This window comes from Tachypleus tridentatus, chromosome 8 (genome assembly GCF_004210375.1).
Source record: "Tachypleus tridentatus isolate NWPU-2018 chromosome 8, ASM421037v1, whole genome shotgun sequence".
Classification (NCBI taxonomy): domain Eukaryota; kingdom Metazoa; phylum Arthropoda; class Merostomata; order Xiphosura; family Limulidae; genus Tachypleus; species Tachypleus tridentatus.
Window position 1 is genome coordinate 107,942,396 of NC_134832.1, and position 121,896 is coordinate 108,064,291.

Consider the following 121,896-nt stretch of genomic DNA (forward strand, 5'->3'; position numbering starts at 1 on the left):
GATTGAATGTATTATTGCTTTAAAATTTAAGTTCATGTGTAGTAACAAATGCGTGTGACTTATTTTATTATGTTGGATGAACCTGCATAAGAGGTAAACTTTGTCCTTAAATAAAGGTAAAGATTTCTGATTAGTAAAAATAAACCAGGAAGTATGTATATGTTTTAATGAAAGGCTTGCTGGTGTGGCCGATTAAGTACTGAGTAAAATATAATTGTATTGTATGGTGGTTTCAAATAAAACTGTGTAATTATAAAGGATAAAATGTTTTATAAAACACGAAATTTATTAAGACTTTAAGAAATCCAACTGCTCAGTCATAGCGTATTCCCCTTAATGAATTAAGAGTTAAAAAACTGATGATATTTAAATTATTATAAAACTTTGTTGCATAAAATTAACGTCTCATTTTAAAGAAATAGTTCTATTTCAATAAAACAATTGACAAACATAATTTTAGTCAAACCTTAATATATGTTCATTTAAACTTGTTTTTCTTGATTAAAATCTATTCTTTAATCTTTCTTTTAAGAAAACTATGGCACAGAGATAAGGTCATGACATACTTTGATATGTTATCTGAGTTTGTTATAGAATTTTCGACTCCATAGCACGTTTTATCAATTTTGTTCGTATTTTAAGAATATCACGTACGTGTTGGGATATTCTAGCAAAGTATCTCCAACAAATTATTTCACAAACAACGTTCTCTCACTAATACCTATGACATAATCCGTATTTAGCAGCTATACAGATATTTTAAAAACACCGTGTTCGAAAGTGAATATATTTTTTTTTTTTAATGCTTATTTTATAACGGAGATAGAAGTTTCTACAACATAAAGTATTATACTCTATGAATGAACAGTTGATTTCTTAAACTTTTCATGGACTTATTTTCTGGAGTAAATATTTCGCAAAGGAAAGAAATTTCTTTTATAGTAAATAATTTTACGGTTTATATATACAAACAGGCATACAATAAACTTCAAATTATATTTTAAAATGAATATTATTCGGTAGGTAAAAATGGCCACAGTTACAAGCTTCTCTTTAATTTATCAATGCCTACAGGTTTGTTTTTACAAAAAAAATCCTTTACCTTAGGACAAAGCTTGCGTCTGACGCAGTTCATCCAAGAACGAAAATTAGTAAAGCATATTCGTTGCTATACATGTTAAAGCTATGATTATACGTTACGGGTACTATAATAATTTGGAAGAAATGATAGAAGTAGACAAATAATAATGGACAATCATTGCAAGACTAAAAACAGTGAAGGAGTGGAGGTAACCGTTTTCCCACATTGCCCAGTAAAACGCATGTGCCAGGGTGAATATCAGTCGCGGTAATGGTAATCATGATGTAATAAATTTACTGCAGATGTTACGATACAGACTCAAGCTGCTACATGTGCTTTTTCGTACTTATGGCGTTTTCGTATTTACTAGAAGATTAGCGGGTTTTTTTATTTTCTTCCAGTTTGAGACTTTCCGACTTTGAGATACTTTAAAATATTATGCTGTTTTTGTGGTATTTTCAGGTAAAGTTTATTTCAACAGACATTTCCGTTTTATAATGGTAGAATTTATTAAAAAAGCAAAATGAGTTTCAATTCAACTTTGATTTTAAATTAAGAAAGATGGCAGAATGTAAACATACATTAAAGGGAAACACAGTTGTTGTTTTGTATCTATTAACGCAAGAAAATACAATGTGTGTACTTACGAAGACACTCAGCAATGCCGTCTACAAAATCAGTTAGCAGATATTCTACTGTAGAGATGATTTTATGTAAATCAAGAAACGTGAAAAATCAGGAGAGCTAATCTCACAATATCACAGACGAACGTTGGATTATTCTGTACAAATGGGTGTTAGCATGTGAATGACCGTTTTTAGACGACATAGCAAGAGCTGTAACATTATCAAATCGTTTACTTGGCCGGTGAAGGATGATACTGTAATTGGTCTCTTCTGCACAATGCGCCGAGTTGTAAAAATGTAATCCCTCGAGTAGAGAATGTACTGGCTATTAGAGTTTAACAAGGGAAGAAAACTGAATAAAAACAATTCAGTGTATTTCTAGGTCACGTGGCGAAACTGTATAGAATCAAACTGAAGAAAAATGTTTAAAAAATACAACAAGAAATATGTAGTAAATGAATATTACGTCTTCGCGTCACAGTTATACACTGTGTGATCTTTAAGTACTCGTAGACAGAAACTGTTTGAACAAAGCATATATCTCTTTCGAAAAATATTATACCTAAGCATAAAGGGTTTTTATACAAACAGGTGTACCTGTGTATTATGACAAACAAATGTTCGAAACAGTTTATAATGTGAGTTCGTTCAAATAATCAGTGTTAAATATATATATTGTTTTTATTTAAAATGGATTAAAACAACTAAACGTTTACCTTTGATATTAATACCATGGGTTTGCGTCGTACGTCTGACAGCTTTTCCAAGTCTATGTATTTACAACGCTAAAATCAGGGGTTCGATTTCTTTTGGTGGATTCAGAAGATAGCCACACACACACTATGAGGTTTAGCATTACACTACTTTTTGCTCACAATTTATAAATGATTGATGCGAAATGTATGGTCAACCATGTTTTCCATATTTAAAATAAATTATTCGTATTGTAAATTTTAGAAAATATAATAAATTATAGTGATTTGAATATAACAAAATACGATGTTTGATAGGGTTCAGTACATGGACATATTTTTTATATAGTTGAAATGATCTAGATTTGAACTGAATCTTACTATATTCTCTGATGAGGCAGAATTGAAACCCAACCTGCTAATATACTAGAAATATAATTCTATATTAAGAATAGCTTGCTAAATGTAGGAAACGGCTTCAACAAATTGTGTATTTATATAACTAAAAATATAAACGTTCTTGAATTAGAAGTGAAAATTATAGTAAAAAAAAATTGTTTGTTTGAAGATTCATGATAATAGATGAATAAAGAAAAACAATTGGTAATTATAAAACTTGAATGTTATAAAATGTTTAGGGCTTCAAATTGATAACAATTTTAGAAGTTAACAGTGTTTAATTTCTCGTTGACAGAGTCAATAATTAATTGTGAAATTGTGATATGGAGAATGACTTATGTAACTATTTTTCCTTAAACAAATTTTTAAAAACGTCACTTTCTGAACACGTAATTCATTAGTGCATGAAACTTATGTCGTTAACGTATTGAATCTCTACTACATAGTTACTCACCATCATATCTGAATGGTTAATTTTTACTTTGCTCTTGGAATGAAATAATTTGAAACATTCGTTTTCCTTTATCAAAACATTCAATTTTGTTGCATATCTTGAAATATCGTAAAGTAAACTCAAATTTACAAAGTTATCCACTTCAATTTCGTTCATCTCTTACTCCTAAAATGATAAATATCTTACAATAATATACTATTTTTGTAAGATAGACGAATTAAAAAAAATTTCCCTAAAAATGTATTGAGGCTTAGGTCACATAAAATATCAGAGATGACAGCTAGCTCTAAATGCTCAGTTTGTCGTCAATTACACAGATGGTGTCTAAATGTTTTCACATAACAAAGAGTTCTGTTAAAGAGATAACTTTTAACGTTATATTTTCATATAGTTTTATATGCATTCATTATTATACGTTCATATTAATATAAGGTCAAACTGTTTAATATGTTTCATTTTAATATTCAATATAAATTGAATATAAATGTACAAGTACAAAACGTGTGCAAATGTTATATGATAGAAAAATATCTGTTATTGTGCAGGAATAATGCAAATGCTATTTCTACATTTTTCTACTTTTGTAAAAAAAAATTTCTTTACCATATAGTATATCCTTGTGCGCCAGCAATATGTAGCACACATGTTGGAAACAATAGCAAAAGAAAGAGAAGTTTCAAAGTACGTCTTTGATTTCATTGGAACTTAAAAGTATAACATCTCTGTTAAAAACCCATGGCTATATCAATTATTTAATTTTTTATAAAGTTAATTAGTACAAACAATTTAGATTGGTGATCATTTTCATTACGTAGTATAAATAATATAAATATAAGAGGAAATCCTATTAATTTTATTATTTATTTGGATCTTTGTCAGCCTTCTCTGGAATTGAAATTGTTTCAGGCAAGATTAGAGTAAATTAATCTATCAAACTTTGCACATGGTCAAACACATCAAACGAAAAGGACTGACCTACTGAGTATAAAACTTCAATTAGATCTTAAATCGGTCAAGAAATAACGAAGCGTGAACGAAGAGTTGAGATTTGAAAAAAAACAAAAAAAGGAACGAAAACTGAGATCCTTCTGTGAGTCATTATGCCGTGGCTGAAAAGATACATTACGAAAATAGTTTATAAGTGCTTTCAATATTACGCATTTATTTTGCTGTATTATAATGAATAAAAGTTATAATAAAACATAATATTCACATAATATTACAACTTCTAGAGCTTTCGGTATGTTTTGAACGTGATTAATTTTTTTAGGTCAGATTGTATACCCCTTAAAACTGCTACTTATTTAGTACATAGAACTTTTGAATAAGAGCTATTTGTAATTGTTTTTTCCTAAAATTGTGCATCCAGTTTTCTGAAGTGTTTTTTTTGGGGGGGCTCTTACAAAAAAAACCCAAGACCTCTGTTCTTATGGTAGTCCTGTGTCACGTTTTACACATAAATCAAATATAAGAGAAAACGCTTTTGATATAGGATTATCTATTTTTTAGTTCACAGTCAAGATTTACAAAGAACTTCATAAATTGACTGTTACGTACAATGAACGATACATATGAAATTGGATTATTTTAACACGTGATCATAGAAACCATTCACTTGTTTATATACTTTGAACTCCTCACAGACATTCATGGTTTGTTTCTCAGTTGATGGAATCCTTACTATATTATGGAAATGTTACCATTACAAAAATTAGTAATAAATCCGGCAAGTAGTTTTATAAAGGAGCTAGCTCATTACCTGGTTATAAATATTCCTGCATTTTTAAATCATAGTTATAAATAAGTATTTGAACACTTTAGTCATATTTTATGTACTTTTAATTATTTATCATTTCCCAAGTTTTATTAGTCCTCAAAAATTGTATATTTCTTGGAAGTTGGTCTTTTTATTATTTGTTTATCTATACTTGTGTTGTCTTACAGTAGTACGGTAGTAATCAGACAATTTAACCATAGCGTGTTTCAGGTTACTTGACCTGACAGTGTGAATAATGGAATATTTCCAATGAAATTGATGTCAGAAATCGCGGTGAGCTCACTGAACAGACAAAGTTTGTATTTTTGCATGCGTAGTTACACGTACATATAGATGTGTATAACATAAAAAATGGCCAATTTTAATGCACGAGACCTCATAACTTTATGAGTGGCACCCATGAACATTACTAAGAAGGAACTGTAAAGGTAATCTTTGTTTGTATTATGGTAACGAAACAAACTGTTGGATAGTTGAGTTACCAGGCGATAATTTTCATGTGCAATGTACTTAACTTAAATTGCTTCACTTGCAACGTGTTTTGAATATATATATTTGGAAGTCCAAATTAAAATATTCAATTATTCGATGATTTAAATTTAAAAATAGAAAATAAATCGTGTTTTTTCTTCACAACATTTGTTTCTCGTATACGTGGGTAAAAGAATTTTCAATAAGAATTTATTTCCAACACCATGAACCTTGCTTAATTATGTGATATTTAATTTGCATGTGAGTTATATCATATGGAACAATTCAAACAACAAAGATTAATTGATGAAAACAACTCAAACTTATTTGAATTTACAGAATTTATACTTTAGTTAATAAAGATCATATTTTTTATTAAAATACAACGATACCAGATGTTTCTCTGAAAAACATTAATAAATTCGATGATTAGCAGTCTATCCGTCTGTGCTGTTTATTAGTAGCAATCAGTTTTTACTGTTACTAATTTTATGTGTTTGTGGATGCTATGATTGATTTGATGCGTTCCAAAGTATTAGCAAAACAAGTGGATAATATGACTGGTTTGTATTATTTCCTAAATATCTGCTTCACCAATTCTTGAGAAAAGAAATTGTAACAACTTAGGACTTCTAATTAGAAGAATTAACTACATGTATGCTACGAGACTGTTTATCAATATGAAAAGGATAATACTCTGCATAGGATCCGCCTTTGCACTGAATCATCGACTAAATAATATATAAAATGTTCCTGCATTCGTGACACCTATTGGTGTAAATCAGTAATAGATAGCTCTGCTTCAATGCATTTGTTTTATTTTAACGTTCTTAAAGTATCATTGATAGGATGCACAACTGTTACTTAACACACAACGAATATTTACGAAAAATAAAGATATACAAACTGAGCATTAGGAAGCTTTATTCCATGATAGCTAACTGAGGTTTTGTTTGTTAAACTTGTCTGAATGAATCGATAAATCGTATAAATTGGAAATTACTTCTGCATAAAAATATTGATGTTGTCAAACTCTTTAGAATAACTCGAGAATCTGATCAACATGTTACAATAATATCCAATTTTACAACTGTATATCCAATTAAATTCACAATTTAAATTGTGAATGGTAGGATTAGAGGGATAGAGGGATATCAGTATTGGTAGGGTAGGAGTCATCTTCATCTGACAAAGTTTCTTATGTATTATGTGACCGTTAAAATGGAGTAACTTCACATGTGCTGGTAGTAGTAAATTTAAAGGAGAGTTTAATAATTATTGAGAAAATAAAAGATGTTTTTCAGCTTTTCTAAGTTTATTTTAGTGAATATGATTGTTATAAATGGTCAATTGTTGTCTTTAAATGTTATGTTAAATTTCAACATATCATTCCAAAGTTTGGTTCATTTATTTCTCACCAGAGTTGTTCTTAATCACCTGTGCAATATAATTTCAATTTCTTCATTTGTTTTTTTTTTTTTCGCTGCGGTCTTTCTTTTGTTTTTGTGGTGTATGAAAAATAAAATATGTTTCGTTATTTTTGTCTCATAGATACAATACAAAGAAGTAGGCCAACTATTTGCTGGTAAAAATGTTTGTTTGGATTTTGTTTTATTTCTTAATATGTTTAACAGGTGTTAAATTATCTAGAAAGTATGTCCATTCTGCTTTATTTACTCTCCTGGATCAAGATTCTGTTTCTTAACTGTTACAGTTCTTGATTAAAAGCTTAACTATAATAAATGTACGGTAAACACCATCTTGATCATACATTTGCGTTTACACGCACATTAGTTCACATTGTAATGGTGACACCAAATTTAATATATGAAACAAAAAAATACGCTTACAGAGCCTTTTCTCGATTTTACGAGTTAAATACAAACTGTGTTTAAAGAAAACTTGACAAAGACCTATTTCTATTAACATTTGCTATGTTCGTGACAAAAGGTAATTGGAAAAACAAAGTCGATCAGGAACTTACTTTACACATGATGAAGTTTATGGTTTTAATGTTTATTTAGAGAAAACTTGTTAAAATTAGATATAGAACTTTAGAAATTGATATATCTATATGCTGTTCTTGATTCTATTATAAAGATGACAACTGTTTTTCACCTACTCTGTCAGATTTATTCAAGAGTTCAATAGTATGAAGCTCATATCACGTAAATGAGAAAATTCGTACAAGTAAGCAAACATCTAATTCACATTACAAAATTTAAGTCACTTTCTAATAAAAAAACAAGCAAATATATATGTTAAATATCGAAAAATTAATATTGCAAAATTAATGAAATCCAAAAAAAAATCACAAAAGGAAAAATTAGAAATGTTGACATGGTTTGAATTTTGTGCAAAGCTACTTGAGAACTTTCTGCGTAAGCAGTCCCTAATTTAGCAATGCAAGACTGGAGGGAATGGTGCTAGTCATCACTACCCACTGCCAACTCTTGGACTACTCTTTGAATAATGATTTTTGAAAATTCATCTGATTGTCAAAATAGTGTGTCACAATAAAAATAAATCATAGCATTTCTTTGTACTCACCTACGATTAAAGAAATGTCTAAATATAAAAACTAAACCTCACAACCCATCAAGATTTATTGATCAAACTTGCTTACAGAAACAATTTTCGAAAGTTTAAACCACGAAAAAATCAAATATAGTGCAGGGTGACTCAAAAGTAATAGGATTCTAAAACGTATAGAACAAGTATATATATTCTGACAACAAGTTATTTCCAATTAACATGGACAAGTCTTGGCATGATAGTTGGTGTATCCTTGAGTATATCAGGAAGCTCATTGTTCAAGTCCTATTGTCATAAAATGATCCGTATTTTAAGACAATAGGTGCGCTATGAATGTAACATGAATGAAACACCTTTTATTGCTCAAATATTGGCAGACAAGCGTTATTTACAAGGTACTCACTTCCTAGTCTATTAACTCATAATCAGTGAGAACTAGACTTATATATCCCTTGTTAATAAAACATAACTCTAAACAGGTAAATCAGTTTATACAATGTAAGCACAATTGTATGTAATAAATGAGGATGAAATAGCTACGTCCAGTCTTTCTGTGTTCCTGTAAAAACTTGGAGGTGTGCCTCACGTTTTCCTTTCCAATATCGTAGCTGAATAGGTATAATGAATAATTAATGTTTCTAGTATGAAACATTGGACAAACGTTTCACAATTCTCATCTCTTTCTTCCGTTTTTCTGCACCAAATGTTTATTATTAAACAGAGAAACATGCTGTGAATAATTTTAATGTTGAAATGCGAACCAGTTATTAGTAAATATATTGCGTTCTTTCAAAGCATGATAAAATAATTCTATGTCTATTAAATAAATTATCAAATATATTTCAAAAGCGTGTCAGTGATTTTAATAATATATGTCGGAGCGTAGCTCAGGTGGTAGAACGCTTACTAAGCAGCTTAGACGTGTATATTGTAGCTCAGTGTTTACTTTAGATGTTTCATTTTTATTTTGAGTTCGCCTTGAATGTTATTTATTTTAACATCTGGCAGTTCAGTAATGGTGCTTCTTTTACTACGCCATCTGTTTCGGATATAAATATGGATGTCAACAGTATGGAATTATTGCTTAGCATGGTGTTAGTTTGTAGTGGGACAATTACATTTGGTCAAACTGTTGATACTGTGGAAAGAGCGCCTAATTTGATTGCATAAATCAGCGGCATCAAGTCCTGATGGCTATAAAGTAAAATTAAAAAAAAAACTCTGATACTGAAATGTGTTGATTTAAGAGTTACAATTGGTGAAGAGATATTGTCTATTAAAACTAATGAAATAGTTTACATAGTAGTGAGTGTGCGTTTTTATCGTCTCTTTATATATTAATGATGATCAGTTTGTGGTAAATTACGGACGTGAACTTAAACATGACAATAAAAAACTAAGAAAATATACTGGAAAAGGATTAATGAAGTTTATAGAGGAACGAGAGTTTTCAAAGTAGTTTTTCCTCTTTGGGTTCAGGGATCCTTCGGTGGACTCAACAGATAGCCCAATCTGGCTTTGGTATAAGAAAACACACACTTCTTAGGTTTACATTTTTCTCCTATGCAGTAAAATTGAGTGATCAACACAAACTCTGTAATTTGTGTTTGTAAAAAAATCACTTGTTTAGAAATTGTATAGAGTTTCAGTGCAAGGAAAGGATTTTTAATTCAACATAACTTCACTGAGAAGAATTAAACTTCTGCCTTCCAAAGTTTTTGAAATCATGCATCAAGTATTCATAGCTACAAAAGCATGCTTGTAGAGGAATGCGTTGATATATGAAGAAAAGCACGTAAATTTGGTTGTGTATAAACAAAATTTGAAATAGAGAGTAATGTGTATTTTTATATAGTTACAGGTTCATTTCTATTACTTCACTTGTTTCTCGTTGACATCGACCATGTGTTTCCTTGAAAATCATGTGTATTAGGATAATACTTGGGGAAAAAATTATCTCGTACAAGAGAATGTGTTGTTAAGGGTACGTGGCTAGGAGAAAGGTGACATTGTCAACAAACAATAGCTCGTTGCTATGGATACGCAAAATGTGACATCTTACGATTACATCATCGTTATATTTTTCACTTCTGTAGGTTGATATTTGAGCAAGACAGTTATCTTGCAGATTCTTCCAAAGTATTTTTAATATAAAGATACAACATTTATTAACAAAATATTACACCATTAGTTGTTTTATATTTCACCTGTGAAACACAGTTGTGTGATAATTTTATTGCTCTAAAAGTTTTATGCATTCTATGGTAATTCCTGTATGCTGAATCCAAAAATGATATCCGTTTTTTCCATCACGTAGAGATTTTTCACAAAACATCATATGTATGTTAACACAAGTGTGTCATTTTCGCTGAAATCAGGTCACATTTTGTTAGGCTTATCAGTAAAAATGGTTTGGAGCAATTTATAAACAGTGATTGTCAACGTTTTTATCGATTACTCTTGAATCCAAACATGAAAAACGTATTATTAATAATAAAATGTTTACTGTGTTAAAGGAAATAATAATTTGATCTAAGTGAATTTTGTCTTCCCAATTTGTAACAATTTTTTATGTGATAGAAAAAATTTAATATTATTTACGAAATCTGCATAGGCCTGAGTAATTAATTAGTTTTATTTTCAAGTTCGTGAAGTCAAAAAGTGTTCTTTATATCAGAATTATAGTTTTCACTCTTATATGTTAATATTTGATTGAATTACTTATTTTGTACTTGAATTTTACGTATTTGGTAATATAATACTAAAACTTGTTAACGAAACATTTGAGTTTTGTACGTTATTTCATTATATTTATTGTTTTTGATTCCATAATCAATATAGTGTATAACATATTTTCTTCTTTACGAATTTAATGTGTTTTTATAGAATTCTCTTTCTCAGTAGTTGTAGAGTATATAAGTTTAAAATAGCAGTATATTATACCTCCATAGGACCACATACAGAATTCAACTTGTCTCAAGTTCATAGATTTCATTTATTCATTTAATTGAATAACACGTGTTCTACAAAGTCGTGTGGTGTTTTCTTAGACAGATAGTGTTAGTAACACATCTAAGACACAGTAAGTAGTATATGATTATATATTTTCACTTCTATATTTAATTTAAATGGCACACTTTTTACATTTTCTGACGTTTTATATGTAAAGTACTTAATACTGGTTCTTTAGTTTAAATATATTTAATATAATATAATATATAATATAAATTCACTCTTAAAAACATGCTTATTTAAATATCTAAACAATATAAAAATCAAATTTTCATATTTAGCTTTACAGGTTGATTTATTTCACTAAAGTTTAGTTTTAAAACATTTATTTAATGAATGTGTTGAACTATTACTATTATAAGAAATTACATTTTATCTTTCTGCAGAAATGTTCAGAATTTGCATAATGCTGTCTCAAACCGATAGCATATAAGTGTTCTTTTCATTTCTATCTTGGGTTATAAATCTTGAACATAAATGACACAAGTAATCTCCAAACAGTGTGGATACTTCAACTTCATCTCAAATCTTTTCTTTACTTTTGATTTTCACTGAATTTAAAAGTTGGTGAACCTATGTTCTTGTTTCATTTACTTTTCATAGTGATGCAAAACACTGAATGTCTATTCAAGGTCTTCCTTTTTTGTAAGATCTGAGAGGAAATGTTTGATATGTATATTTCAGTTAGTATACAATTCTTATATGCTTTCTATTTAATTAGACTTCATGCATTGATTTTTTTTATAAATGTGCTTATTCATTTAACATAAGTTTTAAATATAAATCTTATCACCTATGTATATAAGCAAAATCGCATAGTCTAAATCAGACTGTGTTTACACCTTTTGAGACATTGATTTACAAAACTTCAAGTAAGGTATTTTTATCTTAGATTAACTTTTCCAATAACTGTTTATATAAAACTTGCAGAAATTATCAGGCATCAGAGTAATGGTGATGCCTGTTGAAGATATTAGAAGAGAGAAAACATTTCGTCAGTAGATTTTGTATGCGCAATCAAAGCTTTCTCTTTCTCAGATTGTGACTGTTCTGAAAAGGACTTTCAAATTTTGGTTATTTAAACAAAGTCATTTCTTGGAAGAATATTTTGTCTTCTTCATTATCTGAACGAATCATCATTTCAAAAACATTATATTGATATAACAGTATATACACCTACAGCCAAGTGTAATAAGATCTGTAGTATTTCCAAGTGTTCTAGCATGTAACTAATCACTTGAAATAAATCACTGTAAACATCACATGAGAGAAATTACCTGAAAAGATTTGATCTAAATTGATAATACAGTATTTGTCCGTTTAAAAACTTTATGAAACATATCATGCACTGGAAGTCTATAAATTTAACTACCTGCATCAAGCTAGAGATTTTGAACAACAGATCTTTTGACCCTCTCCTTGTAGAGTGTCATTATATCATCTTATTATAAAAAAATTTCGACTTTGGAAAATTCTAAGGAACGCATACGTTTAGTAGCTTTTTAATCTTGATAGCAACGTCCTATTAAAGTATGAAATAAAACATCATGTTTGCCTGTTATTTCGCTGATTGTTTTAATGTGTTTAAATCTAACAATATAAAAGATTCTTGACAAAGTATTACATCACTGTATATTACTTCATTTGATTTATCTTGTGAGATTTCAGTTTACAGGCTCGAAAAATTAGTTTAAAGAGTTTTTTAATTTCGAAACAGAAATTTTCCCACACAATTATTGAGGTGTTTTGAAACAATATTATGGTAATATGGAATGCAGTATGTTCTACTTCACTTATACTTTGTATGAAGGTCAATGAAATATATTAGTCTTTCTTTTATGAGTTACAAATCACTGTTCTGTTGATATCTAATAGTTTCTTGTTTTCATGCATGGTAAAAAGATATAACTTTTACATGAAACATAATTTGTCATGTAGCTTTGTACCTTTCTACTTATTGTCCATATCGCTGCTTATTTCATTCCAGTGTAGTGTGTAAAATTTGTGATGTACTTTATAAAAAAGACGTTAGTACAGAGTTCTTGTTTTTTATGAGTTCATCGACAGTTATAACATAAACATTTTACACTCACTACTTCTAAAGATTAAACTGTCTGATTTACAGTAATCAGATATGAATTCATACAAGAGAAATTTATAGATATTCGGAAAACATAGCTAATGCTAATCTTAAGTTGGCAACTCACAAACAAAATGTAAATTAATTCCACGCTGTGTAGATAAAATATTAATAAATATCAGATAGTTATGTTTCTTACTTTATTTTTTTATGATGCAATACACCCATTAATATCAGTTTCAAACAAGTTTGTTTGAACATCTAATACAAGCTTCATTTGTATTTTTTATATAAAATCATGTTTCATTATCGCCCCATATGCATTAAACAGACATCTTTGATATATGCAAGTAACATCACAGACTAAACAACTGTCACACGTATTGAAACACTTAACAACAAAACTTCAAGAAATTGATACACAAAAATACTGTTTGTAGAAACTAAGTATCGTCTAGCTTATAAAAATACTGATCTACAGCCCAGTGTAATAATATATGTAATAAATACTTGTCTTAGCGTGTGATTAGTCAATTATAATAATAGAAAATCTCTTGATTTTGACAATTTTGCAAAAAGTATCATGTACTTGATATTCATAACTGATTTGAGTATCCTTGTCGTGCTAAACGTGTTGAAACACTTAGCAATAAAACGTCAAGAATTGGATATGCGAATATGCTATTTGGAAAATTTGCACACCTTTTAGCTTGTAAAATACTGTCCTACAACCTAGTTTAATGAAACATGTGGTATATACATTTCCCAGAGTATGATTAGTGAAATAGAATAAATCCCTGTAAACGAAACAAAAGACATTCCATTAGAGATTCGAGCTAATATGGTAATAAAAAGTCTCTTAATTTTGGAAATTCTACGAAAAGTATCATTCACTTGAAATTCATAACTGATCTAACCCCCCTTGTTGTTCTGAAATTTGAATCATTGGAACTTTTCACCCTTGCATATCGTTTAAAACTATACGTTTCACCATAGCCTGATAAGCTATAATCAGCATACCTAAGTAAAGTCACAAACGTGACAAGTATCGCACATTCTGAACATTTAGTAACCAAACTTCAAGGTAGAAAAAGACGAATACTACGCGATACTCCTTTATTAACTTTATTGTTATTGAATACAGGTCAAAAGCTGTGTCGTTTTTGTTGACTTGCATTCAAAAGTTTATTCAACTACCATATTACAAATATATGTCATTATGTTTCATGTAAAATTGTATATTATAAGGCAAATTTTCATGATATACATACATTATTTCATTTTTTTAATTTGAAAGTAAATATTTAAAAACACACCCAAACATCGATTTTTATGTCACATGGTATGATGAATGCAGCACTGGTTTCAATTAGATGTTTGTGAGGTCAAAATACAAAGTCTATAGTTCTCTATGAATTAGAAACTCAAATCACCGATACTTAAAAGGTAGAATATAGAATAAAACCCTCCTATATTTTTCATATTATGAGATATCACTAAACTAATGAATCAGATACTATGCTCCCATCCCCGCTTACCTCATTCAATGTTTTGAAAACGGTTCATTATATATACTTAATTCTATATATGACATGTGAATAACCAATCAAAAGCTTACAACGCCCCGCGAGTGTTTTACACAACCATTTTTAAATACAATGGTGTGGTGTCTTTATTTCGAAACAAGCCTTCGGGTTGGTAAGTTGAGTCTCCAGTGTGTTAGAAATTTCAGGATTTTTTTACCCAAATACAGTTCTATTGCTAAACTTGATAAACGATAATGAATTTCTATGATATCAATAAGGTAATTTATTATTTTTGGTTATTGGAATGTTTACATAAAAAAAACCTAAAAAACTATTTGTTTCACATACTCCACGTGAGAAATTTTTTAAGACTTACTAACCTAATACAAAACTAGTAACTAGAAGAAATAATTGTTTGTATTACTTCTTTATTTACTGTTCTATGTTTTAAGAAAAATAAGTTTAAAATCTTATTTATAAATAGTAATAATATATATATAATATTTTATAACTAAAATATGATAGTGTTTTAAAAAATAGTAGTCCTATAAACACAGCCAAGACGAGTCACTTTATAGAGATTCTAGGTCAGTTTTATATGCTTGGATACCGTAGCAAGAGTGCACGTGAAACGCGTCATTGTAATTTATATCTCAGTCAGCGATGGCTTAAAGGTCAACATTATAAAAATAATGAATATATATGTATAAATGTATTATGTTATGACACTTAAGTTAATTAGGTTAAATATTTGTCTTTTAGAATTATGATTTGTGGTAAACCTTGATTTAAAAAAAGCATAATTTATACTTCCTAATTTTTATGGTGGTTTTGAAATGGGTCAAATCTATACGAGGGATAGCCGTCCCTAATTTAGCAGTGTAAGACTAGAGGGAAGGAAGCTAGTCATCATCCTCCACCGCTAACTCTTGGATTACTCTTTTAACAACAAATAGTGGGATTGACAGTCAATTATTACGCCCTTACGCCAGAAAATGTGAGCATGTCTGGTGTGGCACGGATTCGATCTTGGATTACGAGTCGAGTGCCTTAACCACCTGGCCATGCTGAGCCGTCAAATCTATAGAACACGTACAGAGATTCCGATTTGATAATGAAAATAACAACTAAAATAGAAAGTTTATAAAACATTTGATAATTATCTGAATGTTATAAAGCTTTCACATGTGAATTTAAAAAAAAAAATTCACGCATAAAAGGATTTTAATCTAAAAATGAAAATTACTCTGTATATTGCATAGTGTGTTCTGAAAGAAAAATTAATTTGCGAGAAAATATTTAACTAAAATATCTTAATACTTAATTTGAAATCTGTTATATTGTATACGAAAACTTTGTAATGTTTACAAATTACCTACAAACTTTTGTAAACAAATGCTTATGTTATCATAAAACTATAGTATAATTACTCTTATGGTTATGAGCTGGATGGATTTTACCTAACCCGTAATGAAAAGGTTAACTTACAGAGTTGTATAAAACAAACTTGTGTTCAATCTAGGCAAACGATATTCAAGACAAGTTTATTGAATCATCGGAATATTCGAACGTATAACATGCCGAAAACGTTTCTTCACAGATATTTCTTTAGTGACTCTTTACTAATAATTTCCAATGACAAATAAAATACCAGAATGTGAAAATCACGCATAAATTTTGTTTTGCAGAAGTAAAATGGTTTTTTTAGCAATACTTTCATCATTATTCCTAAAAATATGTTACTAGCAATGTGCCCTCTGATGCCAGCTGACATCAAGCGTTTAATCTAACAAACCAAATAAATAAGTTGATGATGCAGCCCATGCAACACGCCCTCTGGTATTGATGCCATCACCTTTCTCCTAGCAACTTAATCTCTTATAGTAGACAACTCACGGTTGAAAGAGAATCTCTGCAGTTGATCAAAGCTAACTGAAAATTCGAAAATCCATAACAGCACTAAATGTGCGAGAAATAACAAGGAACATATAACGTAATAAGATAGCTTCTAATGCTTATTTACTTTTATCAATCAAGATAGCAATTTGCAAATCGCGCAAGAAAATACTTGTGGAGAACGAGGAGAACTAGGACACTTGCTCTAATTCTCAAGTTTATTGACCAATTAAAAAACGATAATATGATTGTACGGACCTCTAGGTCATCTATTTTATAAGAAATGAAGCAATAACATGTTTGGAAAAAGTATAGAAATCAAAACATTATTGTTCACTCGTTAAAAGTAAAATTTAAGGAGGTATACTATGTCTTCTTGTTTATTAACAAAGATGGGTAAATATAAAACACCTGAATCTTTTGTGAATTACATGCAAGTAAAAAATACTGCTAAACATTTTGTGAGAGATTGTAATTGGGAGGAGACGTGAGACAACTTATCATTGTTTCAGAAAACCTTGAAAATGCCAAAATATCATAAAATAAAAACTGATTTGTTTGTTTTGAATTTCGCGCAAAGCTATAGGAGGGCTATCTGCGTTAGCTGTCCCTAATTTATTAGTTTAAGACAAGATAGAAGGCAGCTAATCGTAACCACTCAAAGCCAACTCTTAGACTACTTTTTAATCAATGAATAGTGGTATTGACTGTCACATTCTAACGTTCTCACGGCTGAAAGGGCAAAAATATTTGGTGTTAGGTGGATTCGAACCATCGACCCTCAGATTATAAGTCGATCGCTCTTAGAATCTGGCCATGCCAGGCCAGAAAAACTGGTATAGGACTTGTGTCACATGAAACCATTCTAGAAGCAATAAAAAAACTGTTAAAAAAAAAGACAAATCAATACGACAAGTAGCAATAGGTAAAGGAGATACAAAAAAGTGTACTTGTAAGATATGTAAAGAAATACAACAGTAATCAAAATTACAGACTGGCACCTAATTACATGCTTAGATAAGTGTTCAATTGAAATGAAGAAAACTATGCAGAATACCTCACAACTGCATCAAATATGTTTCATTGTCGTACTCTTATTAAAGTTAAAGAACTGGCTTTGATGTGACTCTGAAAAACAATCTTTTTTTTGGAAAACCCCAAACGGAATGGGACAAATATGACCAGAAAAGATTGGTTTCCTGGCTTTATGCACGGGCATTCAAGTCTGTCAATCCGTTCTCCTGAGGCAACATCATTGATGCGTGTGTCTGCTTTTAGCAGTTGTATTAATATTTGTTTTCAAAAATAAAATAACACTCATAAATCTAACTGTAGCGCATCGACTGTCAAATGGTCAGGATTTCGACCTGAAACATATACATTGTGCTGCACCACTTGGCTTGCACACTTGTGGTAGTGCATCACTGTAATAAAATTATATAAGTTTAAATAACGAGGTTTAGCCCTTTGTATTTTTACCATATGTTGCTGAAAATGCTCATTTCATAAATGGAAGTAAGATTAATTTGTATTTATAAGATGTAACACAAATTTTCATTAATTTCTTTTTACCGAAAAACTTAACAATATAAAATGTACTATATGCCGGTTACTTCAGTTAAAAATGAGCCCTCTTATTGCTAGTTACGTATTAGTTATATTGTACTAATTTACTTATATCTAACGTTTACTGGTTAACTAAAATAATTACTTACGAATATTGGCCATTTACTGGCTAAAGTAAACCTGCTAACATGTTGTCGACAATGTGTGGGCTAATCCTCTCAATGTAAAATTTTTTTTAAACTGAACTACTAAATCTTTATTGACTAGTGACGAAAAGAGCTGATATAGCAAAGAGAAAACAGTCATCGTCATGTTTTGAAACAGAAGTGCTAACAATATTCGCTAATTAGTAATTTTGATACTGCTGCGCGCTAGTTGCCGTGGTGAATCATCATTACGAAGCAATGCACTGATGTTGCTTTCGTCAAGTAGTAATATGCTGTCATTCAATAAAAAAAAAGACCGCTCCAGTAACTGGTGCTGATCTCAAAGCTGTAAAATATGTTCTATTCACACCGCAAATCTTCAACAAATTTTAGAGTTACGTGTTCTCAAGCTTATAGCTGAGTCACTGGCTTCTGAGTAACTAAGTACACAAAGCAAATGTAACCCAGTAGCTTTATATATGATGTATTACCTGAACTTTCAATATCCAAAACCATTCATGCCTGAGACTGTCCTTGCTGTGCATGCAAATTCGTACATATATACTTGTCCGTACCCAGAACAATGAGAGGTCTTGTATACACACAATTTAAATTAAAACAATTTAAGTTAAAGTACCTTATATCACAGAGTGTTAGTCACTCATCTAGATATGTGTTTGAAAACTTGATTAGAACAACCTTGTCTGTAAAAATAATTATATTATGCTGATTGTATACAACAGTAATAACGTTATATTTTTATGATAAAAGCGTGATTCAGTGAAGCTGTTTCCTATTTCTTTATTTTACAAAATAACAGTTGCATCTCAAAGATAAGTTATCAAATACACTTTATTGACTAGCTATCATACTCTCCTAGTATTAACAACACTGTGTAACAAATTTTTTACTTTTTCTTGTTTCTGGGCAGAAAATGTTGTTTCCCAATTGCTTATGCCTAAAGTAAATGGAAAAGACCTATTTTTCTCTTCAAACTTCGCTTTTGTGACCTGGGTAATGAATTTTTCAAATTTACCCATTTTCCAGAACATTCCAGGTAGATTCAGTGTTGAGTAGCTGATAGAGAATTTTCTCGAACGTACACGAATTTTCAAGAATCTTATAGAATGTTGTAGAAGCCTCAAAGCTGTACTGCTCCATAACGGGAATAAATATCCGTCTCTTCTCCTGGTTCATTCGGTGTACCTCAAAAAAGAATACAACAGCGTCAAGACCTTGCTAGAAGCTTTGAAGTATCATGACTATGGCTGGAAGGTTATCGAAGACTTCAAAATGGTGACATTCCTGATAGGTCTCCAAGGAGGCTTTATCAACTTTCCCTGTTATCTTTGCCTTTGGGACAGCAGGGACACCGCAGTGCACTACAACAGGAAGCACTAGCCGCAACGGACCGAGTTCTCTGTGGGGAGGCACAATGTCAAGTGTGAGCCACTAGTGGACCTCCATAACGTGTTGTTCCCACCATTATACATAAAACTGGGTCTTATGAAACAATTTGTCACAGCTCTTGATAAGGAGTCTGCAGCCTTAAAGTATCTTTGAGACTTCTTCCCTAAGTTGTCTGAGGTAAAGGTCAAAGCTGGTTACTTCGTTGGACCACAAATAAAGAAGATTCTAGAGTACACAAAATTCCCCAAGAAGCTTGGGGCAGCTTTGTCGCAGTGGTTCGGGGCTTATTGGACAATTACAAGACCGAAATGCCCCCCAATGGCTCAGCAGTATGTTTGCGGACTTACAACGCTAAAATTCGGGATTCAAAACCCTTGGTGGACTGAGTACAGATAGCCCATCGTGTAGCTTTGTGCTTAATTCAAAACAAAAACAACAACAAGGACGAAAATTATGTGGAACTGGTTGAGGCTCTGGCGAAGAACTACGGCAAAATGGGCTGCAGGATGTCCCTGAAAGTCCATGTCCTTGACGCTCATCTTGATAAATTGAAGAACATGGGATCATACTCAGAGGAGCAAGGCGAGCACTTCCACCAAGATATACTGGACTTTGAACGCCGCTATCAAGAAGCGTATAACGAAAATATAATGGGAAACTATATTTGGGGCTGATACGTGAAAGTTATTTGTACGTGAAAGTGATTTACATTAGAGTCGCAAATCTCGAAAAACTACTCACTTCCAAACATTTCTGTGGAACTTTAGTATAAATACATGTAAATCTTGATTCATATGTTGTTTTATTCAGACTTTATGTAAAGGAAAATGTGCTCGTTTTTACATAGAAAATAGGTTAATTTCTAAATTTATTCAGGTCACAAAAGCAAAGTTTGAAGGGAATAATGGTCATTTTCTGTATTTTTACAAGATATTACCCAGCGGGAAAGGAACTGATTAAACATAACTCAGCGTCAGTTTTTCGGCTACTCTTGTCTGACCAAACAGTAGGACTTTACTTTTGTAACACATTCAAAGGCCTCAAATTGCAGTAAGCATTTTTGTGGCAACAGGTCACAATCACTTTATCTTCGGATTCACAGTAAATACATGCTAGTCGCAAGTCCACACCCTACCTGTAATGTTGTTAAACAGTGGCAAGAGTGTTAACTAACAATAAATTTCTGGCATGATATATGAATTTAATGTTTTACACTAGATGCCTATTGAGTAGTCTTTAAAGAAAGCTAAAAAACTGGTTTGTAAACTGTCAATATTACTGACCAGTTCTGTGTAGTAATCTGTTAATAATACTAACCAGTTCTGTGTGGCAACCTGTTATGCATAAGCATTTACTTTACTTTATGTGGTAATTTATTATTTTAATATGAAGCTGAAAATACTTCCAGACAACATGGTATTATACATAAACCAATAAGGATTTGAGTGGAGTAAACTAGAAAACATTAGCAAATACATAAGTTTTAACACATTAATAACAATTAAGATAATAGTTTATTTGTTTGTTTTTGAAATTCGCACAAAGCTACTCGAGGGCTATCTGTGGTAGTCGTCCCTAATTTAGCAGTGTAAGACTAGAGGGAAGGCAGCTAGTCATCACCACCCACCGCCAACTCTTGAGCTACTCTTTTACCAACGAATAGTGGGATTTACCGTCACTTTATAACGTCCCCACGGCTGAAAGGGCGAGCCTGTTTGGCGCGACGGGGATACGAACCCGCGACCTCGCAGATTACGAGTCGCACGCCTTAACATGCTTGGCCATGCCGGGCCTAAGATGATAATTTCCGCAATTGGATACATAGTGTTCAACAGGGTATAACGCTCTGAGATCAAAGCCTACTATAATAGTATACTTCCTATCTGTCAACCCTCAGCAATAAATCATTAAAGGATGGAATAACCAACTTTAATTTACTTATATATATTCTGTTCTTATCAATATCAATGAAATGGAATAGATTTATTTTCATAAATACTACAAAAAGTACCCGTATTATATTATTGAAAACCTCTTTTTTGAGGAATAATTCGTATTAATCAGAGACAGCTCATATAAAAGGCTAGAGAAGGCTTAAGCTCCAGGAATATACAGTCCTTTACCAAGCATTATTTTCACCAATTCAAAAAACTTATATCGACGTATGTGGATAGAGAGGTAGGGAGAGCGAAAGGAGGTGCATGTGTGTCACTGAGGATAATTTATTTATATAGGGGCTTGAAAATTTTCATCCCACCAGCCAATCAACACAAATGTGACAGAATAGCCTTCTCAAATAAAAATTACGCACCGCCTATGCTGTTAGTATCTTTTAATACTGGACTTAACTAAGCAAATACAGTGTATTTAGTCCAAACAGATCCCTATGATTACAGAAAATTATGTTAACACATTCAATGTGGACAAAAACGTAGCTTTTACAGAATGGTAATGTAATATAAGTTTATCATGTAGATTTATAATGAAGTTTTCTGTCTAATGGATTATACGATGTATAAAATGTAGAAATTGGTTACAGCATGATGGATTAATTCAATATCTACTGGACAATTACAACTGAAAATAAAAAATATATACTTACTGGTTGAGAATGTCAGCAACTCTCATTTTCTGGCTAGTTTCAAAATGTGTACAAAAAACATTGAATTATGTATAACTTCGGCCTATAGAATCAAACAAATTGATTCACTTCTCTTTACTATATCCAGTATTTCAAATTCAATTTCAGAGAATATTAACAACACCTTTCGCTTAATAAAATGTAGACCAATAACTCCATATATCTTGGATTTCTCGTACACATACGTTCTAGATAAAAAAAAAAAAATTACTGAAATGTAAAGTTAGGTTGTGTGTTTTGTTCAATGCTTTTTTTCACCACTTTATGAAATAAAACACAGATATCTTATGTTTTACTAAAATTATCTTTGTTTTAGCAGATAGAAAGTAACTCGAAACAATTTTTACTGCTATAATTTTGAACGGTTTCAGTTCTTTTTCGTTTTCTTTAACTTTATGCAACCTGTGTCGACTATGATTCATGAATCATTATAATGATTATATAACTTGTTATAACCCATACAATTATCTAAGTCTAATACTGCATTAATTTTAAGTAAAGTATTCCATGAAAAGATCATTCGAAAAATTTGAATAAGTTAACTATAACTAACTAATAATAATTAGACTGATGCAGCATGGCCGTGTGGTTAAGGCGTACGACTCATACTCCAAGGGTGGCGGCTTCGGATCCTCATTATACCAAACATGTTTCCTTTTTCAGCCGTGGGACATTGTAATGTGACGGTCAATCCCACTATTTGTTGGTAAAAGAATAGCCCAAGAGTTGGCGGTGGGGGATGATGACTAGCTGACTTCCCTCTAATCTTACACTACTAAAATAGGGACGGCTAGCGCAGATAGCCCTCGTGTAGCTTTGCGTAAAATTCAAAACAAACCAAATTGACGCAGCGGTCTTACTACAAGTTTACTCTATGATTTGTAACTCGTATTGTTTCAAAAAATTATGCCTTAGAAGTACTCTAGAACATTTCTCTGCACAAGAACTAAATTCTTTATTCATACAAAAGTAACACAGCTTTGAATAAATGAATCAGTTTTGATCTGGAGAAATAACTTGGATTATTTTTAATTGTGTTAAATGTATTTCATAATATTGATTCGAACTAAACCTTTAACACTGTTTACTTCAAACGTGGCCTGGCATGGCCAAACGCGTAAGGCGTGCGACTCGTTATCTGAGGGTCGCGGGTTCGCGCTAAACATGCTCGCCCTCCCAGCTGTGGGGCGTATAATGTGACGGTCAATCCCATTATTCGTTGGTAAAGAGTAGCACAAGAGTTGGCTGTGGGTGATGATTACTAGCTGCCTTCCCTCTAGTCTTACACTGCTAAATTAGGAACGGCTAGCGCAGATAGCTCTCGAGTAGCTTTGTGCGAACTCCCAAACAAACAAAACTTCAAAAGTATGTCTGTCGAATAACACTAGAGTGGTTTTTAATAAAATAATAGTAAGCATAAATTAGATTAAAGTTTAAAAATATATCACTGCTAATTATCATCCTTGATCCGCAGTATTTGCTTACATTCTGTTTATTTTCTGAACGAGTGACTGTATAAATAAAGCCAGTAGAAATTCGTACTAGTCATTTGTTGTAATGTTAGTGATCTGTGAGATGTCGTACTGATTAATTCATTTTACAGTGACAACAAATACATTTTATTTCATACTCAGTCAACACGTTTGAAATACAATAGTTATCAGCTTCTTATCTGAAAAGTAATTCCTGCAATAAGAATAATTTTGATGTGAATTTCCTTAGTTTGTTCTGCCGATTAAATTGTATTTTTTTTCTGTTAATTTGTAAAATGTACGAACGAATCAACCACGTGTATCAACCACGCTTATGGATAAAAAACTGTTTATGTTAACATTTTTCAACCTTATACATTTAGTGATCCAGCTTCTTTTGTTTGTTTATTGAAATTCACATAAAACTACTATTTTATCATCGAATACTGCGATTGACTATAACGTTATAACGCCCAAACAGATGAAAGGGTCAGTATGTAAAACGGCAGAGCTCGATCGCACAATCTTCAGGTTATGAGTCGAGCACCGTAGTCATCAAGCATAACAGGCTGGACCTGCTTCATAAATCTAAAAGCTATTACGTACTTGAACAGGAGGCCGGGAGGCTACGCACCGGTGGAATCATTTATCTTGCACACAAGCTACTTGTTACGTCATACTATGACCCAAATTGACTCTTCGTAAGTACTTTGGTCTGACCCAATATGGTAGGCTAGGAAGCATTAAGCCTTCAAAAACAACCGTTTACTTAAGTTTTCCTGTGTAGCAGTGTAGCATAGCCTGACTATGTTAAACTACCATCACGGTTGTTTCCGGTAAAGTTTGAATTCGTCGAAACAATACTTTAAAAAATGTTAGTGCTTAAAGTTTTGAAATTTTCTTCTCTACAATATCATTAGAAATTTTGGAATTTTCTTTCTTTATAACTTAGGTTTTAACAAGTACACAGTCTTAATATTTTTATTATTATTTTACGTCTTTTCTAATGTTGTAACACAAATATTTGTTTTCCTGTTACTTGTTTTTAACATTTCTTTCCTTGTTATACATTTAGGTAACATCGGATATTACTATTTTATAACTCCACGCTAGTAAGCGGTATGTCTCCGGATTTACAATGCTAAAATCAGGGGTTCGATTCCCCTTGGTAGGCTGAGCAGATAGCCCGATGTAACTTTGCTATAAGAAAACCACATACGCTATTTTATAAGTTTACAAGTCCATTCGAAAATTTCATAGTTTTCAACATAATATTTCATTAAAAGCTATACAGTTTTGGGTTGATTTAAGATTCTATTATATGGATTTTTTCCCAATTCTACAGTTTTTAGTAGCATGATAAATTATTATTCCTAATTACCGTTTTCAAAGAAAAGAGCTTTGTTTTCATATTATTTTAGCAGTTTAATTTAAAAGGAGAAAATTGCAAAAGTTAAAAAATATAATATTTGCCTTTGTATAGTTTCAGATTTAATTAAGACTTGATCAGGAGCCTTTGCTGTAAATGTCACCAAAAAAAGTTACTTTGGTATTATTATTATCTCTCTTTCTTGTTACAAGGTTTAACTAATTGCGACTGACCTCAACAGAAAAACTGATTGATTATTTGAAATTAAGCAGAAAGCTACACAATAAGATATTTCTGCTCTGTCCACAAAATGTATCGATACCATGTTTCTGGGAGTCCGCTGTGCCACTGAAGACTTAACTAAAGAACTAAATACTTTTAAGATACGTGAAGACCAATTTGTGTAAGGAAAAAAGTTAACATTTGAATTAAAAAATGGCCATCCAACCTTACAACTTTATAACTATGTGCGAATTCTATGAAGTTCGAATAACCTTACTGCAGTTGGAGATAAAATATAATTTATTTAGAGATGCATTGTTTCCGTCAGAGAAAAATATGTATAAACTATTTAATAATTTTATGTTGTTGTTTTTTTTTATTTTGGTGTTAAAGTAAACGTACATAATTAATATTCTCTTTGCGCTCTGTTCACCGCAGGAGATAGAATCCTAGATTTTAGTGTTGCAAATGAATAAACGTTCTATTGATCCATCAGAACAAAATGTTTAATTTACTGTGTTTTTTTTTGTAACTGGTTAGCATTAAAAATTCTTGAGAACTAATTTTAAAGTAACTAATTATGATACTCCTTTTCTTTGTAAACTGGGACAACTCTCTAAAATAAAAGAATTAATAACTTGAAAAAGGTATATTTGACATAAAATTAGGAAATTTAAATATTGTGAATCCTATAAGATTTTATTTTTGTCACAAATATTATTTCAAGTTTAATGTCTATGATGTGGATATCATGAACAAGATGAGCGCTTTAACAGAGAAAATGGTTCGTATTTTCTTATTATTCAAATTTAAATAGATAATTTTTAAATAGTCAGAAACTCTAAGATCATTGTCAGTTCGAAATTAGTTCTTAATGAATGTAAACGTATCAGCATAGCTATCTACACGATGAAAATGTCTTCATAAATCTGAATTCATGGAATGAAAAATATAAGTTTGTCATGTTTTGATCCTAACTACTAGTCACCCAGTGGCTCAGCTGTATGTCTACGGACTTACAATGCTAAAATCCGGGTTTTGAATTTTTCTTCAAAAGTAGCAGAATTACTCTAGACATTAAATATTTATACATACGGATTGATTTATTTGGGCCTGGCATGGCCTAGCGCGTAAGGCGTGCGATTCGTAATCCGAGGGTCGCGGGTTCGTGCCCGCGTCGCGTCCAACATGCTCGCCCTCCCAGCCGTGGGGGCGTTTTAATGACGATCAATCCCACTATCCGTTGGTCCAAGAGTTGGCGGTGGGTAGTGATGATTAGCTGCCTTCCCTCTAGTATTACACTCCAAAATTAGGGACAGCTCAGGTTTTTCCTCCTGGTTGGGGGTTGTGCAGTTGGCTCACTTAATAAACCAGCCTATTAATGAATCCGCAAGCGATTCCCTATGTTCCTTCATGGAATCGAGAGGCATAATAATAAATAAAATATATGTCATACATTGGTTACCATATGTAGTTCTGTTACCCATAGCTAGTATTAATTGTGTTATTAGCAATGCGTAATATAAATGCCATTTTAGCCATGTCTATTATGAATTTCATTATATAAACAGAATAAGTAAAATGCGTTATCAAATGAATTGTAAAGATGGCTTTCTCGCTTCGGTGCTGATGCCTAAAACAGCTTAAAATATAAGTAGCTCTGTTCTTCTGCTTAAATCTTTAGTTTTAACAACCGCAAATCATTTATTGTACCGAAATCAGAAACATTTAACTTATAGTTAAAAATATAGACAATTATACTGCTTAAAACTCATTCCTATTTCATTATTTGTTTAGGTTCTTTTATTTGGAAATAAGAATAATTACTAATTCTATTTATTGGTTTAAAAACAACGCCAGGAAGCATTTATCAAAATAATAATTTGCCTCTATATTATACCAATTGACAAAATTATATCTGCAGACTGTATGTCTGCAAAACTGAGGTTCGGGTACACGTGGTGGGGAGAGCACAGCTAGCTCATTGTACAGCTTTATGCTTAGCTGCAAGACAGAACATCACAAAGATTAGTTGGATTCTTGTTTTGTTCACTGATATGTTTGTGGATTCTAAAATCTGTAAATAGAAAGTAGAATATTAATTCCTTAACGCACTCTCAGTTTACCGAATCCACCATGTTTCCAAATCAGTCAAATATAATAGAAGCGGCAATATTCCCCCAATTATTTGGTCTCAATCAAAATTTATTTGCTATAAAAACGTATAAGTAACGTTTCTAAATCATTACAAAATAACATTCCGAAGGAATAACACAAGATGATTATAAAGTATTCAGATATAAAAATGAAAAATTAAAATCTATGTGGTGTGATATCATTATTCATCGCAATTTTGTTTGCTATATTTCAGTGGTCGTATATTATTTATTTACTTTGCAAATTCCATAAAATTACATAATTACATAAAGTTGTATAAACTAACGTCTTCAGTTTTATATTACGGAGTTTATGCCACTTATAGTATTAGTTTATTAGATTAAAATTGACAATATTTACAATATTTTACAACTAAACTGTAATGAAAGTATCATTATAAACGTCGAAAAGAGATGGCGCAATTTTTATATTTTTACTTAATTCACATTTCAAATGTGAATTTCACATTTCAAAACTTAAAACTAATGTTTTAAGTTAGTTAATTTTATTGTTCATTTAATTTTCAAGGATAAATTACAAAGAAGTTATAATATTATATTTTAACCTGCTACACATTCACTTTGATCTGCAGTATCTGTCCTGGAGATATTCATTCAGTTTTATTGATTAAATTAATATGTTACTGAATGATCCATGATACAACAACTCATGCTATGAGTTGCTGAAACTCTGCAACTTCGATCATAAAGACCTCATAAATTCTTTCATATACATATATATGCATGTAAATATGTATATATATTTGAATGCAGTCCCAAACCCCAAATATGTGGTTCATATGCCTTCAGTCATACAGTTAAGCCAGGTGGGAGAGGGGTAGGGAGAACAATGTAATCTAATTATACCTACTACACCGGGAAAGTTCATTCACAATAATGAAGATAAATCTTGATTTATATATATTTAAGAACAGGAGAAAGACTAAAACCCTAGTTATCAGAATTAATTCATTATAACTCTTTGTACAAATAATAAATTTGTTAAAGATAATCTTCATGCGTCAGAAGTTATCACCAGCAATAATCAGAAACTGGAAAATAATTAGGCTTATAAAGATAGCTTAAAGTTGGTATAATTCAAAAAGTTGTGAACTATAAGAAACCAGCATCTTTGTATAGTTTCAAAGTAATTTTTCTTATCAATTTTCTTAGTGTGCTTTACAATAAGAAGATATACGAATTTTCCCCTTAAGTAGAAAATTATTTCTATTAAGTCAGCATAATCAATAAAATTTGTTTTCTTTAACCAAGACTGGAAAGCTACAAAACATTTTCCCACAGAAAGAGGCTCTGAGAGTTAGTTTTAAATTATTGTGACCGCTAAACCCAAATAATAAGCATTCTTCGGAATCTATTAGGGTCAGGAGGAACCTATTTGGGTATATCCGCAAAGAAGTGAGGAGCGCCCCGGGATCATGACCCCCAGACGCTCCCCTCCTCACCTCACCGAGTGCATTGCCACATGTTTGTGTTGTCATCATTACGTACACACACCTGGAAGTTTGTGTCTGAATGTCATGGTGACATGAAAAGTTTTTCCTGCTTGTTTTCCTACTACATCTTTTCTTGCTGTTTTTCTACGTTAATCCTATAATTATCAATATAATATAATAGCATGTTTTTTAACCTACGTGATATATCTTCTATTTACTAAAACTCCAAAATAGTTTAACCGTATAAAACAGTGAATTTCATACAAGCCTGAAAGTTGTTTGTTAATAATGAAACTCCATCCTTCAGAACAAAAATATTCTAGTTTGATGTTGAAATTATTTTAAAATATAATTGTAATTCATTTAAACACATCGTGCTCGTGCAATAACTATAAAATATGCACATATAATAATTTAACTTAGACAATAGCTTAATGTAGCCACAGTAACAATATATCAAATAATAACTTCTGAAAAACGGATAGGTGATAGTAGAAACGTAAACTATACAACATTAAACGAGTACAAGACGTCATGCTTTTCTGATCACAACTGGGGCACAACTTTTTGCTGACCTCTTTCTGAATGGTATTTTTTTCCTAGAACGATCCGTATTCCTTTGTTTTCCATTAAGCATAAGAGATATTCCCCTCCTGTAAATTATAAATCATCGATCTAAATACGTCTTTATTATCTGACTGTATGAATATTTGTTTGATGTTTTAAAACGTAAAAGGCCCTACAGGGCCAGGTGGTTAAGGCATTCGACTCGTAATCCAAGGGTCGCGGGTGTGAATCCTCAGTACACAAACATGCTTCCTGTTTCAGCCGTAAAGAGCTTTATAATGTGAAGGTAAATTCCACTCTTCGTTGGTAAAAGTGTAACTCAGGAGTTAGCGGTGGATCGTGATGACTAGTTGCCTTCTCTATACCCTTGCACTGCTAAATTACGAACGGCTAGCGCAGATAGCCCTCGAGTAGCTTTGTGCGAAATTCAAAACAAAGGCCTAAGCTTTTTCAAACTGTTTCATATCAATCATAGGTACTGAAACTTCAAACGAGATATTAAACATAAATCAACAACTACAAATTTATCTTCAGAAGAAATATACAGACCAATAATTCTTAACAATGAAGAGCTACTAATTGCTATTTTCTAGAAAAATACTCTCTGAATTTTACATGGACATCTTGAGTTACCAACTTCTTTCTGATCAAGATTTAATCATATGTTAACCTTTAATTGTTAAGATAAGCATTTATACTTCGGAACACGTTATGTAAAAATTAACTGTTAACACTTAAGAGAAGAAAAAGCTCAATTCATGATGCTTCAAGCATTTACCGTTAATAAAACATCTAACAGAGGCTGTTTTGAAAAAGAGAAAAGGAATCCATGAGAAGTAAAATTATTGTCATGAATGTAATCACTAAAACTACTAGAAATAATGCATTGTTTTCTTACAAGATAGATTGTAACACGTAAAATTATAATTTTTATAAACACAAAAATATTAATAAAAAGAGGTTTGGAATTGGTAAGACTTTTCAACACCTTTCTTTTACTTGGTTGAAAAGTTTCTTCAATTATCAATGTAGTTGAGGCACAGAATTGGAAGTTTGATTTTGATCAAGCCAAAATCTCTGGTGATATCCTTAAAATCGCCAATGGTTTTATGTTCTCTGTCACAAAAATTGATTTAAAGTTATTTTGATTAGTTTGCTTTGACACAGCATTCCTTATTCCATGCTGGCATACAGACATACACTTGACAGATTCAAGAACAGGTGATTGCTTGTGTTCTTGTTTTTTCAATATCATTTTTTCTTTTATTTGTTGAGCAAACTAAAAACATTCTAATTGCTCTGAGAAAACACACGACTTACGTTTTACTATCAAACTGTCGTACAAACTTCATGCCATTTGGATTGTGCAGGAACTTTTAATTGTTATTTTAATTATTGTAATTTCTTATGAAATATTTCAACAAATTATTGTTTGTGTTGAGATACAGTGAAATATCTGAATAGTTTTTATAAATACAACAATGCTTTGTAATTAGAATGTTGAAAAAGTAAACAATGTTTCTAGCACACACTAAGCGGTGATTCGATTTATCTATTAGTTTATTTGACTCAAAATGTCGATACTTTTGTTACGGTCATGGCTGCAAACAACAAATCCTTTTTTATTTAAAACCTTAAATTGGCAATGTATAAGCACTACACACCTTTTGGAATTGAATAACTTAAAACCCAATAAGAAAAGTTTAACAATAGTCAAATTATAAACTAGCCAAATGTGATTCTAGAAATACATATGAATTAATAAAAAATTAATTAATCAAAGACTTATTTACAGGAAGTTCTAACTTCGTTTAATGCAACATTTTTATTTTACATGGATTATGATGGTAAACTATATGTTCTGTTTCTTGAAGAAAAAAAGCAATTTATAACATCAATCACAAGATGATGAGCATCTGATTTTCTGCTTCAAATTTTGTCCGAAAATAAGTAATTATTTTCCTTGATCCACTATTGCTTATTCAGCGTGAAAGCTGAACAATTCTGAATCCAATTTTCCTCTTTTCATGAACATTTCAAGCAGATTTGTTTTTCGAAACAATTAACCACTTAAATCAGTAATGTTTTCCAGTTACTGTACCCGTAAATTAGAAAATAACCGTTAACTTTCTTTTCTGAAGTTTGACCAAGTTTGTTTATTCGTTTATTGTTAAACACAAAGCTTGTTTATTTTAAAGTTCGGCCAAAGCGATAGCCGTCGCCCTGATTTTAACGGTATAAGACTACAGGGAAGGCAGTTAGTTGTCACCACCTACAGCTATAACTTCGGCTACTCTTTTACCAACAAAAGTCACACTATAAAGCCCCCACGGCTTGTTTGGTGTGACGGGAATTCGAACCCGTAACCCTCAGATTGCGCCCTGACCACCTGGCCATAAACACAAAGCTACAAACGGCTATGAGAACCCGATTTTTAGCGTTATAAGCCTTCAAACGTATCGCACACATTGTTGATATGTGTGCGAACTATCAGACTAGGATTATAATCATTGCAAACCTTTTTGCTTTGCTTTTCTACTTTTCTTTTTTCAGGGGTGAAATATGAATATGAAAATCTAGTTTGTTCTTTCTTTTCACGAAATAGAGAATGTCGACTTAATAAATAGTTGTTTTCATTTTAATTCATACCACCTTTCATCATACGAACAATGCACTTCCATTAGAAAATCTAGAAGAATACTCAGTTTATTTTCAGGAGATTTTCAAATCAACCGTAACTAGTTCAAGGGCAATTTGAAACCTGTTAGAAAAGAAAGAACAAAAACTAAAAATGGAAAACAATAAATGATCTCAGTCAGCTGCATTGAAAAAAGAAGAAAACTTTTACTGAATTTTATTTCGGGGTTTTCTTTTTCAAAACAAAAGAGATAAAATAGCCTTAAAGAAAAACTTATAATTTTAGCTGTTTCTGAAAACAGAAGATTTTCTGCATTAAGTCATGCGCAACTCGTGGTAGTAGTGTTTCACAAGAATCTCAAATAATGGATGATAAAATTTAGTCGCTGTTTTAATTGCAGAGAATCTCTTCAAGTTATACATATTTTTATTGTAATTCAATACTAACAACGTTTAAATTTACCATTCCTTTATGGTCTAATTCTATAGTTTATTTCGTATCAAAACATACGGTCACAAATGGTCAACAGGGCTTTAAACCCAGAAAAAACAATATTATACTTCAAGGTGGACAAGATATATTAATGTTTTGTAATAGATCAGTATTAAGTAAAAATAAAAAAAAACACCCGATATTATGCCAATAGAAATGAAAACCTTAAAACCCGATGTCACTATCAAGTGATATTTTATTTCTGTCATTTAAGTTTAACCCTTCCTTTGCCGTAGTCGGTACACAATTTCAGTAAAATTAGCTAGTAGTTTATAATTTTCATTTGGTTTGGTTTGAATTTCGCGCAAAGCTACTCGAGGGCTACCTGCACTAGTCGTCCCTAATTTAGCAGTGTAAGACTAGAGAGAAGGCAGATAGTCATCACCACCACCGCCAACTCTTGGGCTTATTTTTTTTATTGGGATGAACAGTCATTATATCGCCACCATGGCTGAAAGGATGAGCATTCGAAACTGCATTCGAGTTGAGATATAAATACCAAAGTTATTATAATGCCGTATTTAGTGTGTATTTTTTCTTATAGCAAAGCCACATCGGCTATCTGCTGTGTCCACCGAGGAAAACTGAATCCTTGATTTTATTGTTGTAGATCCGATAACTTACCCAATGTTCCACCGGGATATTGCTTATTTAGACATTACTATACATCTTGCTATAAATACAAACGTTATCATCAACTTACCTTAAATAACGGTTTTGTATAAATAAATTTGTTATTTTGAATTTCGCGCAAAGCTACTCAAAGGCTATTGGCGCTAGCCGTCCCTAATTTAGCAGTGTAAGAGGGAAGGCAGCTAGTCATCACCACCCACCGCCAACTCTTGGGATACTCTTTTACCAACGAATAGTGGGATTGATCATAACTTCATAACGCCCCCACGGCTGAAAGGGCGAGCATGTTTGGTGCGACCGGAATTCGAACCTTTGACCCTCAGATTACGAGTCGAACGCCGTTATAATTTGTATGACTCTCTTTTTGTTTTCAAGAAATGACTTTTTTTTCTGAAAGAGTTTTATTGCTGTTAGTCTATCATATTAATAATATGCTTGTTGTTTTTTAAGCATAAAACTGCAAAGTGAAATATCTGTTCTAAGTCTGTTGCAGGAATTGAACGTTGAACGATGACGTTATAAGCCATTCAACTTATCGCTGAGCCACTTTTATATAATATTGTAATATCGAACATTCATAGTATTATGACATGTAATAAATTCTCCTATTCTTTGTTTTCCATGACTGACCAACAGACATCTAAATATGGAAAATATGACAACAATCTACTTAGACTCACGAAATTGTTGTATATTTTCAAGATCGCATCTCTGACGCAGTATAATAGTTGTGACCACTGTAAGTCTAGTAACATCATAACATGGACGGTTGATTTGAACGTTTCACATCTGTACTCATTCGCATCTTATCCGGGCTTTATTATCGATATACTTGTACTTTATCTGATTTACAGGATTTATTTCTCCCTCTATTTCTCCATTTCTAATATCGTGATTAGGTTAACACATTCCACTGTCAGACAAATCTATGAGTCTAATAGTTGCAAATTGGGATTTACAGACTTGTCTTTCCATGTTAAGTATAATATTATTAAGCAGATGGTTCAAGCATAATAAAATAATATGACAGTTGCCAACAAAACTTAGAATCAGAAGACCATAGTATGTAAAAGTTTGAAGATATTGTTATGCGACAAATCAAAGTGTTTTTAGAAGCAATATGAAAAAGAAGTTACTTGAACCAATTTTGAGTTCTGGGTCTTCGAAACGGAGAAAGATGTTTCTTTACAAAATCATATTTCTGCTAAACAATAATAAACTTTTTTTCAGAACAAACTTGCTACACCTGGAAATAAACCGGTTGACAATTAGTTTGCTTGCACATCTTTTTCTGTCACTGTTTTAATTTTCCTCTTCATGATATTTGAGAAGAAGTTTGTGTGAAACAGATTAATCCAAGAGACATAGATCCTATAAAAATGAACAAATGTAGTGACAGTTCTGCATAGAAATCTAGAGTTTGTGAATGAAATTGTACTTCTGTATATATAGCACGTGGTTAGTTCAATGTAATCTAGGCCAGTGGGGGCACTACATAACTACTTATAACTGTCTCTGCCCTGCAGCATACTGAGTTCACCAACCCCAGACCTAGACCTTGCAAACTGATCGCCACAAGAAACTAGGCTGCCCTGCTTAGAGCTACCTCTGGTGGCCCACATGGAGCCCTGAAGGTTGGCACTTACGTTTTCGAGGCCACACTATTTAACCAGCGTGTCGTGAGTGCCGCTAACACAAAATTTCCTGAAATTCGTCTACGACAGTTGAAAAAAAAATCTCCGTAAGAAAGAAACTCACATAAGGTATGGTGCACTGGACATCTAGTCTATTCGTTGATCGTATGCTTTAGTTCATTCAGGTATCAAAATTACTGTTAATGACATGAGATCATCAATACATTTTTTTTTCTCGTTAATGATGTGGTGTAAGCAAAATTGATTTTCGCTGTTACAACAATGTGCGACAATAATTATAGGTCTTACTTTGCTTTTAAAGCCAATACATCTTGTTCTCTTAAGTAAAATAGAACGTTGTTTTTATAATTAATATCACCAACTTTTACTTGTAGGTTTATTAACAATTAATCTTCTAATTAAAATAGAATGCGTTTTTGTAATTATGATCACCAGGCTTTACATTTCGAAACTGTTACCTACCCTTTCTCCTAGACCACCTAAATGGGTTTTTGTTATTGTTGTTTTGTGAATAACTTGATTTAAATGTAAACGACAAATAGGAATGACCAACTGAGTTAACGAATATTTCTGTTGTACTTGTAACAATAATGTAAAGCTGCACAGTGAGATATGCTCACAGAATGGATCGATCCCTATGTTTAACGTTTTAAGTACTTTATCTTAGGACTTGAGCTTTACATGAATAAATAAAAATTGTTGTTTTTTCTCTAGATAAATCTCATATTTTGTTCAAACAATATTTAATATATCATTTTAATTTACAATAATTAATGTAATTAGCTACCTTATATTTATTTCTGAACAAATGACTATTAAAAAGAACGTTTTATTAATTTGGAATATTTTCTTTCGAAAGTGTCACCTACTGAGACTTGATATATTTTATTTATTGAACTGTTGTTGTTGATTTTTTTTTCCTTTTACACAGTTAAAGAACAATTAGAGTTTGTATATTATGTGACTTGATTTTCCTTCTTTTATTCAACTTTAATGTATTAAATCTATGAACGATATTTTAACGCGAATATCAATATATAACTTGTTCAAGTAGTAATTTGTAATTTTGTAGATTTTTCCAACTCTACAACCAACGTGCTAGTTTTATCTCAATATGAAAATGTATTTAATTTGATGTTCAAAGTTAAGTGCTGGATATCTACAATTATCATTTTAGTACTCATTCGGTATTCAAAATATTCTGTGTTAAGGTTTACTCCTTTTTTTCCAGATTTCACTGACATAAAACAGATTCGGAGAAAAGTTTTGGGAATTTCTTAAAGAGCGTTTACTAAAAACCATTGGAACGTTGTTATGTAAACAATCTTTGAAAACAAAAGTTCTCCACTACGTTTACAAATGTAGTATTTTCATAATACTTTACTTTATGTGAGACCTAAAATTTTTAGTCTTGCCATTCTAATAAAGTGCTTTATATTCAATAACATTCAGCCATGGTGTAGTGACTAACGTGTTGGACTGCGAGTCCTGTTTGGTGTTACGTTTGTGTCATAAGAATAACGGTCAAACCTCACTATTTGATTAGAGTGACGCAAGAGTTGGTGTGAATAATTTCTTTTAAATTAGCAACCCTTCATCTAGACTATCAGCTTAAACTTTAAACGGCTAGCGCAGATAGCCCTTGTGTTCCTTTGCTCGTAAACCTGAAAGAAACAAACTTCTCAAAATATTTGTTTTTATAGTCTTAGGAATCACGATATATATGAATATATATAAATAAATCATTAAACTTAAGATCTATAATTCCTGTCCCTTCTCTCCAATTCTGTTGCCTTTTACTGATCGACTTACACATTATTATAATGTAACCTCTCCAGTTCTAGTGTTTTAACAGCACTGAGATATACAGTTCTTATTTTGGATCTCTAGTTTGATCCATTTCAGGTTCAAAATCTAATAAATTCCAAGTACATACAATAAAAACAAAAATATTTCCACAACATTTATTGTAACCTCATCTCAACTGTCAAATTTTATCAAAATCCAATAAATGCCAAGTGTGGCTCTTCTATGCTTATTTTATGTAAAATCTTTCATAATTTAGATTAATATATGTTTACAACTTATCTTATTGTGAATGAAAACCAGTGTAAGAAGTTTTTTCGTATTATGTCTAATATTTAATCATGTGTCAAGCGCAAACGTCTTAAAAACACCTTTACAAACACCATACTTATTTCTGTAAAAATAACACCTCCTCAATATTTAACAAGATTTTTTACTTTTTTTATAGAAAAAAATGAAGGCTTTGGTGATGTTTCTTATTATTGCTACAGCTTTAGTGAGTCAGTCTTTCGCAGATGGTTGGAACGCCGGAGAGGGTGGTGGTGGTTATAAAGGTGGAGGTGGTTTTAGTGGTGGGGTGAGTTTTGGAGGCGGCCATGAAGGTAGTTTCGGTGGCAGTTTTAGCGGCGGAAGTTTCCATGGAAACAGCTTTGGCGGAGGGAGCAGTCATGGAGGAGGATGGGAAGACGATACTTTTCTTGTAAAGAAAATTAAAAAGCCCTTTCCTGTCCCACATCCTGTTCCTGTTCCACAGATCGTTCCTGTTCCAAAGTTCGTCAAAGTCTTCAAACACATAAGTCTTGCTCAGCCCGTTCACCAGCCTTTCATTATAAATAGAGTGAAGCAAATCCCCATCGGCGTCCCAGCCCTGAAGTTTATCCCAATACCTAAGCTCTTCCCATATCCTCAGCTGGTTGCTAAACCAATCCCAATTAGTGTTCCTAAACCTGTTATTGTCACCCAGCCCAAGTTGGTTCCTGTAAAGAAACTTATTCCTGTACCAGTACCGGTTAGTATTCCCAAACCTGTAGTGGTCCCAATTTTCAAGCGCATTCCTGTACCAGTGCCCAGTCCTGTGAAAAAAGTAGTGAAGGTGGTCAAGCAAATCCCAGTTTACATCAAAAAACCAGTCCCTGTCTAGTAAGTATTTCCAGTTTTATGCACTTACTGTACCAAATTTCCAGAGGAACTAGTTGTATGAAATGGGTTTTTATGAGCAACTTGAAGTTGAAGGTTCTGTATGACATGTCTTTCTTCTTCTCTGCAATTCATTTTCAACATACTCAGTTAATTTAGTCTAATAATTCAGCAAACTGAAGATTACAAAAAAGTGTACGTTATCTTCATACTTCTGTGACTGAAATGTTTCACAAGGTGATGCAAATTTATAAGTCTTCTTTCAAAATAGAATCTTAAACTTAACAGTTGAGATAAAGTTACAATAAATGTTATGGAAATATATTTGTTTTTGTTGGTGTTAAAACTGTGGTATCCTGAAGACATTAATATACATTTCAGTATTATAGAAATATATTAAAAAGGCGTTTTCTCTTATTTTTATAAGTTTGGTCTATTCATAACAGTTCACAAAACATAAAGTGTCTATTGGGCAACATATGGCGTTTTTAGGCATAAACATAGCGTAGAAAGTTTTTTGGAACTAAGCATTATGCTGTAGAGTGTTCAGCTTTGTAGCTTTATGGTTAAAGCCTTTTACTATAGATAAGCATTTTTTGTGATTTACTGACATAAAATATATGATTTATTGAAATTAAATTCCACTTGGCATCATTTAAGTCTTCATATCACTTAGGCCTGGCATGGCCAAGCGCGTAAGGAGTGCGACTCGTAATCCGAGGGTCGTGGGTTCGCGCTAAACATGCTCGCCCTCCCAGCCGTGGGGGTGTATAATGTGACGGTCAATCCCACTATTCGTTGGTAAAAAGAGTAGCCCAAGAGTTGGCGGTGGGTGGTGATGACTAGCTGCCTTCCCTCTAGTCTTACACTGCTAAATTAGGGACGGCTAGCACAGATAGCCCTCGAGTAGCTTTGTGCGAAATTCCAAAACAAACAATCATATCACTTTAAAGTATGCGACAGAGTTGTGGATAGAAGTTCAAATGAATTGTTACATTCATTTCCAACAATAACGACGATCTTCCAGTATATCGCTAGCAATAATCAGTGGTATTAAAGTAAATGTAGTTCACAGTAACATAATATAATTTTATGAGACCTGTGTTTTTAATCAGCAGTTATGCTTAGCTTCTTACAGAGTTGCGAAGTTCATAATTTATCAACAGTTTAGCAGTCTCTTGGCAATTTATCATTAGCTAATACTACTTTGACAGAACAATTAAAATGCATTAAGAGTGTACGTGGTCTGTAAATTACACTCATGTTAATTATATGATAGAGTAATTTGATTTTTTCAAGTATAGTTACTTATTTAATTGTATACTTTAGCCTTTCTGGGTAGTATTAATTTAATCATTTGATTCAGTTTTAGTTTAACACTGTTTTGTCTTACCTATTCTTTGCTGATTTTTTTAGCTGTTTGAGCTTGCAAAATGGATTATTTTATCTTTTATTACTTTAACGGTTTCTCCCTTTAACACGTTATAGCAAAACCTACTTTTCATACAAATTTAGGATTACTTTTTTCAGCCAAGAGGAAGAACCGTGGTCAGGTGGGACTGGAACTGGTGGTGGATACGGAGGTGAAGACTGGTTCAGTGGCGGAGCAGGATATGGAGGTGCAGACTGGAACACGGGTCAAATGTATCAAGACCGTAGCGGAAGCTTGCCAGAGCCGCAGAATGAATAATTTGGCTAGACTTTAAGATGTTTCATGCCTTTGTGTTTGAGTTAACCATATTTCATAACATTGTATAAAAATAGCTTATAACTTCCAACGGGCACTTTTAAGGTAATCATTAATTTATACAGATCATGTTTTGTTCATTTTGACCAATTTACCCAGCTAATTAAGAATTACCGAAATCTACAGAAATGTAAATGTTTCTGAACGTATCGTTCTGCGTAATATAAATCAATTTGAAGAGAAGTAAGCATCACATCTCCATTCTGTGTGGTTCGTACATGAAGACTAAACTACTGTTTTTTACCTTTTTAAGTTCATTTTCATTAACCACTGGAGCGATACTTCTCAGAGCTGTGCTCAGTCTCTTATTCAGTGTGTAAAGTGCTGGCACACTATTGATCGAGTTGTGTTTTTTGTGTGTAACTTAATTTATAATAAATTCATTTACCAGTTTGAAAAAAAAAAGTTTCATTTTGTGTTCAACTTCAACTTAATGAGGGCCAAAGGCAAGCGTAAACATATGATAATGATAAGAAGAATAAAAAATATATCACGTAGCAACTTTATGTCAATGAACAATAAACACAATTTACCTGCTGCTCATAAGAATCTGTCAATTTCATTTCTTGCCAGCACAAAATAACACAGTTAGTGAATGTTAGATTATTTTAAGGAAAAAGACAAAAACTCTGATTAGCCAACTTGCAAGCCCACAAGTCAGGATCCACTACAAAAGTAGCACTGTTTTAAATATATTGTTGTTTTCTTAGAGGCCCGGCATGGCCAAGCGTGTTAAGGCGTGCGACTCGTAATCTGAGGGTCGCGGGTTCGCACCCGAGTCGCGCCAAACATGCTCGCCCTTTCAGCCGTGGGGGCGTTATAATGTTACGGTCAATCCCACTATTCGTTGGTAAAAGAGTAGCCCAAGAGTTGGCGGTGGGTGGTGATGACTAGCTGCCTTCCCTCTAGTCTTACACTGCTAAATTAGGGACGGCTAGCACAGATAGCCCTCGAGTAGCTTTGTGCGAAATTCAAAAACAAACAAATGTTTTCTTAGAACAGTGATGCACAAAGTCCGGTCCGCAAATCTCATTAATGCATAGGCGTTTAATCATTGGCACAATAACGTAATATTTCCGTAATTCCGAAATCTTACGTGTTCCAAATGTTCTTCGAGATTTACCTACGAGCCCTATTTTGATATTATTTCGTTACAAAAAATGGCAGCTAATCGTAAAAGAAAAGTTGATGACGAAAACTTTCAGTTTCATGATGATTGAACTGCACAATACTGTTTTGTTCAACAACAGGAAAACGTGATTTGTTTGCTGTGTCATCCGACAGTAGCGCGTCATTATGAGTCGAAGCATAAAAATTTCCACAACGTTGTCGATGATGAACAAACAGCTCGAATTGAATCTCTGCGGCGGTCGCTAAATCATCAGCAGAAAGTTTCCTCAAAGTAGTCAGCAGATTTAGGTGCAGCATGTGAGGTCAGTTACGATATTTCGTTGATGATAGCGAAGTTTGGCCGACCGTTCACTGATGGTGATTTTGTCAAGCTACGTATGATTACTGCATCGGAAAATTGTGTCCGGAAGCAGTTCGCAAGCTACAGACGGTGGCTTTGAATCGTATGACAGTTCAACGAAGAATTTCACACCTCTCAGCAGACGTGACAAGGTAGCTTACAAATAAAGCAGCCAACTTTGTCTTCTTCTCTTTGGCAGCAGATGAGTTGACTAACATCGGTTCACAGCTACTAGTTTTTGTTCGTGGTGTGTCGTAATCGTTTGATATCACAGAGGAGCTAATCAGTATGAGTTCCATGAAGGGTCAGACAAATGGGTCTGCTCTATTCGAGGAGACAGTACGACTGTGTAGTAGTGTTTTATTGAATTTCACGAAACTGGTAAGTGTGACAACTGATGGAGCACCAGCCATGACCGGACAAAGTAGTGGGCTGGTAGCACTGTTGATGAAGCATTAATGAAAGCAGAACAGACAGTTGGTGAAGTTGCACTGTATTATTCACTAACAGAACCTGTGCAGTAAAGAACTTGGTTTCCAGGCTCTGATGGCATTAGTGGCGAAAACCATTAATTTCATCAAATCACGAGGGCTCAATCATCGTCAGTTTCGAAGTCTTTTTGAAGAAATTGATTCAGACTATTGTGACCTTGTGTATCACTGTACGCTAGCTGAGTCGAGAGAAGATGCTTAAAAGATTCTAGGAGTTAATTGATGAGGTGATAGAATTCCTCAGAAGCAAGAACAAAGACACAGAAGTGATTTCCATGACTGATCCAGCATGGCAAGCTGATTTGACCTTTCTGGTCGACATGACACAACACTTGAATGATCTGAATTTGAAGTTGCAAGGCAAAAATCAGCTTGTCTGTCAGCTTGCAAATCACGTCTCAGCTTTCAGGACAAAGTTACAGTTGTTCTGGCAACAAGCAGCATCAGACAACTTCGTACACTTTTCCACTTTTCAGTCACAGCTGCAAAAAAATCAGGACATTGACACACAAGTTAGATACTTTGATTCAATCCTTCAACTCACGGTTTCACGTCTTTGACCAATGCAGATTGTTGATGAAACTTTTTGCTGATCCGTTCAGTGTGACAGTGGATGATTTGTCAGCAGAATATCAGCTCGAATATTAGGCATCTGATGAACTGCGTGCTATTTACCGAGAAAACAGTTTGCTTGACTTCTACAAAACGTTGTCTGACACATTTTCTAATCTGAAAGAGAACGCACTTGTCCACACCAGCATGTTTGGCAGCATGTACTGCTGCGAACGGGCTTTCTCGCATATGAAACTGAACAAAAACAACATTCGCTATCAGCTGACTGATGATCATCTGGAAGCAGTCTTGCGTCTTTCAACGTCAAACATCAAGCCGCACATTTCTAAGCTCGTAGATGACATGCAACATCCATCGCACTGACTTTGTGACAGTTGACGTATCATAACATTTCTTAGAATAATGTGCAAACTCTTTGATATAATCTTTATTTGTGTGTTCTTAAATGTGATGTCCATCTTGTGTGAAACAACTGTGGGACGATTTTAATCTTCATTTTTTTGTGGCCCCTGACTCAAAAAGTTTGTGCACCACTGTCTTAAAACAAAGCTACGCGATTGTTATCTGTGCTCTATCAATAGCGAATAATTGAACTCTGAATTTTCCATTATAAAAATGTAGACTTCCCACTGACTCACCATTGGGCACTTTTAAAGTGAAGAATGAAATGTCAATTAATCCAGTTATTGTTTGATTAGTTTTAAGATGTGATATTTGCGCAAAGCTACACAAGGGATACTTGCACTAGAAATTACTAATTTTGAATCGACAATCTAGAGGGAACGCAGCTACTCAATAACAGCCACCCTTATAACGTACCAATGGTCAAAAGTATAGAACACGATTTTTCTCTTGTAACAATGAGTCGCGAACCATGGATCAGCAAGCCATCCATTTCGCTAAAGATTATTGGAAACATCAATATTTACACATACGAATAACTTTGAAGTATAATACCATATATATGGATGCATTAATAATTTTAAAGAAAATAAAAATAACCATATATCATCTTAAAAACATGATTCAGCGCACTTGATGATAAAGCTAAACAACAAATGTGAGAGAGATCAATAATTTTTGTAAGTCTAAGAAGCTTCATATAAGAAGAGATCAAAAACTGACGTCGTGAGAGTCATTATTATTATCATTATACAAAACAAATGTTACATTGGAATAAACTTTTATTACTATCAAAATAATTATACATGACAAGAATTTGTTTCCAATTTTTAAGAAAAGATTGGAGTATGAAATGACTGTAACTGCTTGATAAGTAAATCAAGACATAATTAGTTATTAAAATACATTTATATAATGAGAAAAATAATTAGTTTTAGAAAAATAAATTACATAAAACAAAATTTTAGAAATAAAGAAAAACAATTTCATTTATATTGTTACTTAAATTTAGTTTACTATTTAAAGAAAACAGAAATACACTCGAAGCAAAGTTTTGGCGGGTGAATAATCTCTTATTCAGAATCATATATCAAGGAGAAGTTTTATTGATTCAAATGGAGTATATCAGACGAGAATAAATTCACGTTATTTTGGACAAGTACTGAAAGACATAAGTCTAATTATTGTCATAAAACAAAATATTGTAGTTACTAAAAATGCTTAATCAGTTTAGAATGTAACATTATAAATAAAAAGAATACTTGCACATACGTTACAAAAATAAAGTTAAGTAGTTTTAGAAATATGTTACCCATGAAAACAAGTTAATTACTTTAAAGATATGTGCAGAGGAAAAAAGATTAATTGCTTTTAAATACTTTAAAAATATATTACACGAGAAAAATTAACTATATTTTAAAAAATTATGGGAAAAGAAGAAAGTTTGATAAAAATAACGTTAAATATGTAACTTTGTACTTGTACTTTTATTTACGTTCAGGGAAATAAATGTTAAATGAAAAAGGTTTCATTACTTTCTCAAAAAGTGCGCTATAGGAAAAAATAATTGCATTTTTATATAAAACATTTACGTAAATATATGAATTATTTTTAGAAATAAGTTAAGAGAAAAGAGAAATTACGTACGACGCTAAAGTCAAATGTAATTATTTTCTGAAAATAAATATACACATATATATACATATATAAGAGGAAAGCTTAGTTTCTGAAAGGAACTGTCATAATAGCTCTCAAAGCAAAATTTAGAGAAAGTTGCATACTAGAACAAAGTTTAGTTACTTTTCAGAAAAGTATAAATTGAATAAAGAATGCTTTAATTTTATAAATGTTTGTGTTATGAAAACGAAGAAAAGGAGATAAAGGAATGACACAAAATAAAAGATTTATTTTCAGAAAAAAAGTACAATACCTTCTAAATAATAAGGAATGATCCCTTCATAAACAAGCACACCTGGAGAAAATTTAGCTGCAGCAGTCAAGACATCTTTGTTGTTTGTTGGTTTTTAACCTTCTCTCAAGAGTAGCAAATGTGTTTATTAGTATTACCATAAAATAGAAGGTATGCAAATCATGTTGCAGAAAAAACTTTATTCCTCTTATTACCATTAACTGCCAAAATGCGCAAGTAACGTAGAAAATACATTAAAACAGGCTGAACATACTATTGATGCACAATTAAAATAAATTTCACAATTTTTCAGAAAAAGAGATAACCTAAAATCGACTTTTATATTAATTATTTAATAATGAATCTAAGGAATCAAAGGGTATTCTTTGTAATATATTTCTCTAGCTCTGCCAAAAAGGTATATTAAACAAGATAAAAATATAGATTTCCCAGGTAAAATCCTTTGTCTTACGGTAATTCGGGAGTTGATTGTGATTTCAAAAATGCGACATATATTTCCGTTTTCCAAATTTTTAAAAATATGTTCATAAACGAAACCGATTTTTTTTTTAAATTAGAAGCCAATATGCACAAGTATCGTATTTGAAATATTGCCTACACCGTACTTTTAAAAGTTACTCATCAATTAACAGGACGTTTAATTGAAGCTCATCCTTCGTTTTATTTTCGTAACTATAAGACCAAGAGTTTACTTTATGAGGAATATCTTATTAAAAAGATTAAAGCTTTATTACACAAGTTAAAATTACATGTTTTAAGATGGCACTTTATTTTCTGTATATTGTACCAATGTCAGATATTTTTTATATCTGTAAGTGAAGATTGGTCATGAAAATACAATTTGTGTTTTACATTATCCCATATTGTTAAACGGTCTTTAAATAAATCTGTTTCCTCAGTTCTACTTTATGTCGTCCCCTTGTGGGACAGCGGTAAGTCTTCGGATTTACAACGCTAAAAATCAGGGGTTCGATTCACCTTGGTGGACACAACAGATAGCACGATGTGGTTTTGCTATAAGAAAACACATTCACGCTACTTTATGTCATTTTTAATATACATATTCTAATATTTTAATTTCCAGTTATACGCTATGAAACTGATATATAATAACAACTGTTCCTTGTTTCATCACTTCAGTGTGTTTTAGAAATTTAATTTTATCTTTATTGTTGTAGGTAGCTATATATTATAAAATGCTGTAACTGCAAAATCGGTATCACTTTTCAGACTTGAATGAATGTGGGAAAATAAGGTAAGTAAAATTAAAATGTTATAAGACAAAACAATTTTCTCTTATCCTCTATTTCTAATTTAGTATGTTTATACACTTGTACGTAAACCAATACTGTGTTGATGAACTCTTTAAAAGTTCGTCTAAAAAGAATGACTTATTATACGTATGTTTTACGTCGGCCATTTTTTCCGAGTAATAAAGTTATATAAATAGAAAGAATTATACATACTGAAAACGCTTGTTTACAACTTTCGTGTGTAACTAACAGTAACTAACCTGAAACGTGCTTCTTTTGTCTAGAATATAGTTAAACATTTCTATATCTATGTAAAGTCTATAAGAACCAATATGATTATGAAGTTAAAATATTCTTTGAAGATTTATGTATCAGGAAAGCACCTGTGTATCCAACAATAAAACTAAAAGTTACTGAATATTGTTAAATATTGTAACTAAAGTGTCAGTTAAATTTATTATATGATTAAGCTACAATACTTAATTTGACATATACTAAAAGTTATTGTGTATTGTTAACTATTATAACTTAAAATTTAAATTAAATACAAAACTGTGAATATCTTTACAAAAAACATAACAGAGCTCAAAATGGATAAAACTAAATCACTAAATCAAGATGATTTGAAGTACCACTATGAAACCAATATTAACTGTTCAACTATGAAAAGTTGTAACATTCTGATATTAGACCAATATTAGCATTCGTTGACGTATGGTAGTATTAGAATAATATAAATGTACTTTTTCAGCATATTTTGGGAAAGGAAAACACAATTAATTCGTAAAATGAAAACCAGGTGTTGTACATTTTTATTTCTTTTAGTATGATTTATTTTTACATTTTTTATTTATTTTAAAAACAGTTATTGAAAATTTGGCTTGTTAAGACTATCTAAATTTTAATAACATTTGTTATAGTAAATTTATGTGCAAATGATTTTAAGGTTCTTCCTCTGTGCTGCTTAAGAAATATCAAAATAGTGATGTCTGGAGACTTTTAGGCAGTAAAAAATAAGTGGTTTCAATCAATCCATGAGCTATTTTTGAGATGGAAACGCTTTTCGTTTATAATATTCTTGAGGGTTTTGAACTGTTGTCCTGTTTAATGTCATAAAAAATTCGATGTATTGTTCATCGATTGGTTGAGTGGTACTTCATATTAGGCGTTGGTGTTTCAGGAAGTTCTGGACTTTTCTTACCCTCCTGCAATGTGTCTGAGAGTTCAATGATGGGTGTGGTTGTTTTGAAAGATACCAACACAATGATCAATACATATCAAATGATTAAGAAAGAAAACCCTAAAATAAATGGATAGTAAAAACAAATTAGGACTTTATCTGGAAGTTATCCTTTCAAAAGGGCACAGCTTAGATAAAATATTTTTCAATCTAGGAAAAAAAATAAAAATAACGACAGTTTTATTAACAAGCAGTGCCTCAAATAAAATAAGCGGGATGTTTAACAAATTAGCAAGTATAAAATAATCTTATTTTAAACAGGACCACAAATTTTACTCGAATGGAAGATGTTAAAATATTCGTCGTAAAACTCTAGTGTACATGACTTAAAGTTCACTCTCTTATTATACGAGTAGTTGATACGGTACTGGGTTCTTTGACCTTTACACAAAATTAGGTCATTCTGCACTGCCACAACAAGCAACCGGAAATCCGCGCGTAACAAGCATGTGAAAGGCTCCAGTCTTAAAAATTTCTAGCTCTTATGCAAGACCCTCTTACGGTATTATATGGTTTATATTATGGCAAGCATTATGTAACATTTTCTCTTACCTATTACCCATTTAACTGTGTCTAAAACCAAAAACGTTTGTTCTTTCAAAATGGTTATTTTCAACAGGAAGCGTAATTAAAGCAGTAGAGGGTTCGTTTTATTTTCCTAAAGAGTAAATAGGTTTAACCATGGGATAAATAAACAAACCAGTTTCATTCAGTTTCCAGAAGGTAGTGGCCCTTTTTAATAAATTAGACTGTTTCTCAACATTGAACTTCTTGATGGCATGTTTATGAGTATTTTCAATTTTAGTTTATTTTGTATTAGGTGAGAGAGCATAAGATAAAATAAATAAAACGTTCTTGTTACCTATTATGATGTTTAAATCTAAGTTTCATAATTAACTTTACACTTTATTCTGAGTTTCTATTTCTGGATCGAACATGATATAGCTGAAGCAAGCTAATGACGTAGCATATAATCTTACTTTGAGAAATACTTACAGCATAGAGACAACATAAATCAGTTTTTTCTGGAAGTATTTTGTAATAACCAATATAACTGAAGAATATAACAATATCTTAACAAAAGACAAATCTTTGTTTTCTTCGGTGCATTTAGTTACAATCAACTATCGACAAGTGACAAAAAGTAAATAAGCAAACTTTTTTCTTTTTCTGTCTGAATCTAATAACATGTACTTACCTCTAGATGACGCTTGAGGGTTGCTTGTTTGTTTTTTGGAATTTCGCACAAAGCTACTCGAGGGCTATCTGTGCTAGCCGTCCCTAATTTAGCAGTGTAAGACTAGAGGGAAGGCAGCTAGTCATCACCACCCACCGCCAACTCTTGTGCTACTCTTTTACCAACGAAAAGTGGGATTGACCAAACATTATAACGCCCCCACGGCTGGGAGGGCGAGCATGTTTGGCGCGACTCGGGCGCGAACCCGCGACCCTCAGATTACAAAGCGCACGCCTTAACGCGCTAGGGCATGCCATGCCCGCTTGAGGGTTGCAAGTAATAGTTTTGTTATCTTGCCCTACTTTCAGCATTTGAAGTTTCATAGAATTGTTTAAGAGGAACTCTTAAATACAAAAAAAAAAAAATCGTAGTTATGGACTTTTTATATTATGTTTCATAAAACTTATCTGTAGAAGACAGTACTATAAGCAATCAATAAGACAATGACTTTTTATATTTACAAACTGGTGTAATATTTTTCTGTAAAACACATTCGTATTCAAAAGCATTAATACGATTACATTTTTGTTTATTTAGTACTTTCTGTAGAAGATATTAGCATTCATGAGTATTAAAGTAAACTGATTTTTTAAAAATTTAAAGTCTAATGTAATTTTATACAGAACACACTAATATTCATAAACATTAAGATAAACAAGATTTTATTAATTTACTCTGATGTTGTACATTCTTTAAAAACACTAATATTCCTTTATTTTTTATTTATTCAATTTATTTAAGCTTTGATGTAAATTTTTGTTGAAAAATTTTAAAGTTCTTGAAAACGGTATTTTTATTTAAAGCCTGATGTAATTCTTCTGTAGAAAATACTAATATTCATGGACATTAAGTTAAGCAAGTTTTTACGTTTAGTTTCATATAACTGTTTAGAATACGCTATTATAGATGGAATAATGCTAATCAGATTTTGTAGTATATTAAGTTTAGTATTATTGTCTGCAGATGAGACAAGTACAGATAAATATAATTTACTTTTTCAGAGTTCCCACTCAACTTACAAGAAATGTGAAGTTTTGAGGCAGTTATTTCAGGAATAGTAAATTTATTTCTGAAGAAAGTTTCGTTTCCAAAATTGAGATATGATCACGTACAACATTTAAGGAACAAGTACATTCAAATTGAAGAAATTAATAATAATAATTATTATGTCTAACACCAGAGGGAGATAGTATCATAAACCGAATTTGATTGAATGTGGTTGCAACTTTAATGTGACTAATAGATGTAAATGTTGTATGTGAGCATGTTAGAGACTGAACGTTGTACAGAAATAAATATATTATCTCACAATTAGCTGTCTGAAAATTTTGAATAGATATCAATATCATGGTAAATAAAATTTTATGTGTATTTGATTTCATATTATTGTCTGCAGATGACGCAAGTATAGAATAGCATCATCGCACAATTGATTTTTTAGGTGTTAAATTTTTAAGTGTTAAATAGAAGACACTAATTGAAATGAATATCATGGTAAGACGGGTTTTATGTGCTTTTAGTTCTATATTATTGTCTTTATAACATAATATAATAGATAAACATCATGACGAGAAGGACTTGTTTTACTTGAATTTCTATGGAGGTTTTTATAGAAAGAGCTAGTTCAGATAAACATTATGGCAAGCAAGATTTATTTATTTATTTATTTATTACTGTAAAACGTATCTACGGTAAAATGGTTGCTGATGGCGTTAGGATATGAAAAATTAAATAATTTTGCTGCTAGGCTAGTCCTTTTTATCTTTAACTCTAAGATATAAAAGACCATCATAGTATATACCTGAAGTACGTTTCATCATTTATTTGTAAAAATATATGAAAAACGTAATCTTGGGAATTGAATAATAAGAAGAAAACGTTCAGTGAGGATGATAAAAGTTATATCTTTGTGAGTTTAATGCTTCAAGTGAAACCAGTACCTAGAAGTGATGATCTGAGTGATAATAGCTTAGAAAGAGATGATCCTCAGAATAAAAATGTAATGCAAAAGGAATAACGGAAAAAAAATTGCCTCTTAAAAACATTTGGTATATACAGTTACAAACCCCAATTGACGATATCAAAGTGGAATTAAGAAAAGGAATTAATAATCTAGTTTTCGAGGACACTAAAAAATAAATGCTCTAAGCTGCTGTAAAGAAGCTTTGATAATTCATTATGTCATTAGTTAGAAATAGAAGAAATAAATTATAAATATAAATGCTTGCGTGTAAATTCTGAGTAATGCACGAGCGACTCGTAAGGCTCATGAAAATAATTTAAAAAGCATGAATGAATACAAAATATTCATATTAGTAGTAGTTTCTAAAGCTCTGAAAAGTAGAAAGAAAAAAAATGATGTTAGATGTGTTTGTGTTTGAATAAATACGAATGTCAATGATGAAAGCTTTGTATACAGTCATGTGAAAAAGTTAGGACACCCAATGAAAGCCTGTGTATTTTTGTAACATTTTTTGGATATATAGATATTTAATTTCAATTTTAACAATACTGAGAGATTATGGGAATATAACTAAACAATTAAAACGGAAGAAAAAACCTTTCAAAATCTTCTGTAAATGTAATTTTACAAAAATGCACATTCTGAGAAAAAAGTTAGGACACCCCACCCCCTAATAGCTAGTGTTACTCTCTTTGGCTGAAATAACTGCAGTGAGACGCTTCTTGTAGCCATCTACCAGTCTCCGACATCGGTCTGAAGAACGTTTGCCCCACTCCTCAATGCAAATTCTTTCAGCTGTGAAATGCTTGAGGGGTTTCTTGCATGTACAGCCCGTTTCAAGCCACCCCACAACATCTCAATGGGATTAAGATCTGGGCTTTGACTCGGCCATTCTAGGACTCTCCATTTCTTTGTTTTCAGCCAGTTCTAGGTGGATTTACTGGTATGTTTTGGGTCATTGTCGTGTTGCAGGGCCCAGTTCCGCTTCAGCTTTAATTTTCATACAGATGGTCTCACATGATGCTCAAGCACCCTCTGATACACAGTAGAATGCATGGTGGATTCTAAGATCGTGAGGTGTCCAGGTCCTGCTGCAGCAAAGCAGCCCAAAACCGTGACACTTCCACCTCCATGCTTTACAGTTGGTACGAAGTTCTTTTCCTGGAATGCTGTATTTGGTTTACGCCAAACATGTCTTCTGTTCTGGTGTTCCAATAATTCAAATTTGGACTCATCTGTCCAAAGAACATTATTCCAGAAGTCCTGGTCTTTGTCTACATTCACTCTGGCAAACTTCAGTCTGGCCTTGATGTTTCTCTTAGAGAGCAAAGATTTCCTCCTTGCACACTTCCCATGCAAGTTAAACTTGTGCAGTCTCTTTCTGATTGTAGAGGCATGCACTTTCACATCAACAGTAGCCAGAGCCTGCTGTAGGTCCCGTGATGACATATTAGGGTGTTTGGAGACCTCTTTTAGCAGCTTGCAGTCTGCTCTCAGGATGAACTTGCTTGGACAATCAGACCGGGGCATGTTGACAGTTGTTTTGAAAGCCCTCCATTTGTTGACTATTTTTCGGACAGTGGAATGGCTGATTTCAAAGTCTTTTGGGATCTTTTTAAATCCCTTACTAGACTCATAAGCTGCTACAATTTTCTTTCTGAAGGCCTCAGACAGCTTTTTTGCTCTCACCATGGTGCTCACTCTCACTTCAACAGTCAGGAGCACACCAAACTAAATGTCTGAGGTTTAAATAGGGCAAGCCTCATTCAAAATGCTGAGTAACGATCTTCTAATCATGTGCACCAGGTGTGATACACCTGTGTGTGAGTTGAGCCATTTTAAGTGGGAATAAATGTAGAGGTGTCCTATCTTTTTCCTCAGTTAGAATATGTATTTTTGTAGAATTACATTTACAGAAGATCTTGAAATTTCTTTTCTTCAGTTTTAATTGTTTAGTTATATTCCTATAATCTCTCAGTATTGTTAAAACTGAGATTAAATATCTATATATCCAAAAATGTTACAAAAATACACAAGCTTTCATAGGGTGTCCTAACTTTTATACATGACTGTATTATCTAACATTGTCTTCATGTAGTACTTGAAGCTTACTGTATACTCATAAAGCAAAACATAAGCTTAACGCCATAATTAAGGCTGATAAGCTGGCTTAATGGCATAGTTATAATCTAAAATCATTTAATAGCCATGTGCAAAAGAAGGTCTTTAAACTAGAATCTCAATAACAACGAAGAACACGAATCTCGTGGATTGAATCAATATTGTCCAAAAAGCGTTCGGATGACGTCTTATCATGGCTATGCTCATCAAAGGTTGCCATATTGGGTCAAAAGAAGTAGTTGTATAAGCATCTATAGGAATAGGCTAGTTTGAATCAAAGGAACTTGTATAAGCATCTATATAGGGTCGTTATTCTAAATCAAAACCACATGTTGTATAGTGTCGTATTCTATAGGAGGTCGTTATTCTAGACATCCAATAAGTTTCGTCAATAATATAATGAACTAGCTGCTTATGTTATCATCATAGTTTGTTTGTTTTTTAATTAGATGTTAAATTCCTCATGAATATCTAAATATGATGTTGGTATACATATATGATGTGGATACTAGCTGGCTCAGTGATAAGCTTGATGGTTCGTAATAATAAATCCTTGTCGTTTCACTGCTACGAATATAATGCGCTGTGTAGACAGTTTTGCGCATAAAAGAGAAGTTTAATTTCTTATAGCTATCTGTTAATTATGCTAATATTCATAGAAGTGGTTTCAAACGAGGAATATTTGTTTTTCCTTTTTTAATTTCTTTGTGAATAGATTAAATGAATCTAAAATACAAACACTTAACGTTAAAAAAGAAAGATAATTGAATTTTTTGAAAGTTAGGTTTCACATAAATAAGGAAAAATGACTGTCAATACAAGCACGAAATAGTTATACCTTTTTTATTCAATTTAATTACGTGTTACGACTTTTATATTAGCCAACGATAAACATTACGATAAAGAAATTTAGATAAAATCTTTATTTTTTTATTAGATATAGCTGTTTTTTTCTTACACAAAGCTGTACTTGTAGTGAACAGAAAGCAGTGATGTTTTTCATTTTTTATGTTTAGTTATATTAATCACTCACAAATTACATGAAAGAATGTGACGGTCATGGCAATCCAGAATATGCTTGGCTTAATTTATATATTTAAGGTTCAGCAGCCACCCTGAGTAATAATAAGTGAACTGCTGTATGGCAAACTTGTTGTTGTTACACCTAAGTGGTAGTCAATTAATTGCGATTCTTTCCCCCTGAAATTAACATTACTGAAAAACGATGTTTAGAGATACGTTAATTTTTTATATAGTTTGCAATATTTTAATAACACTTCCATACAACTCAGTATTTTAATACTATTGTAATAAAGGCATCATTATTTTTACAAGAAAAAAAAGTCGTTTTCATTTACAGTTCTACTACCTCCCTTCTTCAAATTTTAAGGCTTCTTTCAACGGATATGTAGCTCGTTGATTCTACTTTACTGAACTTATATTTATGGATAATTAATATTTCTGTCTGGAAAAGGAGTCGCTTATAAGCCTTGTTTTTTAAAAATTGTCGATGGAAACTATTTTTCAATATCAGCAGGTCTTCATTAACTACCTATTTAATTAAATTGTTGATGTTTCATAAATATTTCACTGTGTGCATCACAAGTAAAAGTTATGTTTTCACAATAGAAAAACCGTGTAGAAGTCTATAAACTTAACATTCCAAAACAAAAGTAAGTTGCTATTGGAAGTTGTATAGATTTTGGAAGATGATTAATATTTCGGGCTGTTCGTATCACTCTTATGTAAATATTTATTAAAAACAAAGGAATGATAACAAATGAATTCTAATTTCCACACAAAGAAACAGTAATTCTTTAGAGTCAGCCGAAAACAACTGTTTCAAACAAGCTAAAATAACCACGTCAACCTCACGTTGTCCTTCTGTTATTCTCCACAAATGCTCTTATCTCCTCCATTACTGTGTCATATCGAGGATCGTCACTGAATTCACTTCCATACATAGTGAGCCTGGAGTAGGGAGACTGGCAAGGTCGGGGAGGAGACCTTCTGGTCAGTGACGACGCTACTATGTCAGGTCGATTGGACGGGCCTGGAGTGTAGATGAAATCTCGCGTCTCAATTCCTTCTATGAAAAATAAAGCAGAAAACAAGTCAGTATTCACTAAATAATCAAATTAGCTCTGTTAAACACAAAATTTGTTTCTGTTGAATTTTCGCGCAAGCTACACGACGGCTAGCTGCGTTCGCTGTCCGTAATTAGGCAGTGAATGACTAGATAGAAGGCAGTTAATCATCACCACCTGACATCAACTCTTGGGCTACTCTTTAACCAACGAATAGGGAATTGAACATACATTATAACGCCTCTACGGCTGAAAGGGCGAGCATGTTCGGTGGGAGGGGGATTCGAATCCGCGACCCGCACTATGCGAGTCGAGAATCCTAACCACCAGGATGTGCCAAACCTATAAACAGGAAAAAAAACAGAAACAAATGAATGAGATATAATGTCTTACGTTCTTTAGACTACAATAAACTAAAATAAAAACACAGAAAAAGCGATACATCTAATGGTACCAAAAATTAACTACTATAATTTTCTCTTTGAAGGGCCTCAATTGGAGGGCAGAGCACAGAATGCATATTGTGTAACTTTGTCCTTAACATCAAACTAGCAAAATTCTTTGGAGAAGGAAGTTTGTCATCTGAGAATATATTCATCATAGAATGCAAAAAAACCGAAACAAGTATTTTCACTCTAGTAGATACTTACATCTGAAGACCAAGTTATTAATACGCACTGCTGATTGTTTCAAAATTTTCGCTTAACGTTACATAATGGGCTATCTGCACATAGCTATCTCTAATTGTGAACTAAATATATTTATTTATGCTGCACTCATGACTCTAAGGTTCGAACTGCTTTATTGTACTATCGGGCAACATAACCAGAAAGAACATTAGGATAAATAATGTGCTATGTTACGCTAGCTAGAAAATATCAACGACGAAACATATTGGCAAGTAATTTTTACACATCTAGTAATAAAAGTAGAATTTAATGAATAATAATTAAAGTATTGCCATTTCATTTTCCAAAATTTTGATCTGAATGAAATGCAAAATTTATAGAATATAACAATGCACTAATTAAGTATTAAAAAAGACTATGTAGTTTTTTTCTACTTCACAGAGGTTTTTTTTTTAGCTTTACAATCGATAAAACCTTGTCTGAAAAATACCATCACAATGTTTTCGTGTGAAGATAATGTACTGTTATTCTTATCTGTTACAATATTTCTAGCTTTTATTGGTTTCGTTATACATATTTTTGCTATACACATCAACATAACATGTCTCTCTATATATAAAAGAGCCATCTCCTACCCGAAATAACGTAAAATATCGTCTAAACGTGGAAAAGACAACGTGACATTAAAATCGAAGTATCAAAAGTGTAAACAAAACAACAATATACTCTAAATGCTAGGAACCAACTGCAAATGTCTAGAAACAATGTATCCACTCCCAATTTAATAAAGACCAAACTTAACCCATATGTACATGGAGTCAACTTCAAAGATAAAGTGAGTTAATAAAATCAGTCATTGTACATTTAAAAACAATATGCTGTTCATGCTAATACGTAATAGTATATGTCGATAAAGGAAACGAAACCATCATATTGAAGAAAACAGTTGGTGATTACCATACGTAAACTGAAGAAAACAGTTGGTGATTACCATACGTAAATTGACAATTACACGCATAAAGCAATCTCTTCTGAAACAAAGTCGACCGTTAATTTTATACAGGGATCCTGTAGACTCTGGCAATGGATCGATCTTCCATTGTATAGAAAACGTGTACTCTTCATCATAAATGCAGTTTAGTTCATTTGTAATTCAAACTGATTAATTGCTGAATATTTAGGTCCTTCAATAACAGACGCTTACTGTTTATTTTTCACAGAAAACCACACACACACACATGTATATATATCGAGTTGGGATTGACTGTTAAAACAATACTAACAAAACGTATATCTGAAATAAGTAAACTGTTAATCATAGCGATAATACAAACACAACGGTGGCAATGGTTAATAGAGGTCTTGTACGTGACTTCACAAACTTACCAGTTCATTTAATGCCGACATATTGGATGCCGAGCATTCACTTGTAGAAATCAATAACAATCGACACCAATACAAAATTCGGTAAAGATTTACATACTGTCAATGGCATTAAAATTGCCTTTGAAAAATAAGAACTTGAAAGAAAATTCTATGGCTATTCAATTTATTGATGTATCTTTTTTATGCGCATCACTAACTTGATTTACGACGTCCGTAGCACGATGTGAGAAAACAAATCTTTTCATTTCTTTCAACACGAATATAAGTACTTGATGGCTAGTACATCATGATAAATTATAGATCACGAGATTTTTCTGACATCAGGCAAAACATTTTTATTTTTAGATGGAGTGGAAACTATCTAATGAAATAAAACGGACAATTACAGCCCACTTTTCACTAAAACTATTTGTCTTTAGTGAATTTTATTTCAAAATTTTGAAGCAAAAACCACTGATTAGTTGGAAAGTTATTAATTTCATAAAGAAGTCTTACCTCTAAGTACCACCTCTCACTTCTAGATTTAAGAAAAATAATGTTCCTCTCTTAATATAATTTTAACAGTAACAATTTTAGTTCGGTACAAAGAAGACTTTGTTTTATATTGAGGAAAGTTTCAGTTTATGAAATACAAAATTCTCCCTACTATGATACCACGAGTGTTTAACGTATGATTTACTATTACAATGTGGTTTCTTCGTGGCTTCATTTTATTTTTCATGCATAATGACAGCCACCTTTTAACAATATACTTTATGTGCACCACCACTAATATTCAGCACCTACAAAAGATATCGAAATTTTTCATATTATAATATTTTCTTTTGAACTGAGGTTATTTTACATTACATTTCATTATACTGGACATTTTATTTATTTTTTAGCTAGAACAGAAATTATCTGTATAGCTTATTTAATTTTTCAACCAGTCCGTTTTTACAGATATTCTGATTATACAGTTCATATAACTTAGAAACTATTGGATCAACAATAATGAGTTTAGATTCACAGTTGTTTTACGGTAAAGAGTTTAAAATTTCATAGACTATTAGAAGAGAAATTGTTATCAGTAGTTTTCATAACTCTTCTACGATACGCTAACAGAGGACACCACACGCGAGCCAACATAACACAATAGGGATAACGCCATATTTCCATTAAGTACTACCGGGGAGGGCTAGTACTGTGTAATAATATCAACAGAGTGGATGATATCCATGTAGTGTCACTAGAGAGCACATTGTCAGGGACGCATGCTAGGTCACCATGACAAATGGACATGTCACCAGAGATGATGACGTCTCAACAATTAATCAACGGCTAGATTTAATACAGTCAATATAAAATACGAATTTCTTAGTTCTATCTTTAATCATATTTTGCTTTCAAAAATCAATGAGACAACTATTATAACATTCATATTAGCCATTATTTGATTAGAACAGTATGAATCATTTATAATTCTAAAAAGGACATTTATTTAACATGCAAACTTACGATAATATAACTGTTTTATTAGTTTGTCTCTAAACATTAATTATGTCCTCAACAAAATATTACAATTTGTTGTTTCTTATGATAAAAGGCAAGAAAATACACAACCAATTTTGATTTAACATATTGATTATACATATGTATTTTTAGTTTCTATAACTTTTTACCTACTGAAAGAGGTACTTCTTAACATATGAACTTAGTGTACACATAGAATGCATATTTCACTAACTCTAACTTTAATATCTAATTAATAAACTCTGTTGTTAATCAATTTGCTAGATAATAATTGTGTTTCATAATCAACAAAGAATGCCTACACTTATTATTTTTCGTAAGTCTTTGAGGACAGATGTAACTGATTTTTTTCCAAATTAGAGATGCAAGGTAAATCACATGTGTTCAGAACCACAATATCATGTAGAAAATACATAATTGAGTGGATGTGTGATCTTTTTAACTGATGTTATTAACAATGAAAGCACATAATCACTAAATAACACTTTACTCTTATTGGCTCATAACTATCAATATGTCCACCTTTTACTGAGGAGTGAGAAGGGCTAATAGAATGCAAAGTTCAGTTTATTTATTAGGATTGTTGATATTTAGTCTGACAATATAATGTATTTCATATTCAAAATAGTTAAATAGACTTTGATTTTCGAAAATATGCAGAGCAGGATGTCAAGCTCAGAAAAGCCTTTGACCTTTTGTGTTAGCCTAAACAGATAATGTTTTAATTTGGATGTTTTCCTGAAAAAAGTTGTTGATCAGTGTAACAGAATAATTTTGTGAAAACAAAAGTTCAACAGAACAATTATAATATATTGTTGCTCTTTATGTATTTACCTGATATTTAATATTGAAATTAAATAATTCAAAATATACATAATTATATATTTTTAGATATACATAATTATATATTTTTAAATATATTTAATGTTCACTATACTTTAACTACAGTTTTTGCATGTCTCTAAATTTCATAGTCAATAAATAATCAAAATGATATACATTATGAGATATACAGTTTCATTGTACAATACAACGAATCATATTTGCATGTACTCGAATGGTGACAGAGTTAGCTGTGTCTGATCAGTGTTCATAAGCTCAGTTACAAGTTTAAACATATTCTAATATTAACATCTGTCTACAAAAAAACAATCTAAAGTTCAGTCAAATCTGGGTTATTTTTCAAATATAACTACCCTGCTATCCCTTCTAACATACATCTTAAGGCCAATAAACATAAAGAAAAATATGCATTTTGCATTGTTAGATTCAACCACTTATTTGAGTAGAGCTACGAAAGATGAAAATAAGAAAAGGGAAAATAAAATAAAAATATTTTAGCATTTAATAGGGAAAATGTGAACACTATGAAATTAGCCCAAATACTAGTTGGTCAAAAGTTTAAGACCATACCAAAAAGAAGTCATAAACAGGGTAAGAAATGCCCAACAAGAGGTCTCAGTAGTGAATTGCATGAATTGCAGTTGGAAATAACTGCAAACATTTGCTTTGGCATGGTCTATATAAGATTTTGCAGAAGGCTGGCTGGAATGTTATTCCAAGTGGTGAAGATGACTTTGTCCTCAAAGATTTATTAAAATTGTGAGTGTTACTATTCTATGTTAATGATTAAAAACAATTATTATCTGCAAAAATAATTTACTACAAAGTTTATTAATTATATATTAAAGTTAAAGTTAGTGAAACATGTATTACATGTGTACAATAAGTTCAAATATCAAATTATCCTCTCGGGGAAGTAAAATGTTATAGAAACTAAAAATACTTATGTATAATCAGTACGTTAAATCAAAATCAGTTGTGTTTTTCTTGTCCTTTAGTGTAAAAAACAACAAATTGTAATATTTTGTAAAAAACATAGGTACTGGCTAAAGACAAACTAGTGAAAAAGTAAGATTATCATAAGTTTGCATGTTAAATAAGTGTTGTTTTCAGAACAATAAATGATATCATTGTCTTGTTCAAACAATGGATAATATGAATGTTATAATAGTTGTTTTATTGACTTGTAAAAGTAAATCAGCAGCTTTATTAAACTTATCTGGACAGTAAGATTGTCTTTAAAATAATAGTTTTACTTGTAAAATAATTAAACCTACACTTTGATGACATAACCATATGTAGAATTATAGTAACACCATCCACCCTTGTAAAAGTCATGCAAGATGAAACTACAAAGTGATGTGTAATATGAAATATTTTGTCGAGTTATATGATAAGCATAATGAAAAACTAGTGAAACAGTAAATTATTGAATGATATTTAAATAAGCGTCCTATTCAGGATGCCAGTTAAGTTTGCCCTGAAAGATTTAGACATATTCTAGTGATTTACAAATAAATGGTCAGGAAATATCAAAAGTAAGATTAAATTTAGAACTAATAAATTAGTATGTCATACTGACTATGTTAAATATAGCCACTGATTACATGTTTGTACATTTCATTGTTGTTATGGTCTCTGGTAACATGTCTGTCTGTAATGGCAACCTACCAATGTGACACTACATGAACGTCATCCTCTCTAGTAACATTATTGCATAGCACCAGATCTCTCTGCTATAAATTCGTGGAACTATGACGTCATCACCTCTAGTGACATCACAGTTTACTCAATGTCCGAGGTGGACACTCGTATAGCGCCATTTATTGGCTTTATCATACGCATGACCGATAACTTCTTTTACCCTTTCTTATGTAAACAAGATATTTTGCTTAATATTAAAATACAAAAATACTAATATGAGAACGTTTACAATTACAAATATCAGCCAATAAAAACTTTTGTCAGAAAAACTAAGACCGAAATTACTGTAATATGAACGTTTTAGTTTAACATCATATATTATTGCTTCGTTTATATTGGGAAGCACTAGTATTGTCCCATTTGTTTGTAACCACAGCAGTGCCATCGACAAAATAAAGCAATGATTTAAATTTTCTTAGCGGTTTATCTAACATCTGTTATTCTGCTGGCTAGCTCAGGCTAGCTTCATCTGAGTTATAAGTGATATTTTTTGAACTAAATACGTAAGTCTCTTTCATTATTGTTTTTGACAACTGTTTTTTGTTTTAATTTTAACTGATTAGCTATCACTAAAGAACAAATGGTTAACTATACATATATATATATATATAAACCAGTTAAAGGGAAGAAAGTTACTCTTAGGGCTAAGCATGAACAAATTCCTCAGAGCATTGTTTTTAAAGAATAGTTTAGCATTTGAAAAATCAAACAAAATTTAATTAGTGAAATGGCAATCAAAGTTGTTTCATTAAAATCGCAACTAAAATCAGCGAGACTTCTAAGTTGATGATAAAGATTCGGTTCTCTTCAGGGGCAGGTGAAACTAGAGAACATTCTAACACAAGCGGCAAAAATGCCCCCCAGTGGCTAAGCGGTATGTCTGCGGACTTACAACGCTAAAACTGGGTTTCGATACCCCTGGTGGGCAGAGCACAGATAGCCCATTGTGCAGCTTTGTGCTTAATTCAAAACAACAACAGCAGCAAAACTCTGTAACATGCAACAAAAGCTTTATATCATTGAATCATCTTTAGTAATATATATATATTAAAGTTATTAGAACAATATCAAGATCAAGAACTGTATGTGAAATAGTAAATGATATTTCATAGTAATAAAATAATTATTTTCAAAACCAAAAGAGTAAATAGTGAACTTGTCTCACTAAAGTCAACTTAAAAAAATAAATATGTACAAGAACTGAAGACATACCTCTTCGAGGAAAAGGTCGACTATTAATTTTCTGGATTAAACAGCAGGCCGTGATGGGCACCACAATCACCAACACGACTGATACCGACACTGGAATAATTACTGAGAGCTTTGTGAAAAGTTTCACTCCGTTCGAATCCAAGGTTAGGAAATACGTTGAACCTAAAATGTGAAAAATGGAAGACAGCTTTTACAAGTGTGAGATACGCATCATTTGGCTCATAAGTGTCATAGAAAAAAATAAAATGTGCATTCGTTATCTTTTTACTTCATTATAATATAGAAGTATTTTCAATGACTTTGGAAATAACATAGAAAAAATGCAATTTACTCCTTTTCCATCGGAGGAAGGAAGTATTTCTACTTAATTAGTTCTTACTCAGTTAACTCTTGAAATAAAGAAAATTATATAAAAATGATACTGTATTTAAAATAAAGAAGTTATGACAAATAACCAAAGGACGATGCTTGGATTTATTGAATGTTTTGTTTGTTTTTCATGAAAGACGATATTTCGTAAATAATATCAATGATATAATTTTCATTCATAGGTTTAAGTTTTAAAAAGTAACAATATGTTGTATGTATTTAGCTGAATTAATGAACTTAAAAGTCTTACAACAGATAATTCAAAACTATCCAAAATACACATTTCTTGTTCAAATAAAATTCTGACAAACATCTATTTAAGGTTATTTTTATCTTCATAAGAGCTAACTAGGTAGGTAGGATACAGGTAAATAAAAGCAAAGGCAGCTATTATTTCAAAGTTTAGATTTTCTCACATATTAAAAACTATGGTATGTTATTTGTGAGTGTTAAAGCTGTGGTAAAGGAATTTGATAGTATGATTTTTGTACGCAAGACCGAAAACTCTATGTCACTGAATCTTCAGATTTGTATTATCCCTGTTTGAACATCGTACTGACAAAAATTAACCATATATTAAATTTTTCATTTATTTATTTGCAAATAAACTGCTCTCTCTGTTATACCAGTTATTTATCTTATTGTTTATTTATTTGTAGAGAGGTTGCTCTCTTTGTAATTGAGCTATAAATGACAAACCTATTACTGATGTAGGCATGGGAGTATATATTTGCAAAGTGTTTAAAAATATAGAATATTAATTTCACTCCTACTTAAAAGTATGTAATTACTTGGTTGTTATATAAAGAAGTTAAATTTTTATGAAACAAATAAAAGTATTTTGAAAGTTACAGTAATATGCGAAATATAAATGATAAACTGAAACATTGGTATTAATTTGCTATATTTTCATGAGGAATCTTACATCAAGTGATTTATTCGCAAGGCGTGCGTAGTGAAACTTTCAGCCAAATAAATGCTATGGATTTTATGAGTTTTCTATTAATTATTGCTTTTAAAAGTATGGATTTCATTAATTGGCATAATTTTTAATGCAGGTTAATTTACAGTTAAAATCACCTTAGTGCTTGCAGTTTGGTTCCACAACTAAAGCTTTAACTTGACAGAGAAAAATTAACGATTTTGATCAGTCTGGATGTGCGCCAGAATATTCAAGAATTTAGTGGATACTGTTCTGTTTGTTTTAGACACAGCACTAAGTATAGCTGTTTAGAATATTGTATGGACATCATAATACAAAATTATTATTTTTTATTTAATACTCAGAGTGTTTCTATTTATATCCTGTCTTGGTGGAAAAGTAATTGTGTATTTCTTGAGGAATTTGTGTGCGTGTTTTCTTATAGCAAAGCTACATCGAGGTATTTGCTGTGTCAACCGAGGGGAATCGAACCGCTAATTTTAGCGTTGAAAATCCGTAGACTTACCACTGTCCCAGATGGGGACATTTCGTGAGCACTCTTCCTATTATTTTTCCAATATTTATGTTATTATTATTTTGCTTTCAAAGATCGATGAGATTTTATTCCTCAAGTTATACTGATTGAAGGCGAATTTTTCAGGCCTGAAGAGATATGTTAAGATGATCAAGGTTTCGGAAACGAAGGTGAATCGTCATAAAACATATTTCTCAGACTAATAAAGAGATATCTCAAGTGTAAGTACGCAATAAACTTCGTTGGCAGTGTGACGTTTCTGTACGAAACATTAAAAAAAATTATGCATTACTTCACACATTCATGTGCACGAAAACTTCTCCTGGCAATGGCAGTGCTAACATAGTTTGAAAGCCCGTTTTGAGCTAAACCTTACAATAAAGTGTAACGAGCAGAGTTTTCTCATGAACTAAAACACGAGTACCTATTGAGTGAAAGTCACATATTTGGTTGACAACTAGTTGTCTCCCGTAGAACAGCGTTAAGTTCAAGAATTAAAAAAAACACATTAAATTTCGAAGTTTGATTTCTCACCATGAACAACTTGGCATAAAACTCACAAACAAAACAGACAGAAATTTATGGCACTAGTAACTTTTTCAACTTGTTTGTCACTGTCAAAAAAGTACATTTCTAAACAACATATTTTTCGCAAATTTAGTGTGAGTACCCATAGATTGAGCTTATAATTAATTAACCGAGTTATATTTTAGAGAAGTATACTGGCAGTTTTCAGAAAATTATCTATTAAAAACATTAACAATTATTTATTCCTGAAGTCCTACAAATACTAAGTGCTTGCTTCTGGAGACAGTTAAATAGAGACATACTTATTACAGAAAGACTTAATTTTTAAAATTATATATTTTATTTACAAATTTTACTATTTTAAACATGTTACTTTCCCAGCAATAGGCATGTTTAGGTCTGATTCTCCTAGGAATAAAATCTAAAAGTTCTCCTTCCTGCATTTGTAAGATTTATGAATATTACTTTCGTAAAAACACTGGAAAAAAAAAAGAACATTCATTTTACTCCCAAATGAAAGCGGTGAAGTGAAGAAGCGTTTCTTACATATCTTATAACTTGTGCACTCATTTGTGTTCTAAGAGTGTATGGAATAGGTATCTAGATGTGTGACTTGAGCCATACAGCACACTGCTAAGAACATTTATTGAGTATTAATACCAAGAGGTACACCATAGGGGTAAATTAATTGTGTCAATGTGTAAACAAAATACCAAAATTAAATAATTCAAATAAACATCAAAATCACAAAGAGATCCCTGAGAGCCTGCACCCCCCCATCCGCAAAAGGGTAAAAACGGGAGGCATCTGAGGATGAAATTATTCATTTCAATGCTTATTCTCTAACCGTTTACTACTGTAAATAAAACTACTAAAAGGTATCGCAAGTTTAGAGTACAATATCTTGGACTATATGAGAAGATATATTTTACCTAAACATTATAGTCGTGAATAAACCAAAATATAGAAACAATTACAGCTACTAAAAACTTACTAAAAATCTTACTACTAAATCAATTTAACCCCAACAAAACAAATATGATACATATAATTTGAAACTTTACTTACTCTCTGATTGTGTTTTACAGGTGATGACATCACTTGGTCCACTTTCTCCCCACTTATTCTGGGCAGTTATGTACAGCTGATATTGAACGCTTGAGGTCAGCCCCCCTACTGTATAGACGTTCGAAGAGGAAACCGTTAAAGGAAACTCAAACCATTCCGCTCCAGCTCGTCGCAAGTGCATGATGTAGGCTTAAAGGTGTGAAAAACATACATTTAGAAATATAACAGGATCTGACCTGTTTCAAGTATTAGAGGTAGGTTGACTTAGTGTCTCATATAGTCGATAGACAACAAGTTATTAAACCTTAATAAACAACTGTCATTGTTGATATAACGCATGAGCGAACAAACAAAGTCCATTAGTTTACATTTCACGAATAAAACATAAGGCTACATATTAGAATAGTTGTCTTTACAGAAAAAAAGAAACATATGGAAAATTTATTTTTGCATCAAGCATCTCACCTTCTGAAATAGCATTATACTAAATATAGGATGAATACATAAGTTCTAGAGATGAGGTAACATCTTTAATTTATTTTCAATTTGCCAGCACTGTACACAATCTGGCTTCAATATTGAGTGAACAGTCTGAAGCAAATCGAATAAACCAGAAGTGATAAATTTTAACAGTTATTGTCAATGTGTCAAGAAACTACAACTTCAGCTAGGAATTACTTACTACAATTTAACTTTTTTTTTTCTTTCTTAAATTATGAGCAATGTATAAGTTTTGGGATCGAAATCGGGGAAAATATACCTGTCACGTCTCCCTCTTCCTTCCCCATAATCCAAATCCTCAGTCTTAAGGAAGAGGCCTGCGTTGAAAGCAGATGAACAGAGGGCTTGGCAGGAAGTTCTGAAGAATATTAAGAGGTCTTTTTTAAACAAAAGATCAAGATATCAGTCATATTTGTGGGCTTATCATGTTTAATTAAAGCACACCGACCAACCTAAAGCTACATAAAACAATGTAGCGTTGAAAAATAGTATGCTCCAAATTCTGTCGTACTTTTTTCACTTAGTCTAAAATTACTTGTATTAACTCTATGTAAATGTTTTAATAAATCCATGGCTTGATTCATCGGCGTGAGATATAAGTGCTAATAGACGGTTAAAAGCAATTTAATTATAAGTTTGTTTGTTTGTTTGGATTTCGCGCAAAGCTACATAAGAGCTATCTGCGCTAGCCGTCCCTAATTTAGCAGTGTAAGACTAGAGGGAAGGTAGCTATTCATCATCACTCACTGCCAACTTTTGGGCTACTCTTTTACCAACGAATAGTGGGATTGGTCGTCACATTATAATGCCCCCACGGCTGAAAGGGCTAGCGTGTTTGGTGCGACGGAGATTCGAACCCGCGACCCTCAGATTACGAGTCGAACGCCTTAACCTACCTGGCCATGCCGTTAATTATAAGTAGTTTGACAAGTAGAGAGTACCTGTGTATAAACACAGAATTAATTTGCTTATCGTGAACCGTCGGTAAAACATTCAGTTCCAGACCAGACAGAAGACTCAGTATTGTTTGTAAACCTTTCGTATATAAATCATTATTTCTAGTAAATATTTGTAATAACCATTATTATAAATTGTATTTTGTTTGCGACTTAAAATATATGTGTCAAAAAAAGAAAACTGTGTGTATCAGTTTAGTTGACAAATTTCACAAATTTGATACATTTTAGCATCTAATTAATTTCTAAATCAAAATTACAATTTAACTCAGTTCAGGCTATTTAAAATTACAATACATAACATAAAAAATTGGAAACTCAGCCTGAATAAATTATAATACGTAACAAATACTTGCAAATAGTGAGACATACCTAATCTAAACAACTACGTGTTTGTACCTGGCTGGTGTTACATTACCTACATAAACTCGTATATGGTTGTAGCTGGCGGGAAACACCTGATCTTCATTAAACATACCTGTAGCTGATGAGACGCACATCACCTTCACAGTTACATACTTTCGTAGCTGGTTTAACTAGCTTTACTTTCGTAGCTGGTGGACTTTCACTACCGACACTTACTCTATCTGATTGGAACACTTCACCTCAACTATTTACATGTACTTTAATTGATGTGAAGCACACATTCTACAATTAACCTCTTTAAGAATTACGTGTAGAATCTGCTGTTTACATATCTTTCACTTCCAAACACTATATTTACCATTAATCAGACTGAGCCATGTATACCACTTACTAATGTGACACGACTCACCACAACGAGTTGAATGTTAAATGTTAGATTAGTTGTTCGCATTCAACTCACCTTAAAAGGCCATGTGTACCACTTAACGGTATAATACGACTCATCACAACAAATTTAGTTTTACATTAAATACTCACAAGCAACTCACCTAAAAATTTAAGTATACCAGTACTTTGTCTAGACTCACTACTAGACATACGTAGCATAACCTGCCTTAAACAGACTGACACAACGCGAAGTGTATACAAAACTAATTATTTAGAAATGACCAGCATCCACGAAGCATCAAAGCTTTCCTGATACAATTAATTTCTATAAACAATAAAGACCTGAAACAAGATTTATGCTTACCAATTACACCGATACAATATGCACCGATTTATACTCTGCAAAATCACATAAACCAATTACATTAACGTAATACTCTCTGATTCCTATTCTACATCCTCCTCCCTCTCACACACAATTAGCACTGTGATGCCTTATATAACTGATCTTCCCCTCGATAACGTATACTTTTATTTATTCCAAAAGTTCGAATCCTTCATGGCCTACCTCCACGAGCAGTGTGTACTACAAGTTGATCTGACAGGACCCCCAGCCCTGCACTGTTAAAAGCTCGAACCACTACACTGTAGCTCGTTGACCTCTGCAGATCACTCAATATTCCAGTGTTTTTTCCTTTCACAACAGCGGCTTGATGGTAGACATAAGGATGACTTGATCCTGTAGGACGGTAACCAACATAGAAAGCTGTGATGTCTAGATAAGCGTCTGCTCCTGGGTCGAACTAAGTTTTATTAAAGAAAAAACAATAAGAAACGAAGGGATAAGTAGATAAAGTGATTGAACAAACATAAGTTTAAACCGACAATGTCATTAGCGTGTAGTGTAAGTCGTTCAGCATTGTCTTTTACTACATTGCACAGATATTGATAATAAACATTCCGATATTGTGTGTTGTGTTTTACTCCATTACTTTCATTGTTTCTGAGATAGTGTGTCTGGGCTGTAAACGGTCGTTATTTTTATTGTTTCTTATGTTGTGGATCTTTTAATTGGTTTAAACTGTGTAGCGTTTTAATAAAGGTTATGATGTAAATTAGATCCGATTACAAATAGTAACTGTTTCATGTTTATGTTTTTACTGAATATTTGTAGCACACTAGCTTTCTCCACTACTCACACTTTATCTACTATCCAGTTAACCGAGTGTATACTTTTTAAACTTACACACTTTTAATGATATTTTTTCCTAACTAAAATTATATCCCATTGATAATTGTATTTATTTCCTAGAAATCCCTGAGAAGCAGTCACCAGGATGTGTTTTCATCTCACTTCTAAAGGATTATTACCTTTGAAACTATTTATCAGGAAGCGCTCTCAACTCACCTTGATTAGATTATTACATTGGAATCTACTTATCGCGCTATATCATCGAATCACCTTTATAGAATTATTACATAAGAAGTAGTTATCATAGTGTGTTCTCATCTCACCTTTATACGATTATTACACGTTTTTCCTGAATAATTTAAATGTATGTCATATTATTTATGTGAGCTTTCATTACTTTACGAGTAACTTGTGATTCAAGCTTGAAAGTACATCCGGTATAACACATCATATAGACTTCGAATTAAAATAATATCATTTTCGCGATTTATATGTGTAGCTTATGAAAAACACGACTTGGTGAGTAGAAGTTCAAGACATTATTTTGGTCTCTATATCCTTGGCATATTTAATATTTTACTCAAAGCAACAACAAGGTAAACATATTCAAAATAATGGTCTAAGAAAGTTTCTTTTGTTATGAAACTGTACGCATCATAAGTTTATTTTGTGTTTAACTTATTAATCATTCTTTCTTACCATCCATTTCAGTTTTATATACGTTGCTCCTTTCTCGTAAACAACCAGATCTTTCGGCCTTCCGGTTGGAGCTACATTGAAACGTCAAATTTAACATAGCTGATATAAAACTACGAGAAAATCGTAATTGGAAAAAATATAGTGACTTAACAATATTACACAACACATAATAAGTTAAGCTACTATATTTACCTACCAAACCATTTATTGATGAACCTTTTTTTACTAGACGTTCTTTTAACTAACTTTGTACTTCAGGTTTTACATTAAGAGTAGAAGACTCAAAGAGCAGAAGATTCAAAGAAAGGGTTCAACTGTGTATGTATTTTAAAGAGGTCAAAACAAACATTTAATAAACAAACACCTCAAACTGTAAACAATTTGAATAGTAATTAACCTTCTAATATAATATAATATAATAAAATATAAGTAGCAAAATATGTTATTACACTTTTGTCTACTCAGTTTGTAATGCTCAACTTTTCTTACTGCATAAATAAATTTAAAATCATTCCTCTAGAAACACGTTCCAAGGGCGTTGACTTAATACAATTAAATCCTAGTGGTGTATTAAAATTTCTATTAACACTTTTATGGGAAATATATGGCATTTTGCTGCATGTTTCCTTCTTTTCCAATGGAAAACATTTTATATAATGTTCCTAGAAAATACAGCATAGACAGTAATTTTAAATAGAAGTATCTTAAAAATACCATATTTAACTGAATTTAAATAGAATCGTGTATAATCTAATGATATATTAATAAACAGATTTACAAAAAACATACTTTATTCATTCGACAATATATTTGACAATGTATTTTACCACATATCTTCTTTTTGCCCACTTTATGTTATTTAATCTTACAAAAAGCACATATATGATAAAAATACATTTATTTACAAGAAAATAAAAACAATTTTATGATGAAATAGTATAAATGCTTACAAAAACACGCAATTTGAAGATACAGAAATACATGGGTTACATAAACACACAACTTCGTTATAAAATAATACAGGAGTCACAAATACACACGAATAGATGATACGATAATAAATGGAATTATATCTTTATTTATGAATAAACATAAATATATAACTGTTTATTCGTAAATAAAAACTATAATAGACTGACCAGTTCTTGATGTTATTTAACACAGGGAATTACGAAAAACAATGATGCAATAACTCAAGGAATTTAAGAAATACATAAACTGATTGCACATTATTACATGAACGTGTTATTACAAAGAAGAAAACACGATTTTATGGTGCATTATTACTCATAGTTACAATAAAAACACATAACGTAATGATACTACACCAATCGTGACATACAGTTAATTTGATCTTATAAAAATAGTCTCATAAAAATGAGTATAAAACGTGAATACAACACGAAAATATGATTTGCGTCTAAAATGGATCAAGAAATACATTAAAAACTATATTTTTTATCATCGTTCTCTCTCATGAATAGCGCGGTTCCTTTCTTATTTTTATAAATCAATCAAACGTTTTTCATTGGTGCTCAGAAAGAAGTGATGGAATGAGTCTTCGATTTACCACAGACGAATCAATAAACTAACAACGTCAGCAGGAACCCATCCTTGGGTAATATGTTCATATCTTCTTTTACTATCTTGTCGTTAAAGGTAGTATTTTAACCGAAACAATAATCGACGTATCTTCTGTTAATTCACGTTATGTATTTGTGAATTTCTCTGTCCATATATCCTCCTACAGTTTTAGAGCAAACAATAGCAAACTCGGGAAATTGAACTGGGGTACCAAAGCAGATGTCTTTATACGGCGTTTACTAACGACAGCACCGAGAAGGGCTAAAACGTGCCCAGACGGTTACACAGACATGATTCAGGTCCGTATGTTGCTCTTCATGGTCACTGAACCCAAATGTGACATCAGAGTTTCTGTTCCCAGTCCACCTCGTGATTCCAAGGGCGCTTTGAAACTGTGCCCACACTGTCACACACAAGCCAGCAGGATGGACTAAACGTGACACTTATGCTCAGGTAGAGCGGACAGGTGTCCCAGTTGGGTTGGTTTTCGTTTACAAATCCCGTTTAAAGTAACTATAGAAGTAATCAAAATAATGGAGGAGACTGATTGATACATTAGAGTCTCTGTGAATCATGAAGGGGTCTTTGGCTCCCTCAGCGTAGCGTGGGTATTTTATGCTAGTATTTATTAAATTGTATACTTTTTCCTTGTAACTCTGAAGTACCTAAACTTATGTAATATCTTACAAACGTGTATCAATGAAAACACAAGTTCCGAGGCATTTTAAAACATACACTGTGCAATGCGTCAAAAAGGATAATACATGATAAAAGCAGTAATCCAAAATTCATAAGCGTACTGGACGCAAATTTACCCGCCATGTAAATTCTCTGATCAAACACCACCTCTTAGGTAAAAATCTATTGATGCCCATCCTGTTTTCTCTCATAGAACTAACCTTCATGTTGTGTGACCACTGTTATTACAGAAGACGGCTTTCCAACTCCCACTTCATTTTCTGCCAGAACCTGGATGTGGTAAGTTCTAGCAGGCAATAAATTCCGGATCAGCGTCATTGTCTGTGGACTGGGGATTCTTGATTCTATCAATCGACTTTTAGAATTGGAACCTGGAATAGACGGATTGAATTTTATAGACATATAATCACAAAACGTACAATGTAAAAAACATTAACAATCACATTAAAACATTTTTTGTCAAAATGCAGAATAAAATACCTAAGGAAGAGACGAAATGTTTCTGAACATTTTTAACAGGTTACGTATAGCCAAAGATTATGGTGAATAGTAGGTAACGCGATCACAGAACCTTAAATACATGTATAGCTGTAATGCTCTGTATATATAGATTGTTCGATGAAGGTTAACATTAAATTAAACCATAAACATGCTGTTAATTTCATAATAATGAATGTCTACTTTATGGCATAAAACAATAAACCATAATAACAAAAATGCGTATACATATATATATTATTGCATTACACATTCAGTGCGCTTTATATGCGTATAACATCCTAAAGCATCAACCTGCCTGAAAAAAATGAGTGACCAATATTTTTTTGTTATCACTTTCGCAAATGGCTTTGTTTAAGCAAGAGATTCTGGGAAGAATATTAGAAAAAAATCGATCTTTCCTTTATTCGTACTGTTCATATTAGATTACAAGCAACAAATGTACATCACTTGTTACAAAAACGTGAATCATCAGACACAACTTCGCATAATAGTCACTGGCAAGTTTGGTTCACATTCTCATCCATTATTGTTCAGTACGTTTCAGCATATGTGTTGTGTGAGGCTACGAATCCATTCGCGTACAACTGCTTTAAGGACATAGGTTGGCAAGAAATAACAGACCTGTGAAAGCGATAGAGTATTAGATCAGGAATACATGTGAGATGGGATTTTTTTTTCTATCGAAACGTCGCTTGCTGTCATTTCTCGAAAAGTAGCGCAGGACCTAGAATGATCATGTCATTGGAGAACACCATTAGCGGGAAAATATTGACCTCTGAACACACTTAATCCTAAATTAAAATTTACTCATAAATAGAGTATGTAGAAAAAAACACCATTTTTTTCTGAACATCTTAAATAGTTCTGTTTTCGAAACAGAGGTTATTTACAAACCTTTAGTTCGTTTCCTAGCCCATAACTATTCCAATGAGAAAATCTGCTGTCACATGATAATCATCCAAAGTTAATACTGTTGTAAATTCTTGATAAAACGATTGCCGTGCATCGTTTGTTATGATTACAATAAAAATTTAACTGAAATCTAAGGACTGTTATATACATAAAAACACCACATACTAATGTGTCTGCGTGTGTTTTCCTTATAATAAGGTCACATCGGGTTAGCTGCTGAGTCCACCGAGGGGAATCGAACCCCTGATTTTAGCGTTGTAAGTCCGTAGATTTGCCGCTGTACTACTACCCACATTCTAATAATTAATATAAAATTTATGTTTTCATATTAACTAATAAGAAAAGGTGCATGTTATGTTTGGAAGGTTGGTATTCATGTGCTTCGGAACCATACATAAAAGTCTCGATTAAAGGATTACATTCGAGTAAGAGGTGTGAATGTTTTACTTAATTAAAAAAAAGAATTATGTAAAATGAAACTGAATACGAAAAATGAGACCATAATTCACATTACCATCTTTAATCCCAATTTCGATCTCAAAATACCTAAGATGTGAAGACAATAAACTTTATAAGCTGGTACAGAGAAATGGTCCTCTAGGTGTAATGAATAATAAGAAACATCAGTTTTGACCAACCAACCTCCTCATAATGTATGTTGCTCATCTCAATGTTAACGAGCACGTCCAATGCTCTTAAATCAGTTATTATTTCTAAAGCGTCATTGTAACTAATCATCCGTGTGAGATTCTTTGAAAATGAATGCAAAAACTTGTATCTGTGATTTCACAAAAGCACTCTCTATGTAATCCGATACTTTAACGAATTCTGTGGGGCAAGCATAACGTTAAAATCTTATGCAGCCTTTCGTTTTGCCCCATTCTTCTGACCTATAAATATTTATAAAAGCAGCCATTATTCTGAGCAACGTCAGTCCTGACCAAAGTGAAAGACATGGATCAATCGAGAGATTTCTTTAACCTAGTCGTGTCAGGAATAGTTTACGAGCTATAAAAGTGTTTGAACAATCGATTAAAAAAACAGCTTAAGCGATAAAGAAGTAAACTTACAAAGTCTGTAAAATTGGTACATAGCGAGGATTTATATATCTAAACATTGATACATTTTTCTTGCATTATTTATTTTAATTGGTATGATATTTGATGTTTTACGAATCACATATATTTCACAGAATAATATATGTACTAACGCAGAGTCCAGTAACTGTCGTGAATATAGAGTTTGTTTTTCCAACATTACATTTTTTCATACACGCAAAACTATGACCGAATGAAGTATCCGTAACCAAATGTGTTAACTGAGGCAACACAAATAAAACGATAATCAAGATACACGTTAGTTAGAGGTAGCATTTACAACAACACGTCTGACAGTACAGTTCTACCAAATACCAAACACCATCATAACACAACTACCAACAGTACCATATAACTAAGTAACAAGCACCGTCATCAACACGACAACCGCAGTATCACGATTCAATACCAAACATCGTCATCAACACAACTACCACAGTACGTCACGATTAAACACCGTCACCGACACGATGAAATACAAAGCATGAGCTGAGCTTTATAGCGAAAGACAAAACTGAACAGTTTGCACCTGAACGGAAGAAACTTAAACGCAATAACTCCACACACAAGTAGCTTAAAGTACAATACCCAAATAATAAACACAACATTGTATCAAACAAAACATAAAAACAACGATAAGTAATATATCTTTTTCATAATAGATATTCTTTATATTTTCTTCAATCAGAAACATATTAAACACCAAGAGGGTATTCACACTATAAAATGGTTATTTACAGCTTCCGTACCAGCAGTATGCTCGTTGATTTCTTTATTTGAAAGTAAAACACAGAGATGCATGATCGGCAACCTGTGCTCTGCCCACCCCAGGTATCGAAACCTGATTTTAGCGGTGTGAGTCCGCAGACATGCCGCTGTGCCACTGGAGGCTACTTTTGGTGAAGCCTAACATGGCATCTGCACTCAACTAAACTGTTACGAAACAAAGTCGGAATGTCCATAAGTATTCGTAACCTTTGTAATTTAATATAAATGGTGGGGTTTCGGGTAAACTTATGAGAATGGATGCGGCATGGCCAGGTGGTTAAGGTGCTCGACTCGTAATCTAAGGTTCGTGGGTTCGAATCCCCGTCAAACAAAACAGGCTCCCCCTTTCAGCAGTAGGAGCGTTATAGTATGACGATCAATCCAACTATTTGTTGGTAAAAGAGTAGCCCAAGAGTTAACGGTGGGTAGTGATGACTAGCTGCCTTCCCTCTAGTCTTACATGCTAAATTAGGGACGGCTAGCGCAGATAGCCCTCGTGTAGCTTTGCGAAAACCAAAACAAACAAACTTATTAGAATTGAAAAACGAGTAATGCAATAGAAGCTGTACATTATTGAATTACTTCTTAATAAAACTCTTCGGAATAGAAACACGTAACTTGAATTTATTGGATGTATCATAAGAATAAATATGAAAGAAAACACGCGGAAACAGTTTGTCTAATAAATCCGAATTTAATATTAACTACTTGACTATTATACCTAGTAATAATGAAAAAACGTTGACTTGAGGTTAACCTAGATAAAACTCGTCATAATAATTACTGATGTAATCTACTAGTGGTCAACACTGGAATATGGGCATTCGACTTCTTACCGGTAGTATTAATATGAACCAAAAAACAATTATATCATAAAACCTTAGAAATAACAAGGAATTTACTATTGTAAATTTAAAATAAATTTACAATTTATTTACAATAAATTAGAAAGCTCTGTTAAAATTGAGACCATACTTGGCCTATTTTGAGAATGCCGTTCAGCGGATCAGAAGGTCCAAAGCCCACGCTACGATGTTGCACTGGCCACGCTACGCACTTTCAGCTATGAATTCATTATAAGAGTAACAGTCAATCTCGTCATTCGATCAAGGTCTTTGTGGCAGTAGGAGTTGCTATTAATTACTTTCCCTTTCGTCAGTAGTCAAATTTAGGCTATACCTGAAATTCAGAGATCTCTGACTTAGCTGTTTATTCCTTGAGGGTATTATGTATAATTTCGATGAAAGTTCCAATACTAATACTGTTAAAGCTATTTCTGCTAAAGAAAACGATGTTACAATGCTAAATAACACCATATTTACACATTACTCTCTATTGTAAGAAACAGCAGACATATAGGCCTAACTATTCGCAACATCCCTAATCGCTTCAGGGAATTTGTAATGATATCCGATCCTCTGCAGAATGATCATCTAACCATTCTCTCAACATTATCCCTCACTGCTGATCACTGCTAACCAAGAATTAAGTACCTCTACAACAAAGATTTAAATATTTCATCTACTCTGTTAAAATTGTTATCAGTATAGATAATCGTATATAAAAATTTATAAAAACGCCATATTAATGGACTCTATAAACCGTGTCTAAACGAATGTGAGGACATCTCACACGATCCACATTTTTAAGACCATAAGAACCATTACCTTAGTATCAAGTCACAACTAGCAGGCATTTAACAATTTAGAGTATTAAGATCAAAACTGGTAAAGTTTATGCAACAAATTTCATAATGAAAGGAAGGACAACAACATTTCTTGAATTAATCAAAAACAAAACTTCTATAACCATCCTGCAATGAACACTAACAAAATCACTCTAGAATGAATACAGGCAACAGTTGAGCATAACTCTTATAAATCTACCTTTACTACCCAAGTAACTGGATTTTTTTTATAATAACTGTATACCAGACGAAACAGAACATATTATTACAGACAAATAGCTTTAATTTAATTCTATTTTTTTTTCCAAAGGTGGTACTGTGAGTTACAACCAACTAACACCACTGAACTCAAAATTACCATAAATAAGGTTAAAAACAAAGCACACGGAGTTAAGGTTCCCGCTTAAATCCGCAACACGCATTTTTGTTTCCCATTTGGTTTACTTTCCAACCTGTCGATAATAACAAGATGCGTACTCACGTTCTGAAGAAATGGTTACAATGCCTATGTTGAAGAAGCATCAACAACCTACACATCAATTTATTTTCATCAGTATATGTACAATTTTAGAATTATCTGTTTTTAACAACGGTGTTTTGCATAGGAAATATATTATAACTGGCATATACTAATAAAGAGAAAGAAATCAAAAAGAGTTAAACAAAGGGTTAAAAATCATTTAATTACATTAACTGAAGCTGTCTAGAAATGTTTCAGTTTTAAACAGGACATGACAGCACTTGTTTCTGATGTGATAGGAAGCCTTTTATGCTGGGTTGCACAAAAATACACAAATGATTCTCAAGTTTTCTCAGAAAACAAGTTAAAATAAGTGCAAACAACAGCTTCTCTTGCAAGTTAAACTTAAAGCTCTCGTTATGAGGAAATATCAATGATTCCATTTTCATCGTGTGTATAAACAATCAGAAGTTTCTGATTAGAACTACTAGAAATAGCAATAAAATGCCATAATATGCGAAGCACTTGCATTATTTACACATACAGCTCCAGATCTCTTGACCTAACACTTTATAGTGTTCATGAATTAAGCACACATTAATACTTATAACAATGTTTCTAACAGAATTAAGCGCCTCAAATATCTATTAGTTAAATAAAAAGGTAAAAACCAGTTTCAAAATTTACAAAACGTATATAGAGCGTTTGTTTAAGTATAAGTTACTCTCCACTGTAATGGGATTGCAAATGGCATGCTAATTTATTTGGCTGGATATACGTATTACTTAAATAAATATATTAAAGACAAAAATTATTTTGACAGAAGTCAGAAAAGCCTTCTTATTTCATAACACTAGTCAAGAGTCAACATTTGTTGTGGAAACAATTATTCACGTATAAAACTTATAATCTAACCCCGCTATTATACCAGTGGATAAAGGCTTAGGCAAAGCTTGTCTCGGTTGATCAGTAATATCAGAAACTTAACACAGTTAATAAAGGATAAATATTTTGGTGAAGAGTGTTGTTGTTTTTTATATAGTAAATCCACATCGGGCTATCTGCTGAGCCCACCGAGGGTAATCGAACCCCTGATTTTAGTGTTGTAAATCCGGAGACATACCGCTGTACTAGCGGGGGTCATTATGGTGAAGATCAACTTTCACTGGTCAGTTTTATTATAGAAACTCAATCGACTTCTGATAGATAATTGGCCCGGCATGGCCAGGTGGTTAAGAAACTCAACTCGTAATCCGAGGGCCGCGGGTACGAATCCCATCACACCAAACATGCTCGCCCTTTCAGCCGTGGAAGAGTTATAACGTTACGGGCAATCCCACTATTTATTGGTAAAAAACTAGCCCAAGAGTTTGCGGTGAGTAGTGATGACTAGCTGCCTTCCCTCTAGTCTTACACTGCTAAATTAGGGACGGCTAGCGCAGATAGCCCTTGAGTAGCTTTGCGTGAAATTCAAAACAAACCAACCAAACAAATCTAACAGATAAAAATTTAGTGTAAAGCATACCCTGACTGATCACTATTATCAAGAAACTTAATATCGTTACCGAAGGATAAGGGTTTTATTGACAATTATTTGTCTCTAATAAATCTTACAAAGCGACGTTTCAATGCAAGTTTAATTTTCTTGATCAAGTTTACCAAATATTTAACTTGCTTTGGCACTTTGCAGTTCATGTTTTTTCATGAAAAAGTCTGCGTAGTTTTACGAATAAATGTAACTTAGATACTACAGGATCAATTAATAATGAAATCTCATCAACACTATAGGTACTTTATAGTTAAGAAATTCAAGCAGAACAGACTGATATGAATATTATTTTAAAGTAGCATATCCAAATTCTATTTGTGAGAGGATACGTGCTTAAAACACTTCCTCTTCTATCTATGAATTGAAATTATCTTTTTTACATAAAATACCTTATGTTTTATTACTAAAATATAAGTACTATTAAAGTACTACTTTCAAACACACTATAACCTGTACCATTAACTAAGATTAAGGCCGAAAATATCGAAAACAGCGAGGGAACCAAACAGATAAGTCAACTTATTTTAACCATTACAAGTTTTAGTTTCATAATGTTGCATGTACTGCTAGTTATACTGGTATATTAAATTACTTACATGATTTACTCATTTAATTTTCGGTCTGATTTACGTAGTTATTAGAAATTATTCAAACTTACCAATTTGACAACAATCTTCAGCCGCATATTAACAAGCGTTTATATGTAATTTGATAACACTGAAAGTCTGAGCGAAATACCTTTGCAAAAGGTTATTCCTAATTTGATTTTCAGCATAAGGGGTTAATAGACGAAATACTTATCATAAAAGGAAACAACAAAGTCAGACTGTAAAAAAGCAGCAACAACCACTATCCGAATATGTTTTGTTAAGGAAATAAAACACATTTAACATATTTCGATTGGTTCGTGATAGTCAAAGAGAAATACGTTTAATGTAACTTTCTTTATCGTGAACACACTGCTTTACGAATTACTTTAGGTCCTAATTGTGACAGAACTTCACTCATTAAAGTGGTTTTACGCAGGCATCCTAATCTATAAACGGACATGAGCGAAAAATGGTCCTTTATTCTAAAAAGAGAGAAAGAGATTCGAGTGTTTTGAAGTTGTCCTTTGTTCTGCCTGTAGGATGTAATCAGTAAGTAGATACCTATTCTACTCTAGAGTATATTCTACATATATACATATAATGTATTTCTACAGTGACAAAAACGCCTCATAAGAGTTAACATGGACATTAACAGTATTCAGGTGGTCCCTGATGTATTAAATATACTACAACTTAATTACATGCATAATTACACTAATTATCATTCGTTTTTGCCTGTAATACTATACTGTATGAGCTCTTACCAACCCAAGTTATTATATTTTATGATTTCCTGGAGAAACTTTTCCATACATTAATTGAGAATCTATTCAGTGCAAAACAGTATTTGATCTTTCATTTCGTACAAGTCTAACACTTTGTTATGAAGTACTTTGAATTGTATCACTTAGATAACCTGTTTGTATTTAACTACGGTTTAAAAAGCTTCTTGAGTATTTATTATACTCCTAAGACTTTATCTGAATCAAAGGTGATATCAAGATCAAGAGGTTTTATATCATTAACTGTAAAACAATTTCAAGTTTTTAAAATTATTTTATTACGAGAAACAGCTTAACAGTTCACTACGTTATAAATGCGTAATTAATTTGATAACGGCAAATGTAAAATAATCGTTAAATATATTTTATAAAATTTTGATAAAGTCTTTTTTTTTACCAATGAAACAATTTTTCAAGTGTATAAGTGTCTGCAAGATTGCTTTGGTGAATAACTTAAACCTCTGTTAGAAGTAAAGTGGCAACGTAGTTCTACGTAAAAAAACAACAAAGTTTTAGAATAAGTTTTAAAGTGACAGGTGTTAGAAACGTTAGAACGTTTTACACGGGACCATCATAGTCAGGTGGTTAAGATACTCTAATCGTAATCCGATCGTAACGGATTCGAATCTCTGTCGCACCAAACATGCTCGCCCTTTCAGCGGTGGGAGCGTCATAATGTAACGCTCAATCCCACTATTCGTTGGTAAAAGAACAGCCCAAGAGTTGGTAGTGGGTGGTAACAACTAACTGCTTTCCCTCTAGCCTTATACTGCTAACGCAGATAGCCGTCGTGTAGCTTTGCGCGAAGTTTAAAAAACAAATATTTTACAAGTAGACACTGTCGGAAACCCCACTTAGTATTGAATTATTTTATAGTTATCTATTACAGCACTTATCTATTTAAATTAACTGCCGAGGCATTGGGTGCTCAAATAATAAACAAGATTTAATGCTTTGCCAGAGCCTTTCAAATACGTCAAAATTTAAAAAAATGTGATCATTTTTGGTTTCGGCACAACAACAAAAATATCTAAGCGCTAATAATCATGATACAGATATTTTGTCTATTCTGGACTTCTTGAAGATTATTAGCTATACACAATATTGCTTTTTTTTATCTACTCTGCCTTCTATCGGATGATATCCTAGGAACAAATATGGTAAGAACTTCATCAGCTAGTCTTTGTCCAAGCATATTGATTAAAGAGGAGGAAATATATCATCCTCTCGACTCTCACCTCATTCATTCCCATAACACGTACCCCTTTCTACTCTAGTGTTATCACTCTCTGATGTTTAAACACCCTTATGTCTAAAGTCCTTGTTCGTCGTTTTACCAAAAATCCACCAACGCTACCTGCCACGGTTTCTAATTTCGAACTACAAATCAGAAGAAAGACAACTGGCTAGCGCACCACTGGGAACTTTTGGGCTTCTCCTTATCAATGACTAGTGGAAATGACCGTCACTTTTTAACACCTCTACGATTGAAAGAGCGAACATATTCGGTGTCAAGTTTCAATCCGATCTCATAACCTGCAGTTTTTGCATCGAAAGTCCTAACCACCACTTCGTACCAGGTCAAAGACCTACATGTCTGTGAACAAATTTGCTTAGAGAATCCAGTCTTTTGTGTATCTGTCTTTTTTCTATGTATACTAGAGTTCATGTTGTCAAATTTCCATGGAGCAAGCCCATCAAGGTATAAAGCGTTATCTATTAATGTAAAGATATTTTAATGGATTTTTTCGTCACATTTCTCAAGTGTTACCATAACTTGTGATTACATAAAGCGATTCGATATTACTATACACCACGCTGGATCTAATTTATACCTTTAAGTAACATTGTATTTAGTCGTGACGTGAAAGTTGAAAAGGGGTAATTATCCGTTGTACTTATTACATTGCTTTTTGAAAGTTAAAATAGAAGGTTTCGGTATATTATTTTCTAGATCACTAAAAGCAATTGATTGTTAACTATTAATCGGTGTGTAATACTATATAAAATTTAAACTTCTGCTATATAAGTATTTAGAATCACAACTATGAGCTTTGGTGATTGATTAACGCTAGAATAAACAATAAAACTTAATACTTTTATCAGATGTCGGGTTCCAACTGTTTAACTTCGTAATAAACAATTAAACAGTTATCAGATGGCAAGATTCCGTTGTTTAACTTTATAATAAACAAGGAAACCCAATACAGTTATCAGAAGACGGACTCCAACCAAGAATTATTTATACAAGGTGTTTAAATACACAACTTTTGTTTTTTCTTGAAGTTAACGACAAAGACATTTTTATAAGCAAACCTATTAAGATAAATGATTAATTTTTCCCTAAACTTTAAATTTACGCCCATGAAGTAGTGACCTCTATTCATTTGTTATTAGTATCAACACTGATGTGAATATTAACTGATATTTCTGAGTTTTCATTTGTTTAAAATAAAAGTGTTCGGCAGCAACCGTTTTTCACGAGAACTAAAATTTTGTTTTGAACTGGACTTTGTGGTTACAAATATAAATTTAATTACGTAAATATTATAATAATTATCTTTATATCGAGCTTACTGTATTAAGGTATTAACTGAAAAACCCTCAATTAAATTGTGAACCAAAAATGATATAATTCTCCAGATAGATGGCTTATGTGTCTTATTTTTTCTGTTATCAGTGCTCTGACCATCGCGAATATCCAAACCCTATATTTAGCCTTATAAGCCTTCAGATTAACCGCTGAGCTATATATCTGAAAATCCTATGGTTTTCATTGTTATAAGAAAAAAGTGACTTTATTTTATTTTGTCATGGTCTTTGCTGTTTTCAATGGAAACTAAGTGAAATGGCTATAAATTGGTTTTTTAACAACAAGGAAAAAATATACTATTACTAGCACACGTAGGATACTATCTAGATTATCCAAACTAAATCAGAACGTTTAATTGTGTGCAAATCTGACAACTGTCTTCAGAAACATAAAACCATTTAAATTTAACCATACCTTTCAAAGTTTACACTTCAAATCCATACTTTTCTTAGTCTATGGATAATATTAATTTGCAAAATATAGAATTAAATTAGAATAAAACAATAATTAGGCCAGAAATACTGGTTTCGCGAAGTTGGCTAACCTTACCAAGTAGTGATGGTTGATTTGTTACCAAAGAAGTAGTTTTTCACACTGATCATCACGTATTTGGATCTTGTATGCGTAACTGTTCAAAAGATACGTTTCAAACCCTAAGATGATTATACGTGTTATAACTTCTTGTTACCTTTATCTAGACAATGAATTTTTAAAAGCCTCATTTAATCAATGACTTTTACTAAATTCTCAAACATCCTTCAGCTACAAGCTCGTATGTTCTCTACTAATATCTCATGTTATTTTACTTGTTTTCGTTATGCTGCCGGTACGATTTTTAACAAGTTAGAATAGTGAACATTATTTTAGATCAACTAAAATCATGCTAATCTCTATTACTATTAAAGTAATGTAATGAAATTTGGATGTTTCATAGTTTGACGTGGATTTAAGAACTTACCTAAAAATTATGCAAACATATTTTATTTTTATATTATGTAACTGACAAGAACGAACTAGATTCTTCCATGAGCTAGAATGAGTCAAGAGTGATAGTTTAGCGATTTTCCACCTTCTGTAGCTCGTACTATGGTAACCTTGTCTTTCACATATTTTCAGTGGATGTGTTCTGATAAACATTTATTTCACATATCAAATTTTAAGGCAATCCATTAAGCAATACACGAGATATAAAAGTTGAACTCTTTCCTATTTGTTTTTTCATACCGAAAATACGAAAACTTTATTTGAGAGAAAAACATAATTAAAGTTCCTGGTATTTTTCAAATTGGGTACACCGGTATATTTTTACAACCTACAATTAGTTGTGGTATTTGGTCTAAGTACACACGTGCGAATTTATTCAACAAACATAATAAAACACTTAATCTTGATAAACATTTCTACGCATGCCTACGGAAAAAGTCACAGTCTAACATTTTTACTGCAACTTCACCTAAGAGTAAAGGTGGATCGTTATTAGTTGTTTTTTTGCCATTCGAATTAAAGATGGTTTGTTTCTTTTGTTTTTTTTTAATTTCACGCAAAGCTACGAGAGGATTATCTGCATTAGCCGTCCCTAATTTAGCTGAAAGCAGCTAGTCATCACCACTCACCGCCAGCTCTTGGGCTACTCTGTCACCAACGAATAGTGGGATTGATCGTCACATTATAACACTCCCACGGCTGAAAGGGCGAGCATGTTTGGTACGCGGGGATTCGAAACCCCGATCATCAGCTTACAGGTCAAGTGCCTTAACCACCCGGATTTAAAGATGGCTGTTTTAGAGAAGCCAAACTGTGCAGATACATAAGTATTAGTTAGGCCAAGCAAACTAGATAGCAGTCACTAGCTCAAGTTTTCAAAAAAAAAATCATATGGATGAACGGTTTGTATTCATTATTCACTGCCGACTTTTAAGCACAAGTTTGCTAAATATTAGGTAATTCTCATAATTAAATAGCGTTTGGGGTTACGTGATATTACCATAAATAAGGACGCTTGAAACGGCTGTACCGAATGCATGCTAGTGATGACAAGAAACTGCTAATCTAGTTTAAGTTTTGTTTTACCCACCATCATGCTCCAAGTTGAACAAGAAAACGCAGCCATGCTAACTAATGAATAATTATCTACTGTAAAATTATTATCAATGCTATATGCGTAACTACCATTTTGACCGCAAATTTTGATTTCATTCCTTTAAGTCACAGCCTAAATCATTTTTCATTTTATTTTTGCTGCACCTTTCTTTCACACCTAAGGTGTTTTGATAAGATATGACTAAAATTATACCCTCATCTTGAGTGCGTAAAACTTACATTCTTACGTTTTGCAGTTAACAAAATATATCTTCTTTCCTTGATGAACTGAATATAACCTACCTCCTTTCCAATACTGCAAGATGTATCTAATAACAGGACTTCTTCCTGAGTATGAAGGGGACCAGGTGACACGAATTGTCCTGCTCCACACATTTATAGCATTTAGGTTCTCTGGCGGACCAGGGGGTTCTGTTTTACGAAATATCTTACGTTAGCTTTCTACTTTACGATACTAACAATAAACATACAAAAAACATCACATATGCGTATTGTAACATTTGACGACAACACTTATATTATAAACTGATGATAGCTATATTTAATACTACTGTAGTATTTCATCCTTTAGTTTAAAATAAACAAATAAAGCGCAAATACTCTTCTTCATATAAGTAATATATATAGGTAGTTATATATTCAATTAAAATTATACAGATAATATTTGTGTTTATACTTACATTTATTTCGTGTAATCATTACAAATCCTTGCTCAGTCGTATTCAGTCTGATGACTGTTATCTAGCACTACAGTTTCTATTGTATTAAGCTTATGAGAAGGATGATGACGTCTATTTTGCGTCATACATCTTGATAAACTCTTTAACGACAGACACTCTGAGTGAACGTTAGTTTGAAGGCCACTTACAACAGAGGACTTGACAGGTATCGTTTGTTTGTTTGTTTTTGAATTTCGCACAAAGCTATTCGAGGGCTATCTGTGCTAGCCGTTCCTAATATAGCAGTGTAAGACTAGAGGGAAGGCAGCTAGTCATCACCACCCACCGCCAACTCTTGGTCTACTCTTTTACCAACGAATAGTGGGATTGACCGTCACATTATAACGCCCCCACGGCTGAAAGGGCGAGCATGTTTGGCGCGACGGGGATGCGAACCCGCGACCCTCAGATTACGAGTCGCACGCCTAAACACGCTTGACCATGCCGGACCCGACAGGTATCAGTGAATCAGAAGTTACAGAAATCAGTAGTGGACAGAAGTCCCAACTACACCAGCCTGCAAGATAGCTTTAGAACTTTATATTCAAGACCTCAATCCATTGATACGCGTTATCAACAACCAAATAGCAACCCTTATAGAATTCACTACCTCCAAAACTAACTTTATGTTCAATGACCAAAACCATCTACAAATAAATGGGCTAAGTATGGACAATCCCGTGTCAAAAGTTCTTGTCAACATTTTCATGACACGAATTGCATCTCAAGCGATCAATTCAGCCTAACACCAGCCACTATACTGGAACAGATATGTTGACGATACACTTGCTGGATTCACATCTACAGAACACAGTTAGATTTTTTGAATCACGTTAAATCCATACACCCCAACATTAAGTTCACCAGTGAACACGAAAAAGACTAACCAAATAACATTTCTCAACCTCAAGGTCACTAGAACTGATACACAATTCAAACCAAAATTCACAGAAAAATCACCCATGCTTGACTATACATTCCCTGGGACTCAGCACATGAAACAAAACAAAAACTTAACCTATCAAGAAACCAAATAAACACAGCTGATTTAATTAACGATGAAATCAACGAAATAAAACAACACTTCATTAATATCAACAAATTTCTTCCAAAAACCGTTAAAGAAGTTATATGCACCCACCTAGATCAACAACAAACAAACAATAATGAATCCCAAGAAACAACAAACTACAAAACTATACACTGTTGTATACCATATGTTCCTGCTATAAGCGAAAAAATAACCAACATTTGGAAAAAAACATAACAAAACACAGCATTGCAGAAAACAACAAATTTATTCAAAAACCAGGTACAAAACAAACACAACACCAACATTATTTATAAAATACAATACAAAAACTGTCATGACTTCTAAATGAGAGAAAGAAGCATTAAAATGGAAACCAGTTTAAAGAAACACAAAAAACACCTTCACACGTTTTTGAACATTGCAAATGAAAAACACACAACATAACTATAAAAAACACCCAGATACTAAGTAGGGAAACCAATATAAACAAATGCAAAATCATAGAAGCCCTACTTGTACAATAAGTAGAACCAAAATTAAAGCAATATAAAGGAACAGCTTTATACCTATACTAATTGATAATCTAACATATACTTCAACCTCCCCCCATAATTCCGTACCCGTTTACATTCTCGTCCATAAGACATGTGCCCGGCAACGGTCACTAACAAACTCTGACTGTCAACCTGAAGATTACCTAAAAAAATCGAAACGTTGTTCTCTACTTTATTTTTTTATTTTAATGCTCGTACCAGCCGTCTTGAGATACACTTTTACTTCAAGTGGGTTTCTTGTCATCACAAGTTATATGGTTGAATGAGTTTGTTATGTTACATTTCCTTCATTTATACTACACACAAAACTTAACGTTAACAGCAGGATATACGTCCAAATTATCGTGGCAGGTTTTAGGTCAGAAGATTCTTATTCGTAGCAATAAGCCTTCACCTTGTGGACGAAAGTCTTGCTGTGTTTAACTTATACTGATTTTCTAGGACTAATCTATCTTAAAGGAATATAATTACTATCTGCCAATAAGTATTACGTCTTTTTCTTTTCCTCATCATTTAATAATCATTGTTTCGCCTTACTATTTACTCGTAATTCGCCATGAAATATATATATTCGGCCATAGCTTAAAAAGCGTAAGTGCACTATCATATGGTTGCTAATAGTGAAGAATTGTTCTACTTTGATAGAAGACAAATTTCCTACTTTGATAGTGAAAAATAGTTCTACTTTGATAATAAATATTTGTGTTACTAACCATCTTGTGAAAAAAAAAAACATTTGACGAATGTCTGGGTGGTTCTTTACATACTTTTTTTGGCTAAAGCAACCCAACGTGATAAAAAAACTGTACTGACACTGTAAGAATACCTAATTCATATAATTCAAACAAGAATAGAATTTTTATATTAACCATGAACTTATTTCAATTCTTTATTACGTTTATGCTCGAAATGTCTCTACACAATATATGATTCAGTCTAGTCTTTGGAGAAGGGTAGATTTAGAAGACTAAACATCCCCATAGTTTTAGTGTAATTGAACAGCTACAAATTTTAATAACAAATGGGAGTTACAATCCCATATTCCATATCCCAGAGAACTAAAACAAATAATGGTATGTTTAAAATTACGGCCGAAATAAAAATCGAAACAGAAATTTTATACAAGTCAAAAGCTAAGTAAGTAAGGGTAATAACCGTATTAGTCACAGCAGTTATTGGAAGTAAGCGTACTGCTCACAGTAGTTGTTAGAAGTAAGCGTGATAGTCACGGTAGTTATTGGAAGTAAACGTGGTAGTCATAGCAATTGTTGGAAATAGCGTACTGGTCACAGTTGTTATTGAAAGTTTGTTCCAGCTTCACCTCATCAAGAATTATTTAAACTGTTATGTTTAATTTCACCTAGTGAACCTGAGATTTAATTATTTTATAAATGTTGCACAATATTACGTTTTATTTCAATACAAGATTTTCTTGTAAAGAGTTAAAATTGATTTAACTTTGATAGTAAGTATCAATAATAAAGCTGTATGAAATACTGTTTATAAATTTCATTTCGATACTTTTTGTATTTATACCTTTATCCCCAAAAACAAAATTCTAAAGTAGCGAAGTTAATGTTTCTTTGTTTTGTTTTTTACCTTGGACGTTGACAACAGTCCTTATAGATCTTTCACCATAATTATTAGTAGCAATGCATGTATACACACCGCTGTCAGTTCTACGACTTTCATCCAACGACAGTTCGAGAAGTACGCCACCTACTGTCGACAACTCGGACATTTGTACTCTGTGGGAAATAAAAGTAAAGTACTAAAGAGAAATAAAAAAATACACTTTAAACGACTAAAATTATAAAACGAATAAACTTCCTAGATAAAACTGTAAAACTGCCATAGTTTCACGTAAAAGGCTAAACAATGTCCTTTTACCGATCATAATCGGCCAAAAAACAAAACACTGATAATACAAATTCCGAAACTGGTTTTAGTCAAATGATTAATTGTTTGGAATTAAACACGAGGATACGCAATGGCCGATCTGTGCTCTGCCCACCATATATATCGAAACCCGATTTCTAGCAGTGTAAGTGAGGAGACTGTGCCACTAAATGGCTCAGTCACATGAGTAAAATGTTTCTTTTTTTTACATTTTATTAGCATTCATTTTTTCTTGTATCAACACAATATCACAGTTTGGTGGCAATGTTAGACAGTTGTTAGTAAGTATTTTACTCGTGGAACACTTGAAGACAAATTCAGTAGCTAAAACAATGTATCTACACATTCAACTCCTTAGTTTAAAAGGTTTTATTCAGTTTACATATGTATTTATCGGAAGCAATATTCACCAAGCGATAGAATGGTGATTGGTGTCACTATTTCTCTGATGTTTTAAATATAAATTTTCTTACACCAGTTCTGGTAGTGAATGAGAATAATAGTTTGGCTATAACACAAACTTTTGTAGTTATACTGAAAAACTAGTAAATAATTACGGTTACAATACAATTAACTTTAAAATAGTCATATCCTCAGGCCTGGCTTGGCCAGGTGGTTACAACGCTTGACTCGCAATCTGCGGGTCGCCTATTTGAATCCTTTACACGCCAAACATGCTCGCCCTTTCAGCTGTGGGAGCGTTATAATGGTACGGTCAATCCCACTATTCGTTGGTAAAAGAAAAACTCAAGAGTTGGGGATGAGAACTGATGACTAGCTGCCTTCCCTCTGGTCTTACACTGCTAAATTAGAGACATCTAGCACAAATAGCCCTCGTGTAGCTTTGTGCGAAATTCAAAACCAAACCTATCCTATAAATTCGTAGTTAACCAAAAACATTCCTTTTGCCTTCAGCTTCCGAAGTTCATAAGAAGATATTACTAGCAAAACTCATATCCTATAGTATGACAACCACATTCTAGTCATGTTCCAGGAATCAGCGTGTTAAGTAGCCACAATCATAATCCATATTTGATTTGTTTCAAAATTAAATACAGAGTAAGGAATATTAAATCCTTCAAATAATTCTATGTACATCTGCAAATACTCAGATGTTACAAGGATAAACTTAAATATTTACTACCTTTATCTTTTTAGAGATTACAAATGTACATTTGTTGAGAGGAAGACCAATAGTAATGAGACCTTCTCATTTCACTCTTCACGTATAAAAGGATTCAAACTCATGTCATCACTATTTTTCATTACAGAATGAGAGAAGCCAGAAATAACATTATCTTTCTTAAAGAAACAGGTCATTCCACATACTCTCGGTTAGGATTGAAAACTAACCTTACATCATCTTTCTACTGCATCAGAAATGCTTACCGATGAGAAGAGGAACCCAGACTTATCCCATCTTTCTTCCAGGATACAATTAAAGGGCGATCTCCAGTAACGTTACACGTCAGTCTGATCGATTCTTCTCTTGTTACTGTAACAACTGACGGAATAGGCTGAATGGCTGGAGGAACTGGAAGCAAATGTTTACGTAGAAAACAGAGTCAATCGTAATTTTTCCTGCAAATTAGCTTCGTTAATAATTTTATTATAATAACAATTTCAAATTAGTCTTAATGCTACAATAGCTTAATAATAGTGTATTGAAAAAGCGTTGTTCCAGTTACAATACTGTGCATTCCTTAAACTCCTACTTCTAAAAATCAGAAGTAAAGCTGTACTTATTATTATTACATTCCTGAATAGGTATGATTATCAGAAATCGTATTTTATTTCAACATTATTTCTCTAACAACGTATTTGTACAAACACAAGTAGACCGCTTATGTTAACTTTACAGAGTTTCACATTTAAACCCTGAAGAAACAATTTTGTGAACTTACTAATAAACCACATGTCTAAGTTCTCCTTAAATATCCTAGTAACCAACCACATATTTAAAGTTTTAAATAAAATATATACTACTATAACAGCATGCCATAGATTTAAACCCCCAAACAATATCTATTTGATTTGTTGTTTCTTATTAAACACAAAGCTTCACAAACAGCTATCTGTACTCTGCCCACCATAGGTATCAAAATTCTGTTTTTAGCAGTGATACTTCATAGACTTATTGCTGCGTCACTGGGAGCTACCTCTTTTAACCTGGCATTGAATTACACAAGAAAGTACTCAAACGCCATGTTTGTAAGCATTATAAATTACATCATCCGACAAAAACACATTTAACTTGCAGCAAAATACAAGTTCGCCCAACAAAACAATTATAAATTGCATGTACAAACCTATAGAAAACTATAACTATGGCTGTAAATCATGTCAAACACGAAATAACAAAGCTGCATGAACCTGTCTTAACAACATAAATCACAGTAAACTTGAGTAACGGAACTGTCGAAGTTGAACCTGTCTAACAAAAAAAAATCACAGTAAAGGAACTATCGCAGTCGAACCTGTCTAACAATATAAATCACAATAAAGGAACTGTAAAGTTGTGAGTGAGCATTCAGTATACAACAACTATCAGAAAACACAAAGTTATTCATTTAACTCACCATTCCTCAAATATAAGCACACAACTAATTTAATAAGATTCCTAGATGGCTAGTCATGAATATTCAGATAAATAAAAGTTCACAGATTTTTAGAATATGACAATATATTACAATTATACAGATTTCGTAGCTTTACATGTTTCACAATTTGTGTGTAAAAATGTAGATATCTCTGTATAACATGTCTAACAATATAATTCACAGTAGAGGAACTATCGCAGTCGAACCTGTCTAACAATATAATTCACAGAAAAGGAATTATCGCAGTCGAACCTGCCTAACAATATAAATCACAGTAAAGGAACTATTGCATTGGAACCTGTCTAACAATATAAATCACAGTAAAGGAACTATCGCAGTCGAACCTGTCTAACAATATAAATCAGAGTAAAAGAACTACTGCAGTTGAACCTGTCTAACAATATAAATCAGAGTAAAGGAACTACTGCAGTTGAACCTGTCTAACAATATAAATCACAGTAAAGGAACTACTACAGTTGAACCTGTCTAACAATATAAATCACAGTAAAGGAACTACTGCAGTTGAACCTGTCTAACAATATAAATCACAGTAAAGGAACTACTGCAGTTGAACCTGTCTAACAATATAAATCACAGTAAAGGAACTACTGCAGTCGAACCTGTCTAACAATATAAAATCACAGTAAAGGAACTATCGCAGTCGAACCTGTCTAACAATATAAATCACAGTAAAGGAACTATTGCATTTGAACCTGTCTAACAATATAAATCACAGTTAAGGAACTACTGCAGTTCAACCTGTCTAACAATATAAATCATAGTAAAGAAACTGGCACCGTTGAACCTGTCAAACAATATAAACCACAGAAAAGTAACTGTCACAACTGAAACTGTCTAATAACATAAAATCACAGTAAAAAAACTGTCAAATATTTTAGTTTTGTACAATTTAAAGGCAGAATTGGGACTGTATGACATTTAATAGATAAAATCAGCTATAGACCTAAAGTCTTTATATGTCTGGTTTATAGTGAACAAAAAATAGCAATCCAAAGTCTTTAAATGCCAGACTGTAAAGCAGAAAAAATAATCCTATGAGTTGTTTAAATGAATCAATACAAAGTACTATTTTAATTATATGTTCGTCTAAACTATTATTTGATAACCAACTATAATTATATGTCGTTTAAATTGTGAGATGAGTTAGGCCGTACTTCGTAACAAAGGCAAAAATTATGTACAAAAAAATTTTAAAATTCGGTCCCTAACAGAATGAGGTAATAAGTTTATCCTTCATAATTGGACACCTGCAATTTTATATTCCTTGAGCGTTTAAAATGAGAGATAGCTTTGCCTTTCGAACATGATCAATTGCAAGTGGTTATAATCATTAATATCTTTGATTAGAATGTAATACTAAAAACTTATAATATCAGAACTACGATTTTTTTCATTTTTTGTGAACTTTCACCTCTTTCTGGTGATTACAGGGTTCAAAAACGTGGTTTAAATATAAATTTCAAATTGAGGAAGATTTCTAATCATTTCTTTTGAGAGAGAAGGTATCATCAGCAACTAAAAATACCTTCACTGACAAACACGAGAAGATAAAACTTCTGAATGTGAAACTCAAACAAGCATGTATTCATGAATGTTTCTTGTAGAATATCTATACATCTATAGTTATGTAGAAATCCTTCAATTATACCTATAGATATATAATTCACTTAGAAAGTATGAAACTAAGAATTTAGTAAAGAAATAAAAATAATTTGCAATGACAAATGACTTGTTGGAAATTCTAAAATTCTACAGAACAATACGCTGAACTTATTCCAGATATTAACCATAAAGTAATGAAAATTACACGTAATCTCGTATTTCTGTATAGCTTGTTTACACTGACTTGAACTCGACACACTGGACGATATCTGAAACATTGATGCAATTTATTAAGCTTGAACAGTACTTGAATACAAAAACTGTAAAGTCCTCACAGAAAGATTATACTTGGTTCATTTAAACTCCTCTAATACCTTTCTCGTTTCCATTCATTAAGACTGCCTTGACATGTCTGTGGTCCTAAGATATCCACAGTCCTGATTAATCCTACATAGATAGTTTCAGAATATTGTTCTAGAATTTTCAACACATTCGCAATGAAATTAAAGTCATTTTTGCTTTCGAGAAATCTACCTAAACGTTACAGCAATTCGCTTAACACTTTAACTTTTTATTCTATGAATAACACCAAACATCGTTCAAAATGTAAAATATAAAGTGAATCACAAAAGGAAAGTATCATCACGTTTGAGTTTTCCACGCTACCACTACTGCAATATTTATTCATGTACTCTTTCGAAAATTGTCCTAACATCAGATTACCCAGCTACCAGAAGGTTATGGAGATGATGAGGGATTTTGAATGGAATATTTCTCGTAGGGCTAACCTCGACTGTTCTTTTATACTCATTGCATCTTCACATTGTCTGAATAGAATGTTGTTACACTATTCAGAGAAGTAAAATTAGATAATATGTTTTGAACTTCGCGCAAAGCTACAGGAGGTCTTTCTGTGCTAGCCGTCCCTAACTTAGCAGTGTAACATTAGAGAGAAAGCAGATAGTCATCCCCACCCACTGCCAACTCGTAGGCTACTATTTTACCAATGAATAGTGGGATTGAATATAACACCCTCACGGCTGAAAGAGGGAGCATGTTTGGTGTAATGAAGATTCGAACCCGCGACCCTCAGATTACAAGCTGATCATCTTAACCATCTGGCTATTGTGTACAATACTTCTATGCAGGTTCATCCTAATTTTATTAAAGCACTGAGTTTAAAATACAATAAACCGTTCATGAATTATGGTTAGATCTCAAGTGGCTGTTGTACTTGCGTAGAGAGCCAAAAGATGAATAGAAGTCCGCTAATCATAGCAAGCTATTTTGAATTGGCTAAAATGTTTCATATTGCTGTTGAAGAAATATGATACTGTTTCTAAGCAAACAGTACAATTGTTTGGACACGTGTAAAGGGCACAATATCATCGAAAATATAAGTAAGCAAAGGTTATTTGTTCTTAATAACTGAATGCAATATTTCATTAGTACTTGCTCCAAGACTGAATCAGGTTATCTGCGTTTACAACAGGATGCTATACCAGTGTACAGATAGTTAAAAAGACTCTTAATTGGGGGTGAGGGGTTACCAGATCCCTAATGAACTGCAATCCATCCATAGGAAGGTACAAAATATCTCGTCTGCAGTGATATCAACAATATCGAGTAGGCCAACGACATGTAGGTTGATAATCTTTCCACAAATCAGTGATACTTCACCCTCCAGCCAGGTGACAGATATAAGCTCATTTGAAAAGAATCTGGAGCCAGATACAACCAAATTCATAGATAAATCTTATGTATATGGCGCTGGTGATAAAACATTGGTGGACGTAATGACCTCTACTTCGGGCAAAATAGGTTCAGCATGGCCAGGTGGTTAAAACATTCGATTCGTAATCCAAGTGATTCGTAATCGCTGGTTCGAATCCACGTGACACCAAACATGCTCCCCCTTTCAGCCGTGGGACGTTATAATGTGACGGTCAATCCCACTATTCGTTGGTCAAACAGTAGTCCAAGAGCTGGCTGTGAGTGATGATGACTAGCTGCCTTCTCACTACTCTTACACTGCTAAATTATGGACGGCCAGCACTGATAGCCCTCGTGTAGCTTTGCGCGAAATTCCAAACAAGCCAACTCAAATCCTGCAAAATAATACCATTAATGTCGGAATTATAGAAAATACGGCACTTGTACCACTATATATTGGTATAATTGGCCCTAAACTCAATCTAATGGACAATAATTCCCACTCCATCGTGTTAAAGCAGTTAGTACATTTATCGTAGATGAAAGGGTTGACTGAATAAAGTGGCCTGCTCACTCATTAGACTTCAATCGCGTCAAACAAATATTAAATGACTTTTAATATCCCATCAAGTGACTCCAGTTCAGGCATGCCAATGACATTTATGAAAAAAAGAGGAAAAGGTATATAGCCTGGCGCCAGAGGCGCCACAGCACGGCTCAGCCGCGCCTGACTAGGGGGGATCCGGGAGCATGCCCCCTCCAGGAAATTTTTAAAAAATGGATGCTATTTGGTGTGATTTGGTGCAATCTGGGACATAATTTCTTTATGTTTTTTGACATTGCAATGTTGGAAAAGTACACAATATATATCATATAAAATAACAAAAGGAAATTAAAAGACTAAATCAAACTAATAAAAACTATAACTTTCATTTACAGTTTTTAGCAGATTGATTTATTCTTTTAATTTGCATTCATTTTTAGAAGATATATCAAAATATCTAAAATTAACAAATAAAATAAAAAGCAAATAAATGAAATTTAAGATTGTTTATTTGCTATTTATTCAGTTTATTTTTTTTCTAAATCAAAATATATTAGTAATATGAGTTAATAAAGCCAAAATAACTCAGTAAATATTTCAAATACAAATCATTTCATTATTGTCCTTTTTTGTCATCAATAACATCATCATCATCAACTATTGGTATGCTGCCAATTAAATGTTTTACAGTCATTGCCAATAACTACTTCTCTGCTGCATATATTCCATACAATATTCAAATCACATAAAATTACTCTTTTGACTAATCATGACTACTTACAGTTCAAATTGTTCATCTATGCAATCTTGTCATTATACTACTGGTACCTTAATGTCAGTGAATTTTCCATTCTTTCACAAATTGACAATGCAAACTAAAACAGCATATGAAGGAAAGCTATGACATTGCTTAAAAATTCAACTACTGATATGGTTCAATATTAAACTACTGATATCAGTGATATGCCTCAGAAATTAAATTTTGTACAGTCACTGACATCAACAACTACTGCTCTGCTGCATGTATTCCATTAAAATTTCAAATTACTTAAAATTACTCTACATGACTACCTACAGTAAAACTTGTTCATCTATACAATCTTGTCAGTAAATTACTGGTACCTTAATATCAGTATATTTTTCATTCTTTCACAATACAAACTGAAACAGCAAATCAAGGAAAGCTTTGACATTGCTTCAAAATAAAATTAATGATATGCTTTAAAATAAACCACTGTCACTGTATGCTGCAGATAATAATAAAATGTTTTTCAGTCACTGATATCAACTTCTGCTCTGCTGCATAAATTACAGTCAAATTTCAAATCACTTAATTTCCTTCAATCAATCTTGGCTACTTTCCTCTTTTTCGAGACAAGGGTTTCCAGTGCTCTCTTCCGAGCTTTTTTCCTCTCCTTCTCTGAACGGGCAGCTCTCTGTGCCTCTGCGGCTTTCTGGACTTTTTCTTTAGCCAAGGTGGCTGTGCCAGATTTCACAGAACCATAGGCCTTAAGCCTTTCTGCCCTTTTCTTCTGATTCTCCCTCAGCTTTGAGGTATACTTTGAGGCTGCTGATCTAATGTCCTTACACATTCTCTTGTCTACAGGATCAAAATGAACATCTTTCCTTTTAAACATTTCATTCGCTGTAGTTTCTTTGGAGCGTAGCGAATATTTTATCGTCTGGTATGCACACGATACCAGACCACGAGACCTGCAACGAGACGAAACGAGACTGCCTCCAAGATGGCGGTCAGATTTTTTTTTTTCTGCAATAAACATTGAAAAAATACGATTTCTCCTCAAAAACCACCTATCCGGCCCCCAAATCGCTCATATTTCCTCCTCTAATTTACACGAATCTCGTGGTTGATCGTTGGCCGTTTGAAAACCGCGGAAATCCGCGTTTCAGCGGAAAAATGGCACGCATGCCAGTTACTTAAGATACCCTAGAAAGTAGTTGTTTTAGAAAATTGACCAAGGATGCCTTACCTCTCTATTAGCATTTTTACTTATAAGATTAGACTGAGTGTATTGTTGTTTGCATTTTAAATCACAGAATAAATTACTAAATATCAGGATTTGTACAAAAAGAAACTGAATGGTGAGATTGAAAATTTAAAACAGAGTAAATTCAAATCATCCTTTAACCGTTTTGTGAAGTATAGTTTGAGAATTTTAGGCAGAAGAAATGTATCAGTCAAGGTAGTATTTCTGTTTCACATTTTATTCCATTTTACAACCGGTTCAATAAAATCGTTTTTAACCTGAGCTTTTTAAAGCTGTTCCACTGAACAGTTAATCTCTCTGAACACCTTGAGAGTGTTAGTTTGTTTCTGAAATCATTGCTGTTGTGAAACTTATGACATTCATAAAGTAAAGTAGGGTAACTCACTACATTACAATATTATCCCAAAAGTCTTTCTTACCATTTTACTGACTGAACTTCCAAAAAATAAACAATGTTGATCTGTTGGAGGATAAATGTGTGTAATACAGGTAGTAGTGAAAAGTCACAGATCAGATAAATTCAAAAATTACATAGAACATTTGAAGTTTCTCCTAAAGCAATACGTATACTTTGTTTCAGTCTGATGAACGTATTTTCATCCTGAACGTCATCAATTAATTGACCACATGCCAGAGAATTCAATACCTCATAGGATATTTCCAAACAGAATAGCTGAGCACTTCAATCAGCATCATCAACAAACTCTGTACGATTTATTTTCCATCTTTAAGCTTAGTCTATGACAGCATCCCCTAGTGAAAGAGCGGCAAGTCCGCGGACTTATAATGCTAGAAACCGTGTTTCAATATCAGTGTAGAGAGAGATGACGTAGCACACGTAACCAATTGTGTAACTTTCTGCTTAACTGCAAACAAACAAATGACAGCTACTACTGGTAAGTCATCCCAACTCCATAATTATCCTGTTCTCTTTGTCAAACTGCTCATTGTTCAATCCAGTTACTAAACAACTAATTTCGAAATAACCTTAATGGGTTTCTCATGGCACTTATCAATCACTTTTCATTGATGTCTACAGGGTTTGTAAAGTAACAATAATTTTATTAAACACCAAAGAAGCTTTACGTCACCTAGTGCATTACGAAATATCTTCAAGGAAATTTTAAAGGATTAGCTGGCGTACAGTTTAGGTAACTATTATAATTCCAAGTGCCTTACATTGGTTTCATAAATATCGAAGTTCTTAGATACAGTTAACAAAGATCTGTACAAAACTGTATTTTTTATACTAAGATATTTTTATTATATTACCATCCTTCAAGGCCAATACAGTGGCTAGCGTGCTAAACTATGTATCTGCGGGGACAATGTTTGTGTCCTGTTAGTGCAAACAACAAGAAAACAAAAAATCGCATTACATACTTTGAAACCATGGGAATATTCTATCATATCCTATCATATGGTCATAAGAGTTAGTAGTGTGTAAACTGTCTAGCTTGTCTTTCATTTAGTTCATAAGTTCAAAAATAAAGACAGGTAATGCACGAAGCTCTTGAGTAACTTTTCACTAATATCTAAAAATGAAAAAACTTATTATTCTACAAAACAAAACTCTCCAAATCATTAGCTGTGAGTTTGATTTCAAGAGCTAACTCTAAAGAATTTGTTCATCAAGATATAATTCGTATCTTATTCATGGGTCATTTAACCACACTTTGTACATTACCTTTACTAAATCATACTCTAATTTCTCTCTCTCAGCTGGTTCAGCTGTTTTTGCTTGTAATCGTGCGTTGGACAATGTGAAGTTGTGTGCTAATCAACTGTAATGTTTAGTTACACATTGTTTAGAAAAGTTAACAAATTGATGTATCCATAATTATTTCCTCCCAGTAGCACAGCGGCATGTTTGCTAACTTCTAACGCTAAAATGCAGGCTTCTAAGCCCGTTGTGGGCATAGCACAGACAACCCATTGCGTAGATTTCTATTTAACTATAAATAACCCTAAATATTTAATTTCTTATAAAATTAATATGTTTTTAGATATGTAATATATATAAAGTTTTAGCAATAAATGCTTTATATTTGTTCTTTTACGCTAAGATATTTGAAGCTACATGACAATGTGTGTTTTTAGCTGAAGTAAAACAATATTAATCGCTCACTCTGCATAAAAATATGTATAAACCAGTCTTTTGTTTTCAATGGACTTTCAAATACTATATTGGTACACACGTAGAGAAATTGGTCAGAACACATAAACTGGATTTTTTTTATATTAACAAAACTTAAAAACTACTTCCTTCACATTAAATTTACAAACTAGTCTCTTCCTAATAAATCATTATGTCCTTTTTATATTTTCAAAGTAGGCTCAAAACAGTCTTTTCTCCGACCAGTATAATCATCTTAACCTAAGACGTTAATATTTCATATCAGGGTTTATTCTTGCGCTTAAAGAGAATTCAAAAATAAAGGAGCCAACATTTTCCATTCTCATACCTTGATATGTTCAACAGTGTGTATAAGCCGAGATTTTGTGTGAGTTGCTTCAACACGTATTAGCAAGACTCGATAAGCTACATAAAGGACGAAATTATTTTTGCTCATTCAGAAATACGTCTTTTTTTCATGCTATAATATTGAAAGTCGTATTTTATTACAATACATCTTACGAACGAATAAGAAATTAATATACGTATTTACAAATGCAATGAAGCTGATTTATGTACAAGGTAGGAATAAAATACCATACAATTTGAGAAAAATGATGCCTTGGGGAACTGTTCTGCGTGATTTACGACCTATAGCATTTTGTACTGTTGTCGTTTTTCACAAATAGACAACTCTGTTATAATAGACAGCTTTTATGACAGTCATTTCGAAACGTTTTGTTATGAAAGAAATAATTACATAAGGTTATTTTTGTGGCAAGATTACTTAACATTATTATTGCTTTTCTGATCCAGAGTTTGTGCTTGCCCTTCTTCACACCTAATTCATTGTTCACACCAGTATTGATATGTATATCCTTTTGGTTAGACATTAGAAAAATATATAAACAATAAATAAAAAATATAAAGAACTGCAGTTCCATATGTGTTTGTTATAATGTTTCACGATAACTTTTATTCCAAACAATGAATGTTTTTCCTTGCCAAAAAAGTATGGCAAACATCAACATGCTAAGAGTATAATTTCCACACCTGCTGTTTAAAATTTTTACAGTTTATTCATTGTTTTCAAAACGTAACTCTCAATCCAATGACACTAAAGTAACGTGTTTTAAACAACCTTTCACTGATCTGCCCTCCTCCCATGGCTCAGCGAAAAGTCTAAGGGTTTATGCCGCAAAATATCAAGTATCAACACTGACTATAGAAATTAAAAATGAATAATTCTAACTCATGTTTGTACGAGTAGGTTTGTAGTATTACAAACCCACATACAAGGAATATTTATCGTTCTCAAACAGATTAATCAAGATCACACTTCCTTATATCATAAACCAATATCACACTTCCATATATCATAAACCAATATCACACTTCCATATATCATTAATCAATATCACACTTCTATATATATCATTAATCAATATCACACTTCTATATATCATTAATCAAGATCATATTTCTGTATATCATTAATCAATATGACAGTTTTATGTATCATAAACAAAGATCACATTTCCATATATCATTCATCAAGATCATACTTCCATATATCATGTGATGTTGTTTGTCTTGATACATGATATGTTTTAATTTTAAACATTATAAATATCGTCCCCTTTACTGCAGTACAAACCTTGAACTTCAAGACGAACAGTTTTGCGGACACCCTCTCCCACGCCGTTGAAGGCTTCACACGTATAGAACCCTCTATCATCTTTCTCGAGATTTCTGGTAATTAAATCTCCATTTTCTGTTACTCTCCAATGTTTACGCAGCACGGTCATTTTCTCGTCCGAAGTGAAGCCTAAATCAGTAAGGTTATAGGACTTCGATACAGGTTAGGAAATAATACTTGAAGAACAATATTTTTATTTAACGATTGGAACCAGCAAAACAATTTGGGTAGAAACTGGGTTTGAACTTAGAAAAAATCTATATTTATTGTTAAGTTAGGAATGGATTTAAAAACCTTTCTTAACAACCCTTGCAGAACTTTATTTAACTTCTTTTTGTGGATGTAGGTATAACGTAGCTGGATGGTATTCTGCAAAATAGACTAGATAGCGATCATGTATGAAAAAACTTTGTTATACTTGTCAATGTACTTAGTTATTGAAACCTGCAGAAAGACATGAAAAATCAAATATTTTACGCCATTGCACGTAAAATGAAATATCTTTACAAGAGTAAAATACGGATTGGAGGAAAAATAAATTATGGTTCGGTAAAAACCATATATTTCTGATTTCACAAACAAATAAATGTTACATAAGCTACATTTAGAGACATCTAAATTAGGCGTGAAGTAAATGAAATAAATGTGTGTAACGATATCCAAACCACTGAGATGCAGAAAATGCTCTGGTGGATCTGAAAACTTCTTTGCTCTATAACAAAACGTATATAGCATTACGCAAGCAAACTAGACTAATTCAAGGGCTTCACATTAGCGTGGAGCAAGGAATACAAGGGGCTATAATACATGCATACATCCAAAACGCGTCAGATGCGAAAAATATGAGACTAATTAATTTACACCAAAATTAACTTAGAGTAAAAAGTGTGTTTTTTCTTATAGCAAAGCCACATAGGGCTATCTGTTGAGCCCACCGCGGGGAATCGAACCCCTGATTTTAGTGTTGTAAATCCGCAGACTTACCGCTGTACTTACCGCGGGGAGTGGAGTAAAGAAAGTAACTACCTGTAATATACATAGATACATATAGTTATACTATAAAGATCTATATAAAATGCCGTTGAATTCGTCGGAATGTATTTTGTAATAGTACAGAAGTTTTGTTGCGATGCACGAAAATTTCCAGAGGCACTACAACGGACGGTTTCCGTGCCACTTTCGTTCTGGAAAACTGCTTATAGAATAACTGTATATAACTGTCTTTATTTTGCTTCACACCAGGTTTGTTTTCAAGCTGTCTATTTTTCACTCTACAATAATATATAAATTTTGTCACAGAGCGAAGAACTTTTCAGAGACACCAGGACTTTTCAACCTTCGTCTGTTTTAGGTATACCCGTACAGCATAGCAGCATATATTAAAGACTTTTTTTTTTGCTTCTTCTATATAATAAAAGTGTGCACGATTTTTCGTTAACCAAAGAAATTTTAAAGCCATCAAAGCGTTTTTCCGTACCTAAGTAGTATAGTATAAACACATATCTCTAAGTATATCATATACCTTTATTTTCTTTCCACCACGCGTATTTTGATGTTAATAAATATGTCCTGTATTCTTCTTTAATAATATATTGGTTTTGTTACGGAGCAAAGAAATTTTCAGAGCAACCAGAAAGTCTTCCTTATACTTTAGTCGTTTTGAATATATGTGTATTGTATTACCAGCATACAATTACCATCCCGCGAGATATCTATCCATCTACGCTTTACCAAATGCCTTTTTTCGTACGTATTTTGTGAAAACGTTGGAAAGACCTTTCTAAACCACACGAAGTGCCCACTAATTAAAAATAATGTAATATCTCCCATTTTGTGACCAAACAAGTTCACCTTTAAAATATTCAATGGTGTGACAACTAGGCCCCTTAATTTTTCGTAATCCATTCAAATTAGTGAAGTACACTTAAACTTGAAACTTGTGAACGGATATAGCATGATATAAGACATGCTTTAACATATAAAAAATGCCTTTGATATTTAGTTACAAGATGCCACACTTACTGGAAACATTGGTGTTGGAAATAGATTTCAAATTTTTAAGTAATGCAACTTTCAGATAGGTTTATTTTTCGTTGTTCTAATAAATATTGGTTTTACAATTAATAGGAACACTGATATTTAAAGACGTATATGTGTTATAATCCAAAAATGTATTTATTACGATTTTACATATATCTACGTTTCATAATTCTTGCATACAATGGCATCTTAGATATATTTTTACAATTCCTCTATGCAATAATATTACAGATGTATGTTTAACAACTCATGATCATTAATCATCTATAAACTACTTTTCACAATTCTTATATATATATATATATTCTTATATATATTCGATAGCTGTGTATGTGTTTCATAATTATAGGCATATGTAAACCTGAAAGAACAAATATCAGTGTAGTTTTTGCTTTTATTAACCTTATTTTCAGATTGTAGTTGGGACGTGTCAGTGATCTTATGTTACAATATAAGATTATTAAAACCCTTCAACCTAACATTGTCCTCTAATCCACAATAATGTAGGGATATGAAAGCAAACTTTAACTGGAAGTCAGTAACTTTCTGTTAAATACACAATATGCAAATTTCTGCAACTAACATCAGCACAATTGATAAAATGTTGCCACAGTTACTTTACAATCGATACGATATCAGAAATCTACTAACATCATTCTGAAATACACTAATTTTATGTTCTACAACACAGTTTGGGCTGGGCGATAATCAAAGCCAATAATTATTGAACTGTACGGCAAAAAAAATGTCAAAACATCATATGCAACATTACACTAACCACTGAAGTAACTGCTCTGGATGTTCTACATTGCATTGTATGACTTACAATATTTCACCAAATATATCTATGATTGTCATCTGACGTATAATATAGTGCGTACAGCAAACCACCAATATTATACCATAAATACTAACCTTGTGTCCTAGTCCAGGACACAGTGGGTATAGGAAACCCACCAACATTACACTCTAGCGTGACTGATTGTCCAACCACACCTGACACATCGTAAGGCTCCCTGATCCACCGTGGAGGAACTAAACAAAGGAGAAATAGTTAAATACATTAGTTACTTCAACACTTACAAGTAAATGATAAGTTACATCAAAAATAAGAAGTATGTCAATGATAAATCAAATCAAAGTAGAAAAGCTTATTGGGAACAGATCTGACCAAGACACAAATACGTAATGGGCAGATCAAAACTCAGAAATATTTTAGAGATAATCTGCCCTTAACATACTTAATCAAGGCTCAGATGCATGGGGAATAGTTCACATCAAAACATACAAATATGATAAGAACAGACCACATCCAAAGATAGAAGTTTGTTATATATACATATCACAAAAAACATAAAATATTTCAAAGATAGATTACAATAAGATAGAAATTTTGATATACCACATCAAAACTCGTGTATTTAATATGTACATTTCTCATAAAACAACAAATATGTTACATGTATACCACAGCAAACCACAAGAGCGTATTATGATTGACATAAATCAATTCAGTCATGTGTGGTTGCAGTAGATTGCATCAAAACAAAAGTACATCACCACAGATCTCGTCAAAACATAGAAGTATGTTAGGGATAGGTCATTCAAACTACTTTTTATTGTCACTAGATTGTGCGCTTATACTAGAAATTGATTTTAAAAAGAAAGGAGTATCTCTTATTTGCAAGTGTTTTACTACTATACTTATAACTAGAGTTTCTCAATACAATTTTGAGAGTTGCGATATTAATAAAATATCATGAGTTAGTCGTGTTCCTGATCGCATTATCTTTCAGTTTTGGTCGGATTTAATGGTACTGTATACGAGCATAGCGTTTCAAGTTTTCTTTCTTACAAGGATGTCTAAAATTGGATGCCAGAACTTATTAGATAAACAGTATCAACGCAGCCAAAAGGACAACTTGAGATATCATTTATATCTCTTCAATGAAACAGAACATTTTATCTTAATTTTAGAATAAAAAACACTTTTCTGGCTCGACAGCTTAAGATAATGAATTTCTAGGCATCATACAAAACGGATCAAACGAACAATGGTAAATAACAACTTGATGTTGTTTAATTTAACCAATATTATGTCCCTTCCCCTGGTGGCTCATTAGTTCGTCTGTGGACTTGTGAAGTTCAAATCTGGTTTCGACAGTTGTAGTTGGCAGAGCACAGATAGCTCACTATGTAATGTTACGCTTATCAACAACCAGACAAGAAATTCTTATGGCAAATGTAAGTTACAGCGCGACCATTTCAACACAATTTGGCTGCATAAAAATTATAAATGTGTGAAAATTTACGTGAAATTATATAAGTCATAAAAATAGATTCTAATTATCCAATAATGAATAAACAATTGTAACTGTTAAGGAGAAAACCGTGAAACACCTTCCGTAATATAATATAGTTCTTAAATATTCATATACAACTATATATGTTTAAAAATCCATAAAAAGAACTTCTTAAAATTCATTTAAATACATGTTAAACCATGTATTTAACATGTTCCAGTGTTGCTAAGGGAGAGCATAATTAACATATTTATTAACTAGGCTTCTTGAAGAGCTTGACCGTCATCTTTGTAACGTGTGCTTCTGATAGCTATTAACGTCTAAGAAAGTTGGTTTCCGTATCAGTTGTTTAATTTCACATTCTATGAAAAAGGTTCATATTTATTCTGTTCTGGCCTGTGGGCAGTGTGATCTTGGAGATGATAAAGAGAAATAGATGTTTTTGCTCAAACTGCTGAAAGTACCACGAGAATATGTTTTCATATATTTATACTGTAGTATCAAAGTAAGTAATTTTTGCCTTAGTTTAATAAAAGGGTAAAGAAGATTAAGTGAACAGCGAATTTTTTATAAAGGCTCTACGTTATTTATCCATATATCAAAAACTTCTGATAATCTAAACTAGAAGTCCATTCATTTTAATTGGCAACAGTGAGTTCAGAACCGTAAACCTTTTACGACAGTATCTAGTTAGTGGTGAAATCATTACAAATCATCAGGCTTACAACACTATATCATAACGAGTTAAATCTGTATTATCGGCCAAAATCAACCTTCATCCTTCTGGTTGAGACAGATAATTGATATCACTTATATCTCTTTAGGCGTGAAAAAATTCAGTATTTAATTTACGAAAACAGATCTCAGAACATAATATTTTCCGCTTACATCTATTTTTCAAGTCGATAACGCAGAATATCATCTAATGAATCTAGATGTGTCTTTAAGTGAAGGTACAACTTAAAATCATTTTTAATAAACATATATTATAATTACATATAATTGGAAAACGATCTTTTTAATATTTATTGAAGCATAGTTACTTTGCTCTCTAGTATATGATATGAAACATTTATTTAAACACCTTCTTTCATCGTCATCAAAGCTTCCCATCCAAATCTTATCACTTGGATCTTTTTGTTATATTGTGATTGGTAAAGACTCATGGTCGAATTATGTGTAATAAAAAACGATCTTATCTTGGGCTAATAGTTTGTATTCTCTATTTCATGACTACAAACCGTAGTCAATACTACTTACAAATGGATACTGAAAGTTCAATGTTCTGATGATTTTAATGAAGATATTAGAGAAAATTTACAAACTATACAGGTGTAATCTAATAAATAACTTGTTAATACCCTTCATAAAACAAATAAAGGGTAACTGAAGTGTTTATATATATATATATATATTATAACATGCATCACATCACGCATTCATGATCCGAGTTACGAGCCTGGATTGATCTCTCAGCTTATGCGTGACATGGCTTACATCCTTATAGCTTACAATAACACCTTTTAATACGGATTATGGTGGCCACAAGCAGCCTGCAACCGACGTTGTGTGGTTAAAATCCGAACGGTGATTAGGTCCTGACGTTTTATCGAATACTCTGTCAATTCGTGAGATGTTTCAGAAGCATTTCACACATACTGTATTGGACAAAGTATGAAAGCTGCACAACTCATTGAACCAGGTCTTCATGTCTAACAGTTTAGTACATTGAAAGCAAGTTTCTTCGCAAATTAGACTGAGGTCACATCCAATGCAGTGAGATATAAAAGGTTATGAAATGTACTTTGTTAATACACGCGATCGCTGGTTGGATCGTGTTCTATATTTACTATAAATAATATGTGCTTATTATCTTGCTACAGGGTGAAGCTCAAATCACCTATAAGACTACTGTTAAAAATACCCTAAGCCCACTGTACATGTTTTTGACATAATTTTCAGTGATCTGTTCCATACCTTGTTGTCAGCGAAATATGTCTATCGCTTAGGCCGGCTTCGTCTATCTTCACGGTTACAAGGCATCCAAACTAAGAAAATTAAGGCAGAATAAATCTATTATTTACTTGAGCTATAATTAATAGACAACGATCATCAGCTTAAGTTCTGATGATGGCCTCTTTGACCAGATGTCCCAGCATTTATACCACTGGTTTTGAAGTGTTCCTTCTCCTAAGGAACATGTAGCCGATTTACGACAATCTGCATGACTTGATGACTTCTATTATTTCCATGGATCTCCATATGAAAGAAGACGTTCTATATGTCTTCCTAGAGTTCTAATAAGGGCTCAAAATCTAGTTAAATATGTGGTTCGATTCAGAGTGACGACTGTAGCAAAACATTATTAATAGCATTGACTAAATGCCCAATTGCACAAGGCCGTTGCAACAAAATTCTGGGCTGTATTTAGTTGCAAATCTTTTTCATAACACGTTGAACAATGCTGTTTTTTTATTTATCACGTTGACCAATACTGTTTTTTATTCGTTATTTAATTTTATGTACAAACGAAAAGAAGTTTGTTTCAAAAGCAATCGATGTTTTCGTGGTTAAAGACGCATTCAAACAGTTTGGTTCGGTTTGTTTTGAATTTCGCGCAAAACTACACGACGACTATTTGCGCTACCCGTCCCTAATTTAGCATCTTTTGGGTTACTCTTTTACCAACGAATAGTAGGATTGACCATCATATTATAACGCCCCCATGGCTGAAAGAGCAATCATGTTTGGTGCGACAGGGATTCGAACTCGCAACTCTCAGATTACCAGTCGAACCACTTAACCGACCTGACTATGTCGGACCCATTCAAACAGAGTAAGCATTAACAAGGTAAAAAGTTCTTTAGATTTTTGCTAAAGTATGAACAGTTATAATTATCAACAATTTCATGTTTACAGAAGTAAAACTCGCATTAAGTATAGATATAGATATATATAACGCTCCGATGTCATTTGCGTTACAAAATGTGCAATATTAGAACTAAGATACCGAAGTTAAACCTTTATAGGTTTTGTTTTGTTTTTAAATTGAGTTTGGGACATAGGTACGCCAAACGTACATTAAATTGAAATTAAATCTAAACTTAACGAGAACTGTATTAGAAAAAAAAGTCAAATCCTAACTTATAGAACTTTTACTAGATATTTTCTATCAGCTCCCTAGTTAATGAGATCTAAGTATACTTGTACATTTTCTTAAATACGTATCTATATAAATAACATATCTACTTTAGAGAAAAAGGTTATGAATATACATTTTAGGAAAGGTTTAATAAACAGACATAAACTTTACGTTCTAATAAACTACGACAAATATCAAGTTGCCAAAGACTAAACTAACAGATGTAAACTACACGAAAATCCTATTAAACACGAAATAATAAGCTGCTGAATATTAAATTACTGGGTGTAAAATTTCCGGAAATCTTATTAAACATAAATATTTCCCGTTGTTGTAGATTAACTGTAAAACTTGGATATTCTGGAAGTATTAATAAATACATAAGTTTTGAGGGATTAAATCACCAGTTTGAAATTTCAGTTTAAGAGAGACTGAAACACAGATCACAGATACCAACAACAAACCTAGAACATGAAGTTGGGTCATATAAGTGTCTTCGCCAGCACTGTTGGACACCACACATGTGTAGTTCCCAGCATACTCCTCGCGAACTGCTTCAATAACCAACATAGACGAGAAGACGTCTAGTCTCCGAATGGTTATCTGACTTGTATCTCTGAGAGCCACTCCGTCTTTGAGCCACTGGAATGTTAAAGGTGGCGATCCTTGACTTGCCGAGCACGTGAGTTGATAGCGTTGACCACGGTGAAGCCGAACGTCTTCTAGGAATGGTGTGACTTCAGGAATTACTAAAATAAACGGTACAATTTAATTTCGTAATCATGTTTGTTTTTTTTCAAGGGACTAATACTGAATTTAGTGACTACAAAATGTTATATCTTTCAGAATATTTTAAAGATGTTTTCGTTTCTCTTAGTTCTATCGATTATCTTTGTACTTTTTTAAATAATCTAAATATAATGAGGATACAATACTTAACATTTTTGTTCTTTGAGTCTAGTTGCTCTAATCAAATATAAAGATCTAGTGATTTGTGTTTTTGAATTTGTACTAAAAGTATGAACAACTGTGGTTTACAATTAAAATTATTTTAGTGTTATTAGTAATATTTCGTACTTATAGGAAAATTGATTCGATTATAATAGATATATCTCAGAAACGGATAGATATGCAAAGCTATGAAAAACTTTTTATACTTACCATAAAGAACTGAAAAATATATAAAATACATTTTCTCTGACACTTCGTATGAAACGAAAGTATAATTATGTTATATAAAGTCTGGTGTTTTATAGAATTTGAAACTATAATCGCACGCAACTGGCCCGATGAAATACAGAATTGAGTAAAACTGTTTCGAAAATCCGACATTAATCAAAGAAATGTCACACGTGTCGTTACTTTAAAAGTACTTATCCTGATTAAAATAAGTCTATACGTAATTGTGCCAAGTCGGCTATAATCCTACCCCTTCAATGTCGAAAATAGTTAGTAAAGTTTAAATGGTGTTAAAACAACATACACTTATTGCTTTTATTGATAATATATATCTTAAAAAGTCAACTGTAGTTACTGCTTGACCTGAATCGTATTGGAAATGAAAAACAATTCTGATTAGTGGTTTGCAGTTCCATTGTAATACGTAACCGTGTTTCTGCTTTTCTTTTACAACAGTTTTTGACAGGTTTATTGTCATCTTATGCAGATGATACTTTCAACGGATGAAAGCTCTTTTAACAGTTGTGTTTTTCCTCTTATTATGCTTATCCATTTCAATAAGAAATAAAAACGTATTATAACAGAGAAAAATGAAAAGCCTAAAAATGATGTCAATATTATTATTCTGAAAACTATAAACGTAATTCTGAAGTAATATTAAGCAAACTCCATCATATTTCCGAAGTTGAGCTATTTTAAATAGTTCTAAATGTATTATCATATAATCTGAAATTACAACAATGAAAAAACTAAGAGCACTTGTGACAATTTTTTTTTGTATTAGATAAACAAATTCAATTATTTATCCAATATATATAATAATTTATCTGATGTGCATTGCTCGTTATGTCAAATATAACAAACACTGCTTAAAGTACAGAACTGCTCTAGTTTTAACGTAAAGTTTCACAATGAAATGTGTTTAATGCAGGAAACCGAATCCCTAATTCTAGAGTTATGTCCTCAAACTAATATTGAGACACCGCTGAACTTGATATAGAAGTTGCATAAAAAGCTTTCAAACTACGGTGTTCTTGACAATTAACAAATTAACATTCAAAGATAATTCTGGAAATAAGCAGATTTGCCAAGAGATGTTTATTTAGCTAGTTTGGGTGTAAATTATTATTTGCCGTAATGCAACTTTATGAAATGATTTGTTGATGTGGATTCGTAACGTTAATCTAAAACCAAATTTCCCGCATTGGTGTTTGTATGTATTTCTCACAGCAAAGCCACAATAAGCTATCTGCTGAGTCCATCGCTGATTTTAGCGTTGTAAATCCGTAAACTTACCACTGTACCAGCGGTGTGCACCATGTAAGTTAGAACAAAATAAATGATCGTTTTAGATTTGCTCTGAAGAATAAACAAAATTAAAATAATGGTATAACAAAAAGATCTTAACAATGGGCTGACTGTTTAAATGGAAGGTGCAGCCAGATCTTCTCAGTTCGTCTTTTTTCTTCTTTCTTTTTTGTGCAATACAAGTGACGATCATATCGCACTATTTGGTCAGGTTAGAGTTAGAGATGAATTCAGATATATATTAATTTTAAATTGTGGACAGATAGCTCTTTGTGCAGCTTTGCACAAAATTCTGAAGTTTTTCCGATGATGTTACTGAACAAGTCTGTTTATAGGAATATAGTCAGTTGTTCTTTTTTTAATCTAAGTGTAATTATAGAATCGCTTATGACACTTTTGTTGGGTTTAATCTTTGAAAATAAACTTGAACCTTTCTGAATACACTTGTAAAGTGTTGAACTACTTTGGAAAATCCAGATTCTCGTTACTAGTTACTTTATATCTGCAGTAATCGACAGTTAATTGTGTAGAATTACACTCAACATTTTCTGAACAGTATGTACACCTCCATGATACGTTCAGGTGATTTTCAGAGTTAAACTCGGGTAAAAATTAATTAGAAGAGTTATACCACTTAAGTAAATGAAACAAATATCAAGTTAAACTTGTAGAGACAATAATTCACAGATTTTTATTGACAATGTTATTCATATAAATTATACTTGTTCTTGAACAAAAGTAATTCAAAAGAATATTTTGTTCTGTACTTATATATATACACGAATAATCACAGTTTGAAGGTAAATAAATTAATTACAAATATACTCCTTTATATTTATAATGATCCTCCAGAACTTCTTTAAAGTTAAGAACCTTATTCGAGTCCTAAGGTGCTGGTGTGGTTTATTGATTAGTTTGCTTGAATTGCGAATTCAAGAGTTCATAGTTTGCGGTCAGGTATCGCAAAAACGCGCTACGCACCTTAGAGCCATGGATTCTCTATTAGAGTAACAGTGAAAGCCAACTATTCGATCAGAAAAAAAAGTGGTCTTAAATTTGACACTAAATACTGTTAACTAGTTGGTTTTCCTCTACTCTATTAATGGAAATTGGAGACAGTTACGTAGTGATAGTCTTTTGGGTTCGTTTTTGAGAAAATTTTGAAACAAATGAATCTATCGTAAGACCATGCGAAGTGTGCTTGTTCTCCGTGATGACGAGAAAACCCACCAGTATAGAAAATTATATATATAAAAAACGGCTGGTATGGATAAAGAAAGCACTATGTAGCGGAGCGAACAACGTTTCAACCTTCTTCGGTGCTTGTTCTGTTTTCTAATGAGTAAAACTGTGTCTAAAATCAGTTAACACTTCAGTATTAAACCTGATTCTACACTGGGATTATAACTATGTATTATATTAAGAGTATGTTTTTGTTTGTTTGTTTGTTTGTTTGTAATTAAGCACAAAGTTCACAAGGAGCTATCTTTGCTCTGCCCACCACGGGTATCAAAACCCGGATTCTAACTTTGTAAGACCTCAGACATACCATTAAGCCACTGGAGGCAAGGATATGTTACTGACTATTGTGAAGTATCGATTTTAAGATCAAGACTGACGTGGTGAGACAGGCATTGTCTGTATTTGGTTCAACAGTGAAAACTGGCATGCGGGTAGAAAGCTTATCCCAAAATTAACTGCTCATAAAAAGGAAGTATCAAATTAAATCTGGAAAAAATACTTATAGAGTTCACTTTTAAACTGACCTAAAAACGTATATATAAAAAGAAACAGTTTTGTCTATTAACTTGCTGTCGATAATTAAGGTTATGTGTTGTTACTTTCAGATGTAGTATATTGCTCAAAGTAAGATATTTCGGAATATCTCACATGACAACATAAAAATGGTTACTAGAGCAAGAAATTTTGCAACATCTGTCAAACTAGATAACTAGAAAATACATGACTAGTGAAAAAAATGTTCCTCTGTAGAGTAGTACTTAGTTCATATTTAGCCTTAGTTTTCAGTGTGTTATAAGCTTTATATTTGTCTGTTGTACTTTCAATTAGGCAGCAAGGATAAGAATAGGCCTAACTGGAATAGCAACAGTTATTTAAATAGATTATCTGGAAAGAAATTAAGTTTATAATTTGTATAATTTGGAAAGCACTGTGAGATTAGCTCTAAAATACTTAACTTATTTGGATAAATCACTAAAAACTATTTCCAGCCAATTCTGAAAATCATATGCCACTCCCAAAATAAGCTAGATAAATGCCTGTTAAATAAAAGCATGGGAAACAAAACGAAGTCTAGTGGGTGTGGTTTTGTTTGTTTGTTTTGAATTTCGCGCAAAGCTACACGAGGGCTATCTGCGCTAGCCATTCCTAATTTAGCAGTGTAAGACTAGAGGGACTAGGCAGCTAGTCATTACCACTCACGGCCAGCTCTTGTGCTAATCTTTTACTAACGAATAATGGGATTCAGCGTCACATTATAACGCCCAAGGCTAAAGGAGCGAGTACATTTGCTGTGACGGGAATTCAAACCCGTGACTCTCCGATTACGATTCGAATGCCTTAACCACCTGGCCATGTCGGGCCGCTACTGGATGTGACACTGTAACGTTAGCGCTAAAGTAAAAGTCGTGATGACGAAATGACCTTACTTAGAGTCATATAAAGGACGAGAAATGGGTTACAACACATAACTATTTATGTCACCAGTTATTAAAATCATTAACTACTGAATTATTTTTTTCTCTCATTAACACAAAAAATATTTATATTGTAATTATTATTGACACACCAGCCTTTCGAACTAGAAGATCCCAGAAAGAAACCCGGTTTCTACCATCAAAAAGTATGATAGAATCTAATAATCGATTTGTATAAAAACAATTAATATTTAAAGTTGAAATGGTAATACAGGTTATTAACAATAACACGATTGATATTCTATCATCACAACCATATAGCCAGAGTATTTAGAATATTTCTAAACGAACAGCGATAACAAGGATACACCATTCAAAGTAAGTATTTTAAAGTTCAACCGTTAGTTCTGAAAATTTAATATTAATAATAAAAAACTGTTGCAGCTAATCAGACACAACAGAAGTTAAGCATTATAGTGATAATATTATATTGTCATACATAATAACCCCTATGCTGGCAGGTGGTATTGAATCAGTAGTCATGATAACTCTATATCACGAGAGGTAATAATTTTCTATCACAGTTACATCAGCATTAAACCTTAAGTCGTGAAAATTCTACATCATCAGTCATAATATGCCTAAATGTAGAGATTATAATATGTTTGCATATCATTAATAATACGTTTACTCCACCAATTATCATAAGCCTATTTTAGAGCCATGATATGTCTTTATCATCAAATGAGAGTCATAATAGTTATATCACAACAGTACAACAGGAACAACAATTATAACTGCTTCACCAGTCATGACAAACTCGCATCAAGACTTGAGATATTTTGTATTTAGAGTTATGATATGTCAGTATCATCAACCATAATATGACAGAAACAAGAAGTATAACAATTTTTCTTCATCAGTTATGATAAATATGTATCATGACTTGAGATATTTTACATTTAGAGTTATGATATTTCTATATTATCAACCATGGTAAGAAAGGCACAGCAGTTATGATAATATTGCATCACCAGTCATTAAAGACATATACTACGGGTCAACATAATCATACATTTAGATTTACGAGAATTTTACATATAGTTCAGTTGTGATAAAACTACATTTAGGGTTACGTTACTTCTTCAGAATCGATTATATAAACCAAGAAATAGCAGTTATAAGAATTTATATCGTAGGTCATAATAAATATATATAACCAGTCATGACATTTGACCATCACAAATTATGGTAAATCTACATATGAAGTCAAGTTATGTCCTCTTAAGCTGCAAATACAAACCTACATCAACAACTATGGTAATTTTTACTTCTGTATCACTTGTAATAACACAACTTCACAACCAGTTATTAAGGTCCTGAGTCACGAGTTATGAAGTTTAACTTCACAGTCACTCTTAGCTGTAACTAATTGTTGTATCTACATTACAAATCATGACTTGTGTATTTATAATATTTTGCACAAAATTCGCAAAGTAATTCACTCTTAGTTTTGTTTTACGGATTCCCAGACATAAACTTTATTATTTTATCTTTAATATTTCAGACATATACTCGTGATAATTTCTACATCAGTCATGATATGTCAATATTTGCTTTTATAAAAGATTTACAAAAAAAAGAGGTATAAAAATATAAACTCTATTACTAGGAAGAAAACATAATATCTAAATATGATAATTCTGAAACAAGAGCTATAGTAATTCTACATCACTACCCATGCTAAATCTGCATTACTAATCACAAATAACTTATCAGGTTGTCACAATAGACGTGTAGTCTCCAACAAAAAAAAACCTAACTCATTGTTCGTTATAATTCCCTATTATCAGCCTTGGCAAATTATATAAACGAATCACAAGAATCTTAAACCATCATTTATCGTAATTCTAAATTACAAATTAGATCAAATATAAAAATAATTGACCACTCGTATTAACATCTCCAGGTGTAATGATGAATCTACACCAACAGTCAAGACCAACATAAATAAGAACTCATAATAAGTCTCTATAACTTTTCCTAGTCCTTATAGATGACCAATCATCATAAGCAGCATAACAACAATTAATGTTAATAAGTTCACATATCCGATCATTTTCAACCTAGAACACAAGCCAACAGAAATCTGAGAACTCATTCATCCTGTGTGATCAGTTATGATTAGCAACAGTTCGATATCACCATTCACATAACACCATCCTTAACAAATCTAAGCAGTCATAATGTCTTTACCACAAACGAAAATACTTGTACACGCACATCCATAGCAGCAGTAAACCACTATTCACAGCATGTTAATTCTATATAAAACTCTCAATTGATAAATAGAGATAAACATAAATTATAATACCCGTTATTCTGGCAGGGCTAAAGTCACACTAATTAGGATGAAAACCGTACAAATTAAGACTAAATCCATTTATCTAAAACCAAATTGATACCATCTAGGTCTATAGTTAAAGAACCTAAAATAAAAGTTATGCATAGTATAAAAGCCATAGCACTTAGGACTAGAGTTACAATATCTAGGCTTAAAACCATACCGCTTGAGACTACAATTAGAGAACAGTGTATAAAAGCCATCGCACTTAGGGCTAGTGTTATAACACACAACATAAAAACAAACTACCACTATGACTAGGGTTATACCACTTATAAAGTCACGTCCCCTATAGACTACGAATGCATCATCGCTTTAACTATATGTTGAAACAAGTAAAATACTTTGATTATAGAATGTTTCCCATCCTAGTTTCTCTTTTAAGTATCAACGTCAACGAATAAAACATAAAGGTTGATGTATGGAATAAAGGACCGCTGTAAAAACAAACCAAAAAACAACACAACACTATGGTGTAGTATACCTTGGCAAGAGACAACGGGAAGTAGCCAGATCCAAAGGCATAGAGGTCGTCTTGTCCGTTGTCTGTCATTACTAGCCATCATCAGCAGTTCAAAGAACATGCTACGCACTTACAAAAGGTTGTAACCTTTTACTTGAAAATGATGACGTTCGCTCCAATGTTGCATTTTCTTTAGTTCCAAGATTCGATGAAAGATAAAAGGGAGACAACATATACAGTTGATAACAAAACAGTTTTGTGGGATTCTACTCTTGGTGCCATTTCGTAATTTCTCTGTTCTATTAAAGAACTCTCGGGCGGGGTTATTGATCGACATAATACAGCGACATCTATAAACATTTTCTCCCTCTTTCACCTTGGGAAAATACTGATTGATTTTTAGCTAATAACGTTTCTTGATACCTTCAAGTAGTAACAGAGAACTTTTTTAAAACGTGAACTAAAAATATATTAACACAGTGTCTACACTACTTAGTCATCAAGACGTACTTTCGCTCCCTATTCCGTTCTGTTGATACACACAAACTAGACCAGTTTTATTTGCTCACAGATGACGTTTAATCGGATATCTGCACGAAATGAGCCACTTTGAAAACTAAAATAAATAATTTTATGAAATATGACTGTCAACCAATGACTAATTAGGATTTTTCTGAATACACCAATGCTAAAGAGATTAGAAAATACCGTTATCTTTCCTTCCAATGTTAATCTATGAACATTTTGAAAACGTAAGATCTCTCATATGAATATGAAAGCAAAGGCATAGTGTAAACATTTTTCACCTTCTATGTGAGAATACGAAGTAAATATAGTATGCATGTAACGCCCTCTATAATTTTAAAAATTATGTGGTCAATGTAAGCATATTATGTAACATTCTAGCAGTGATAAGCTTAGTAGGATTTTATGAGTGTTCAGAAAAATATCATAAATTTGCTATCATCAATCACAAGAATACAACAATTATGATAATTCAAGTTCATCAGTCATGACAAACAGACATCAATACTCGAGATACTATGCATTTAGAGTTACGATATGTCTGTATCGTTAACCGAAATATGACAACAATAAGAACAAATCAAACCTACTACCTAAGTTTTGTATACTTTCAGAAAACGTATTAGTATTTTTATGTATTTTTAAACGATATCAAATAATTACATGTTGTGTCACTACAACTTTTTATTCATAGTTGGAAATAATGCGAAACAAGAGTACATGCATTAGGGAAGTAAGTAATGAAATGGTAAGTTCTTTTTTTCTTTCTGGCCCGGCATGGCCAGGTAGGTTAAGGCGTTCGACTTGTAATCTGAGGGTCTCGGGTTCGAATCCCGGTCGCACCAAACATGTTCGCCCTTTCAGCCGGGGGGCGTTATAATGTTACGGGCAATCCCACTATTCGTTGGTAAAAGAGTAGCCCAAGCGTTGCGTTGGCGGTAGGTGGTGATGACTAGCTGCCTTCCCTCTAGTCTTACACTGCTAAATTAGGGACAGCTAGCACAGATAGCCCTCGAGTAGCTTTGCGTGAAATTCAAAACAAACAAACAAACTTTTCTTTCTCGGAAGTATGGATTTCAACTTCACATCAATTTTCACTAAAGCTTTATATATTTAATCCGCAAAATATTTTTGATTGTTAACATATTTTATAACTAGCTTATAAGTATGTAAAAGCCAAATCTGTCACTTTGGTCAAATTACACTACCACACAATATCAGTATCTTAATTTTAGTTCTGATTCAAAACTGCACTGCACTGTAATTTAACAGACAGTAAGTCACGTGATGTTTTTTGTCAAGTCATTAATGTAAATAACATTGAAAAAAATGATATAGTTAAATTTCTTAGATCGAAGACGTAAAAATAAACGATAGATTCCGACAACAAATATTTCTGTAAATAAATAATACATATACGTGCATGACTGTATTCAAACACAAGTTATGTTAGAAAAACACATAGGTTCAAGAAGTCTTGATAGAAGTGAAATAAAAAAAACCCATAACCTGAGCACGTTTGAAAGATGGACATTTCTTCTTCAAGGGCAAACATAGAAACTAACAGAAAATATATTTAATGCCAGTAACTACAAAAAGAAAGTCACATAATTATTGATTAAAATTCATTAAGATGTATAAATTTCTATGACTAAACAGCTATTTTAGAAAACTCATTTTGCTTTTGCACAAATTATTATTTTTAAATTCAAAACACTTTCCTTATTACCTGTCAAGTATGTGCAGTATCTCACTTGTTAAACTTTACTGCAGACCCAATTCAATATATGATACATTTTGTTGAAGAACAAAGTTACCTCAATTTAGCAAAAATACTTTCCAATGCAATAGATATTCGGAGTGTTAAAAACCAGCTCTTAAGGTACAAGGAGTAGCAACTAGATGTTTAAAGGATTAGTAATGATATTTCTAGATTACAGGACCATCAGTTACAAGTACACTCTAATACATATGTAGAGGATTATTAGTATTACCTCTGAAGTATGGTGACTAGTTACACACATACACTGGTAAATATGTGTCAGTTGTTCATTATTTCAAGCCTACGATTAAGTTCATTTTGAAGACTATACACCATCATACCTGCTATTCTTTTAAAATATCCGCATACGGAATGACTACAAAGAACACGTTATTAAAGTTCATGAAAAACAAGTTTTAAAATTCATTTTCTTATACTTTGAAACTTATCAGAATATTTGGGCAATTAACAGGCACCAATATTATTAGTAACGAGAAATTAGAGTAACGAAACTGTTTTAGTTTGTTTGTTTTACTCGAACCGAAGTACATTTAAGTTAAACCTATAAACCTTGAAGTTTTTAAAGTATCACGTTGAAAAGCATAATTTGTTTCAGAAAACTCTACTTTTCTAACTCACACAACTTGAAGAGTTTTAATGCCGATATATCGTCATTATTATTTTCCCAACATCATCTGTCAGGATGCGACTTGTGGCTATTCTTAAAAACTGACTAAATGTCAAAAATTATTTAGGTTCGCTTTCAAAAAGCAGAAAAGAAACAGTTAAACAATCAAAATCATTGAATAGAAACTATGAAAAACAAGTAGCATTTTAAAAACAACAACAACGGAATTTAAACTTAATAATGACGAGAAACCCAATTGAAGTAAAAATGTATTCTCCAACACGGTTGGTATGGGTATTAAAATTTTAATTCAAATAAAGTATAGAACAACGTTTCTACCTTTTAAGGTTAAAAATGAGAGTTTCCAACTGACCGTTGCTTGACATATGTCTTAGGGACAAGAGAGTAAACGGATACGGGATTGTAGTTAGAGGTTAGGTTGTTAATTAGCATAGGAATAAAGGTGTTTCTTTATATTGGTTTAATTTTGGTTTGAATTGTTGTATAAGTAGGGGTTCTATGATTTTGCATTTGTTTATATTTGTTTCCTTACTTAGTATCTGGGTGTCTTCTATAGTTATATTGAGTTTATTTGATTTGCAGTGTTCAATAATGTGTGAAGATGTTTTTTGTGTTCTTTGAATCTGGTTTCAATTTTTCTGCTCGTTTCTCCAATATAGAAATCGTAGCAGTTGTTGAATTGTATTTTATAAATAATGTTGGTGTTGTGTTTGTCAGTGTTGTTCTTCCATGATATGAACTTTAGTTTTGTACTTGGTTTTTGAATAAATTTGGTGTTTACTGGAATTCTGTGTTTTGTTATAAGTTTTTTTCCAAATGTTGGTTATTTCTTCCCTGATATCGGGAATATATGGTATGTGGTATGCAGCAGTGTAACGTTTTGTAATTTGTTGTTTCTTGGAATTCATTATTGTTGTTGGTTTGTTTTTTTTAACGTGTTGTTGATCTAGGTGTGCGTATAATTTTTTCAACGGTTTTTGGAGGAAATTTGTTTATGTTGATGAAGTGTTGTTTTATTTTGTTGATTTCATCATTAATTTTATCGGGTGAATATAGTTTTGTGGCTGTGTTTATTTGGTTTCTTAATATGTTGAGTTTTTGTTTTATTTCATGTGCTGAGTCCCAGGGAATGTATAATTCAGTAAAGGCGATTTTTTTTGTGGATTTTTTGTTTAGAATTGTGTATCGATTCTTGTGAGCTTGAGATTGAAAAATTCTATTTGGTTAGTTTTATCGTGAACTTAATGTTGGGGTGTATGGAGCTAACGTGGTTGAAAAAACTAAGTGTGTGTTTTACACATGTAAATCCAGCAGTTGTATCATCAACATACCTGTACCAATATATCCACCACTATATTTCTTTTAAAGTCTCAAATATTATGTTATTGGTCTGTTTTACAACAAAAGTACGAAGAAGTAACTTGCTTCCAGCAACGAAAATTTGGCTTAAAAAACATTTTATCTGGTATTAATTATAGTACGTTTTTATCTTCATTAAAACGTCTCGAATAGTAAGAATTCTTCTGTTATTTCTTGTTTTATATGTTGTGCTCTAATAAACGTATTTCTTTGACTTAAGAGCTGACATCTTACCAGTTAGGAGCCTGGTGGTTAGGGCCCTGGACTTCCAATGCGAAAATTGTGGGTTTTAATCCCCGACCCAATGAAAATGCCCCCCTTTAGACGTGGAGGCGTTATAATGTGACGCTCAAACCCCCTATTCCTTGATGAAAAAGGGTAGCCCAAGTAGCAACGGTGGGTGATGTTGACTAATTGCCTTCCCTCTAGTATATCGCTACTAAATTAGCAACGGCTAGGAAAATATTTATGTAGTTCTTTTCACAAAATTCAATACAAAGTTATTGTCTAAGTTTTATACATTTTTAAGAAAACGTGTTGCTGTGATTTCGTTATAATTTTCAATAAAATGTTCTAAATAATATTTCTTTCTTACAAATAGTTTTAACACATAATAGGCCACATTGGATTTTTCCTCCCCTTGTTTGTACACAGGACGAGTAAATAGGCAATTTAGATATTTGTTCTATAACTAGTTTAGTATATTTGTCCAAATTATCATTACCTATTTATATAATTTATAATTGTGAAATGTATATATAGTTGTTCGGTTTTCAAAATATATTTTTTCATGAGTATATCAAGTCGGTACTTGTTGTTTTTTTGTAAATTCTTGCGTACATGTTCATGTATAACAGGTAACATAACAAACGTTATTGGTTCTCCGTTTTAGAATCCCGTAATATGCTGATTTCCACTGTTGCCGTCAGTTTACGGGAAAAGTAAAACTGTATTAACTGAATCTTATCCTGTATTTTCCAAATCTTAAACTTGTTTACTCTCGTCCTATTCTTCTCAAGATATACCAGTGAACTTTA

General features: G+C 32.4%; 2 protein-coding genes across 3 annotated transcripts; one reads left to right on the plus strand and one right to left on the minus strand.

Moving 5' to 3' along the window:
• Positions 1-34,851: 34,851 nt before the first annotated feature.
• Positions 34,852-40,033, plus strand: LOC143224239 (uncharacterized). Its single transcript, XM_076452659.1, has 3 exons — positions 34,852-35,078; positions 37,225-37,916; positions 39,444-40,033. The coding sequence occupies exons 2-3, from the start codon at positions 37,231-37,233 to the stop codon at positions 39,601-39,603; spliced, it is 846 nt and encodes a 281-aa protein (XP_076308774.1). The 5' UTR covers positions 34,852-35,078; positions 37,225-37,230; the 3' UTR covers positions 39,604-40,033.
• A 14,037-nt stretch (positions 40,034-54,070) lies between these two features.
• On the minus strand, positions 54,071-116,913 carry LOC143223163 (cell adhesion molecule Dscam1-like). Of its 2 annotated transcripts, none has more exons than XM_076450729.1 (14): positions 116,586-116,913; positions 109,018-109,302; positions 104,024-104,143; positions 101,027-101,197; positions 90,154-90,298; positions 88,534-88,613; positions 84,842-84,970; positions 71,721-71,891; positions 69,238-69,308; positions 67,915-68,149; positions 65,897-65,995; positions 65,137-65,325; positions 61,715-61,876; positions 54,071-54,430 (listed from the first exon to the last, which is right to left on the minus strand). In XM_076450729.1, the coding sequence occupies exons 1-14, from the start codon at positions 116,683-116,685 to the stop codon at positions 54,213-54,215; spliced, it is 2,175 nt and encodes a 724-aa protein (XP_076306844.1). In that variant the 5' UTR covers positions 116,686-116,913; the 3' UTR covers positions 54,071-54,212. The 2 variants fall into 2 exon arrangements, with proteins under 2 accessions (XP_076306844.1, XP_076306843.1); XM_076450728.1 differs by having other exon boundaries at positions 88,465-88,613.
• Between the last annotated feature and the right edge of the window lie 4,983 nt (positions 116,914-121,896).

What these genes read in the sequence shown, in the direction of transcription:
- LOC143224239 (XM_076452659.1), top strand. Translation starts at nt 37,231, where the DNA reads ATGAAGGCTTTGGTGATGTTTCTTATTATTGCTACAGCTTTAGTGAGT. An exon ending in AAAAAACCAGTCCCTGTCTA is followed by an intron (nt 37,917 to 39,443) that starts GTAAGTATTTCC and finishes TACTTTTTTCAG; the next exon opens with CCAAGAGGAAGAACCGTGGT.
- LOC143223163 (XM_076450728.1), bottom strand. Translation starts at nt 116,685, where the DNA reads ATGTTCTTTGAACTGCTGATGATGGCTAGTAATGACAGACAACGGACA. An exon ending in GACTGTTGTCAACGTCCAAG is followed by an intron (nt 84,971 to 88,464) that starts GTAAAAAACAAA and finishes TTCGTAAAACAG; the next exon opens with AACCCCCTGGTCCGCCAGAG. An exon ending in CTTGCAGTATTGGAAAGGAG is followed by an intron (nt 71,892 to 84,841) that starts GTAGGTTATATT and finishes CGTCTATTCCAG; the next exon opens with GTTCCAATTCTAAAAGTCGA.